General features: G+C 43.0%; 6 protein-coding genes across 10 annotated transcripts; 5 read left to right on the top strand and 1 right to left on the bottom strand.

Annotated features, from left to right (window-relative positions):
* The first annotated feature begins 18,808 nt into the window (after positions 1-18,808).
* Positions 18,809-20,260, top strand: LOC139650705 (C2 calcium-dependent domain-containing protein 4C-like). The gene is made up of 2 exons (XM_071527452.1): positions 18,809-19,561; positions 19,709-20,260. Exons 1-2 carry the CDS (start codon positions 18,809-18,811, stop codon positions 20,258-20,260), a joined length of 1,305 nt encoding a protein of 434 aa, XP_071383553.1.
* A 4,357-nt stretch (positions 20,261-24,617) lies between these two features.
* On the top strand, positions 24,618-25,927 carry LOC139650139 (snaclec A8-like). The gene is made up of 4 exons (XM_071526705.1): positions 24,618-24,693; positions 24,981-25,171; positions 25,341-25,475; positions 25,805-25,927. The coding sequence occupies exons 1-4, from the start codon at positions 24,618-24,620 to the stop codon at positions 25,925-25,927; spliced, it is 525 nt and encodes a 174-aa protein (XP_071382806.1).
* A 10,191-nt stretch (positions 25,928-36,118) lies between these two features.
* fem1a (fem-1 homolog a) lies at positions 36,119-39,865 on the top strand. Its single transcript, XM_071527191.1, has one exon. It carries the CDS (start codon positions 36,258-36,260, stop codon positions 38,109-38,111), a length of 1,854 nt encoding a protein of 617 aa, XP_071383292.1. The 5' UTR covers positions 36,119-36,257; the 3' UTR covers positions 38,112-39,865.
* Positions 39,866-78,699: 38,834 nt separating this feature from the next.
* On the top strand, positions 78,700-99,947 carry LOC139650098 (receptor-type tyrosine-protein phosphatase S-like). Of its 3 annotated transcripts, none has more exons than XM_071526663.1 (29): positions 78,700-78,934; positions 79,445-79,824; positions 80,938-81,139; positions 81,738-81,874; positions 82,160-82,304; positions 84,422-84,739; positions 84,867-85,060; positions 85,282-85,308; positions 85,595-85,712; positions 85,918-86,580; positions 87,336-87,430; positions 88,047-88,300; positions 88,546-88,633; positions 88,892-89,110; positions 89,516-89,673; positions 90,140-90,151; positions 90,384-90,496; positions 92,372-92,469; positions 92,751-92,874; positions 93,348-93,523; positions 93,944-94,063; positions 95,515-95,669; positions 96,044-96,329; positions 96,909-97,087; positions 97,520-97,646; positions 97,809-97,934; positions 98,819-98,973; positions 99,155-99,290; positions 99,879-99,947. In XM_071526663.1, exons 1-29 carry the CDS (start codon positions 78,715-78,717, stop codon positions 99,945-99,947), a joined length of 5,094 nt encoding a protein of 1,697 aa, XP_071382764.1. In that variant the 5' UTR covers positions 78,700-78,714. The 3 variants fall into 3 exon arrangements, with proteins under 3 accessions (XP_071382764.1, XP_071382772.1, XP_071382756.1); XM_071526671.1 differs by having other exon boundaries at positions 88,053-88,300; positions 90,137-90,151; XM_071526655.1 differs by lacking the exon at positions 90,140-90,151 and having other exon boundaries at positions 88,053-88,300.
* Positions 99,948-106,798: 6,851 nt separating this feature from the next.
* LOC139650163 (GRAM domain-containing protein 2B-like) lies at positions 106,799-113,755 on the top strand. Of its 2 annotated transcripts, none has more exons than XM_071526737.1 (13): positions 106,799-107,036; positions 108,032-108,166; positions 108,474-108,531; positions 108,752-108,824; positions 109,124-109,227; positions 109,727-109,816; positions 109,993-110,064; positions 110,227-110,292; positions 110,491-110,590; positions 110,862-110,918; positions 111,049-111,148; positions 111,800-111,910; positions 112,439-113,755. In XM_071526737.1, the coding sequence occupies exons 1-13, from the start codon at positions 106,996-106,998 to the stop codon at positions 112,440-112,442; spliced, it is 1,011 nt and encodes a 336-aa protein (XP_071382838.1). In that variant the 5' UTR covers positions 106,799-106,995; the 3' UTR covers positions 112,443-113,755. The 2 variants fall into 2 exon arrangements, with proteins under 2 accessions (XP_071382838.1, XP_071382846.1); XM_071526745.1 differs by having other exon boundaries at positions 110,230-110,292.
* Positions 113,756-113,888: 133 nt separating this feature from the next.
* Positions 113,889-121,297, bottom strand: LOC139650148 (alpha/beta hydrolase domain-containing protein 17A-like). 2 transcript variants are annotated; one of them, XM_071526725.1, is made up of 6 exons: positions 121,133-121,297; positions 120,205-120,290; positions 119,631-120,067; positions 119,048-119,242; positions 117,748-117,927; positions 113,889-117,491 (listed from the first exon to the last, which is right to left on the bottom strand). In XM_071526725.1, exons 3-6 carry the CDS (start codon positions 120,062-120,064, stop codon positions 117,266-117,268), a joined length of 1,035 nt encoding a protein of 344 aa, XP_071382826.1. In that variant the 5' UTR covers positions 120,065-120,067; positions 120,205-120,290; positions 121,133-121,297; the 3' UTR covers positions 113,889-117,265. The 2 variants fall into 2 exon arrangements, with proteins under 2 accessions (XP_071382826.1, XP_071382818.1); XM_071526717.1 differs by having other exon boundaries at positions 119,631-120,070.
* Between the last annotated feature and the right edge of the window lie 12,244 nt (positions 121,298-133,541).

Genomic DNA, 133,541 nt, shown 5'->3' on the forward strand with positions numbered 1-133,541 from the left:
AGAGTAAGAAATGGCGAGTTCACACAAGAAATTAAGAAAGAGAGACATACTGTACCTGTAGAGAAAGAGAATTAAAAAAAAAAAAGGTATAACAATCAGGAAACAGCAAAGATATAATCATGATTGAAAAGGTACAGATGTAACCATAGTAAAGTAGAGTTGTCACGATACAACTTCGATACAATCCCCAGGAAAATATCGATATGCTATACCATTTTTGATACCATGGGGGGGGGGAATGAATTTTCAATCTTTTTTTTTAAATATTGTTTTCATGTTAAAATATAATTTTAACATGAAAACAATATGTTAAAGTTGTCTGAGATCAAACAACACATTTCTGATTGACAGGTGTCTATCGCCGTCATGATTTGCTCTTTTTTATTGAGGGGAGTGAGCTTATACTGCACAAGCATGTGAAACATCATATTGCCTCCTAGCCTCTGCAGCATAGACTGTAAGCAATTATGGTAAGCAAAAAACACAGACACCAAACTAGTCCCTTAATATCCGACAACGCAGGGGGAACTCCCGGTGCAAACGAGACAGATGGACGGACAGACAGACAGACGCACGCTTCTCCATAACGTAGGCCCGATAAAACTCATTCAAAACTTTGCACTTACACAGCAGATTACCCTGCTCTAGTCATCAGCCTATCAGAACACTTTTAGCTTGTTGAAGCAAACGATACACACCAATGATAGGGAAAAATCAGCAGGGCTAGAGTTAGTGGATTATTATTGACAGAATGATTTTAATCGGACATTTCAACGTCCGGTCGAGCCTTCTGCCCGGACAATGCATCTGAAAACCGGACAGTCCGGTCGAAAACTGGGCATCTGGCAAACCTACTTGGTAACGTTAGCTAGCTCTGTAGCTAACGTTTGGTTTGCTAGCTAAATTACAACGGATGATGTGCAGGGTACGTTAACGTGTATGATAAATGTACCTCTCAAAATTCTTTATATAGACTGGCGTGTCGGTCCTTAAGGTGCTTTGCCAAGTTTGATGTGTTACCCCTATGTTCAAAGTAGGCAAGGTTCAAAGTAGTTCAAAGTAGTGCCCCCCCCCCAATAACATTGATGGTTTACATGCGGCGTCTTTTGCACATGCAATCCATCATTTTCAATGTGGTCAAACTGCAGACGCACTGAAAAGCGAGAGCGCTGTGGTGCGCACACGTTACGAGGCGTCCTTTTTTTCAGGCACGACCATGGCATCCTGAGATTAAAAATTAAAATAGCTCAACTTTTTGGAACACCACAAGCGCACCGCATGTCACATAGCCTGAAAGCCTGAAATAAGCCTTGAATCGCTCACCATGCAAACAAAGGGCCAGGATCGGTGATATTCTCTGTATTCTTGTATTTCTGCTATACGGCCGACGCACAGTATCCTGGCGCTCAGCCAAATTCATACGCCACGTCATCATTGATTCAGTTTGTTTGTGATACGGGACATTCACTATCGAAACCACATATGTCATCAATCACCAAGCATGCCAATCATATCCCAACCTCTTCCCAAACTGGACTCTACCTTGTGTTTGACACCTCTAGCATTTTGACTAGTCATAATCTAATAAATGATATCTTAAATTAGCATTTTGACTAATGTAATAAAAGATATCTTAAATTAGCATTTTGACAGGTCATAATGTAATAAAAGATATTTTAAATTAGCATTTCAATTGGTCATAATGTCATGAGAGATATCTTAAATGGTAATTTACAATATCCCTCTTTACAGTATGACTAGCTAAAATGCTACTTTAAGATATTTCAGATATCTGTAATGAGAACTACTGGAACTACCACTACTAGCCCTGTACTGCTGCAGCAGCTGTAGTAGTAGTAGTGGCAGCAGCAGCAGTGTTGTTGTCACTACTGACTATGACCACCTGGTGTAACTGTACTGCTGCAGCAGCAGGAGCAGCAGCGGCAGCACCGACCACATTCCCTGGAGCCCCTGGTAAAGCTCAATTAAGGGCCTACACCCTTGGACTGGGTGGTGGGTTTGCTTCAGCGGGAGGCAACCCGTGCCTCAACCGCGACCGCCAGACCAACGTTTGGATTGGCTGGCAGGTTGGCTTCAGTGGGAGGTGAACCGCATCTCTTCGTACCAACTACCAGCTCTTCAATGAACAATGCTAGTGGTCTTTAAACAAGAGAATGTAATATGTGTGCAGTCATGCACCTTTCATGGGTTATGTAGTTATCCTTTTTTCCAAGTAGACACATTACACTGTAAAATAAAAAATATATAACTAATAGAGAAAAGGGTGGTATTACAAAACAGTTTTAAACTTAGGCCTACATATATCAATAGATTGTCACTTAGCATTTTCCTTTTTTGATGAAGGTGATTTAGTCTATCTTTTATTGTATTCAAGAAAGCTCAACAGTGATGCCAAAGTCTGTAGAATTGCAGGAAATGCATTTAATATTAGTAAAGTTTTCTGGGGGAGGGCCTCCAGCCCCCCCACCTTCAGTTGGTCCCCCCCAATGTTTTAGACACAAATTACGCCACTGGATTAGCCACAGCTGTAGTCTCTCTGGGTCATGTAGTGGTAGTTTGTTAAAAGTCACCGATGCGTCCCGCGATGATGCCTGCTCACGGAATCTCAGACGCTTCTCTCTGTTTTTTCTCTCTATTTTTTAACGGCTAGGTAACAGACCAAAGACCTGCAATTTAAGCAGAACTCTCTTGGTTGTGTGTGACGCTGGTTTATACGTAGCAGTGTAAACACGGAGGTATGGTGAGATCACGAGTTCTCATTGTCGTCGAGCTGATCGTGTATGAGCCTTCATGAGCCAAGGCTGGGGTGCGCGCAGGCTAGAGTGCGTTTTCACCTAAATAATGGTGTAAATGTCGGTCTTTTCAAGTCACTTTGGGATCGTTTGGCTTCAGGAGACTTGGATTATGCTGGGCGAGCTGTATGGAGTCGTTTTATTTTCTGTTATTTTTTTTAACTCTGAAGCCAGGTCCCCAACAACTTCAGTTGTTTTGGAAAAGGCTGCTAGGAGTTCTGCTGGAAAGCTCAGGGACTGTTGTATGTACTAACTTCACCCAAGTTTCTACTGGGATGGGGGTGAGTAGATTATCACTGAATTTTTATTTTTGGGTGAACTATTCCTTTATAACACATGGCATGAATATGTATTTCGTATCGGATTATATCTGTATAGGATTTAGCCGGATTATATTTACACCTGGCATTTATATATGTCGCCATTGTCCACATCAAGTCCACAATAGATGTATGTTGCGTCAAAAATACTTGCATTTACAGTTGTGTTCAGTGTGGTCACAGTGTGTCCCTGACCACCTCTGGAGGTTGTTTGGCCGATTGGATCACAATCCGTCCTCAATGCGTCTTGGGTGCGTTTACACCTGTATTTTTATGTAAGTAAGCACTATTTGATTACAATCTGATAACCCAGGACACAATAATTAATGCTAGTGTATCTCCATTAAAGGTAGATAGAGAGACCATTAGCTCATACATCAGGAAATGGCTTGGAGCCTTATGGTGTCTTAAGTGACTTTGTATGGGGAAGGGATTCTGGAGCTGCCTGCAGTGCAAGCTTCAATGGAATTAAAATTACCACAGTGTCAACCTGGCAAGAAGCAAATGACCTGGGACAAATATTGAACCTTAGCTCTATTGTTTGTTATTTATCTTTGCAGAAATCGTGTTTACACAGCTACCATTACTACAGTAACAGCATTAGCCTTGGATAGCTAGCTAACTAAAATTACTTTGAAATGTCTTTAAAATGTCTTGAATGTGCTACAAAATTAACAAATGCCAAAAAGTTACCTGTGTTGAAGACATTTTCCTTTCTTTCTCCAATTGTTCTGGAGCTCTTCGACATTTAAGTGACAAGAAATTATTTATGGGAAATGGAAGCAGACACCACTGAACAGTTACCACTCATGGCCACAGGTGTCGCCAAACTGCAAAGCTTGAGTACAGCTTTAAAAGATATAACCAGTGTAATTTTAGTTTTTTTCCAATTGCCACAAAAAGTCTAAACCCACCAATGTATTTGCCACAGTCAGAAGCTACTGTCTGTTTCTACTGCATGGTTGCCCAACTTCCCAGAAGTCAGGCTCCCACTCAAAAATCCTTTAAAAACAGCTCGCAGAGACATACTGCTGGCATGACAAACACATTACACCACGTTGAACAGCACGTCTATTGCAGTCTTGTGTGTGTGTGTGTGTGTGTGTGTCTCTGTGTGTGCATAGAGAGATAGATAGCGACGTAGAGAAATGCTGTGTTTGATTCAGTAGGCTGGGAGGTGTGGGGGTGAGGGTGGGAATAGGGTTGGTGAGGGTGTGGGGGACTCAGATAAGTGTGGAACTTCAGTCATGGACCTCATTATAAACAGAAGCACACCAGCCTTGGTCCAATTAAAATTGACACCGAATCCACAGAGAGGCCAGCTGCACTATAACAACGTATAATCAACACATTACCCTCTGTTTACTCTATGTGTGTGTGTGTGTGTTTATTCCTGTACTTCTATCTTTGTGAGAACCAATTTCAGTGTGTGTGTGTGTCTGTGTTTGCGTGTGTGCATGCATGTGTTCATATGTGTGTGTGCGCATGTATGTGTGTGTGTGTGTGTGTTTGTGTGAGAAAGGGCATATGTTTTAGAGACAGAACATTCTGGGATATTATTGCGATGCATGGTAGTAATTATATCGACTCAGCAAATTGGAATGGCTATTATTAGCATCAAGTTGCTACATTTACACCATACAGAAAGAGGTGAGATTAATTTGGTCAGGTAATACTGCATGCCTTTATCTGACAATTTGATGTGCAGACCATGAATAGTATAAATGATAAAGTAACAATTCAACATTGCACTCACATCTGCTTGTTTGCTGTCAAACATGTTTTTGTTTTGTTTTTTGTCTTAAAATGAAAATCCACCTTAAACTGAACTCACAGAGGACCTTTGACAGTTGTAAGATTGAACCAGAAAATCCACACAAAATCAGGATGGCTACTGTCACTGGCTACATTTACACATGCACTACGCGGCAGGTGTTCAGTTGCACTTGTCATAGTCTGATTAAGTGTTGGTGTTTACATAAATCCTGCCTCATTTCCATCATTGCTGTAATTACTATTGCATTTATGTTGTGCATGTAAATGTGGCCACTGTGTCCATAAAGTGCTTCTTTTGTCTAGCTTCGAAAGAGACTTGTTTCCAAATCCAAAGATTTTCAACATCATTGTGGAGGGTTATATATACTGTATGAATTCTGCTTCACTAAACATACCAGTCTAAATCTGCCACCCTGTCTGTTCAGTTAAAGCTTTATTATAAGGGTGCAGCCTATTGCTGATTTGCAGGTGTTCAGTTGCACATGTCACCATGGATACAAGTTAGAACCCCCTCAGGCTTCACTCTCTCACACCCTACATTACGCGTAGAGCAGAATGTAAGGCACACACACATACATACATACATACATACATACATACACACACACACACACACACACACACACACACAGAATCATATATGTAGAGAATATGAAGCCATCAAGGGATAGCTTAAAGAAATGTTGTGGTTCTGTGTGACAGAAACTGACAGTACTATAATAACATAATGTGTTTTGCCGGAAAATCTGTGGCTGAGTTATGTTCAACAGAGGAATTGGCCATAGAACCATTTCATATTTTCACAAGAAAACATCCTGAAAATCTGTTCTAGGTTACTTTTACTGCATGGTTCTTTTATTAAATGATATTCATGCTTTATCATCTTAAAAAATCAGAGATTATGACCTGTAGTTTGTTGCTATGGAAGCAGAATGAAAAAATATTATAATGCACAGTTCTTCTTATTTCTGGTAAGTATCTTTGACTTCCTCCCATTTTATTATGAAGGAAACCACTAAATGGTTAGTCACTGACTTTCTTAATTGCCTTGCCTGTATACACTGTATGACATTGTAGCTGCATGTAGTTGACATTTTTTAATATAGATTCAAGACCTCGGCAGGTGAAATATGCCAGCGATGTTAATAATGAAGATAGGACACAATTAATCCAGTATGTTAGCCACTCGTTCTTGCTTATAGAACTGCCCTTGGCAGTGTTTGTCTTATGCAGGATTTAGCACGGCTATTTGGAGAGTCCTAGACATTGCCTCAGTGAAATATTAAAATTCTGAATTCCCTATTTCCCTATTTGAATTTTGTTTTTCACTGTAAATGTAAAATTATAACATACAAAATACATCAAAAGTAAATAACATATTATAAAGGGTAAAGGTCCCCACAGCTATGCCCTTCTCTCTTTGCATAAGCCAGAATACATAATTGGTCTGGGATGGAACTGTATATTCTTATGAAGCTGTACATCCACATACAAGGATAACACTTGTAAAACTGAAATTCTTTCAGACTGAAACTTATGTCCTGATTTCCAAAACACAAAGCCTGTGCTGGTTTTGTCTGAATAAACAACCTCTCCAAATTTCTCCCACGCCTTACTCTTTTTCCCATCTATTTTCTTTATCTTTACTTCCCCAGTTTAACATTTTTGTCCAATTGCTTTTTGATCATTCATTGTCCGGACAACGGACGAGTAAACGGCCGTTTACTCACAGGACAGGGATGCTAGCTTAGGTGTCCAGTAGCATAGCCTAGCCTTGCTTTAGGCTTACTCTTGGATGCACGTAGGCTAGTTAAGGCTACGTAATGCGCACTCTGTGCACACAGTGTGTGCAGGATATAATGTATGGATGGCGGGATAAACCAGCTGGGGATTGGAGAAGTTTATTCCGTTAATTAATTTAAAATTTCATTGAAATTGTTTATAATTGCATTGTGTGTGTACTGTGTGTAGCCTTTTTGACCTGCACCCGCCCGACCCACTCTCAATATTATCTTCAGTCGACCCTAACCCACCCCACTCACGGATAAACCTGTGAGACCCGCGGGTTTCTGATTGACCCGTGCATCACTACTGTGCGGTCTTCCACACAGTTTGATCCATAACAGGCATTTCTCCAAGTTGCTCTTGGGCTTTGGGCAAGGAATAAAAATGACATTGCCCTCTAAACACTCAGGATAGCGTGAGTCCCCCAAAATCACCTTTTAACCATTTCCCCTTGATATATAATATAATATAATAATAATATAGACAGTTCATTGGCTGTGGCTGTCGTTTGATTATAATCACATGTTAATTTATTACAATCACCTGTTATTTTCCTGCCAAGATGGCCGTGTGATGATGTAACAGAATACTATGAATAGTCAGCACCGTTCTCCAACTTGGTGTCGCTTGTTTGAGTGACGTCGGAGCTTGTCGGAGGAAGTAGTACTTAAAACGACGGATGCTAAGCACGGATTGGTGGATTGCTACAGTATGTCAATCATTTTGCATGGTCAATTGTGGCCAAACGGTATGGAGTATCAAAAATGTATGTAATGGCTTTAATAGGGACAGTAGAACCCTGCATTCTGGCCCGAGCCTGTCAAGCAGTGTTGGGCCTTTGCGCAATGATGAAGTGTGCAAAATTTCAAGTGAATCAGACTTACAGCCAATGAGTTGTGGCCATTTAAAGTTATGATATTGCTGTAGCACCACCTATTGGCAAAATGCCACAAAATTTTGCAGGTTCGCTCAGAGTTGCTACCTGCACATGTTCACCAAATTTGGTTACAATATAAAGCATTCATGAGTTATGCAAGTTTTTGTAAAATAGGCCACACCAACAACGTTTTTGTGAACTTTGGTGACCAACTGTTAATTACATGGTTGGAGACATTTTTTTGGAAATTCATTTGATGTTCAAACAGTTTATGCAATTGGGCTGGTTTATAGTAGGTTTGCATATCTCAGTCCCCTGAAAATGTCTACCAATTTTGGTGCAAATAGGACAAAAATTGAAGAGCTGTTTGAAAAAATATATTAAAAAAAAAATGGAGGAAAATCGAAATTGCTGACATGGGTAGTCCCAATGGCAAAGTTGTAGGTCTAGGATGCCCAGATATGTGCACATGTGACATGGAGATTGGCATGTAACCAAGGGATGAGCTATAAGTATAAAAGCATGATAAAGGACCAGAAGACGCAGACAGAGTGGGGAAGAGCAACCAGAACAACAGAGATCTGTGGTAAGCCCTCTTTTTCTCTGTGTATATTTTAAGATAATAGAATTATCTGCACTCTTGAGAGCAGATCATTTTACCAATGCGCAGGATCTGATGTAAGTAGGTGACAGTGGATACGTCATTGGGGTTATGAAATGGGCACCTCATATCACAGGTATTTCACTGAATGAAGCCCATAAAACCTCCAGGCTCAGAAGTATATTTATATTTATATTTATACCGCCAAATCTTTAGTATCCTGCTTGGATTCGTACGTGGAGCAGCTTAGAGAGTACAGTTTATATATGGTTATATCCCATAACCATTTATACAATAATGTGTTTAACTTGACAAGTGTTCCTGACTGAATATTAAGCAGATAAACAACATTTTAAAAGCAAAGTTAAAAAGTATTTCAACATCAGGAAAATAAAGAGTAAATTCATAAAACAATGAATAAGCCAATACATAAGATAACTAAATAGGTATGCCAGTTGCTATAACAATAATGATAGAAAAAACTATAAAATGAAAATTATTATACTACAATTAACAGTCAAAACAATTATGTAAAAACAAGTCTATGAAAGTGTGTTTCAAGAAGTGATTGAAAACAAGGTGTTTATACTAGCCTGATCTCCTCAGGCGACTCTTTCCAAAGGCTCTAATAACAAAAGCATGATTGCTTTGATAAGTTAACACTGACTTTTAATTGGCTGAGGGATCCCAGACAAAGGATCTCCCATTTTAACATGGAACCTGACAAAGTACTGAAGAGTCGACTGTGAGATACAGACAGAAGTGAACCATGCATTGTGTTGGGGTAACTGCCATCCTGCTGCTGGCACTGCTGTACATCCAGGACACTACAGCGGTGTCCAGGGGTAAGTACTATACAGCCACAACTGCACTGGGTAGACAGCAAGAGCCAAAATCTGAGATACTTGTTCCTATTAAAGCACTAGTATTCACACAGTTGATGTTTCTACAGCTCAGGTTGAGGCCAGCTGTGAAAACAAATTTCCACCAAGAAAATGTCCCACCCTTGGTGAAGGATAGTACAGCATGGATGGGAAGCGCTGTATTAAATTATTCACGTGTCAGAAAAACTTTGCAGTGGCGCAGGTAGTACACACACACACACACACACACACACTGAAATTGGTTCTCACAAAGATAAATGTAAATGTAGCCTCAGCCATCCTGCAGACATTCATGATGAAATGCCAGTGAAGACTGATACATGTTCATACTGCTTTTGATTTCACCAAGCCTGTAAAAATGAATGTAGTGACCTGGTCTCAATGCACAGCGTTAAATAGTATAGTGAAGTGTTATGTTTGCTGATAAGATACAGCAAAAAGCAAAAACGTGTATGGGTGGGAGGCGAAAGACAGGTAAGCAGTGCATTCTCCCATGCAATCAAAAAAAACCTGACTGGATGGCTAAATGGATGGATGAAACAAATACCCTGATGCATACTAGAAAGATGATAATTGTTCATCATTGACCCCTAATTGCCTGGTTTCTCTTTTCAGGAAAATGGCAGGTTTGGCTGGACCGATGGAACTGAATTAAGATTTTCCAGATGGAATGCTGGCGAGCCGAACAACAGTGGGCATAAAGATCATTGTATGAAAATGAACTTTGGGGGTAAGTGAAAAGGGGTAGGAAGGGTGATCAAAGAAAAAGAAAGGGATTAATCAAAGAAAGGGATGAAGAAAACCTCTTATGTATAATAATTTAAAGGTGACTAGCCAATAGGCTCTGAAGAGGGCACAATGAGCAAAATAACAACCTGATTATGGTGCCAATAAACTAGACCACATACACACAATGTTGCTATAATCTCTCTTGCTTCCATGGATAGACACATTTTTCAATTATCATGTTAAGATTTTTTTTCTAGCAAAGATTATAGTCTACTATTCTGTAGCTAGAGCAGGAAGTGCAAGTATTTTGTGCTAGAACTAATAATGTCACTGTTTCTTATGCCATGTTTACAGTGTGGGGACACTGGAATGACATTCCCTGCATACTGAAGAGGTCCTTTGTGTGTGCCCAGGAAATCTGATCATCATCAATTGATGTTTGCATTCACAGTTTTTGAATTCAAAGTTAATATCAACACTTGATACACTGTGATTCAGTTGGGCTAGCGTGTTGCATTTTAAGCATTGCAAACATAACAATGATGAACTTCGCAATAAATGCAATAAACGTTCCCATTCAGCAAATATGTGCTTGGTTACTTTTTCATGTTTATTTGTGTATTTAGCAATATGATGTAAAGGTATTACCATCATTGATCTAAAGAGAAAAGAAAACAACTAAATATAGCTGCAAGCTGCGGTTGCGGGGTTCAAGCACACTTTGAAAAGACAGGCAACTATTTTTCAGTTTTTTGGCTGCTCTTGCAGGTTCACACTGTCACTGCAAAACAGGGTTGTCAGATCAGACCAAAATAGGCAACCACATTTCCTTCTTTTAAACACACACTTGAATAAGGTTATTTGATCATCAATCATTTACTGGATAACACTATCCAGAGTGAAAGTAGGCTAATTTATAAACACTGAATATGTAACTTGTTTGATTTATGTAGGTATTTATTTCACTCTTAAAAAAAAAAATCAAGTCTGAGTCAAGATCAAAACCGAGGGGGGGCGAGACTGAGTCAAGACCGAGACCAGACCAATACGAGTCCAATTCAAAACCATGTCTATAATCATAGTGATGGCTCAACATTTACACCATTTCTCTGCTAAAATTCCAAAAGAAAGAAAACATTATTTATTAATTTTAGACAAAAATCATTATTTAGGAATTTAGGTAAAGAAAGCATCATTTAGGAATTTCAGTGAAATACAAATAGTAAATCTGCCCCCAGAACAGTCTTATAGCCTACTGTAAATAAATCTGCCTCCAGAACAAGCACGAGTCTTATAGCCTACTGTAAATAAATCTGCCCCTAGAACAGGCATGAGTACATCTGCCACCAGAACAAGCATGACTCTTATAGCCTAGTGTAAATAAATCTGCCCCCAGAACAAGCCTGAGTACATCTGCCCCCAGAACAAGCATGCGTCGTATAACCTAATGTAAATATATCTGCCCCCAGAACAGGCACGAGTCTTATAACCTACTGTAAATAAATCTGCCCCCAGAACAAGCATGCGCCTTATAACCTACTTTGCTCGGGGCAGATAGGTCAAGACTGCCTACACATCGGGGGAAAAGCAAGGTGAAGATGTGCATGTACAATGGAAGGAGGATTGGACCGAGAATTAAACGTTGCAGTGACCATATCATATCACATGTGATATTTGCTGAGGTGCATGACAAGTTGCCTATGGTTACAGAGAATGTTCAAGATGATTGTTGTTAAAAATTATTTATAAATGGGTGTAAAACAGTTTAACACTGAAATTTTCCAATATTTCAGATAAATCCTGGGCAGCAGGGGAGATTTGGAGTCTAATTCTCTCAACTTTGTGAAAAATAAAAGGAACTCTTCACACTCTGGGGAAGCTATACAATATTGTAACTGGTCAATTTTGGCATTTAGATTTTTACTTCATATGATGCAACTGAATCAAGCAAATACTGTAAAAAAAATAAAAAAAAATAAAAAAATAGACCGATTCCACTGTTAAAAACAGTGGCTTTACAGTCAGTCACATCAATTAATTAAAAATTGGTATCAAAAAATGATACCACAAGATAGCACCAAATCATATGTGGGATTAAACAAGATTAAAGAAGTCAGCACCAAGTGCATGTTAGGGGAATCAGACATGAATGTTAAAATCACCAAGTATTAAAACTTATTAAAACGTATATTTGGACATGATAACAGATAAAAACTCAGAGAACTCTTGAATAAAATCACCATTTATTTCAGGAGGCCTTAAATCCCTGGACAGACAGGAAGCATCAGTGTGCGCACATCTTTTGTCGTGTTGCATATGACGGCACTAGTGCACACAAAGCGCCAACACAGGAGGACAAAAATAGAAGATCAGCTGGTCACTCCTGCAGTTAGTTCATGGATGCCAGAAAACACTGTATTTTGGTGGTCTGTTCCCCCTGTTGATGCTCCGAAATTGAACCGAGTTCTCAGCTGAAGCTGAGAGCTGCGGCAAACTCTTTTGAGCACCATGCAATGCCTCTAGTTTGCCTGTAGCCTTTGAGGACAATATGAAATGTGTTGATGCTAGCATCTTATGCTATCTGTCAGTGGCTATATACCAAGACACAATAGCTGCCAAAAGAAATAGGACACCATTTAAAACTGTTTCTGTGTATCACCAGTAGTTCTCCACCCTTTCCAAACAGCCCGGGATAGTGGAGATGAGAGACATCAGATGGAGTAGCTACAATTAAGGGGAAAGCGTGACCTTGTATTAGCCAGGTTTTTGTAATTGTGGAAAAGTCTAATTTGATTGAGATGATGAAATCATGACAGATAAATGACTTGTTTCTCTAGGATCTCACATTTAATAAACCAAAACTGACTGACATAAAGGTGGGGGTAGAGTGGGATTTGGGTAGACAAGGAATTGAAATTAGATATTCAGTGCTTGCAGCAGAAGGGCAAAAGAGTGGGGGTGCTGCCAAAAGTCTGTGGTAGGTAATTATAGCATTTATAAAGAGTGCTTCATTAGGGGAGCATATGTGGGCCATTGTATTTACCATGTTCTAGGGCAGCATCTGAAGACCCTCTTTCTTAACTGTTAAAACCCCATGATTCCAAAGTTGGGGTTTAAAGGGTTAAACAGGATCAGTTGTGCCCAAAATAAATCAAAGCAGCCTGGGCTGGTTGAGACTGGCAATCATTCATAACCAGAGCATCAAATCTATTTGAGAGATGATGGGGAGGTGGCTGAGACACACTGAAGCTGAGTTGAGGCCTTCCAGGCTGCCTGGCCACCTTTTGCCAGGAGGAATGCAGTGGAGTAGAGTTGGTGGGGAGACCAGGGTGACTGCTACAGGGAGGTCACGGTGGCAGTGGTGGAGGGGTGGTGGGGTTCCTGGGCTGGAAGTGTGGTGGTAAACAGATCTGAGTGGGGTGGTCCAATTCTAGCAGTTAAAACTGTCCAGCATTTTGAAATATTCATGTAAAACTGTATTGTGCTCTGTGAGAGATTTACCTTCTCCATAAGATCAATCACCTTGACTTGTGGTTTGATGATTTTAAAAAATGTGTCATTAAGGCTCCAATTTAGCACATGTAAGTCATGCATCCTTCAGCCAAGACAAAAAACAACTTGGATTCTGACTGGTGCCACGCGGGCATGTAGCTTTGTGTTGGGGTGGTACAGGGGAGAATATTTAAATTACCTGTCTTTCACACCTATTGTCTTTATAGTGAGTACTGAATGCAAGTGGAGTAGTAGTAACAGAAAAGAACATACGTTGCAAATCAGAAACTACATGCGTAGCTGTTTGAGAGCTTCAATGCATGGACAACACTGAGGTCTGAAGGCATGTATCTTACGCCTATCTAAAGTAAGGCTTTGTCTGTTTCTTCTATTGTATTATCAGAATACCGTAAACCTCTGAATTCACTAATTATCTGTGGGATATTCTCTTTGATCAGCTCAAAAAAAATCCAGGCATCCACCTGGTAGGCAGGCAGATGTGTAGAAGTTATTAGAAAATGAAAATATTTCTTTGGAGATGACAGTAGGATCAGAAGATTCTTGATCATCATTGAAAAAGACTTTGACATCATTTCTTTTTTGATGTTTTTTCTAATCTGCAAAAGTATCAGTCTTGGCTCTGGATTGAATAAAAGCCCCTTTTTGCCTTTCTTCAGAAAATATAATCAAGCCTGGTATGCTCCTCCATTTCTTTTTGTTCGTCTTGCTCAGATCAATCTGCCTTGTTACAATATGCATTCAGATCCTGAATTAGATCTTTCCAATTTCCTATTTGCTATACCAGTTTCTTTACCAAATGAAATGGAGAATGATCTAATTCTGTACTTTGCTCTGACCTCTAATTCTGTACTTTGCTCTGACCTTTTGACAGTAATTGTCATGGAATAAAATGTTGGTGATAAATTTCCCTTGTTTGTTTTATGATTGTCTAGAAGTTTTAACTCCATATGAATTAAAGAGTGGTCTGTTAAAGGTGCTGTATCAATTCACTCAAAAGTAAAGAAATGTTGTTGGACACTAACCAAAAATCAATTCTTGATTTAGAAGAGCTATTGGGTTTAAACCAGGAATATTGCCATGTCTCAGGGTTTTCTTTTCTCCAGACGCCATCCAACCTTAATATATTACAAAAATCTATAACTGTGGTATTGTAGTGGTGGCTGACATATTTTGTGGGGAAACAGTCTAACCACTCATCTGAAACCATATTAAATCACCCCCAACTGTAATATTTTCAGTGGGATGCACTGTTTCAAATCTGTTATTGCATTGCTTACTGTGGACAAAGCCTGCTTTATGTGTTATTATTCTAACCATATATGTTGGCTAAAATAACGAAAGAACCATCAATATTCCAAACTGTAATAAGTCTTCTTGAAACCACTGATACGCAGATTCCAGCTCTCCAGCTCCTGTGTTCGTTCCTTCATATCTTCATTGTCTTTGGTTAGGGTAGGAGACTTTCTTTTCTATCTCGGTCATAGTTTTTCTGTCCTCTATTCTACTTCTCTTCTGAAGCCATGTTGAATGCTATCATATCACACTTCTGTTTTAGCAGAGTTGCTAAATCTTCAAGCCTCTTGGTTGTCGAACAGTATTATAGAGCCTGGATAGCCTAGAGTAGGGCAGCATTGGAAACCTCTTTGTTTTCATCTGTTCTGGAGAATTGTTCTTAGCAGGTGAAGCTGTTGACGACTGCTTACCATCTTTGCCGTTATCTCATTGATCCCAATTGAATATTGATCCCAAAGTTGCATTGACTTGATTGATACCTCTTTGGACTCAGGAGAGTTTCCATCGATTAGTGATATTATTTAAGCCCCACCTACTTTACTGTTTTTTCTTTGTCAATTGGTCCATCCCAGAAATTTGAAAAAAATATATATATATATTGTGCTGCTTTTCTTCATCTATATCTATTGATCCCCAAGTCACATTGGCATGAGTGATGGTCAAACTTGGGAGAGTTGCCTATTGATTGGTAATGTACTTTAAGCCCCTCCCCTTTTCCTAATTGGCTTTATTTGGATCATCTATATCTGTTGATCCCCAAGTTGCCTTGACATGTTTAATCATTGTTTGAAATGAGGGCTAATTTTATTGATTGGTGATGTCATTTAAGCCCCACCCCATTTTCCCATTGGCTATTTTTTATTGTCTATTTCTACTGATTCCAAAGTCACATTGACATGAGTTATGACTCGTTCGACTCGGGACAGAATGTCCTATGATTAGTGATGTCATTTAAGCCTCTCCCCCTTTCCTGATCAGCTGTTTTTCTGCTGTTTACTTTTATTCATCCCAAAATCTCATTGAGATATGTAATGGCTCATTGAACTCAGGAGAGACCCTCCTCCTCATTTGAGACCCCCCCCCCCCCCCCCCCCCCCTCTTGCGGACATTAGGCTATATCAACAACTGGAAATCATGAGAGTAAAGATTTTGCCTGTTTAGCACTGCACTGCACTGCAGTATGGCTTTTTGGTAGATCTAGACTAAGAGCAAACAAAGCTGTCTCCTCTCTGAATGCTTATTTACAGCCACACCAAAAATAATCTGCATATTGAGAGTCAAATCCTATCGAGCCGGAGGGAACTCAAGCAAATGAGCCTGAACAGATCCTAAACTAGTGGTAATAAATGGTGACGTATTCTCAATTTGTCATTCAATTTAAGTCTATATATACAATCTATTAAATGACAACATTTAATAGACCAAAAGAACAGAATGCCACTCCATTTGCTACCCAGCTCGCTCAATGTGGAGAATTTGAGATGCTTGAGGAGTGAAGGTTGAGTCCATTTGGGTTCAGGCATAGAATTCAATCTCCAACTTGTTACTTATATTAATAATCTCTCTCTCTCTCTCTCTCTCTCTCTCTCTCATTGTCATTGTGACTTTGTACCTTTCCACTATGTGTCTCAACTAGTATCCAGAAGGGTGTGATTTACATTAGCTGAGATATTATTGCCACCTTCTGTACATGGCACTGCTTATGGAGCTATAGAGCTGTCCTGTGATTCATGTTTCATGCAGACACAATTGTGGCAGAGTGCGCGTGGTCAAAATTACGTAACTGTGGCCAAAACCGACTGGGCACGTTGGCTGTATTTGAGTGTCGCCACAAGCAATTTGAAACAACACAGACAGCACCACAGTTACATAATTGCACCTCCATCCACGATTGGCTGAACAAAGCTTTTTTTAGTTAGGTGTTTACCTGAATGCTATTTTCAAAATGGAGAATTTTGATGAAAGACTATCAGAAGAGGTTAAAAAATACTGTTGTCTTTATGACTGCTACTTGTGGGACTATAAAAACATCCATGGCATATATGTGTGTGTGTGTGTGTGTGTGTGTGTGTATACACACACACACATATATACACACATATATCTTACATATCTTCTCACTTATATCTTTGGAACTGTGCTTTCATCATAGGATGCAACTGGGCTTGTAAAATGGCTTCATATCCCTTGGCCATTATACGGTGACCATGCAGAACACTGACTGGAGCAAATGACTCCCAATGAGATGACTGTCCATACATTATAGAATCTACTTCTATTTTTAACACTTGGCAACAAACATTGTGGGTTGAAGGCATCCTTTGGCTTTCTTCAAACATAAACCTATAGGAAAAAGACTGAAAGACCATAAGGTTTTGTGCTCCTTAAACCAGGTTATGCGTCTTTTTGTTGGCCTTGGATACAAACAGTTTGTTTGTGGCAGTCCTGCCATAAATACCAGCTTTGAGAAGCTCACAACATATAGTTGTTGTTAGGACTTGGTCAGAGATGTTGATTCAGTTCTTTGGACATTTTTGAAGCTGTAGTTTTGAGCAACTATCCTGTAAAGTGTCCGTCTATCCCTGTCGTGAGCTTTGACTTGTGCGCTGTTCTCTTTGCCATTGACTTTGGAGACTGCTCCCCTTATACCACATCATGTCATCTTGCAGTTTTTGTGACCAATGGACCTGCAATTACCAACTGTTTGGCCTCTTTGGACATATGTTATTTGCCTTGTGTTAGGCTACTTTGAAAACTTTGAACTTGAAAACAAATAAATGGTGATGTCAGACCACTTTTAAGGCTGAAAGCTTAAAGCATGCTAATTCAACTAATTAGGCTACTAATTAGGCCTGTGTAACTGCCTTTGATTTAGTTTATAATGTAAGTTATTTCTCATGTTGTATTTCCGTCATTTTGTCCACCCCATGTACGGTATCACATCCAAAATTGCACAACTTTAGAACCGGAGGAGACCAGTGCTTCCTCTCACTGACTGCCACAGGTCTATGAGTTCAGATGGTGGATGTGAACCCAGCATACTGCCACTCCGGATCATGGAGTTACTTGTGCCATGCATCACAGGGTTAGAAGCCTCCACCATTAGCCTCATATACTATATCACTCAGTGAATCTCACACGAATCCCCTATCAGTTCCTCGCGACTTTCGCTTTAAAAATCAATGAGGCATTAGACATGAAACCCACATTGTTTGCAACACTTATGGATGATGGAACAGCAGCCAGTTTCATTGTTTTCGTGTCTGCGCAGGGTACAGAAATAATTTTGTGTTGTGCAGTTCCAAAACCTTCCCATTGGCTCAGAAGTCAAAGGGATCTCATGATATAAAGCCGGGGGTTAATCCGAGACCTGATCGACCAGTCTCTTCTCCCGCTGGCACACTTGGACTTGATCTGACTGGGAAATACTTTTTACGCGCAGAGCGCTTGGAGAGGTTGCAGACCAGCGCACGCCAGCGATCATTTTTCAAAGGGGAAGAGTTATTAAGCCAACAGGTAGATATTTTTGCTTTCTAAAGTGCACCGTCACTCTAAAATAATCGTTGATGTGGCTTTGTTTGCGGGGTAAAAGTTCTTTATAAGCTCGTCTTGGTGCGTTCTAACCATTTAATTTAATATAATTTAACCATTCCTTGTAATCATTTTCATCGGTAAATTACAATTCCAGCGACATAAAGTAGGCTAGGCTACTTCAAAACTACTTTTACAAAATAAATGAAATTACATTTGAACAAATTAGTAGTAGTTTGATCTGGTTTATGCGCTGAATTTTGTGCTACACGTCTCCATAGCGCGCAGAATGTAAATCGTTTAAAGGAGAACTTGATAGCAGGGTTATTTTCCCAAAAATATTATTGCACCTTTGATTAAAGTTGCCTTTGGGGATGCACAAAGGATCTTTTGGTGTCTGCAATATGTAAATGTGTCTTTAGGCTCCTTGGCTGCAATTCAAATGTCTAGTCATCTCCTTCCCTTCATTAAACTGGTTCGAGAGATTTTCTTTCTACTGAGGTGCAAGAGTCGACACTGATTTAATGAGACTCTTTAGGCTCAGTCTTATATAGAGAACAAAAACATGGAATTCTCTTGATTTTTGTTTTGATTGTTTGCTATCATCAGATGTTATAATGTCTCCTGCATAATTTTTCCTATTAATACAGAACAACCGCACTGTGAGCTGAGACATCTGAGAGGGCATGTGGCTTCTGGGGAAACTCCGTGGTTCTGGGGAGAGCAGTGGGAAGCAATCCCAACCCCAGCAGGCACCAGAGACCATTCCTGTTTCTGCTTACTCCAATATCCTTACTCCAGACAAGATCCCTGATTTCTTTATCCCCCCCAAACTCATTTGCTGTCCCCCAGAACCTGAGTCCCTTACCCCAGAACCTCAGCGCTGCTCCACCTTGCGACCCTCCGCCTCTGACCACGCCATCTGTAGCCAAAGCCCCAGGGCTCGGAGCAATAAGAACCCTTGTAGTCCGCGCCTCTTCTCCCGGCTGTCTGGGGACACCCGCAACCTCCAGAAGTCAGCCAATCGTCACATCATCCAGATAGAGAGCGCTGATGAGCCAGGTGCCGGGCTTCTGGACAGAGACAATGTTGAGGTCAACACCAATGCAGACCCCCAGTCACAGACTGCGATGTCTCTGCCTTATGTCCCCAAGGCCCAGACCTCCTATGGCTTTTCCACCCTGGTGGAGTCCCCGCACACCCGACGCAAGGAGAGCCTCTTCCACAGCGACCCCACCAGCCCTCTCACCTCCCCTAACTCCCAGAGGCGCACCCAAGGGGGAACTCACCTGGCCCCTGCTGACCCCAACCCCTACCGCTACTTCAGTGGTGGAGAGAGTGACACCTGCTCCTCAGCGGAGTCCTCCCCTTTTACCTCCCCTCTCCTGTCCCGCTCTGCCTCTCTCCTCCGCTCTATTACCCAGGAGACACAAGCTAAGGTGAGGACTCTCATTTCTGTGTCTAGATACATGGTTTGGCCTTTACAAAATGATGAATGAGTGTGTTAAAATTAGTTTTTATGTGTTACATGGACCATAAGGCTCCATTCTGGATGTTCACAAGTTGCTTTTTCTTTTCCCTTCCAGGTGTCTCGTGCCAAGCGCTCCCTGGCGCGCCACAGTTCTCTCTCCACTGATGAATGCAGCTCAGCTGACAACAGCCCCAACATGCAGCGCCGCCGCCTGCGCTGCCCTCCCTCCCCCGCCTTCCGCGGATGTAAAAGTAGTGGCTCTAGGGGCGCAGCGCCGGACCTACTGCAGCGCCAGCACACCGTCAACCTCCACAAGGGGGGGACACTGAGGCTGAGCACTCACTACGACGCAGAGGCCGCTCGACTGCGGGTGCGGGTGCTCGCCGCCGAGGACCTCTATGACAGGCAGACGGACGTTAAAAGCATCAACTGTTGCGTATCGCTCTACCTGAACCCCGGCAAGCAGCAGAAACAGAGGAGTACCATCATCAAGAATAGCAGGAATCCAGTATTCAACGAGGACTTCTTTTTTGACGCGCTGCCCCGGGCGCAGGTGAAGAGTCTGGCCATGAAGATTAAGGTGGTGAACAAAGGGACCAGTCTGAAGAGAGACATGCTTCTGGGAGAAAGGGAGGTGCTGCTCAGTGAGCTGCTGTCAGGCTTCTAGTGAGTGTCATGACTCCTTTGGCACCTTTTCATCCCATTGCTTCACAGAGCTGATAAATACTGGACAGGTTAAGGCATGCTGATGACAAGGAAGCTGTGTCTTGCACACCGTGTAATGTGCATATAATGGATAGAAAACTGAGGCCGCTGTAGAATTACAGTAGAAGACCTTATCAAATTGACATTATTGGCTGTTACTTTTTAATCTGAGGTCAGTCCAGGGTAGACATATGGAACCCATATTATTTATATCCTTACCACTAACTTATAAATGTGAACAGTAGAGCTGTGGTCTTTCTTCACGTATTTCTCACTAAGTATTGAGTTACGAAAGGTGTTGCCTTCTCTACTGATCATTGTGATGTGGCTCAATGTCATATCAGTTGTGATACATTGAGTGATGATCTCATTTTAGTTGTCAGCTGTATTTTTTGTAATAATGCACTACTGTTACATGTGAGTTATTGCATGTGCCTGCAGTATTGTAAATGAATGATTCCTCTGTCTAATTGAGGGACACAGAATTTATATTTGGGAATTTGTTTTTAATTGCTAATAAGTGTAATGTGAATATGATTGTTGTTCATGTTACATGATCTCATAAATAAAAAACAATAAGCTCTCACTGTTGTGTTTTTTGTGTTTAAGCCTGCTGATTTGTCTCAGTGTTTTTGTCTTCCCGTAATTCCTCATGATCATGTGGAAGCCATGTGAAATGATTATGAACCCTCCTTGGCTCTCCCAGTTTTCCATTTTTGCAAGCAGTGCTGTGGCAGGGTCCTCTGAGACAGGTACGAGGTGGGTGTCATTTGTGAGGCTTTTAATCCTGGTACTCATATGCGCACAATATTGTCTCTGTGTGCATTCAAACTCCCTTTTCAATTTTAAGACCTCATCTCCAATTCAACCAGTCCTCTAGTGAGATTCAAATAGCAGGTATTAAGAATGGCAGGAGGTAGAATCATGGCTCAATCCCGATGGTATATTGTCCTGAAACAAAGGTTGGTATTCATAATAAAACTCTCTCTCTCTCTCTCTCTCTCTCTCTCTCTCTCTCTCTCTCTCTCTCTCTCTCTCTCTCTAAAATCTCTCCATATACCTCTGTAATGAAGTTATAGGTTTAGATTATCCATATTAAGAGCGATAAAAGGGAAGGCATTTGTGAGAATAGGCTACTAGAAATACAAACACATACACACTAGTGCATGCATATAGACGCACACACTGACAAACAGTCTTTCTCAGGCATACCCACTTTTATGGTTTTTCAGAATAGTAAAGGGTGCATGTTTGCCTCCTCTACTGGTGAAAAATCAGAATGACATTACACTATGCCCTAAGGGCACTATTAAATTAAACACATTAAAATCATGTTTTAGTTCTGTGATTGACTGGTGACTTGTCCAGGGTGTTTTCCTGACTTCTGCCCAATGTATGCTGGGATAGGCTCCAGATCCCCAGGACCCTGAAAAGGAATAAGCGAGTGAAGACAATGAATGAATGAATGAATGAATGAATGAATGAAAAGCATCTTTTGTTTAATTAATAAAATGCAAACAGTCTGAAAACATTCACAACCTCATATGATGAAATGTCCCATAGCCAGCTACACCTGCTTGTAAAGCCATTATAAATACACATAATTTTGACAGATAGCAAGCAAGATGTTGACATCAATAAAGAGAAATAGAGATGGAAAGTTACAAAAGAGTTAATGTGGGGCACATTTATTCCTGACGAAAAAAACAAAACAAAAATACAATCATTTTCCCACTGACCAGAGAAGGAAGGTGATAAATGGGATGAAACTATGAAATTCTTCATGCCTTTTTAGGCATGCTAAAACCTTTTACCTACAGTATAATTATTCAAACGTATTTATCCAATAGCCTCTGAAAAAGGGACATTAAGCACAACATAAGCATGGTCACAATACAAATTAACTTGACCAAATACAGGCAATGATGCTAGAATCTCTTTTGCTTCCATGTACTGTATACCGTTAAGTATCATGGTAGGACATTTTTACCCCCCCAAAAAAACCCAGTTATACAACAGTACTCTGTCGCTAGAGCTTCAACTATAAATGCTCTGAGCTAGAAGCCAGAATGTCACCAATTGTGATGTTGTATACAGTATATCATGTTTTCCAGCATGTAGAGTGTAGTAAAAGTGCAGGACAGGATAACGCTGAGAATCTTAGCAGTCTGCGTAGCATTCACCATGGTGTTGTGAAATGTGGTGGAGAGGTCTCATCAAAACTGAGCTTGAAGTAGTGGGCAGACATCCATATATCATGATGACAGTTAGGTGTGCTTTATGACAAAGGATTGTGTATGCCGTGAAGAGGTCAATGTCATGCCAACTGACTCAGCAAGGTGGTAATTCACATGCTATCATTTGATGTATACTAAATTTGCCATGAGAGAAATTTGGGATAGAAGTCGAGCCCAAGTCTTGATCTTCTGTTCTGTGTCTTCCCTACAAAGAACAGAACGACAATCTTTGTCTTCAAGTCATGTTGGTGTACCCTGTCTGTTTTTGTAGAACATCATTAACAACTTCAACTTTAAAACATTAACATTAACATTTGCACATTTGCTAAACAAATACATTTGTATTTCCCAATGAAATACCATACCTTACACAGCTAATGGGACCTTAATAATTTCTAAACATACAAACTCAAACTTATGCATTGCCTGAGGGCAATCCACCGGCTCAAAGTTAACAAAATGGGCATTATCATGGATTTGTGTTGTTTACACCAAATTCTGACCCTGCTTTCAGCATGTCATAAGAGAAATCAGGATTTATCCGACCAGGCGACACATTTCCACTCTGCAATTATCCAATTTTGGAGATCAATTAAGCTTCATCTTCTTGTTCTTAGCTGACAGCAGGTGGGCCCAGCATGGTTCTCTGCTGTTAAGAGGTTATTTGCATACTGTTCACTTGAACGATTCTTGTCATTTTCTTCTGATCTGTCTCATCAACAAGGCATTTTGATGTCAGGATGGCAGCCCTCTGGATGTGCTGTGTTTATGGAGGGCCAGGCCTATCATATTAAGGAATCAGTGAATGAATCAATCAATAAATAAATACAAATGCAATAACAAATAAAGTAATACATAAATCAATAAATGAATGAATGTTACATGTTAAAATGAATGTGGGAATATTTATAAAAAATTTACATTTATAAATAATTTCAAATATAAATCAATAAATGAATAAATACCTAACATTTTGCTGTATGCTGTATGTTTTGCGATCTTTTTAGGCAGGGATGGGAGAATGCAACTTGTACGCTTTTTATATTATGATTGAAAAACTGAAATCTTGAAATAAACAAAATAGACGATAGATTTCATTTAAAACTTTTGGACAGGAATCCTCAAGCAGGGGATGAGTGTATAGTCCCCTACCTTTTTATATTTTTGCTCCACTTATCCCCATCTCTCTCTGTGTATCTACACAGTAACAGAAACAGATACCCTATGAAATGTGTACATTTGCAATGCCTCATTGGGACTGTGCAAACATTTCTGTATGCACAATTTGTATTCTTTTCCCATCCTGCAACTCATCGTAAGACAATATAGGTAATGTCATGCACAAAGGATAAATGCCTCAAAGGTATGTAAAGAGTTTAAAACCATATTTGAAGACTTATCAGTCTTGAAGACTTGACAGAGAAGGAATAGAAGGCCAGGAGTGGGAGCTACTGGTGAGTTCTTTAATTTCTATCACAGAGCCATGATCTACAGAATTATGTAGATATCAGACAATATATGAGATAAATAGAGATAAATAGTTATATAACAGACAAACATTTGATCTCTTAAATAGCAGATTTTGGATAGAATCATTTTATTTCAATGTATTATTCCAAAAGGCCATCATATAGGTATTCTAGTTTACCAAAGACAATAATTTCTCTCAGAATCATTGGCAATCACTTTCAATTACTTTTGTAAGTAAGAGGAAGGATAGCTGTTTAGAATGAGTAATTTAAGGATTGATTGGAAATCCCTGGTGTCCCACTGACTTGAAGCATTGCTAACAAATATTAACAGGAGGCAGCTACAAAGCATTCAAAACTGTTAAAGTTGGTCAGAATGTAGCATTGAATTAGTAAAAATGTGTGAGAATGTCATAACTCATAACCTTTCATTCTGGTGGGAACATTTGCTTTAACTAGAAAAACTAGATAGACATGTATCTAACATAGTCATCTGTTTAATTTGTGTTAACAGTAAATTCATTTTATTAACCAAATATTTGACAAGATGTACATTAAGTCAACTTTGCGTTATGTTTCCAGGCTACATTGCAGTTCAAGAGAGTACTGAAAAATGCATTGCTTTGCGGTGACAGCCATCTTGATCCTGCTGGCGTTGGTGCACATGCAGGATAGCACAGCAGACATACGTAAGTATACAGGCAGTAGACATTGGGCAGTTCCAAAGACCTACTCACCTTGTAACCAAACTTATATCAAAACTACCTAACTATGAACTGACTGTGCCACAACTACTGTTACTGTGTAGTTCTCCCTATTTGTTATTGAGTGTTGCACAATCTTGCACTGCTTGTAATGTCTGCACAAGATTGGATTCTGATTTTACAAGCACAAGCTACAGTGCATACTATGTACTCATGATGTTGTGGGTTTGCAGTTGACTCATGGCCTGTGTCACATGCAATCTCCCTGTCAGGTTTATTGTCACACTCCAATGTCCACCATGTGAAAAAAGGAGGACTTCTTTCAAACAATCACATCCTGACGGCAGGGGAAGTCTTGAAAACTTGTCCAAAATCAACCAAATGCAAGAAGCAGGGATGGTACAGGGTGGGACAGAAATGTGTCAAGTACTTCAAAATAAGCATCACATTTGGTGAAGCAGAGGTACATCCCCGCCTCCCCAATTTTATGCATATATGCACACACACACACACACACACACACACACACACACACACACGCACACACACACAACAAACTGTATTTCACTCAGCTTTTTACAAACAAATCTCACCATAAAATAAACCTTGTTCAAATGTCTATCCATTTTCAGAAATTCTGTCAACAGCAGCACAGAAAAGGTCACCTCGTCATGCTGCACAACGAAAAGGAAATGAACACAGTGCAATGTATTATTATGAAGTGCAATCCAAAAGACCCACGTGTTTGGCTGGGCGCCACAAGACAGGTAAATGAAAATAAATGAATGGATGACTGATTGTATGAACATAATAACAATAATGATGGCTTAGATAATGACTGTCTTGTGTCTCTTGCAATGATTGTCGGCTTCTCATTCATAGTGATTGATTACCTTTACCGACTGAATTAGAAGTCTCCAGAGTTGTTTTAGAAATGTGTTTGGAATTGAATGGGAGTGCGGTGGCAAAACTGATTTCAAATTAATTGTGGCACATACATGGAAAAAATGAAAAAAAAAATGATAAAAAATTCAAATCATGTCCTTTACGTTCTTTAAAAAAAGTTGCATGTTTCTTTTATTGTCACTCTTTTCAGGAGAATGGCCAGTATGCCTGGTTAGATGGATCTAAATTGGAATATCAGCCATGGGTTCCTGGCCAGCCGGACTTCACTATGAAAGAGGAGAAGTGTTTGGAGATGAACTGGGCATGTAAGTGAAAATGAGAAATGAGGGTGATGGTGGTAAAAGAAAGAATGAGGATGGATGAGGCTGGTGAACGAAAATTCAAATGGGGAGGTAGATGAATACAAATGGAGCAATGAATTGATATGCAGATGATGGGACAATGTGTGACTAACATGTTTTTTTTTTCCCCTAGTGTTAAGACATTGGAATGATGATCGCTGTTGGAGGTTGAAGACATTCCTGTGTGAACATCCTGGACCGTAGTCAAGGACAAGATTGGGCATACACAGTAATACAGAGTATGTTCATTTCTTCTTCTTGACAAAGTAGTATGTACATATATCCACTACCAGGTGGTAGGTTCACACTATATACATTCTAGATACATACAGTACATCTGGGAGACGAACCGCGCCTCTTCGTACCAACCACCAACTTTTTAACAAACCACATTTGCTAGCCACCATGCCACCTGGTCCAAACTGTCAAAAATTAACTAGAAAAACTTTTTTTTAAAAAGCCGGCACGAGAGACATAAGAGACCACCAATCTCTTGCTCCTGCTCCATCTCTCGGTGTCTTGTGCCGGTTTTGACAGGATTGGAATCATTTGAAGGCTTGTTTTCACAGGGTCCTCATTTCTCTCAGAAACACATTTCAGGGAACTATTAACTTGATATAAGAGAAAGTTTCTAAACACGCCCATCAAGCGTCCAATAGCTACTGGTCTGAAATGAGGACCGTGTAGAAAGGTTCCGACTAGATGTAACTTTTCCATCACTGAGACGCCATGCGGAGCTGTGCATGGGCTGAACAAAATAAAGGGAAAGCCCAGTTGGTTCGTAATGTGTTTCCGTTGTACAGAGCTATCTGGGCTAACGTTAGGATGGTACTAGCGTTATAAACTGTTCATCTATGCTAACTATGGCTATGTTTAGCTGACCGATTTGTTGAGAAATTATGAATGGAGAACTTGGTTTTATGTTGTCTTTTGTATTCTGTTGTGTAAATATATGTACAGAGAGTGGAGTTACCAAACACAGTGCATAGGGGAGAGATAACGCTGTCGCCCATCAGCTACCAAAGCTAACTCAGCTCTATTTACGATGATCAGGCCCTGTTCATGGATAATTGAGTTAGCTGGATAAGTTTGTTGACATTTTGACATAAGCAGAGGATTTTCTGTTCCTTGAAGCAAGCTTAAAATTTAATCATTCCTCATTCCTTTAGAGCTTTACGTACCTCCAGTTCGCCAGGAGCGCTGCCCTCCAATACACACCCAGTGGGCCAACACAATCTCCAACAGTCTAACCTAAAAAGTGATTAAAACTCGTAGTTTCAATACAAAACCAACCACACAGCAAAGAGACCTGCCTACATCCGATTTACGATTATCCATTGCCTGAAACTTGTATACATTGTGGTATTAGATGTTAGATACTAAAATGATCTTGTATTATGGTGGATGGTATTTCTTGATGGAAGAGTGCATTCTGGACGGTTAAATTTAGGGTTAAAAATGTATTTGATGACTTAAAAACAAAAGACAAATCAGAAAACTATGAAGGGGAGCTCCAGTGACCAGTGTCAAGTCAGCCAGAATCAAACCACCACTGAAACTCTTTCCAAGTTCATTCATTCATTCATTCATTCATTCATTCATTCATTCACTCATTCATTTTCTCTACCCGCTCAGTCCTCAGGGTCGCGGGGGCTGGTGCCTCTGCCAGTATAGCTTACACTGGAAGGCAGGGAGACATTGGACAGGTTGCCAGTCTATCACCGATAGCAGATACAGATAGACACTCATGCTCCTACCAATATATATATAATAAGCAATTTAGAGTATCCAATCCACCTGACCTGTATGTCTTTGGAATGTGGGAGGGAACCGGGGGAGCCGAAGGAAGCCCATGGCAACAATAGGGAGAACATTTAATATTTCTTCCCCTTTCTTATTATGCACATATTTCACATTGTCTTTCTGTCACAGTTAGTTCTGCTGCTACTGATACTACTGCTGCTTTTCTACTTCCTACTTCAGATCAAAATGGAGTTGTGTTGGTTGCATATGTTTATATAACCTCCATTTTCTCAATATTATATTTGCATACTAATTTTATTTGATAAATCATATTACTACTTGCTGCTGCAACGGCCCAAGGGGATCAATAAACTTTCATCTAATTTAACATGCAAACTCAACAAAAAGGGTTGCGATCAGGGATCAAACCCATGTGATTCTTGCTGGGAGGTGACAGAGATAAATACTGAGCCACCGAGCCCCTGTTCTGATGCCTGGTGTAAAGTTTTGTTTTGAATCTTTGTTTGTGAATTTTTGCCAGTTCATTATGGGAATGAATATATGCATCAGATTTCCCTGCAGAAAGTAGTGGAGGTGCTTAGTGCCACTAAGGGTGGGGGCGCGCAGTGGCATGAATATTAATCACAACCAAGAAAGTCAGGCAAGGCTGGGTAATTGTGTGATAAGCTAGCAGAGGCGTCTAAAGCCACCAATGATGACCACATTCTCCATAGGAATGGACAGATAAAATACACCTCGGAAAATAAGTATGAAAACAGAGGGAAATCCTATTGAATACACCATAGACTTAGTCATTAACACACACGCTATTGCTGGCTAATTCGAACATCTCATTTCAGTTAAGAAAAAGCCAATATAGCCACTATATTGATCTATATTGACCAGTGGCTGAGTGATCCATTCAGGATTGCAGCCATAGGCACCTCCAACATTTACTGATTATAATATCATAGCTACATATATAATTTAGCTGCATCTAAAAAAATTGGGCTACAACCAAGGTGATTAACTTGGCTTCAGAGACCCCCCCCCCTTCCTGGCCTCCTGCTATGTCCACATGCAAACACTCTCACACTGACTGCTGTTCTGCTGTTGATTAAAAAAAGAAAGCAAAAATCCTCTAATATGAAAATGGAATCACGCTGTTTGTGTTGCTGAAGTATTTCAGTAATGTGGAAAGGAGAACGCCCAAGGAAGCTTTGAAATTGGCTTCTGTACCACTTCCCACACTGCTGATTGCCCAAGTGAGCCATGGAGCAATTATAAGACCACCATACATACATTTATCTCAAAATCTGCAACTCGGTAATTTGAATTTATCCATAAATTTACAGGGCTGCTGCTTTATTCTCAGCAATAGTTCAGGTGACAGACAATGATCTTGTTAATTAACACGTTCATTAATTATGTATTACATATTTAAAAACCACCCTGAATACCCAGCCTGTGTGAACTGCATCAAGCTGCTACAGAGTTTTATAAGATAGTAAACCTTCCACGTTTCTGCACTTGTTCTACTTTTGATAAGTTTTATTTAGAGGAATAAACCTCATTCAGTTTTACATGATATCATTACTAATCCGATCTGTGATGGAGGACTTAATGTATTACATTTCTCCTCACTTGGAATTACATTATGCAAATACAAGAAAATGAAAGATGGCTTATGCAAAATTCTTCATCGATGTTATCCTTGCAATAATGTCACTCAAAAGACATTTGTAATGTAAATATAGACTGTAGCTTCTGTACCATGGAGCAAGAAACGATAGATTGGATTTACAGTTCTGGATGAATGTGAAAATGTTTTGAGTGAAGCTCATCTTCATGTGTGTGATGTTCATCTTTGTCCATTTGTCTAATGTGCACACATTTCCAACAGTATGTTTGGTATGCGAGCATTTCCTCAAGACCGGTCGTTTTTAAATATAATTGTGTGTTGAGCAATAAGCACTTGATGACAATTTGCATTATGCATAACTATGCCTCTTGGCAGTTCCCAAATCAATGTGAAACATGTTGCACAAACATTTATGTACAGCTCTGAATCATCCAGGGAGTGTTTCAAAGGCCCCTAGGCTGGATGTGTCATGCTTTTTTATAAATATGTCATATATCATCATGTCATTTTAAGGGCCTCATATGAATTTGCCCTCCTCCAGGCAGAAACCCTGGGCTGTAGGAACAACCTCAGGTCATCTCAAATAGACAAGTAGTTTAGCATACAGCAGAACAACACACCTTCAACCCGGATACTGGGACTATATGCTGGCAGCATTCACTTTATCAGAGTAGATTAATTTGATGTTTCCCCCTATTAACTTTAGTCTCTCATATACTTTATAGAGTGTTTACAAACTCTGAGGAAAATGAACCATGCATTATGTGTAATTACCATTTTCCTCCATTGTAACTCCAGGACACAACTACAAAGAAATATGTGGTTAGTCACCAGTCTTAACAGGACTTTACTGAAAACCAGTTTTGTAGGAACTTCCTAATCTGCTCTGTAAACTGGTGCATGAACAGCAAATATTTGGAGCCACAAAGCAGAATACCACTGAATGTGATGTGTGTTTGACTTGTCTTCCAGAAACAAAATAATGGAACGATCATGTTTGCAAAGTGAAGAAGGCCTTGGTGTGCAGCATTCAAGATTCATCAAACTTTCCTTTCTGGTTTGTGTTTCAATGGAGATTGTCTTCTTTGATACACATTGCATGCATAAATGTTTCTAAAAAAGTGTGGAATAAATATTGTGTATCAACACAGTCCATGATTGAATTGTATGACCATAAATGTTTTGGGTGTATTTGTAGCAACATGAAAATGTTACAAGTTTGGTAGTGGCACACCACCAGCCCCATGTGTTTACACCTTTATGCTTACTGGTATTTTAGTATTATGTTAGGCTAGGCTTTATTAGTAGCATTATTGCCTTAGTCCTTTATAGTCACTATAGTCAACATAATAAACAAGATAAATAAAAGCAAGAGATGTATTCTATCCTCCATATGTATTCAATATCAGTATGAATTCTTTTTAACCCCCTGTCCTCTTGTATTTATTTAAAATCTCATAATAAATGATCACGTCCCTGATATGGTATACAAGTTAATACGCAAGATTTCCAGTCAGTATAACCTTTGTGTCAAGTAGTCAAACATGTATAAGGTAGACAGATCGACTTCTAGAAGACATTTCTGACATGAATGAAATTAACTGAGAAGCAGGAGGTTATCAAAAATAGAATTATCCATTCATAATTAATGTAAAGGACCCATTGGTATTTATGGAACATGAAGAGACCCAGAATCCATGGCAATGCCCCTGGCTTGTATGAGCAGCTCTACAAACAGCTCTGGGTCAAGTTCCACATCTTAAACACACCAAGCAGACATGTGCTCCTTGTTTTAGCAGAACACTCCTTCAGGAAATGACTCTAGGCAATAAGAAATATTGTACTAGAGTGGATATAAAGAACACTCATTCCCATTGACTTTTTACTTATTTATTTGTGATAGAAAATTATTTAAAAACGTATTTGTTTGTTCGTGTTTGTTTGTAACACATTTTGAAAAACATTCCTCGGTTTGTTTTCCGAATACAATATTATTCTATCATGTGGCAATTGGCAGGAATAAAGGGAATAATTGGATAATTGGATGTAAAATTTAACATGTATTCAGCATGTGAAGATGAGGCACTTAGCATGTGACTAGAGGCTGCAGTGACATAAAGTGATCCAGATAGCACTATCAGTTCAGTTCCCACCACAGATTAGCAGTCTTTATATTTTATCTTTCCGGTGGTCACCTCTCTGAATATATATTGTTTGATTTATGAACCATATCTTGTTGGACTCTCACAGTATTCAAAGCAGTATTATTTAATTTGTTCAACATTTTAACATTATCTTCCATTAACTATCACAAGTGTGTAAAAATGATATCATACCAAATTATTTATAGCAACATTAACATTTTAAAGTCTTACAAATGTCTTTAAACTTTTTTATATAAGAGTTTTTGCATACAAATACAAGTGAAGCTGCAATAAATCCACTGGAGAAAATGAATGATGTATAAAGTAGGCTGTAACTTTTTCTAGTGATAATCTATAATGCTGTTGGTCCATTGTTTGGATTTCCAGTTCTTGAGTATTCTGTTTTTGGGTGATAGCAAAAAAAAAAAAGAGGAAATGTTAGTTTTGTGGAATCAGGCAAGTCACAAAATAAACATAATTGTGGAGGTATGGGTATGCTGCAATCCATTTACTCAGTAGCTTCTTTCCATAATTCATGAACAGGTGGGCAGAATCAGATGTATGGCTGTAGACCTGAGCAACAGAGAAGTTAAGCCCATTTTGTTTGTTTTCTGTTGGGTGAAATGAGTTCTGTGTGTGACTCTGAATGAATATTAGTAGGGAATGACACTGTTAAGGAGTGTTTACCTCCAGATGCTTGTATTGGCAGATAGAGAAAGGTCTTGCCCTCATTATTCAATGTATAAACATGTGTATGTGCACTGACCGAGACTGTGACTGAGTTTTATATAGTTTAAAGTAGTTTAAGTAGGTGTCACTGATATTGTCAACAAATTCTCGAAAGAGAGAGAGGGGTGTCTTTTATTTGCAATGCACTTTTTAAGTAAAGGATCATGTACAGTGAGCCGGTCGTTATCTCACAATAAGCTCCAACAAGGTGATTGAAGACCCAAAGGAGAAGGTCGCTAGTTCAAATCCCAGACCAGCTGGAAAAATGTGGGTGAGGAAAGTGAATGTGTGACATTATTCTCCCCTCTGTCCACCAGCTGCTCCAGTGGAATGGCTCAACAGTACAAGACTGTGTGGAGCTGTGTGAATGTGAAGCAGCGTGTTATGGGAAAAGAACAAGTGCGCTCAATCGACTTTCCCCGGATAAATCAAGTTTAAAAAAAACTGATTGCATGCCCTAACTTTATCTTTTCTTTTTCTTTTCTCTTTGTTCCTCTGTTATATAGGTTCACACCGAAAATAGTGTATGCCCATCTGAAATGGAAGTTTGTCTCTGTTGCAGAGAAAAACTGAAGTAGCTTTCATTGCGACTGCACCTGCCTGAGAGCTTCATGTAAGAAAAGGAAATGCACCATGCATGGAAACTTACCAACTCCAGGTGACACTTACTGATTTGAAAAAAAATATCCTGCAGCAAACACAGACACAGGGATATAGTGGAGGATAATCCCAGCTAAATTCAGTTAATTCATTCTTTTATTTGCTGAATTGTTTACCCACCTTTTTAGGTCTTCATGACATAAATTCATAGTATCCATCACAGTAAATAGTATTAAACAGTACCAAACTGGTGTAAGTAATGTGAAGATAAGGTGTTTTAAGGGGAAATAAACTGGAAAAGAACAAGTGCGCTCAGTCAACTTTCCCTGGATAAATAAAGTTTAAAAAAAAAACTCAATACTGCTCTTTTCTTCTTCTTTTTTTTATTTGAATTTTTGCCATCTAAAATGATCTATTCCTCTGTTATATAGGTTCATACAGAAAATAGTCTGTGTACATCTGAAAAAGAACTTTGTCTCTGTTGCAAAGAAAAAACTGAAGTAAAACTGAAAACAGGGAAATGAATAGGCTGTATCCTCACAGACTGCCTTGGTCATAAGACGTTTGTCATAAGAAGAGCAAGATTCACATACAGGTAGGCTATTTATTTCCCTTTTTCTTTCCTTGTCTCCTTGTCCTTTTTGTTCAGTATCTCTTTATCTCTCTCTTTCTCCGTGTTGAAATGACATTACACCTATGATATACATCTAGAAAAGAGACTTTAACCCTCCTATTATGTTTGGGGTCTGTTGCATTTTTTTGATCTTTCAAAAATCTTCCCATGCTTTAAGGCCCATAACATAAGACCGGCGCACAAACCATTTCTCTTTGAGTTTTATCTAGTTTTATTTTTAACGTAATAGGAGGGATAACAAGAATCATCAGCATAATCAAAAGGAAAATTAACTCTCTGGTGCCCATAGTGAATATTGGGCAGTGGCAGGTTAAAAAGTATTCATTCCTTGATAGATCACTTTTCTGATTATGTACTCAATTATGTTTTTTCTTTTCTGTTAGACAGACAGATAGATAGATAGATAGATAGATAGATAGATTGATTGATTGATTGATTGATTGATTGACTGATTGATTGATTGATTGATTGATTGATTGGTTGATTGATTGATTGGTTGATTGATTGATTGATTGATTGGTTGATTGATTGATTGATTGATTGATTGATTGATTGATTGATTGATTGATTGATTGACTGATTGATTGATTTAGGGTTAATGGTGGTTTAGTCCCAGTCTGGGTTATATGAAATCACACAATGTTGACTTATCCCACAAATTTTGGCTCTATATTATAGACTAATTCAATGCCATCTGCAGAATATACCTAAACAGCCTATGTATCTTTATTACTCTGGCATTTGTTTGATCTGTCAGCCTTCTTCAACAGACCTGTTCTAAAAAATATAATGGATATTATCAAATATTGCAATTTAACAGTTTATTTTGACTGCACCTGCCTGATGGGTGCTTCATGTAATAAAAGGAAACACACCATTTCATCATGGAAACCTCCTATTTTACCAACTCCAGGTGACACTTACTGATTTGAAAAAAATATTCTGCAGCAAACACAGATACAGGGATGTAGTGGAGGATAAACCCAGCTCAATTCAGTTAATTCATTCTTTTATTTGCTGAATAGTTTACCCACCCTTTTAGGTCTTTATGACATATATTCACAGTATCCATCCCAGTAAATAGTATCAAACAGTAGTAAACTGGTGTAAGTAATATGAAGATAGGGTGTTTTAAGGGGGGAAAAACAATAAATGAAGTGATTTTTGTTTGTATTGGTGGTTGTTGAATGTCAAACGGCTATCATGGTTTACTCACCTTTTTATTCATCACTAATGTTACATCACTGCAGATGCCTTACGCACATTGGCCCAACACTGTTGGCCGTGGCTGGTGGAGAATATCTGCTCACTGTGCTCACTGTGATTACTGTGTGGAGAGCAAGGGAAGAGAGGAGAAGACAGAACGAGCAGGGGAATTATAACGACTCATGAGGTTCAATTCTCAATTCTGTTCATTTGGCTGATTTGATTATGGGTTTTCATTAGCCTGTGTAGTTTATGAAGTTAGAGCCACTGACCTATAATGTTAGAGCACTGAAATTCAGTTAGATTGTGTCAGGGTTTGTGGGGAGCTTTTAAAAGACAATTTAATTATTCAAGACTATAAAATGCATTTAAACGACACACTTTTCATTAAATATCAAAATATACTGTACAGTGGACTTCCTTATGGAGAAGCCAAGCATTTTATCTTTTCTCTGCATTTGTCACCAGGGGGCAACATAACACTGGATGACATTACAGATGAGATTGAAGATTAACTCTATTTGTCAGTTTTACAATGAGTAGCAGTAATAAAATAGGCCTAATTTTGTTGATTCACAATGAGTTATAATGAATTATAATTATATTATAATTATATAACAATAATAATAATAATAATAATAATAATAACATGTATTATATGAATTTATAATAATTGTAATTGTTATGAATTATAATATATAATATTATAATTATAGAATATTATAATTACAATATGTCAAACGGATTCTTTTGTGTAACATCTTTTATGGGGCACATTTTCCTGGTATGTGGCTTCATCGCAGACAGCAGTAGACCTATAAGTCTCAAGGGCCTTGATATTTACATATTCAGGAAAATACAGGTCCACAGAGCCCAAATGATAAAAGAAAAATGACTATTGTCTACACATGTCTACCCATGTCTGTATGTAGGATTGTATTTGTGGACTGTAAAAACGTTATTAATGCGCCCTTCTAGTCACTTGCAGCGATATCCATAGGATCTCCCATCTTATATGTAAATCTCTAATTCTGTAATGTGATATGAGTGTACCACTACTACCAAGTTTCTACTTGTATCGTCAAGTGCTCGTTTTTTTTCTCTCGTATCACTGCAATAGCATGGGGATCCCCAATTTGCCTTTTAAATAGAGTGAGCCCTTTAAACGGTGTCTTGGGTTAGTGAGCAGCCGGGTTGTTGCGGAGACCCGCTGGCACTATCAAAAGGGATAACAGAGTACTGACGGTGCACCGTGTTTGTCCGGACAGTCATAACAAACGAACCCATCAGCTGTTAGGTCAGTCAACTCATGCATCATGGGAACTGAAGTTCTTCGTGAAGTAAACTGCCTCCTACCCTTAACAAAAGTAATTTCTTCAAAACTACATCCCCCAAAATGCCTCGCTGAAATCGTAAACATAGACCTGTCAAACAACACAAACGCCATCTTGACAGCACCCTCAAAATGGCAGAAAGATGGGAGATAGAAACGGAGTCCAGGGTAAGATTCCTCCGGTCTGTTGTTTAAAACCAGTATCGCCTTTCTGTCCATAAACGCGTGGTTATGGGGTTGGTAGCCAGCGCGACAGCACAAAGCCTATAAAATGGATATAACGACGGCTGTTTTCAACGCGGCCAGAGATGGTAAGCTGAAACTTATCCAGAAGTTGCTGAGCAACAAAACTCCTGAGGAGTTGGAGGCTTTAGCTGAGGAGAAAACACAGGGAGGCACCCCTCTGTTAATTGCCTCTCGATACGGACATTTAGAGGTTGTAGATTACCTCCTTGAACATTGTAAAGCTAATGTTGAACTGGGAGGATCGGTGAACTTTGACGGCGAGACTATCGAAGGGGCTCCGCCGTTGTGGGCGGCTTCGGCAGCCGGTCACCTCCCTGTGGTTAAAACGCTACTAAAACACGGTGCCTCTGTGAATAATGCAACGTTGACAAACTCAACGCCCCTCCGAGCTGCCTGCTTTGACGGTCACCTGGAGATCGTCCGTTACCTGGTGGAGCACCGAGCTGACATGGAGGTAGCCAACCGCCATGGCCATACCTGCCTCATGATCTCCTGCTACAAGGGCCACAAAGAGATAGCCAAGTTCCTCCTGGATCGCGGTGCTGATGTCAACCGCAAGAGTGTGAAAGGAAACACCGCCCTACACGACTGTGCCGAGTCTGGTAGTCTGGATATCATGAAGATGCTGCTGAAGTGCAATGCTCGCATGGAGAGAGATGGATATGGAATGACTCCACTTCTCGCTGCAAGCGTAACAGGTCACACCAACATTGTAGAGTACCTCGCCCATCAGCCTCGCTCCTCTAGAGAGGAACGCATTGATGCACTTGAACTCCTTGGGGCCACTTTTGTGGATAAAAAACGGGATCTCCTGGGGGCGATGAGATACTGGAGAAGGGCCATGGAGCTGCGGCAACCAGGGGACAAAGCTGGTTCCCTGGCCAAGCCTCCACCTGGCCCCCCCATCCCTGCCTATGACTGTGCCCAGGAGGTGAGCACTGCGGAGGAGCTGGAAGCTTTGATCACAGACCCCGATGAAATGCGGATGCAGGCGTTGCTGGTCCGTGAGCGCATCCTGGGGCCATCCCACCCCGACACCTCTTATTACATCCGCTACCGGGGAGCTGTCTATGCTGACTCGGGCAATTTTGAACGCTGCATCAGCCTTTGGAAATATGCCTTAGACATGCAGCAGAGTAACCTGGACCCCCTCAGTCCAATGACGGCCTCCAGCTTCCTGTCCTTTGCAGAGCTCTTTTCTTTTGTCCTTCAAGACCGGGCCAAAGGCACCCTGGCAACGCGCATCACTTTCCACGATCTCATGGGCGTGCTGGGGAAAAGCGTGAGGGAGGTGGAGAGAGCTGTGGCACAGAGGGACAACCCCCCAGAAGCCCCGCAGTTCACCAAGGCCCTCTCCATCATCCTCCACCTCATCTTTCTGCTGGAGAAGTTGGAGTGCAGCCCAGAGCAGGAGCATCAGAAGAAGCAGACGGTGTACCGTCTGTTGAAGCTGAACCCTCGGGGGCGAAGCGGCTTCACTCCTCTCCACATGGCTGTGGACAAGGAAACTACGTCTGTGGGCCGCTACCCCGTGGGTCGCTTCCCCTCCCAGGCTGTGGCGTCGCTGCTCCTGGAGTGTGGCGCAGACGTCGACTCGCGTGACTGTGACAACAACACTCCACTGCACATCGCTGCTAGCAACAGTTGCCCTGAGATTATGGCACTACTTGTGAAGGCTGGGGCTCACTTCGACGCCACAAATGCACAGAGGAAGACAGCCTACGAGCTGTTGGATGAGCAGAGCAGCGGGCACCCAGCCCTCTACCCGCTGAACTACGTCACCCTTCAGTGCCTGGCGGCGCGTGCAATTGAAAGGCACAGACTGCCCTACAAGGGGCTCATCTCCGAGGAGATGGAGGCATTCATTGAGCTGCACTGACTTCCACCACTGTCCCCGAACTAGGCACCCCTGCACTTCTCCTCACCCTGTCGGTCCACATCCCCAACTATACCTTACTATGGACTACCGTTAACCCCCCCCCTTCCTCTTCCACCCCATTGTCTTCATCCCTCTGTCCACTTGACTTCCGTTCCCATGCTGGCCCTACCAATGCCATCCCTCCTTGTCTCAGACCAAACCGTAGCAATAAAACACCTAGTCTCTGGGTTTAAATCTGTGGCTGAGATCTGGTCAGTTGTCACTTTTATCTAATGTTGAGTCATGCACACTTTTAAAGTGATGCTAGGTTTCTATTGCTACTTGAAGCTGGTGAAACTTCAACTTGATATAGGCTTTAATGCATTTTGTTCTGTTTTCTCTCAATCAAAGGGAGACTCTTACAGTATGGTGGTGCCTGTGTGTGTTTGGTGTTGTCTGGATTGTGTGAAAGATGGGTTTTATTATCACTGATAGGAACAAATATGATAAGGATATGATCAAATTAGCCAGATAACCTGCATGAGAATGAAGAGTGAATATGCTTATGCTTATCTTATTTGGTAGATCTGTTTTGCAAATTCATCCAAAAAGGATCCTTTTGAACAAACTAAACCACCCAAGCTTGCTTGCTTAAAATGCCCATCTGTAATCACCAATTTAGCATCGTTCAAATATACCATCAACTATGTTTGACAATTGCTGAACCTACTGTGCCAAATGTCAGCCATGTGGCTATGTTCTGTTTCAAAGTATGAGCTGTTGGCAAAGTGAAAAGCAACTAATTTATCCTAATTATAAGGAGAACTAATAACCTGACTTGGGATATGAGGCTTCCACAGTTTGTGAAAATCGGTCGCTGGATATTTTAGACTATGATATGCTTTGACAGCCTGCAGCGCCAGCATTACAGGACTATGATGAGAGTGAGGATGACTGAAAACCCTTCACTCTGAGTGAAAAGACAGATATTTGAGCAGGCACCATTCTTTGGCTTTCTCTCCAGTCCACACACAAACATTTGTAACCTATGCAGTTTGTGATATCCCAATCAAAGGCGATATTGTTCAAACAGAAATCCCCCCTTAAAAACAGAATTCACATGTGACATTCCTGTATTTTTAGACACTTAAATATCTGAACATGGAAATGAGACAAAGCCCAGGGCTGCTCCACTGACATTGAATTGGAATCCACTGAAATTGTGAACTAAGAATGTTTTGAGATTTTTGCCTATGTCTGAATTTTGAAATGATTTCAAACCAGAAAATGTGTCTATATCCCTGTGAAATCACCCTGGGTACTGTCACCATCAACAACAGTATCCAATTCACTGTCAAAGAAGCAGTTTCAGGACTTGTGTTTTGATGATGACAACAGAGCTCAGGCTTTCTTGTTCATATCGTTGGGAGAAATCTCAAGTGAACTGCCCAAGTTTATGTGTGAATTCCGTTTTGTGGAGTGGATTTTCCCTTTAACCTCAGATGCAGTTCACATCAAGAATGGTACAGATGGCTCTCCAGCCATTCCTGCATCTTAGTCTTATTTTTAATAGTGTCTATTTTGTTTTATCTTGTGTTATCATGAATGTTTTATTTGTCTGTCTGTACTAAGCACCACCAAATTGAATGCACATGGAGAAGCTCTGAATCCTACATAGACAACTTTACATCCAGGCTATGAACTGCCGCTGCCTTTCTCTTTCTCAACTGACTGATTAATTTAACTGATGATAACTCAAGAACAAAAGTGTGTTGGAGATACTTGAATAAAATTCAGTATCACAGCAAGTGGTTCGGTGTGTTTGTATGTGAATAATTTCAATGTTGGCATGCGTTTTTGTTTTTTTTTACATGTTTTTACCTTGTCTGCAAAATCCTACTATGATTTGTTTCTGATTTCTGGTTTGCAAACTAGGCCTAAAGACTAAAATAATCTTCATGCCTATAGCCTACACAGATAGGCTATAGGCTAGCTATGCCCTAGGTTTGTCATAACCACTGGTCCAGATTGCCTGATGATGTCTGAGTTGTCACTTGATCCACAGTTTGGTGAGAAGTTTGAGTGGATATGCAGGGCTGCTACATGACTATCCTGACTTGCAACTGAGGCATTTGAATTATGGGCATCCTTATATTTAGATGGATTGAAATGGTTGCGATAGCAGGACATAAAATCTCTACAGGCCTACCAGTGCAACAAGGTACCTAAAGATATCCTATTTAGATAGTATGAGACATGCTTTTTAATTTAGAGTGAGTGTGTCCCAGAATAATATTTAAAATCAGATTTAGTCCAGGCCTATATTCATCACTGCCTGGACTTTAGTCAGCTCTGCATGCCAAACATGGGCTCTCATGCTCCGACATAAACACGAGGACGGGGAAATAAAGCATAACAGAAACTTGATCTTTCAGCGTCCTGCACTCTTAAAGTATAAATAGAGTGTAATTAACGTCACTACTGCGGGGCAGCGGTGGAGACAGGGCCACTTCCCCTGCTAATTTTAGGGACCTTCCGCCCTTGCCTCAGCTCTGAAAACGGGAATACTGTAAGGCTATACAGTCTGGTAGGTCACGGGGTTACTGGCAGAGACGGTACACACACACAACAGGCACGGTATTAGCCCACCAGGAAACAGAAACAATGTAAGATATATTGCTTCTGCTACTGTTAATCTTCAGGTTACTACTGGTGCTTTTCCCGTTACAACATTATAACAGTTGCCCATGCTGCTGTCACTCTTTCAACAAACATGTTAAATCTGTCTGGGTAGCAGGGTGGTGCAGTGAGTATAGGGAACCCCCCTGTATAAGAATTGCATTTGTGATGGTTTCAATGGTGAGTTTTAGCTTCATGGGGTCTAAATTATTTTTTGTGTGCCTTTCCACTGCGGACAACAATTTCCTGGGTAAATACTGGCAAAATGATCACTCATATCTGACATACCTGATCCTGAATTTAAACAGTCATGGGCCTCTTGTGTAAATGCTTCCTACCTCAAGGAAATGTGACTTCACATAATGGTAATTTCCATTTCCCCCACTAGATGTCAGTAGTAACAAAGAAAATCTTGCAGAGCATTATACCTTTGTCCCTTGAAGACCTGTGAGAGACTCCAAAACTGAAGCTTCAAATTAATTATTAATATTAATACTATTTAGCCTATTAGTAGTAGTTTAATTTTGACCCTCCTAACACTCTTTCTATCTAACACTCTGTGTGTATGTATGTGTATATGTGAGAGAGAAAGAGAGAGAGAAAATGATTGGCATTGGATGTTATCAGGCTATCAGAGGGCTGAATATGCATGCGTGACAATTTATCTCGGTGAACGGAAATCTAGGTAGGCAGTGTTGCTGACGCCGCTTCGCAGAGTTTGTTTGTGGCGGGCCGGGGCTGAGCCAGGAGGTTGGAGTAAAACCTTTTTCATACCGTCCTGAAGCATCGTGTCAGGCTGCAACACCACTCTCCGGCCTAACACTGTGAGAACTGATGCGCTTGTGGCGGTGGTTTGTTGTAGGCCTGATGCATCATGTTATATGATCTATAAGAAGAAATGTAAATAGATATATAGGCCCATATTACATAATACATTTACTTTTTCTGATTAAAAGGGGTAGCCTTTGGTGCCATTTTCTCAGACCTTCTTTAAACCACTTTGGACTTTATTCTGGTGGGGAAAGAAACTGTTTGAGAAAAAAGCAAAAATGCATTTGGAGGCATTTTGGGCGAAAAAAAATCACAATGATATTATTAGGCTATTATATGCCTATAGGGACTTAGAATGTCTGCGGTTCTTAATAGTTTATGGTGTCCTTGTACTTTATTTTTTTAATCTCCTATGGTAGTGCTATAATATTCCTGTAATATTACAGGGACCTGCAATATTTTATAGTGTCCTCCTTTAGAATTTACCATAGGATTATTGTAGTTATTTCTCGTTAGGACTCTGGCTCGGTATTCCCGCCAACAGCTATAATTAGATCCATATTATTAGAATTTACAGGGATTCAAGGTGCTTATCTTCATTTTAGCCCCTGGAGACCGCTGTGTAAAATCAGTACCAATATGACCAACCTCAGCAGCCACCTCTTCTGCACCAGTCAGCGGTCCGGGGCTGGGGCGGCGGGGGGTGTTGGTAATGGGGGTAATGGGGGTGATGCGGGTGATGGGGGATACGGTTGCTATTGGAGATCTTGACTGCATCACGTCATGTGTAGGGGAGGGGGAGGGGGAGGGCTCCGGTGTGTGAGCTGGAGAGGAGAGGAGAGGGGAGGGGGGAGGAGGGAGCGACGAGGAGGAGAGGAGAGAGGAGGGCATTAAGGAGGAAGGCAGGGAGTATCAATGACATCAACCAGCAGTATCTGAGGCCGCCCGACCAGCAATGCTCTCCCGACAAAAGGGCTGAGGAGCAGCCGTGACCCGTTGCGGTCCGAGAGGTCGACAGGACAGGAAACACCGGCGATGTGTGCATGCATCCCCCACAAAGGCAGACCTTTCTCTGAGTGGAGCTCCGCTGTCACTGGATTACCTTTATCCCTGCCGTTCCCGAGGAAGCTTCCAGCTGCAAATCCACCCACATGAATCTACCCGACAGCAAAGAAGACGGAGCACTTCCTACCAAGGTAACCCAATATACATAGCATCCATATCCGTGGAGTAGAAATGTTTTGCAGCCGTGCACCCCACCCAGATCGTTTATATTCACACATCGAATAGCCTTTGGGGAACTAACGGGGCAAGACTCGAGTGTCCCCGGGATGGAATTTCACCGTTTGTCTCCTCGGCGCAAGAGGCGTCCTCTTTCCATCCTGGGGTCACTTGTGACTTTGTTGAAACGTTTTGGTGAAACTGGGAAGCAGACCCGCGGGTTTGTGCAGATCAGGCTGGTTGGCAACAGCGCTGCGAGTGCGCGTCCCCCTTCACCCCCCTCCTTATTGTTGGCTGGGCAGCACGAGGGAGCCCAGCAGACTGGCAAAGCCTTTGTTCCTCTCTCACTCATTAAAATGGCTGTTTATGATGGCCTTTTAAGTATTCTCTAATAAGTCAAAGAGCAAGTCTGACTCTGTTTTAATTGTATAAACAATAATTTTATTTATTGGCGTATAGCTATAGGCTACAAAATGCCAATCCTTACGAAAAAAATAACTCCTACGATAAATCAAGAATACTGTACAAAAATCGCAGTAATGTTCCTCTAAATCCCTCGAGGAAAATGATGCCAGTGATATCACAATAAATTAACAATCCCGTGAAGTGGGATAAGGTCATTATAAACTCGCTGTTGAGTTTGACAGCCACACTATAAGTCCCTATTCAGGTATTATATAAATATTGTAGTGATGTTTCGCCAGTAAAGGCACCAGGTGGCAAGGCGGATGGACTTATTTAAATATAGACTATTTTCCAGACAATGGAGTGGCTGCGCCTATAAGGCTAAGCAGCTGCTTCTCCTAGTATTACTTAAAACAAGCCCATCTGTACATTATGCATAGGCACCGGTCTGGAGCCCGTCTTGTAGTCCATGTAGACCTATACGTTTATAATTACACGCAGTCATATGCTGTTAACGCTAACGGCCACTCACGCATATTGGCATAGTGTAATTTAATGATGCATCGATTCCTGCTGACACATTTTCAGAGGGCTAGTACTTGCCTGGGTTTTAATCATGTAGCCCACACACTCCAATTGTCTGTTTAGCTTTTCTGTATTTCTGTTGCCTACAGCAGCAGAACGTGGCCTGTGTAAACTGAAAATCAAACTGTCCTGGTGAATTCATGGAAAGTCTTCTTTCCACACACACAGATGGGGATTTTTCCCTGGGGCACCTTGTGTTTGCTGGTTATTGTTCCAGACCATTTCCACATCCCTAATTATTTTAATCAGTCATTTTTACACATGGATTCATCTCTGTTGTAGACCCCCAGCTTTTTCTCTTTTCTCTTTTCTCTTTTGGCTTGTGCGATTTCAGCTCCACTCCCTGCCATGTAAAAGAGAAACACATAAGCCACTTCACCTTCAAGGGACAGGAATCTGGAAATTGGCAATATTTTAACAGGGAAAGGTCATTATGTGGGAGTCGAATAATCCTACTGCCAAATTCCCTCTGTCTGAATCTCTGGGAAACAGATCAGATATGTTCCTCTAGAGATGCACAGCCCCACAGGTATTCATCTACTGTTAGGAGCAGTAGCTTATGAATCCAGCGATGGCATGCTCTCCCTTACGTAGCATTTGATATGGTTCAACCATAATGGTTCCCCGCTCTTTCTTGGCAAACACCACTTTGAGTTCCATCTTGACTGAATATATTGGATGACGTGCGCTCCCGGTAGAGCAGCTTTGGTTTCACGTCAGATGGCTCAGTGGAGTCTTTCTGCCAGATTCTTGCAACAGCATTAACCTAACTGCTCCACTCTCTGTTTCTGCTCTCTCCCTCGTGTTACACCGTGCTATGTCCATAAACTCTGCACACCCCCTCCCCATTAGCTTTGTTTTGCCAGCCAGCTTGAAGGAGAACATCAAGGCAGGACAGTTTAGATGTTGTGAACATAGCAATTGGCCTTTTCAAAACCTTCTAAATGGTGAGATTTGGTCTGTTCCTGCTTCTTCTCTTGTTATTTAGAGGCAGAAGTGCGGTCGACGATGTAAACAGGTATACAGAAGATACTCATCTCTTTTTATGGGGCATAGAATAAACACATTTTAGCCTAATTTCCACTGACTTGTTCTGGATTGTAGAGTTGCAGTTATTGAACACTTCCTTAGCAGCATACCTATATGGGTTATCTATATTACCTGTATAGATAGGTATGTAGATAGGTAATTTATATGTGCCTTATGAGATGTATTTGAACCACTGCAATGTGGAAGCAGGAGTCTGATAGAAGCTTCTCTACAGCCTGGATGTCCAAAGATCCAGCTCAGTCTCTGGTTGCAGCTGTCAGTATTGTAGTGAGCCGAGCCCGTATTAACATGCAATTTTCAGCCAGGAGGTCATTTGCAAGTATGTGTGTGCACACATGCGTGTGTGTGATGTACGTGCGTGTGTGTGCGTATGAGTGAAAGCCAGAAGATAGGTTGTGACTTGACTGATGCCCTTCTCCAGATGAATCAGAGATTCTGATGTGTCAGCAGGGATGAATAATGCACACTGCTCCACTACCTCTCTTTTCTTCCTCTCCTCCCCACCTCTCATCTTCAGACGCTCGCCTGTTTTTTTTTCCATCAGAACCGCCACATCTGAAGACATCTTCACCTTTCATTTCAACACCCCCCACCCTCTCTCTTATGCAAAAGAGGACATTATTTCCGTATTGCTGCTGCCTCCGTGTCCTCTGGTCAACCCTCCTCTCTGCCTCTTACTCCTCTGTCTCCAACAGCTATCTCCTTTATCCCTTCATTACTGAGATTTTGCTGTTGTCTTTTCCACAGAATCAACTTGGCACGATTTTCTACAAACATGTTCTCGGAGCTGTTTATTCTGCTGACTGTGGTGCTGAAAATACTTAAATGTGTTGATGTACATCTCATTATCCAATCATGGGAAGAGGAAGTGCAGCCATTGACTCAGTTTGACAGTTACATCCCTGACTGACAGCAGTCATTAAGGAGGGAAGGGCTGACTGACAAGATGGCTGACATAGCAGAAGACAAACTGCCTAATCAGAACCGGGAGGAAGAGTAGTCACTATCTGCTTTGAAGTGTACAGTTAGCCGCCAATAAATGTTCAAGCGGCAGAATATTCCATGTAGTTTGCTTTGAGCACTTGACAAGCCCTCAAGAGTATTATCAACTCTTCAAGGGAGAAAATCCTCTTTTTGAAATATCTTTTCAGTGCATGCATCAAGGGTTGGATACATTCATTTGTGCTGGATGGATGCCAGAATGTATTGGACATTTTGTAAAACATGAAAAAATGAATTCCGAAGGGTCAGGCTTGACTTGGTGTGGTGAATCCATATGAATGTTATTCATAGCAATATTGTATCCCTCTATCCCATTATATATTTTATATCAAGTTTTATCATCACCCCACCCATCCTATGGCATAGGATGGGTGGGGTTTGATGTTGATGATGTGCTGTTTGATGTGGCTGTTGAATATTGCCCCAGTATGTATGTGGCGTACCATGATTGTGTCTGTGCAGTCCACAGTGCTGGAAGATTGCAGGATGGATGAAGGAGGACTATTTGTTTGATGGGGATGACGGCAGTGGCTTGTCATTGGTAGAAAGCATTTGCAAGTTTGAAGTCTGGTACCCTTGACAAGCATTTCATCCCTCACTTACACAGAAACACACTCACTCTGATTTCAGCAATGAGACAGAGGACAAATGCAGTTTTTCTACCCCATTACTCCAGTTTTCAATTCTATTCACAACTTTATCGTCCCTCAAGGAGAAATTCATTTGGCGTCACAAATCTCATCTCCATCAGGAAGTCATGCAATGGTTGGTTAGTGACAGAATTGCTATGGCTGGCCGCCTGTGTAGCAAGTAAATAGAATTTGTTCACCAGCATATACAACCTCAGAAGTCAGCCATACTACTGTTCAATAATGAACTATTTGGCTTGATTGCCAAATAAATTGCCAGTAATCTGTTGTGCTTTTTTGGCCACATTTTCTCCACATTTTTGTGCTATGAATTGACCTAAACTAAATCTAAAATACAAAACACTGCGGAGTGTGAGATGTATTTTAATGTTCTACAGATGATCTCAGTGTTGTTCCAGCACAGTGTTGCAGTTGAGAGATAATGAGCTCTCAGAGGAGGACAGATCATGTGACCAAGCCAGACAGGTGATACCATGGCAGCACCAATACACGGGAGAGAGAGTTGGATTCTGGGTAAACACAACAATGTTTCTCCAGGAAATTAATAACCACCTCCCATAGGAACTGGAAATATTTTACTGAAGCCTGGAACAAATAACGACTTGCTTGTGTAGCACCCAAGTGAGTAACAGTGGATGGGTGGTACAGATCATTGTGTATGTAAAGCTATGCATAACACAAATGCTGGTATCTGAAGGGTCAGGCACGTGCTTGCAGATGATAACATTCTTTCTATAAATCAAAAAGGGGATGTATCCATTTTGATGACCGTCTACCCAGCTTACACAAATGACATCCCCACTAGATAATTGTATATGAATGATCAATCAATAGAGGTTTAATAGAGGTTATTAAAAACAGAGTGCTACGTGGCTCTCAAACCTTATCACCAACACAAGCTTATCATCAACCTGCAAATCTGCTTTACATGACAGTACTTTGTCTTATGACTGATTTGTATGTTTTTCTAAACAGCTGAAACGGTGAGAGGGGGAGGAAAAAATATAGCCGGTGTGTCTCATTAATGAAGTGGAATTGAAATATGATGATGGCCAGCATGACGACGGTGACGTTCAAGAAGATGAAGGTGGTCTCTGTCGTCAGGGAGCTTTATTCCTGCTCCACTAGAAGCTCACTAATTGGCTGCGGTGTCTCCTGGCTGGCACACTCTTCATGTGTGCTCCGCTCGATGGGCTTTTAATCGTTTATTTTATTGAGGAATGATGGTGAAGCTCTGAGGGATGACAGCGGCACTGCCTGGATATATATATATAGATAGATAGATAGATACTGTACATAGATACATAGATTCATAGATAGATAGATACTGTACATAGATAGATAAATACATAGATACATAGAAACATAGATAGCTAGATAGATAGATAGAGAGATAGATAACAGTATGTGATGCATACATATTAGAGAAAAAAACATCACTCTACAGTCATTTTACTTACTAGGAATGATTGCAAATAAGCTTCTCACAGCTTTCTCATCCCTTTATATTTCTAAACACACTGCAATTTTACTTCAGTGTTCTCAAGCAATGCCAATGTAAGCAAACCTTAAGCAGTGATAATATATTCAAAATACAATAATTAAGTGTCTGTTTTGGATTTATGTGAAGGAGCAACCCTTTGGCTTACATTTGAATTATGGATTGGGCCTTTAATCGGATAATTTACACAGTGCTTCTTTTCTCCTATATCAGAGCCGTTTAAGAATTAGGGATGTACATGTAAGTGCATAACTATGTGAATATCAGTATGTATATACCGTTCTCTCTCTCCTGCTAGGATAAGGGTCCGTGCCAACCTCAGATATGCTAATTGGACAGTGAGTTGACAAGGATTCAACCATCAGCCTGCCTAATGAGCCAATGCACAAAAGATTGGCTGCTTCTGAACACTGAGAGAAGGCAGCAAAGAGGTCGCTGGAAGGAATTAAGAAATATGTCTGTGTGGTTTCAAGCTATGTGTTTAGTTTCGTAAATGTGTGTGTAGGTGTCTCTGTATATGTGGACATGCAGATGAAACAATATCTTGCAGATGAAAAAAAAGAGAACATTTCTAGCTTCAAAATACGTTTTAAGTTCTTATTTAGTCACCACCGTAAATCATTCCTTACATTTGGAGCTCGGTCTATCAATGTGAAAAGAAAATGACTTTAGTGTGGTGAAGTGAGCATAAGAAAAGCGAGAGGCTGGGAGAAAGTGGCACCACAGACCACATGTGGCGCTACATTACAGGATGATGAACGGACTTATAGTCACTGCAATAGAGGTCAAAGAATAATATAATATGAAATAATATAATATGATATTCAAATAATAATATATCAAAAGATTAGACCTCTTATCTCATTCAAGGAAATGTTACCTCCATTCAATTGGATTTACACAATCTGAGTCTTCATTCCAGTCTTCCTGTGACCAGCCCAGCCTCACTTAACCTATAAACACATTTTCTGCATCCCGTCCGATCTGATCCCCTATGATAATCTGCCCTATATGTACTTTTTATACCATTTGGTAATACATTTCCTGCTTAGCGGAAGCCCGTCCATCTGTTGCCGGGCTCATCCGAGGATGGGAGCGTCCATTACTCGATGCCTCGCTCTCTCCGGTGGTGTTGGTCCGTCTGACCTTGGAGCCCCTTTAAGATGCGTGGGCGTACGTATGCCGCTCCATTGTTTGGCCCCCACGGCTCCGCTCCGCCCTACACTCGCAGAGATTGAGGTCAGAGCGAGACTTTGGTTGAGTCGGTTTGGCAGGTTGGAATGGCAGAGGAATGAGGTTCCAGTCACGCTCCTCTCTCCATCCCTACCTCCGCTCCTCTGTCCCTCGATCACGAATCCACCTGCTGTCTTGGCTATCAAATGTTGTTGTGGTGACTAAAAGCCGAAGTACATCCAGTGACATTTAAAGGGGAACAATGATCTCACCAGGTGAAGTCAATTGGCCAGAAACAATGGTAATGGTAGCGTATAATGTTATTGTTATGCTTGTGTTACCCAATGTTGTGTGAAGCTGAGCTGTGACAACTTCTTCAGTTCCAGCTAGGATGGAACGGAGGGGTAGGAATCCAGTTGCGAAAGTGAAAAAGAGAAAATCAAAGTTTGGGGTTGAGAGAGGCCTGCACTCACACACACACACACACACACACACACAGAAGTGTAGCATTCTTTTAGTTTCTTTAAATCCATCATGGCACATGTCTGCCTTCCTGTAACCTGCAGACATAGTGATCGCTGAATTTAATTGTAACCAGAGGCCAAACTCACGCTGTCTACAGTTTTGGTGGGAGCTTGCTGTTTTTCCATATCAGCTATACTTGTTCTCAGAAGTGCGATTTCAAACTAGCATCCTGGTTTGTAGCCCCAGAGCAGTGATGAGGTCATCTTCAAAGTTCATGCTTCTCTATCTGCCAATATTTCCCATAACACCCATATCACTCAGCGCTCACGGTTTGGACATGTTTATGGGCATAGTCCTAATTTTGACATTCTGCAGCATTTGGCAACACTGACGCAGACATTTTGTTAAGGCACTCTAGTCTCTAGATTCATTTATATTCAGAGCAAAGAATCTCAGTATTTGAGTGACAGGTATGTTTTCTTGTTAGAGAGGAGCCTCAGATATGATATTTCTACTGCTAAAAATGTAACCAGGGCGGTGCAGCTCATGCCTGCAATAAGCCGTGCTTCATCCTGTGCCTCTCTGATCCCCAACGTGTGTGTGTGTGTGTGCGTCTGTGCGTCTGTTTCTGTGTGTGTATGTGTCTGTGGGCTGTGTGTTTAAGAGAGAGAGAAGGAAAGTGTGAGAGAGTGAGTGCCAATCTCCCCCATGATGCTTTGCCATCTGCCATGTTTGTGTGTGTGTGTGTGTGTGTGTGTGTGTGTGTGTGTGTGTGTGTGCATGTCTGTGGGCCTATGGGTGTGCATGCATTTGAGAGTGTCATTTGCCAACAGGGTCCAGGGTCAGAGAAAACGTGAGGCAGTATCAGTCCCAGCCCCTCCCTGCATCTCGCCATCACACCATTTCCACTCCACACAGTCACTTTTCCTCTCCAAACTGGCACACAAAGCAATGCATGATGCAAGACAAGGCTATTTTTTCTGTTAATATATATATATATCTACATCAGATCTATGTATATGTAAATACAGATCAGCTGTAGCTGTAGCAGGTCACTAGTTTTGAAAGGTGGAAGAGGTGAAATTGTATCATTACAATGGATTTCATGTATTGTTCCTGAGCACCATATAAAGTTTTGCGGAGTAAAGCACAGCCACATATATTTTTTTTTTCTGAATGCCATTATGATCACCTCTATTATCATAAAACAAAACACTCTTAATTCTTATCTTTTTGCTGCTGAACCTTGTCCTCTAAGCAGCATCACAACAACACAGTGTTTGATTACAGCACTTGATCTAAATTAAAGGCATGACTGCAAAATTAAAGGAGGACATCGGCTCCCTATCAGGCACCCTATCTCCCAGCTAGTGTGGTGCCGCAGGAAACAGATCTAGTCTTTCTATGAGAGCGCGTTGTCATGGAGACAGGCCTTGTGAGACCATCTCAGCCCACTTGTGGTGAACGGCATCATGGGTAAGGGGAGGAGGAGGAGGAGGAGGAGGTGGAGGGCTGGGGAGGAGGTGAGAAAAACAAAACATGTCATCTTCTTGGGGCCCCGGTGGAGCAGGGGAGGGTGGATGCTACTTAAACAATGTTATTTCATCAGCCTGATGGAGCACAATAACCGGTGTACATTTCACCACCTGAGCTACGGTGTCATTATCTGCTTCCCGCACTAAATAGCACATGTACTCCCATCAATCTCTCTGTCTGGCTGACCATCTGTGTTGTCACGTCGCAAAGGTAATAGGACCAACCCCTGCTGTCTCCCCTCTCGTCTGTGCTGCTGATCCTCTAGATGCTGAGCCAGATGATCGGTGGGAGGGCTGCAGGTATATAGGCCTTAGTCATGAAAATGTAAAGTAAAAGCCTCGATGCAATCACGCCGTTGAATTCTAATTCTGTTACAAGCACAGCATATTTTTTTGGGGGTGACCAGTCTGTAATTGGGCCTGCACCAGATGTTCAGAGAAGAAGAAGAGCGTTTGCAGGCATTTACAGCCTCTAGGACGAGTGCAGACATGCCCGCACTGGCCCGGCCTTACTGCCGCGTCTTTGTATCTGTATCTGTTTTGGCCCGCGCGCTCGCCATTCACAGATGTAGGATGCTCTCTAAGCCCTTTTTGTTTGAACTGTGTCAATGGACCGACAGCAGCTGCAGCAGCCGGTTGGGCAGCCGGGGGGACGGAGAGGATTTGGATGCGAGCGGGGCAGGAGAAAGAGATGAATGATAGGGGAGGAAGAGGAAGGGAGATGAAGAGGGAGAGGGGAGGAGAGGACAGGAGCGGAGAAGAGGATGGGAAGGGGATGAAAGGAGGAGATGGCAGCAGAGGAGATTTAGAAATACGGGGACTAATACAGGAGAGAGACGAGGGTAAGATTAAGGATTAGATGGAGGGTGAGTGACTACAGTGGAGGTAGAGCAGAGGGCTTTGTCAGCAGGTGAAAGACAACGGGGAGGGATGGATAAGCTGAGAATGATAGATAGGGTTAGATTGGGGTCAGGGAGAGATATAAAGGCGCAACGAATTTGCCACACAGGACAGGGGGAACGGGGACTGGAACACAGGAGGAGTACCTAATGTTTCAGTGGCTGTGCGGCTCCACACAGAGCAGTAGCCCTAGTTAGATTAACGGCAGCAAATTGAGTTTCAGTAAGAGGAGAATTTACTTAACATGCTGCCAATGGTGCTTGAATGAGCTCTGATCTGATTTTTCTTATCGCGTTGTTCAATTGAAAAGGGGACGCTGAAAGCTTTTCTATTCACCGTCTATTACGCAGCGTTAGATAAGGCGAGGGCAGAGCAGCGAGGAAAAAGAGCCGATATCAGATAGACAGCCATGTTTTTTTTGGTTTTTTTTCTTTCGATGAGCTATTTTTAGAGTCGGGAACTGGAAGAATCTAATGTGTTTGAGCAGGTCATTAGCTCAATAAGTGGTTTGAGGATTCTTTCCATATGTAACTCGCCGGAAATGCCTCTTTCATTTAGTAAGGGCAAGTAAGGGTCTCCTTTACAGCTCCATAGCTGTTTGTGTGTGTGTAGAAAAATATATATGTGTGTGTGTCTGGGGAGGGAGGGGTGTGAGTGTGTGTGCGAGTATGCGCACATGTGAGTTTGTGCATATTTTTGTGCGTCTCTCGACATGGCCTGTCATCTCTGTATACACACTATATCTCCCCTTGGGCTTATATGTTATCCTGTCGTGGTATTTGAAGGGAGTTGTGTATGTGCATGATATATACGACAGGTTAACAAAGGCTCCTTTCTCATTTGGCCTCCCCACCTGCGTTCTGACACATCGGGCGGAGGGTGGAGGGTGGGGGGGGGATTCGGATCGGGCTCTATGGGACTGAGGAGTTATTGACTCCCAGACAGGGAGCCTCTGCACAGCCTGTCTGAATCTCTGCAAGCAGACAGAGCTGAATTATGTTCACCCTTCCAGATGTGTGTGTGTGTGTGTGTGTGTGTGTGTGTGTGTGTGTGTCTGAGGAGAGAGAGCGAAAGACTGAGAAAGAGAGCGAGCGATCCCCCTCAAGGCTGGGGGATTAACAAGGGGGGGAACATCTATTAAAGCAGTGGTTTCTGATACATTTGCTGTTATTGAATTTGCTGCATTCCAACTGACCCCTCAATCCTCTTTGTTTAAGTGTTTTCCATTACTGTAGCACACTCTGGCTGTATTATTGCGTTAACACTTTTATGTGCCACCAGAACAGTAAAACACTCTGAGCACTGAGAGGGAATTAGGCCAGAGCTAAAGTGAAATGGAATTATTGGGACGACTGAAGGGAAAAAAAGCACACACACAAAAAAAAAAAAAATTGTATCATTGCAGCTCATTTCACGGCTCACTAGAAAAGGAGACTTATTAATACAGAAGCAGTATGCTGAAAACTATTTCGGTCTGTTTCTTGTCTTAGTTGTTGAGCAGCAGCTCTATTGTTCTAGTATTAGTTCAGTCAGAGCCAGCCTGCTTGAGCTGTTAATCCCAAGTCAGAAGTGCGCCGGCCAAATCAAAAGACCTAATCCCGCATTAGCATGAATTTCTGTTTAATTTTCTTCAAGAGGATGTTTTCTCCATATCTGTATAAACTATTGTATGTTTTCCCTGACATTTCAGCCGCCTCTCTGAAAGGAGAGAACGCTGAATGTAGAGAGGTGGGAGAAATACGCCTTTCGTCGCATTCAAGTGACCTTCTTCCCTCTCTGTGTCCGCAGAGTGCCTACCCCTGCTGAGTGAAGCCCCACCCCTGTCTCCTTCATCTCCAGCCAAACCCGCGGCGGTACCATGCCTCTGCCCAGGCCAGACGGAGTCCTAGCCCAGTCCAGGAGGCTTGTCCCGGGGCGCCGCTTTAGCCCATCTCCCCCTCGTCTGCTGCTGCCTCTGGTTCTCCTGCTCGCCGGCTCTTTGAGCAGCGTGTGTGAAGCCCTAGGTACGCCGATCAGTAGACTCACTGACTGATCAATGAGTCTGTCTGTCTGTCTGTCTGTCTGTTTCTCTGTCTCTCTGTCTGTCTGTCTCCTTTCTGTCCCTTTCTTTCTTCATCTGTCTCTTTCTTACTTGACTGACAGCTATGTTGTCAGCTGTTGCTATTATAAATGTGATGTGGAAAGGTGTGTATACGTGTGAGAGTGTGTGCATGCCCATCCTTATGTGTGTGTTTACACCTGTGTGTGTGTGTGTGTGTGTGTGTGTGTGTGTGTATGTGTGTGTGTGTCTGTGAGTGTAACCAGGTCTATCAGTACATCAGCTCAGGACTGTGGCATTGTTAATGTGGTTTGATAAGCTGGGAGGGCCCATCAGCATGTTCCTCATCATCTCCTTGATTACAACATTTCCTGCCTCAGTGGTCCATACACACACACACACACACACACACACACGCGCGCGCTCACACCCGCCGTCACTGCTCTGAAAATACAACCAAGATGAGTTTTGTAAGTGGATACAGAATAAAGATGGAGACAGCAGTTGTGACCATTAGGGCATTAGGGAATGGGAATTTTCTAATCTATTTTCTTCCCATCTTCCACTCATCTAACCAATTTGAGTCAAAGACTCTCTCAAACGATTGACGTCATATTTGAAATATTTTTGTATTCAGCGAAAAGACAGAATTAAACATCAGTACCTACCGATCAATTTTCTGGTTGTTTTTTGTGATTAGTTCTTTTATTGGAATCTTGAAAGAGTAAGTACACAGCTTCTTGTACATTATTCATTTTGTGTTTCTTGCTCCCAACATGTTTTTTTTCCCCTCTAAAAGAGACTGACAGGCACAACACAGAAATACCACAAATTAAAAAGAGGAGAAAAAGAGAACAAAGAAACAAAACAAACCAGAGTATAGCAATCAAAACAAAACATAAAAAGCAACTAAAAATGAAATAAAATAATAAAGAAAACAAAGGCATACAAAAAGGACGGACACCTATTCATAAGCTTAACCAGCATTAACCTGACATGTTGTCTTCATAAATTAGAGAAGATAATAATTTGAAAGTTAACATGTGGAAGGAAATAAGAAGAGAGAGAGGTCAGCCCCCCCAAACCCCACACGAACATATAAACAGACATTCTGTCTTTCATGCACACACACACACACACACTCATATAGAAATGCATACCGCAGTAACAGTAGATCTCACTCCCCTATCTACTCTTTACCTTTTACCCTTAATCCATCCTGCCCCATCCCCACCCTCCCAGAAACCCATTAGCTCCACAATTTTCAATCAGATTCCTATTAGATTTTACAGGCAGACATAAATCATCACTTCCCAGCCATGTACAAGACATATTCACACTGAAGCAATGTAATATCCATTCATATAGAGATATGTCTACATAAAAAAAAAAAAGAAAAAAAAAATGTATTTATGTATGATAAATTTCTAAGAGCCCAGCAGGTAACATTGTGGGATTATGCGTCACGCTGTCTTGTAATGGAAAGCTTTAATTGGGCAATATCTCTATAAGACCAGAGCCTCTCACTGACAGCGAGTGTGATAGTTCCCAGCAACAGGCCGCTATCCTCTTAGCGGCAGTAAGATTTGCTGAGAGGAGCGTCTGCTGCTGGGGTTGAGCTCCAAAGACGAGGTCACTGAGTGTGAGTGAGCGACAGCTCTCATCAATACATTGGACATAGTATGCAAAATACGCTCCCAGAATTCTATTTACCTGTGGCCACTCCCAAACCATGTGAATAAAGGTGCCAATGATGAGAAATCATATGCGCAGAATGATCAATATGGGTCATCTTAGGGCTGGGCGATACTGACAAAATCAAATATCACAATATTTTAGACCAAATACCTTGATATCGAATGAGATTTTGTGCTTTCATAAGATATTTACACACAAGAAAATTTAGAAAATTAGTAATGATCATTAGTAATCAGTAATGTGTAATGAGTAATAATTAATGTGGATATGATGAACAGGTAAAGCCAATCATTGTTCATTTTACTCAGCCAGAACAGGCTAATTAGTTCAGAAAATTGTGTCACTTTACTGTAACGCAGCCTTTAAGACCAGGAAGAAGTAACATTTAAATTATTTCAAAATATTACAATTCCAGACGATATCTAATCTCATATCACGGTATCGATATTATACGATATATCGCCCAGCCCTAGGTTGAAGTTTCAGTTGTTGGTTAAAATGTTGCAGTGTTTAAGATTTCTGCCTCTGGAACCACATGTATCCCTGTGGAACAAATCCTGCCAAAACAAACCCTCCTCTCCTGTGTCTCCCTAACTCAGGGTCTCAGCTTCCTTACTTTGTCAATAAAGAGAAAAATAATCATAGTCGTGAACTGCCCAAAAAACTACCAAGATAATGTCCAAAAAAAAAAACCCTGAATGAATCATTTAAATTCAAGGCTTCTAAATCGTAAATAATTTCCGGAGATCTTGAGAAATGTGGTGCCGCTGATTAATTAGCAGACAGTTTGGAATAATAACCAACCAAGTGAATTAGTTGATTTATTTTTTTATATAGTTATGATTTATTGTGTTAATCCTGCACTGAATATGGGCTGAGCTCTGTGCTCCAGACAGGTCTAGAGATAGTGATTATACCATTACACCATAGCCTGCTGTACCGAGCCATATCTGAACACAGCAGCAATTCTCAATTCTTATTAGATGATTATAGCCTACAAAGGTGTTTCATTAACATAGTCCAGTGGTAGACCTGTTATTACCTGCCTGCTAGCCCCAGAGTGAAACCTGCTGTTAACAAGAAAGAGCTCCTCATTAGTCCAGGTAGCTTTCTAGAACTTTCCGATCATAACCAGTTTTTGTTCGGTGCAAATCCATGCAGAGCCAGAGCCTTTCAGAGTTTCTCCCCCGGCTTTTAAAGGAGGCTTAGGTGGTATTATTGCCAGTGGGGTGTTTTTTTTGCGGCAGGCTCGACGTCGAAGAGTCTTGAAGAGTACACAAAAAACATTTAGGGGCAAACGTAAAGCTGCTGAATCCCATGCAGAAGCCCTACGCAGGGAAAATAAGCACACTTGAAATTCCTTCATGCCTATATGCCTGTAGCAAGGAGAAGACAATTTTCTGCATGACATTTTTTGGGCTTTTGATATTCCACATTTTCATGTAGGTGGTGGGGGAAAAAAGGCACTTTGCTCTGTACTCTGTGTGCCTTTGTAAGAGTTTAATAGGGAGGAAATATCCCAGCCTTGAGTTCTAAAATGGTCGGCATATATGAATTTGTTCCGATTGAGTATACCAACTCCAGCTTTTTGCTTCTTCCCTCTTAAGGATTACGGCAAGCATAAAATGAAACCACTTTATTTCTGACAGTCAGAGTGGCTCGTTTAGAGGCACAACACAGTGCAGCAGACACAGGAGTGCTCTCCGGCTTCTGACATGGTATTATTCAAGTTTCTGTCAAGGCGCTGTAGTGAAACTGGAAGGTGGTCTGTGTGGCTGTTAGCCAGTGAAGTGTGCAGGAGTGGGAAGACGTGCAAACAGGCTTTAGTGTCTGCTGGTGATTATTTGATAGGAGGTTTTTTTTTTTTTGTGTGTGTGTGTGTTTTTGGTTCCTGCGCTGTCTCCAGAGCAGAAGTGAATCAACACAGCAGGACCTCGCCCACCCAGACATAGGGGGAGTGGGAGGAGGGAGCCAGGTTGCTATGGTGAGGGTCAGCCCGACTTCACCCTGATGGATAGAACTGATTCTGCAGCTGAGGAGGAGTTAAGCTGAGCACCATGGCAACAGGCCACAGACAGATAGAAAAAGGGGGGGGGCATGAAGTCATTTGATTGATCTGACTCAGGCACTGTGAAAAATATAGGTTCACTAGTGTTGGCTCAATATCAGACTTGGAAAATTTGTATTTTCTTTCTCTATGACAGCCAGAGGGCAAATGCCGCACTGATAGCATCCCACATCGCCATCGTAGTAATCAAAATGTATTGCTCTCCAAATTCTCCCCTGTGGCAATATTTGGAATTAACACGACTCGTATGCTACTATATTCATCGAATTAACAGTTAACAATCTCAAGATCTGCAAGTGCAAATTCCCTTTGTTAGGGTGTAGAGGCACAAAATGCCACTTGTGGTATAAATACATTTAAACCAATTATGTGCTGTGAATCTGCAGCCAACACTTCTCCCACCTGTGAAACACTCATGTGTCATGACAATCTGTGCTGCATGCAGTACTAGGGTAGCATGCCCCGGGGGTAGCAGAGAGAGAGAGGGAGAGGGAGAGAGAGAGAGATGTTCCTCTGAAGCCCAGGCCCATCTTTTATTTATGACCCACAGGAAGTCCTTCAGTTTGTCCTCTAGATGATACCCAGGAAGTAAGCACAACACACAGCCATCAGAACAAGTCAGCCAGACCGCTCACTGACGGTTAAAGGGGCTGTGGTTGGTTCAGTTGCTTGGATGGAGCAGTTGCTGGTTGTGGAGTTGTCAGTTTTCATGCTAGTGTTTTATTTTTCCTCTTTTTTTCTTCCTTCCTTCCTGCCTCTCTCTCTCTCTCTCTCTCTCTGTCTCTCCCTCCCTCTGTCTCTCAGCTCCTCCAAAGTTCACCAAGATTCCCAGTGACCAGATCGGGGTGTCAGGGGGTGTGGCATCATTTGTGTGCCAGGCCTCCGGCGATCCCAAGCCTGTAGTCAACTGGAACAAGAAGGGCAAGAAGGTCAACTCTCAGCGCATCGAGGTGGTTGTCACAATGCACAATGGTCAACTCCTACTGTAGCAGCATGATATATATAATATATTATATATATATATATATGTGTGTGTGTGTATATATATGAATACTGTATACAGATGTAGTCATATGTAAATACATAAACCAGTAATTGTTGTTTATAGGCTATAGCTCTAAGACATTACTTTTAATTGAATACTTTAGTAAAATTCTGTTTTGTATTCAGTGTATGCTACAACCTTTTTTCCTAAAATCCACAATGTTCATTGAGACAACGGCAACAACAGAACATATTTTTTATCGTTGCCGATTTCAAAGGTAAGTTACAAAGTTTTATTAAAATGCACAATATGAAAATGAAACAAAACTAAAAAAGAACAAAGTACCCAATCAAAATAAATGGCTGATAGATAAACCAATGCAGCAGGATTTCACAGATTTCAGAACTGACACATAAATAACAATGTGCAACAATATGCAACAATATGCGATGTTGGCATTATATACTACCAAATGCACATATCGGATTTCACTGTGTCTATAAGATATAGTATGTTATCAGGCAGGCTATTCCAAAGTATGATGCTAATTGCTGAAGCCCCATCATTCTGGCTTGACTTATTACATATGTAAATGTATATTGGGGTGGTAGTGTGGCCTAATGGTTAGAGACCGCACTTCAACCAGAGGACCCGGGTTCAAGCTCCCGTGTCGGCAAGCATCCTTGTCCTTGAGCAAGACGCTGAATCCCTACCAGCTCCAGGAACACTGACCCTGACCTCTGACCTCCCTGTGGAGAGAGGGCAGGGGAAAAGAGAATTTCTCTACGGGGATCACTAAAGTATCACATCATAATTATTATCACATCATTATTATGAACGCAAACAGAGCCAGGGTCTCGATTAGCAACATCATAGTCTACCGTTCTGATGAATCCGTTGCCGTCCGGTATGTGACTGTGTGTTTTCCTCTGGCTCCTTGGCTCTCCAGACCATAGAGTTTGATGAGGGTGCAGGAGCGGTGCTGAGGATCCAGCCTCTCAGAGCGCCCAGGGATGAGAACATCTACGAGTGTGTGGCACGCAACAGCGAGGGAGAGGTGGCCGTCACTGCAAAGCTGGCCATCATCAGAGGTGAGAGAGGGAGAAAGAGAGAGAGAGAGAGAGAGAGAGAGAGAGAGAGTGAGTGTGTGTGTGTGTCTTCATCCTCCCCACCCCCACCCTCACCCTATCTCTGTCCTTTTCAGCTTGAGTGGCGCATTCTTCTCACATGTGCACACAAACACACACACACACACACACACACACACACACACACGCACACCTACCTGGCCTGACAATCGCTGTCCCCTGTTCCCCCGGCTGTCAGTTGTGGATGTGACAACACAGCCATGCCACACCCTGCCTTCACAGCAGGCTGCGGGGGAACTGTTCTTTTTATAGTCCCTTCCCAGCGAGACTGAGAGCGATTTGGCCAGCTAGCGCGCGGTGGCTAACGGTGCTTTAGCATCCCAGCTCCTCTTTCATAATCGGTGTGCTTGCCGGCCAGAGTGAGGGTGTTAATCTAATGTACACCGTCTCCTTGGTGGTAAGCTCATCTAATGTAGTGCTCCAAAGTGCTAAGAAGGAACGTTGCTGCATGTGGCATGGGGCGCCTGGGATCTGGGCACTGGCCCGCCGCCCAGCACGACAGGAAAGGATGGAGGGATAGAGGGATGGCTGCATGGGTTGTTCCTACATGGAAAAAAAAAAACAAAATCAGGGGATTAAGCCTTGATTTGGCAGGCGACCCATTTCTGCTAGGGGAAGTTGAGGAAGAGAGGGAAACAGGGCAGAGAGGGGAGTGGAGGGAGTTGAGGAGAGGTGAGACGGAGTTTGATGGAGATGGAGGGTGAGGGGTGGAGGCAGGGTGAGCCGGGGAACAGCTCGGCATGGCGTGAAACAATAGAGATGAAACGGGATATCGGAGGAGTCGGGGAGCGGCTGTGGAAGTGAAGGAGATGAACGAGGAATGTGGAGTTGGCAGGGCCGTGTGGTAAGCAGAAGGCTGGTAGCCTGGGGAATAGACTCCTGCCCATCTGTTACCGAGCCCATCATCGCTACACACACAGCCCCAGTCTACAGCACATTACCACATAAACTACACCTCCAGGGCGAGCCTCTATGTGTGTGTGTGTATGTGTGTGTGTGTGTGTCTGTCTGAGAGGGAGGGAGGGAGGGAGAGAGACTGTGCGAGTTTGTGTTTGAACATGCAGGCGTGTGTGTGTGCATGTCTTGTTTGAGTAAACTTTTCTCTTACTGTGATCTGTGTACCGTGATGTCCTCTGTCCCCCTCTGTGACAATGGAATGAGCCGTCTCTCATTCTCTCTAATCAGTTTCTATCTGGGTGGAGAGCGGTTCTGAGATATTGAGCATCAAAGATTTGACATCCCATCTGGAGAAGCTGTTGTTTTTCTATCTTTTTAAATATTTAACCCCAAAATGTCCTGTCTAAAAAAGACTAACACCACACGAACCTAAAGTAACATTCAAAGATCATGAATATGTAGATAACTCAATTTTTGTAAAAAAATAAAAAAAAGTCAGATGGAACCTTATAATTCTAAGCAAAATGTTGACAAAAATCGACCCACATTACCAACCACATTCAGAACCGTAAGCTGTAAGATAAGATGGGTGTTAGAGAGACTATAAAGATGGAAAGAGAGGAGAAGAGAGTGATAGTTTAGTTTTTCAAGTACTGGATCGTGATGCAAAGGCGTGGGTTGCAGACAGATAACAAAAAGTCCCAGAATTATTCTCGAGAAATTGCTATCCAAGGTCTACTGGCTATTTTACAGTGTGTTGCCAAAGCTATACATCCCTGCAATCTTAAACTAGGCTGAAAGATTGACACTGCAGTCATCTAAGAATGGTATTAAGTGCACAAAAAGCCTCCAAAATCTTCTTTGGGTCAATCTTTTGAAGACACGGGTCACCAGGGAAAAAATCCAAAAACCACTGAGCTACAAACAAGGCTCTCCATTACCAACCCAAACCCATCCACTTCCACTGAAGAGCTTCCTATTCATCCCCTGCTGTTTTCTATCTCATCATTTTGTGTAATGGCTGACCGACACTAATAGCTGCAGCGCGCAGTGCGAGGGCCTTGCGGTCGGCCACAGGATGTGGGCCACTGCTCTGTAGGCCGCCTAATGGACGGAGGTGTGGCAGGTTGTGGTCAGTGAGATGTTTGGAGATGCTTCATGTTGTTTTTTGTTTGGGCCTTCACCGTCATTGTCACGCATCACCCCTCCCTTTACCTCTCTTCTTCTATCCCTTTTTTCCCCACCTGCTTCTTCTTTCTGCCCGCAGCTATGGCGGTTTCTAATTTTTCTCTCTCTTGTTTTATTCATTCTTTCATTTTCTTGGCCATCTATTCTGCCTGCCCCTCGCTGTCTATCCTCACTCTCTCTCACGCTCTCTCTTCTCCTCTTTTTGCATCTTTATAGCCTCTCTAACACCCACCCTGCCACCCCCGTCCCCCCAAACTGCTCTTTTCTATGGACACTGCAGTTGTGTTGTTCTGCCTTCAGGAGATCTGAATATCTGCAGTTCTGCATGTTTGAAAACCTCTGGTGGGCGAGAGATTCTCATCACTGCAGCAGTGTGTGTGTGTGTGTGTGTACGCGCGCACGCGTGACACACAGGAGGGTGTGTTTGCGTGTGTTTCTTCGTTTATGTACGTATGTGTATGTGTGTGTGCATACGTGTATGTGTGTGTTTAGGTTGTGCAGAGTAATCCTGATTATACTCACCTCCCAGTGTCCCATTTTAGGAGAAAGGAAGGCGAGGGAAAGGGGAGGAATGGGGGGATGTGGGGGGGGGGGGGGGGGGATGTTCTGCCACCACGGCAAACACCCTTCATGTGAACAACAGAGTCAGATCAGTGATTCCCCCCAGGCAGTCTGCTGCATTGGCAGGCCGGCGGCTCAAGCAGCATTTTGGTCTGCAAACAACTGAGAATATCAAGTCAGCCTGCAAGAGGATTACACTCCTTTAGTGGTGAACCAGCTCTTTCATCACATGTACTCCCTTCTCCCTCTCTCTCTCTCCGTTTGTCATATAGTCTCTAGCTCTTTCCTCCTTCCTCTTTCTTGCAGTGTCTTTTTCCGTGCATGTGTGTATGCAAGTGTGTGTGTGTGTGTGTGTGGGATCAGCTTGTACATGATGTTTGGTGGGTTTGTTCAGTCCCTGGCTGCCGGGAAGGTAAGGAGAGGCTAAGTGGGGCTCAGGATGGTCGGGACACATGGGGGCTTTGGTGGGATTGATCTACGATGGGAAGTCTGAGTCGGCATCGTATTGTGATCCGTTATCATAAAGGGCCATTAGCATTTAAAGTGCTCCCCTCCAGCCCTCCTGCAGTCTATAGGAGTCATAGTATTACTGCCTCTGATGACTGCGGAGTGGCAGCAGGCTAATCCTGAATCAGGGCTCCCAGAGATCTGCTTTTATTCAGGCTTCTCTCACACACAGGGCCATTTTCCACTGAAATGGACTGAAAGATGAATAGGCAACCTGTTTCTAACCAGGACAATGATGATTGTATGCAGTGGGAGTGAGTGTTTGTGCGTGCGTGTGTGTGTGTGTGTGTGTGTGTGTGCGTGCGTGCGTGCGTGTGTGTGTGTGTGTGTGTGTGTGTGTGTGTGTGTGTGTGTGTGTGTGTGTGCGTGTGCGTGTGCGTGTGCGTGTGCGTGTGCGTGTGCGCGTGTGTGTGAGAGAGAGAGAGAGTGTTTAGGTGTGTGTGAAAGGGAGATTCAAAGAGTGAGAGGAAAAGAAAAACTGGATTCATGTTTGTTTGTTTGTATTGTGTGCATTATGCTTCTGTGTGTGTGTGTGTGTGTGTATGTGTGTGTGGCAGTTGCATATTTGCCCAGATCTGGTTGGCTGCAGTGTCTGGTTTCGGCACCAGGCCTGATTGCCCTTCTGCAAACACAACCAGGCCAGAATTTACGCTTCCAACCTCTCGATACACACAAACACAAACACGCAAACACACACACACACACACACACACAACCCCAGGGAACAATGCTGGTTGGCCCTTGCCAATGTTCCCTCAAACGCTGTTGACACACAAACTGTTTACACACACACACACACATTTTTCCATAGGCTGTCTTATCAATTTAACCAGGAGATGAAAAATAAGCTGTAGTTTTGCGCAGCAGTGTTTGTATTTGATAAATGATTCATTTGGTGAAAAGCATGATCAAGGCTATGCCTGCAGTATCTATTTCAAGCAGCCGCTGACTCATCCAGGAGCCAGGCTGAATACCTGTAGCTCTCTATTCCTCTCTCCACTGAACTGTACTTCAATGTCCACTACTATCTATCTATCTATCTATCTATCTATCATAATTTTTTGTGTACCCATCTGTCCCTCTCTGTCTCTTATCTCTATCTAATGACCATGCCTTGGCCCAAGTCCACCTCTACTCTATATTTTCAGCATTGATGAAGACCTGATGGAAATACAGAGCCAGCCCCCTACACGTGTACACACACACACACACACACACACACACACACACACACACACACACACACACGCACAGATGCACCTCCGCCCCCCCTCGAGCCCACTGCAGTGGCGTGCTCTAATTAACAGCCAGGGAGTCCATGTAGCGGTAGCCGGCGGGGTGATAAAAAGACCATCTGAACCCTCTCAGGAGGGGGGGTGGGGGGGTAGCAGATGTAGGCCTTGCATATTTCTCGCCTCGGGGGAGCTCGCCTCCTGACCTGCCCATCGATCTACCGCTCTCCCTCCTTTCTTCCCCCCCCGTCCTGTCGATGGCCGTACCACCAGCCTCCATTCAGGCGGGTCATTAGCATTGATCGGCCAGGGGCGGCTGTGGGGGGGGGGGGGGGGGGGGGGGGGGTAGGTGGGTGGGAGGGATTGTCGCCCCCCCCCCCCCTCCTCGGTTAGCGAGTCGCCTGGCCAGCTGAGTTCAGGAGGGAGGCCTGCGGTCTGATCGCCACCTGAGCTCTAGCAGTGGCCCGTCCGGCTCGTCGTCACCGAGCTCTCTCTCCCTCTCTGAGCCTTTGTCCCGAACCCCTCACCTGCTTCTCGTGACATTTCTCCTCTCCTTCCTCCTCTTAGCCGTGTTATCAGCAGCGGCTTGACAATCCTATCTGACAGGGTCTCTCCAACGCCGATCTCTGCGGAGAGAGCGATAGCGCCTATCGCCGCTCCGTCTCCCTTCCCCGTCGCAGAGTGTGTGGAAACAGATGGTACACGTCCGTCATGTGGATAGGTAGCGGGGGGCCCGGAGGAGAGAAACAGAGGAAAAACACACAGACAGTTGACGATACCCGCGGTCTGTGTCTCGGATTGTGTTCGGTTCAGTACGCCGCAGATTTGTCAGCGATGCCGGGCTTGAGCGAGCAAACTTTTAGTGGGTTTTGTTGTGCTTGAAAATCAAGAGGCTCCTGTGGGTTTGATTTATTAGCCAAGCAAATTGCTGTCTTGGTAATTGCTTCTCTGCTGTAGGAAAGTGGAATGTATAATTACAGTAGCAGGTATGGGGGAGGTGTGTGTGTGTGTGTGTGTGTGTGTATGTGTGTGAGAGAGAGAGTGGTTAAAAGGGGAAGGAGAGGAAGAAGCAGGAGGGCTGATGGATGCTTGATTACGTGTCTGGCCATCTGGACTGTTGTCACTGAGATGCTTAATCCCATTCACTAGAGAAAGCGTGTGTGCCTGTGCCTGTGTATGTGTGTGTGTGTGTGTGTCTGTGTAAGACTGTGTGGGTACATGCACACCTTAATTTGCCCCTTGTCCATGGGTATGCGTGGACTTGTCACTGTACATTATTCCACGCGTCCCACAAATGGGCGAAGATGCAAACAAGACCAGAGCCATAGAAACAAATATGTGCACACCTACACGCACACACACACACACACTCATCCACTGACCCCCAACACAATCAGACATACCCAGACGCATGCAGACACATCCCAGATCAGCCCCTCTAATCGTTGGTACATTTTAACAATTACTGCTAACAAGTCCTTATTACCCCCAGTGCCCTACCCCTCCTCTTGATCCCAGCTTCTAATTGCTACTGCTGTTTCTGAGCAGCTCTCTGCATAGTTATTAGACAGGAATCGTTACCAGCACATAACACAAAGCCACACCATGGAAAGCCCAGGGTTCGCCGCCACCGCCGTATACCAGATATGTGTTTGCACGTGTGTGTGCGTGTGTATTCGTGAACGTGCGGTTAGTCTAAGTGTAACTCACGCTGACTGGGCGGTACATTTACACTCCTGTAGAAATAGCCTGTTCGCGGCTGTCAGACACACTGTACCTAGCTGTGCTCGCGCCCGCCTGCCAGGCCGTCTAATGACTAGCTAGCTGTGGGAACAAACACGCGGCTTTTGATGAGGAAGGATACTGTCTCCGCTAGTATCTCCACTTTCACGGGCCTGCAGATGTTAACGGGGGGAAAACAGTAGCTCTCACATCGCAGCGTGTGAGAGCGAGTCTTAGATTTCACCGCAGAAGAAGGGAAGGAAGTCAAAGAAAAGTGGATTCAGTGAACGGCGCGGTCGCTGTCGTCTCCGCGCAAGCAGAGAAACCAAAGTCTTGTGTTTGTTTAGCCATTGCGCTGCAGATCACCTCTCCACACCCAAATAGAGAAAAGTAAAGAAATATTTTTTTGTAATTGTTGTAATGAATTTACTTTAAAGTATCTCCAGATTGTCTCTTTCTCTTCAATCTTTTTTATACCATTAAAATCCTTATGGGAACCATTTGGAGCCATTTTTGACTGCTAAACTTTGATATGAATTTTGAATGTGTTGTCAATTCTAAATCCTCTCTCTCTCTCTCTCTCTGTCTCTCTCTCTCTCTCCCTCTCTCCATCCTTCCAGAGGACCTGTTGCCGTTTGGCTTCCCCAGTATAGACATGGGCCCCCAGCTGAAGGTGGTGGAGCGGACGAGGACAGCCACCATGCTGTGCGCTGCCAGTGGCATCCCAGACCCAGAGATCTCCTGGTTCAAAGACTTCCTGCCCGTGGACCCCAGCAGCAGCCAGGGCCGCATCAAACAGCTCCGCTCAGGTGAGATGGAGGGGAGAGGGATTTAAAGTCACGATGAAACCGCATTGTGAGAGCATCTTGCTTATTTTCTGCTGAAACAGGATGTTGGGGCGGGACATAACATGAGGAGGGATCATTGAAAAGTGTAAACCAGTGGGATATTAGTAAGGGAGAGAAAGGCAGTTTTATCTGATGGGAAGGGTGGAGGGGCGAGATTGTGATGATGATTTTATTGGTTGGAATTTTTATGTACACCTCCTGGTGCAGAATGAAGTCACCACTAAAGATTTTCCAGGGAAGTAAAAATAATGAAATCTTTATAGAAAAATGCAAGAAAATGTTTTTGTTTTGGGTTTTTTGTGGCATAAATTGCCAACTAGGTGTATGGTATGATATTTTAAATGGGCTAAAAAGATGAACAATTTAAAGTGAGTCATTTCAGTGTGAATTTAATTTATTTTGACAAATTTAAAACAAACAATGCATCTAAAACATAGTCAAGGATGACACTTTAAAGGCAGAGATGTATTTCCAATGTGGAGCATGAATGTGAAAAAAAACATGGTGGCAAATTGGTGGCAGCATAAGCAATAAAAATAAGTCATAGTAAATGCCAGTCCTGATATATGCTGCACTGTGATTCAGCAGAACACATTAACAAACACACAGTACTAAAATAACTATGCATTGCAATAAACATTTCATATAACACTCGACCTGCGCATAACCACCATCATGCTGGATGGAGGTCTGTTTGATAGATGGAGGAAGTTTGTTGACATTAGGCGTTTAACTGATGCTCCTCTTATCCAGAAACACTTGGGATACGGGGGGGGAGGGAAGGTTGTAATTATGCTGTTAGAGAAAGAGGAAAGGAGTAAATTAGTGAGAGACAGAAAGAGGGATGAAGATGGAGAAAGGAGAGAAATCTTGTAGCTTGTACTTGACACGATTTGTTCTGCTTTCTTTGCGCTCCTCTCTGTAGATGATACAGTGTCTCCTGTAGTAAGCAGAGGTATTTTCTCAGCCATTTTCACTGAGCGGGGGGGGTGAAAGTGATGGTGGTGCGAAACCATTTTGTTGTTACTTCATCCATATTCTCTGGCAGCTCTGATATCTCCTCGTTGTCAGCCAATATCCTTCACTGATCACTGCTGCCCTTTGTCAACCACGTGTCTACACTTCCGCATGCACAGTCTGGCATTACGCCGTTTGAAATTTGGCTGCCCTGTAAATTGATTTATTCTCAAGCTCTCAAACTTCCTCTTGAATTTTTAGTAGCGTTGGGAGGCGGCCGTTAATTTCCACGCGGGAACCAAGAGATTTGCTCCCAGACTTATTCCCAATATCAGTTCCAGTAACCTACTGTCATCTAAAAATGGATACTTATTATTGTGATATATGGCATACCTGTACTGTAATTGCCCTAGTGGAAAATATTCTGCAGTGCGGGTGGGTGGGATGAGGTGTGCGGGGAGCGGGCTTTGCTGCTGAATGAATTTTACACTGATCCAGTAGATACACTCACAAAAACTATTCAGAACTAATTGTCTACATTCAATCCGCTCTGCTGGAGCCCTGCATGGTAAAAAGTATGAGGTTTAAAGCAGTAGAAAAAAGTTTGCCAAGTCCCACAATGCAAAATCAAGGTAAACCACCATAAGAGAATTAATTATAAGTCTTTATTAGCAGCATGTCCGTTGGAGACATGCCAAAGGGAGCAGTGTAATAGTTGTATTTATAGATTTGTAATCAGGATAAACACTCTGCAAATGTTTTTCTACCCCCTCGTGATAGTATACGAAAAAACGTAGGTTGCCTTGGAGCAAGTGTGTAACACAGCCTCTTCTTCAACCCTCTCAGTGTATAACTAAACAAAACAAGTGGGTTTTTTTCCTCTTCCTATTTTTTCTCATTTATTTCAGCAGCTTTTTCTCCACACCATGAGCAGAACCTTAAAGGGGCACTTTAAATATTTATTTTTATATCACAAAATTGTAACCTATGTTTCACTTGATTCGAGACTTTAAATTTGTCCTCTGAAGGGCGTCTGTCACATGGACAGGACACGGATTCACCGGCATGTTAGTTAGGCAACAAATCAATAAAATCAAGCAGATGGAGCAATTGCACAACCAAAGCCTGTGTGAGCTGTGCTATAGGACTTCATTGGATTTCAAATCACCACAAAGCATTACGACAAAATATAATGAAAAGACTGAAAGACTGCAGTGAATTGACTTGGGGGAAATCAATTACACCAGAGCTCGGGACAAAATAACACTCAGACGTGTTATGGATGAAACAAACCTTTAAGATCTACTTAATGGGGGCACCTTCCAAGCCGAGCCTCTGATGTTATGGGTCCCTGCCAGCTCTCTTTGGGCCCCAGCCAAGGCTCTGTTTTGGGCTGCAAACATTGTTTTTCTCTCTCCCTTTCCTTCTCTATTGGATTTTGAGAACATTTTGATGGCCCTACGTGGGTCGGGATGAAAAATTATATCGAAAACCACTGCACTCAAATCCTAACAAGACGACTCTTTAGCCGCTCTAAAGCCCCACAGTATCCATCATGTGTGGTATCTTCCCACTGCAGGTACCATCCAAACCTATGCCGTCCACACATACATACAGAGAGGCACACACATACACACACACACATACACACACACATCCGTTTCCCGAGGGCAGAAGCATATGGTCCAGTATAGTGTTGAACTTTTCCTGACATCTTTTATACCTCAATGCAGACATCCGTCTTCTTTCAAGGCCATCTGCTGTGCCAGTCTGGATGTGCGTGAGGAGAACTGTGACAAGCTATCTATCTATCTCTGACATTTGGGACTGAGAGCTGCAGAGTTTACCTAAGCACGTAACACCCTACTTAGACCTACGCTCTAACAGATGGCTCGCAATATGGACCCTGAGGTTGACTGCTGGGTAACGGATGGACCTGTCAACCTGAGCTGAGGACTCTGATCTGATCAAGGGTTATGGTTATGGTCATGGTTATGGTTTAGGCCACTTGCCTCCGGGACCAGGGGCAAGAAGGGAAACACTAAAAACGTAAAGACACTGTTTAGTGTCTTAAAGGCAACAACACACCAAGGTCAATTTTGTAAACATTTATGACTTAATTATATTTTCATCCCAGATAGCCTTTTATAACACCTACATGATACTCCACATCGTTTTGTGTCACTCACCATTCCCTATCATTGCTGAATGCAGTATTTCCCATCTACATTGACTCATTAACACTTATCCCATTGGTTCTCAATCCTGGTCCTCAGGACCAGACTGCTGCTGGTTTTCAGTCCTTCCAGGCAGTTAATTGCAGTTAATTGCATTCACCTGGAGTCCCAGGTGTAGATCAGTCCCTGATTAGATGGCTCGGATGAAAACATACCTTTTGTCCTATCTGCACTCAAATATCAAATGTCTGCAACTGCAATTTTCATATTACATTAGCTTGTATTTTGTGTTAAAGTTAATCTTGTGCTAGTGGTTTTATTAAGGGAAATAAACACCTGTCATTAGGCAAATGGGGCTAAAGAGTGGCGATGGGTAACCCACTTAATTCTACCAGCCACTTTCGCATGTGACCCTTGTATAGCATTTTTTCATTGAATTACCAAACCTTTTATGTAAAAGTAATTGGTTTTGTATCACCACTCTATTAGCTGCCCTTCTGCATGAATTTCAGCAAGGTGCAGGTGAATTCTTCCACAGCTTGGCTCATGTTGCTAGATTGACAGGAAATGTGGGAGCTATGAATTATAAATGTATGTGATGCAGTAGCTTGTTATTTTTGTATAGTCTAAAAACCTTTCTCTGTTTTTATTTTTTTATTTTATTATTTTCATGTTAGTTTGAAGGAAGTATTGTAGGCCGTGTTAGAGACAAATCTGCAGAGAAGCCGTACACAACCAGTCTAACCGGGCTTTAAAAATCTTGGATTGGGGCTTTAGTTTATACATTTTTGTGTCCACATGCCAGGATAATTTAGTATCCATGGTTGAGTAGTAAACTACTTCCTCGGTCCTTAATGTGTGCAACTGAACATGTGTTAACATCATTTACTCATTTCCTCCAGTTCATTTTATAAATGTGGCTGATAAAAAACATATTGACTGCTAGGCTGTGAGTATTATCCAGCCACAGTGTCCGGTTGACCAAAACATTGATTTCCCACCATGGTGGAGACTGGACCCGGGGTGATCTGCTTGACCTAGATGTTCTGGCAGAGGTATCGGGTTACCAGTATCTGTTGTCATCTGATCGGCTGGGTCCCAGCCCAGCAGACATAATACACCCTCCCCTAGTTCATAGCAGCTCAGTTTACTGAAGTCACATCTCATTCTGGGCCCGTCAGCAGCTTCCAGACTCTAATAAACTGTTCTGCCTCTCTCTCCTATTTTCTGTTATCCTTCACTTTCCCTTTTTGTCAGATTTTTGTCCTGCTTTTCCCTCGCTGACTCTCGTCGTGTCTGTCCATTGCCAGTTGTCTGTCTACCCCGTGTGTGTGTGTGTGTGTGTGTATGTGTGCGCGCACGCGCATAAGTGACTGCAGCTCCTGATTATATGCTCATATATACTGTACACCTGTCTTTCTCCATGTATGGTAATGACACACTTTGCATAAAACAGGATTTCAATTGCCGATTTAGAATTTCTGCTGATGGTTAGCCATGTGAGCTGTTTCCAGCTGTCAGAGGAGTTCTTGTTTGCGAGGCTCCACCTGTCCAGCTCCATCTCTCCTCCACTCTGTCTTCTCTCTCTCTCTCTCTCTCTCTCTCTCTCTCTCTCTCTCTCTCTCTCTCTCTCTCTCTCTCTCTCTCTCTCTCTCTCTCTCTCTCACCCGCTCCTTCTCCCTCTACCTCTTCGCGGAGGAGAGCTCTGCTTGTAAGCGCAGATAATTTATTCCTGTTTATCTCCCAACTCTGCCCTATACCATGGGGACACGGGAGATGGAAAGATAGAGAGAAAGAGGAGGGCACGAGTTGTTTTCCTTTCATGCAACTGCAGAAGGGAGAGGCAAATAGATGACAGCTTCAGCTAGCAGGGCCTCAGCTCAATAAACACACGCGTACACACATACACACACTTGCACCCTGGCTGACTGTAGCGAGTCAAACTTTTCCTCCCCTGAGCTCCCCAAAAACATGTTGTTGCAACTCCAGCCTCTACAGATCAGCTACACACACACACACACACACACACACACACACAACCTGTCTCTATTCATGGAGTCTTTTTGTGCTCTGGCCTGGGCTTATCCTTCATTAGGCAGAGCAGTGAAAATTGTCGCCAGTGGGATCACAGGCTGTGTGTATGTGTGTGTGTGTGTGTGTGTGCATGGGTGTATGTCCGATTTAGTCTCGTCAAAATCCAATGTAAGAGCATGCCATATCTACTGTTTTGCCCCACTCACTCACCAGGCAGATCCCTGTTATCGTTGTCTCTCTACACTGGTAGACAGTCACAGAAAATCTTCAGTCTGTCAGACAAACATTGTGCTTTTGTCAGTCACAGTGCTTCTACCCTAAGCTTTGTATCAGACTTAAAGCAGCTGTGCGTGTGTGTGTGTGTGTGTGTGTGTGTGTGCGTGCGTGTGTGTGATGCAGGCGCCTATTTATCTACACGCCTGTGTGCCACATTCTTATCCTGTGTCTGTGCTGTGTGTGTGTGTGTGTGTGTGTGTGTGTGTTTTCAGTTGTTTCGTGTCAATTCCCTCTCTGTGCAATGCGGCAGAGTGTAATCCATGCTTTTGTGCTGCCTCCTCGGGCTCCATGTCAAAGTCTGTTTCATATGAGGTGTGTGTGACAGAGCAGGGCTGAGAGAGGAAATAAAAACTCACCGCTAGTAATTCAAAAGGCCCTTAGCAAAAACAAAAATGCGCAGTGAGAATAGCACCCTGTAAAACAAAAGAATACCTGAAGAATAGGGCGTGTAATTATAGCACGTTTAAGGAGACGCTGTTTATCAGGGCGGGAGCATAAAAAATGGAGGAAGTGAAACAAGTTGAAGAGTTAAAGAGCTTCATCGGCTCGTCGCCTAAGGGTGAGCCTGTGTAGTCGCTGGCAGTTCACTGCCAAGATAGAAACGGGGCTTCTTCCTGGCAGGAGTGAGCCTGTTGCAGGAGAGGAATCGCTAGCTTGTAAAGGTATGCGACAAAAGAGCCTTTAAGTGTCATCTGAGTTTATACAAAGTCATTTTGGGACTTGTTTTTGACTGCCAAACTTTTGGAATGAATTTTTGAATTCTGAATGTGTTGTCGTGTCTGGAGGAGGAGGAGGAGGAGGAGGGGGAAGAAGAGAAAAGAAAAGAGGAGCGAGGAAGAGGAAAATGCATTCTATTTTAAAACACGACTATATCAGAGTCGAGCACATTCAGGAGGTGCAAAAAAAAAATAAGACAAAACTGAATTTATTGGATGTTGAGGCAATAGAAGAGAGGATACCCCAGGGTCACAGCACAGCGGAAGGGCAACGGAAACAGACAGAGACCCAAGGACAAACAAATCTGGATGAAAAGGAGAGGATGCAAGGGAAGGCAGACAGAGAGCAGAAACATATTGTCTACAAAGTCAACTAAACTCTCTCTCTCTGTCTCTCTCTGTCTGTCTCCCTCTCTCTTTCAGGAGCGTTACAGATAGAGAACAGCGAGGAGACGGACCAAGGGAAGTATGAGTGTGTGGCCACCAACTCTCAAGGCGTGCGCTACTCTTCCCCCGCCAACCTATATGTGCGAGGTAGGACCTGCACTCGAAACACACACACACACACACACACGCCCACACACACACACACACCCCCCCCCCACACACACACACACACACACGCACACAAAAAAACTCTACAACTGTTAAGGTGCTGTTGGCATTAATAAAGCTATTTCCTTTCCATTACTGCAGTACACTTACCTTTAAACTAAAAAGTAATACTAACCCATCCATTGTCTATAATATATGTTTATCTTATTGTTTTGTATTTTTCAAAACCACCCTTAACAAGTCCACCTTTATTAAACCTAGGTGCCGGCTCCCAGCAACCAATTGATCATAGAATTGGGAGCACACCTTGGTTTAACTGCATGGAAACATCACTGATCTATCTGCTAAAATGGTTTCTGTACTAGAGGCAAATTAAGAGGGATGCCACAATGCTGTGCACAAAATGTACAGATGTTTTTTTTAAAGAATTTCTATGTAACTGGAAGTCAAACAATCACCAGGCTGCTATTTCTACTTCCATATATTTGCAGTAATGGCTTCATTATGCCACCCACATGATCCCTCTTTAGCTCATTCTAGCCACTGGACTGTGGGTGCTGGTGTATCACCGGCTTATGGTTGTAAGACCACGATGTATGATCTGAGTTCTAGTTTTTATGTTAAGTGGGATCGGAGGGGTGTGTGTGTGATGTATAAGAGTGTGAGTGTGTGTGTGTGTGTGTGTGCGAGTGTGGGTTTGTGTGTGCGCGAGGTGCAGTGGAGCGTGTGGCTTTGCGCTGGCCGTTTTTATTCTCTCTGTGTTTCCCCGTTCTCTCTCTCCCCCTCACGTCATTGTGTTCTGCATCAACCCCCCTCCATTCCTCAGAGCTTCGAGAAGGTTGGTGTGCTCTTTCTTTTCTTTTGTTACTCCTTTGTTTCAGAAAGCCTTCGTTCATTGAAACAGAGAGAAACAAAAACATTTAAAGAACACCAGACTAGATCTTCAGTAAAATGATTTAAAATTTTCTCCATCATTTAACTAAGCTGCTATAATGAAGTGGTCTGCCTACGCAGCAGAGTGCATTGACTGCATTGTGAGGCCTTCTGTGCAGAACCCTTGGTATTGCCTTCACTCCCCGATCAATGTTTTCTGCATGGTATGATCTTGTTGTCATGGAGACCCAGGAATTGGAAGATTAAAAAGAGGCGATGTTTGCATGGAAGGAGTGAGAGAGAAAGAGAAAGGAGCACCACTTGCATGTCTGTGTTGACTGACTGACTGACACAAGTGCATGGCACAGTGTGTGTTCACTCCTACTGATGTGCTTGGTTTGGCTGTGATATTATACAACCTGCTGTCTTGTCGTGTCTTGCCACTCCCTGTCAGGTTCCTTTGTATCACATTATGTGATGTTCTCCTCCAGCTCCCGTGTAGTCATGTATGGTGTGTTTCTGCACTTGTTGCATCAAGTGGGTATCTTGCGTTTCCAGTCATGCTTGAACATGTCTCCCTGCTCTGAAGCTGTATGTGCTGGGGGGGGGGGGGGCATCAATAACATGGCCCAGTTCATAAGATAAATTCAAGATGGCAAGAGATGCTTCTGCTCATGTCACCAAGATCCGTGCCAAAACTAACCTGAAGTATCATCAGTCTAACAGGTACATGGACGTGTCAAAGGAGCTAAGCTAAATATACTAGTGTGTGCTATGCCTACGCAAAGTACTATTAATATTTATTTGCTTTCCTTGTGGCTGTTCTTATCTCTACCAAACACTCCGATACGCCTCTATTGACTGACATTTGAAATGAATGCTATCCATCCTCATTTTTAGATATCGAGGGGATATTAATGATTTCCTCTTATTGCAGTGAGTAATGAAAGCTGTGTCCTTGAGACAGACAGGATTGTGCCGTCTAAATGTCAGCTCAGTGTCGGTCCCGAAAGGGTCTAGCGGTGCCGAGATACAGCGGTAATCCTCATGTCAGCACCAAGGTCTCGCAAGCCCGTAGCCTCCAGACTCCCTGCAGAGGACGGGACTAATGATACCGCTAATAAAGATTGAGACTCCTGGCTCTCACAGAGCGTATGGAAAAAGGGAGGGGGAATCATGCAACCTGGCTTGATTAGGTTTAAGCTGGAGACTCTTCCTGCAGCATGTGAAGGATTATCCCTTGTTATGAGCTCTCTTTATTTTAAAGTACTTAGCTACGTTTCGGGGGTGGGATTTTTCAACCTTTTATCCGCGGGCCCGACTGAGGTGTTTTAAGGACAGATGGCGGTTGCTCGTTCTCCTGAGTTCCTGTTTCAGACTACTTCGGGAATCATCTTGAGTCTTCAACTTCATCCTGTTGTTATTCACATTACCAAACTACTGCATGTGTTTTTATTTGGGGTTTTTTTTATTGTGGATGCCTCTCTCATGCTGTCACGATAGGTATAAAACGACTGACTGAATGAATCTGATAGTGTCGTGTCATGCTGCATTGCACCTGTGTTTGCCTCGTGCATGAAGCTGTCATGGATGCTGCCTATCTCCAGCATGCGGGGATGAGGAGACGCCTGCCTAATCATGTCTTGTTTCTAACAGATCTACTTGTTTTTGTCCCTTTACTTGTCTCTTTCTTGTCTTCTGACTTCTGTATCCAATTCTGGGTATCTTCCGGCTCTTTTTCTACAATTATTCCAAATGTATTGCACATTCTCTGTTAAAGTCCATGAAATGACGTCATGACAGCTATTTTTAATTTGTTGAAATCATGAGAAAATGTTAACTTGTATCCAATTGTTTCTAGATTCTTTGATTAGGGGGGATGTGGCCCCTGAAGATCCCAAGTAATGATGTTGCTCATTAAGGAGTGGAGGTTATGCAGTGCAATTTATTAAGAATATATATATATATTTTATTATTTCAGTATAGCTTATAATTACTATACTGGATTTGCAAGTTATCTAAAGAAAACCCAGACTCATCCCATTTTCATTGACTTCTCCCGTTGTTTTGATTGCTGTTGTATTAGAACCCATAGGCTATTACTAATCTGAATCCTTCATCTGAATCCTTTGCTCTTTTAGGATATGTTGCTTTCGCTCTTTTATATCTACCTTGAATAAAGATTTGATTTTTAGTTTAGTTTAGTTGAGATTGTAGGCAATGTTTCTGCTCACTGTCTGCCTTCCCTTGCATCCTCTCCTTTTCATCTAGAGGTGTTTGTCCGTCGGTCTCTCTCTCTGTCTGTTTCCGTTTCCTGTGTTGTGACCCTGGGGTATCCTCTCTTCTGTTCCTTCAACATCCAATAAAGTCTCTTTTTTTTTATTATTTCTTATTTTTGTGAAGCACCTTCTGAATGGGCCTGACTCTGATATAGCCGTGTTTTTAAATAGATCCATGTATTTTCTTCTTCCTCGCTCCTCTTTTCTTCCCCCTTTTCCCTCCTTCCCCAAACCCCTCTTCTAATCCTCTCTTTCTCTCCACTTCCCCTGTCTTTTTCCCTCCTTTCTCCCCCCTTTTTTTCTCTCCTTCCTCTGCATTCTGTCTGCACCCTGATGTGTAGGAGCGACAGACACATGTACATAAGTTTATTAACTTATAAACATGCACATACTACCTCACGTTCTCTCTTTTTCTCTCACTCGCTCTTTCCCGTTCTGCCTCTCTCATGCTGTCTTGATGTTTCTTTACTTAATGTGTCCAATGATCACTCTGTAATTGCCACAACACCTATTAGACCCCTCGATCCACTCCTGTCCACATTTCCAATTCATTTGACTACACACTGTATCAGTTCTGAATCCTATGTACCGTACAGTATCTTGTTGTACAATGTGGCTGTCCTTTGCTACATTGCCTGTCATTGTCTGGAAGAGAAGCAGAGCTACCTCTCTCTCTCTCTCTTTCTGTCTGTCTCTCTCTCTGTCTCTCTCTCTCTCTTATACTCTCTCTCTATCTTTATCTCTCTATCTCTGTCTCTCCAGTGTCTCTACTCTTGTCTGGCTCTTCTCTCTCTCTCTCTCGTTCTCCCTCTCTCTCTTCAGTTCTCCGTTCTCTTCTTTGTGTTTCTCCACCATTTTATCCCTCTTGAGTCGCCCAGGCATGCAAGTGACCTATGGGTTCAGTCTCTCGATGCATCTTTCCTTAATATACAGTCAACCATGACCCGACAGATGCAGTATTGAATAGACTTGCCACTTTACTTGTTCGTCTCATGGGGACGCAGATAGCAGGCGGGACCTATTGATTGTCTCTATAATGCATATACGCTCTCTCTAAAAAAGAGCCCATCTACCGCAGAGACGCCCCAAGGCACAGGAATCTCATTGAAGATTCATATTAAACTTTCTCACTGAAGTTTCTGGAAAAGTTTCATGCGTTTAGCCATAGCTCAGAGTGGTGCCGCAGGGGGAAACTCAGCTGTAGTCAAGATCCTGATTCTTTTTTCTGCTTAAATGGATGATGGCCAGTTAGATAATACAGTAAAGATGGTTGCTAAGAAGAGAAACTGACTATAGGTGTCATGTCCTGGTTGAAATGTCACTCAAGAGTTTGTCACTATATTATTTTGAGTAGGCAGCTCACTCTGATTGGTTGAGCTCTCAACACAAGATTTGTGTCTTTCTGTTGGAATCATCAGTACCATAAAGTAATTTGGGCTAAACTTGAAATATCCCTCTGTAATTTTTTGTAAAAACCCTGAAGTTCATTCTCCCCCTTCCTGTTACCTCTCCTCTCTCTCTCTCTCTCTCTCTCTCTCTCTCTCTCTCTCTCTCTCTCTCTCTCTCTTTCTCTCTCTTTCTCTATCTCTCTTTCTCTCCTGCTCTCTCTTTCTCTCTTCTTTACCTTGCCTTCACTTCCTTCAACTTCTGTCTTACTTGCTCTCTGCCTTGCTCTCTCTCTCTGCCTCTCTCTTGCTCTTTATTCCTCTCTCTCTCATTCTCTCTCCCTCACCCCCCCACCCCCACCCTTCTTTCCCTCTGCCTTTCTTCTCCTCACTCTCTCCCCCACCTCTCCCCCACCCCCTCCCCCCAACACCTTACTGCCCTCACCCCCCATCCCCTCCTCTCTCTCCTCCCCCCACTCTCCTCCTTTCCCAGTGCGCCGCGTGCCCCCCCGTTTCTCCATCCTCCCCTCCAACCATGAGATCATGCCGGGAGGGAGCGTCAACATCACCTGCGTGGCGGTGGGTTCGCCCATGCCCTATGTCAAGTGGATGCTGGGCAGCGAGGACCTGACCCCCGAGGACGAAATGCCGATAGGCCGCAACGTCCTGGAGCTCAACGGCGTCCGGGAGTCTGCGAACTACACCTGCGTGGCCATGAGCAGCCTGGGCATCATCGAGGCCACCGCTCAGGTCTCCGTCAAGAGTAAGGGGCCACTGTAAAACAGAATTGTCCAGATCCAAGCTGGTATCTCCTTATTCATTTTAGCCTCTGAGAGAGAGAACAGGGGAAGGACCAAGAAGGAGCCCGGGTCAGTTGAGTTATCTTCAGGTGCGCCGGTTTCTTCTCGCTTTCCAGTAAACCAGTGCAAGTCAGGTGGATTGGAGACTCTAAATTGCCCGTAGATATGAACGTTAATGCGAGTGAGAGTCTGTCTATCTGTGTTGCCCTGTAATGGACTGGCGACCTGTCCAGGGTGTTTCCCTGCCTTCCACCCAATGTATGCTGGGATAGGCTCCAGCCCCCCGTGACCCTAAAAAGGATTAAGCAGGTAAAGAATGAATGAATGAACTGGAGAGAGAAAAAGAGCTACTGTCAGGTAACCCTCACCAGCGTGGGTTCATCTGAGCGAAGGAAGCCGTTTAAATATTGTTTATCTTCTAAGATTTAATTCTCTTCATCTCTCCTCTGTACGATCTCCTCCACCCCTCCCAGCTTTGCCAAAGCCTCCCGGTCTACCCATCGTCACAGAGACCACGGCCACCAGCGTGACCATCACCTGGGACTCCGGCAACCCCGACCCCGTCTCCTACTACATCATCCAGTACCGCGCCAAGGCCCCCGACAGCAAGTACGAGACAGTGGACAGCATCACCACCACCCGCTACAGCATCGGGGGGCTGTACCCCAATACCGAATATGAAATCCGAGTGTCAGCCTTCAACAGCATCGGCCAGGGGCCCCCCTCTATGCGGGTGGAGGCTCGTACGGGAGAGCAGGCTCCGGCCAGCCCGCCCCGAAACGTCCAGGCCCGCATCATTTCCCTCAACACTGTGATGGTCCGCTGGGAGGAACCGGAGGAACCCAATGGACAGGTGGGACAGGGAGTGGAACAGCTCTTTGTGATCTGTTGGTAGTAGTAGTGATAGTAGTAGTAATAGCAGTAGTAGCAGTAGTCGCAGTAGTAGTCGCACTAGTAGTATTGTAGCACTCAGTGAAAGATACAGCATGACATCAAATTAAGAAAATGCTTGACAGAAAAGAATCTTTATTAATTTCTTCTAGTGTAACATTTACGCTCTTCTATTTTATTCAGACTTTACATCAACGTTTCAAAAGTAAAATTGTCACTTTATCCTGACAAAGACCCAATGGGATCAAAACGTTGATGTAAATAAAACTATTGGGAGCATTATTCTATTGTGTTCCATTGTATCCCATTCATGTCCTTTGAAAGGATTGAATCTTGCTGGAGATTTCTCTCCTGTATCTCCCTTGCTACTTTCCCACTGTCTAAAGAAAGAATGAAATACTAAAAAGGTAATTGCACTGCCCACTCTACAGTTAAAGCATTCCCTCCTAAGAGGCTCCTTTTTTATTTTGCTAGTAGCTAACTGTATTTTCATAAGCGTGCAAGATTGATTGGAGTGCATATGGGGATCATAGGTATTAAAGAGTAATAACGGCAGAGGTGGTGGGTTAGGGAAAGGGCAGCGCAGCCAGATTACATACCCTATGGACCATAAACAAATCACATAGGACTTATAGTGATTATATTTTAAGCACTAAAAGGAAGAGGACATCTAAGGCTTTTATTGGAAAAGGTCGTGCCAACTTTAAAGTGAGGGCACTGTTCATTGATCAGGGTCAAACACACAACAGCCCCAGAGATACGAGGGCTTCACCTTATGACGATGATCTACCTGCGAAAACTGAACCAACAAATCCATGGGACCATCTGGATTTATGTAAAAAAAAATATATTTTCATGGATTTATTTCGCCTGTGAACTCTAGTCAGTTCTGTGTTGACAAAAGGTATTATGGATTACCATGCGTGCGGGACAGTGGGATTAGGTGGGAGACCACTTAATACAGCCCAGCCACTGATGACCTTAAAATCCCATCGACCTGAGTAGTGAAAAAACTGAATCGTATCCTTTCTGTCAACGCCCCATCTCACTCTCTCTCACTCTCCCCCTGTTCTAGGTGAAGGGCTACCGTGTGTACTACACCATGGACCCGTCCCGGCCCATGAATGAGTGGCAGATCCACAATGTCCAGGACAGTGTGATCACCACCATTCAGAACCTGGTGCCCTCGGAGACCTACACCGTCCAGGTCCTGGCCTTCACCTCTGTAGGGGACGGGCCTTTCTCTGACCCGGTCCACGTCAAAGTCATGCCCGGAGGTCAGTGTTCAAATGCTCTGCCATACCATGTTGCCATTGTGAGAGCTGTAAAATTGCAGTTTTTATATGATGGGATGGATGGATGGGGGGATTGTTCAAAAATCTGTGATGGTATTTATATTGTCGCTTTCAGGTGAAAATCTTATAAACTTTTCAGAAACTAAGAAAACAGCCTTGTTTTCAGATTGACCACCATGCATCTTGAGTTTTTCCAATTGGCCTTTAAAGGGTTTTGTAAGCCCAAGGGGTTGTGGAGTTTTCTCAACCCACAGTTATCCTTCAGTTGAAGTAAAAACCACTCAAAGAAAATCACCAAAATTTTACAAGGTTTCCACACAACAATAGTAACCACTAATAGAAGTAATTACTAAAAATACACACTTTTTGTAAGTAAAAATAATGGGATTTTGACATAAAAAATATGAGAAAATAAAAAAGCTGTACATTTTTGGGGCATTTATTGTTAAGTAGCTGTACGTTATGGAGAATTAGTGAAAAGGTCATTTTTCATTTCATTGTGACTGAAGAAGAATATTTTCTCTAGAGGCTATTAAAGATAGAGTCCTAAGCTGGCTGTGTGTTGTCCTGACCCCTACAGTCCCAGGACAGCCAGGGAAGTTTAAAGTGGGCAAGGTGACCGACACCAGCATCCAGCTGACCTGGGAACCCGCTTACACCAAGGAGGGCATCGTCAACTACGAGCTGCTCTACAAACCCGTCAAGTTTGGCAGTTTGGTAAGACCTCTCGCTCGCTTTCTGTTTATCCATCTGCTGAGTGGATTTCCTCGCAAGATAGAGGGATAAGAGGACGGATAAAAGAAGCAAGTTTAAAAGATTATCCCCAATGTCCGGCGCCGCTGCCTCTAACTGACCATCTCCTCTCTCTCTCTCTCTCTCTCTCTCTCTCTCTCTCTCTCTCTCTCACTCTCCACTTCTCCATTAATGTTTTCTACGCTCCCATCTGTTCACTCTATCCTCACCCCATCTCTCATTCTCTCTTTCTCTCCTCCTCTCACGTAGGAGAAGCTGACCTTCGGGCCGAGGAATTCTTACACAGTGGAGGGTCTGAAAGCGAATACCGAGTACTCCTTCTCCCTGGCCGCCATTTCGAACAAAGGCATCGGAGCTTTCACCAACGAGCTGGTGCAGAGGACGTCGCAAGCCAGTACGTCTCGGGTCACACACCTGCACACACACACACACACACACAAATCCCACAAATTCCAGCTGCATTATCTTTCAGCCTTGTACACAAATGTCATGCAAATATTTCTCCTTTTGTCCTCCACTCACACACACACACACACATAATATTGTTGCTCTTCCTCAGTTCCTGACCCGCTACACGCTGGGAAACTTCTCCACCTCTATCCATCCATCTCAGTTATCTATTCATCTGTCCAGCCCCCTCCCATCCATCCGTCTGTGCCTTTCTTCCTTCATTCAACCTCTCGCTTTCTCACACAGCCAAAACATCAAGACAGATGGAGACGGAGTACCCCAAGCACCGTTTAATGTTTCACTCTCCCTTTTCTTCACCCTTCCTTTCACTTTTTCCACTCTATCAGTGTCTAATGTCTTTGAAAGGGCGAAACTGCCTGCCACTCATTGGCTAGTCGCCAGTGGCAAGGAACATTAAGGGATTGTGATTGGCCTGCTACGTTGGCAGGTAAGTGCTTGCCAGTCTGTATCGTACCAGGCTTGTCTCCCTATAGTTGAACTTGGATTCTCTCCCTTGTCTCCCTTTTCTCTCTTTCTGTACAATCGCTGGCAGCCGATAAGAGCCAGATAAATTCCGCTATTTTGCTCTGACATATCAAGTCATTTCGTATCTGCTCTAAAGAAGAAAAAGAAAATTCAGAGATAGCAGAGAAAATGGTGCAAGGAAAAGAATTAATAAAGTAGCTCCAGTCGAGCAAGGAGCCCCGGGCCCCGCGGTGCAACGGTCCTGTTCCACCTCACAGGTAAGTCTCTTCAACTACTTACAAGAGACACATGAATTTGTTTTGTGTATCTTCAAACCAGATCATTTTTAGAGCCGAGTACAGAATGTGCTAAATACGTTAAGCTGGTCTTCCTTTACCTCTCCTTACCTCCGACAAGAAAGGGAGGCCTAGGTGGCAGAGTGGAGGAGGTGGCAGGGGGGCAGGAAAGAGAAGGTGGTAGATAAGCAAGCTATTTCATGCAGCAGAATTCATTTCCCAGGGAGGTTATGTGCGCTTTGTTATCGCCAAGCTTTGGTGCACATCTAGATTGTCCCCCGAGGCCAACAGAACAGTGGCTGTACGGCTGAGTGGATAGATACTTGAACCTGTCAGCTATGACTATTACACTCCCACAAATACACACGCGCTATACGCTCCCAAACTCACACACAAACTCAGAGGCCTCACCCATGCCTGTGTGTGTTATTTAAGGAACGCTGTATAGGGCGAGCGGTGGTTTGAGAAGTACGGTTCAGAAATCTCTGTGTGGGTATGCCTCTGTGCCTGCTGTGTGTGTGTCTGTGTGTGCGGTTGTTAAATATCCCAGCCTAACTTGAACTACTTCTCATTCAATACTTTTGTCTACAATTCATCTTCCTATCCTGACGTCCGCCATTGCTCCGAGTGCCTTCTCTCCCAGACTCTCTCTTTTTCAACCTACCTCCTAATGAAATCCTTTTGCCGCTGCGTGAGATCTGTTTTCATTTTGTTATTTCTTCCCTCTGTGTAGCCCAAGACCTTACCCTAGTCAGCAGTGGAAAGTCTCAGACCACTCTATTATCCTGAGGAGTCAAGGATTATGCCACCATGGGGACTAGTGTTCTGAAATTTATCTCTTTGTCTGTGCTCCTGTGCAGTGAGCTGTGTACGACTGCCTTCAAAGAGAAGAAGCCTTTATCTGTTTTTCATTCATAAATCTGGATCCTTTTATGCCGCTAGCTAGTGCTGAAGGATAAAATGCAATCATTGGATATCAGTTACACATTCTCCTTGGGTATAATTAAGTTGTCCACTCAGGGTCGATACTCTACTCTCTACTTTATTTCATTAGGCTCTGTGCCTAACATTATGTTTTTACATTATGTGGTTGCTCCCTCTGTTTGCCCGAGTCACGTTTGTCCTGGTGCTATCGTTTTCACTTCAGTTCACCTTACTTTCTTATTGTTTCCTTTTTCATCCTTATCTCCTATCCTTTTATTTTGCTGGTATTTTTTCCCTCTCATGCTTCTCTACCCCATTCTGTCGGTTCTTCCCTAAACTCCCTGCCAACTGCCCTCCTTGCCCCTTGTCCAATCAGAGCCCTCGGCCGCACCCGAGGGCGTGTCCTGTGAGAGCGCCAGCTCCACCTCGCTGAGAGTGAGCTGGAAGCCGCCTCCAATGGAGGGCCAGAATGGCGTGTTGGCAGGTTATGAACTGAGCTACCAGAGGGTTTCTGAGGCAGGAGCTGGAGGTCAGGGCCAGGAGGTGAAGGGGCTTCCTATCCCTGCCCAGCAGGGGCAGACGGTGGTGGAGGGGCTGGAGAAATGGAGCTGGTACAACATTACCATAGCAGCCTCCACTGCAGAGGGAACTGGACCCAACAGCCTGGCTGTGCTTTGCAGAACTGATGAGGATGGTGAGTATTTGTGCAGTGGCAAGGGTTAGAGCTGGAGATTAGATCTAAACAGTATTGATTGTTTAGTTGATCATTTACTGAGTAGTCAGTTGGACACTTAATTAAGCGTGTGTGTGTGTCTGCTCAGTTCCTGGTGCAGCCCCTCGTCAGGTGGACGTCCGGCCGCTCAACTCTTCAGCCCTCAGAGTCACCTGGCGGTCGGTGTTGCCGCGGTTCTGGCAGGGCCAGATCCGTGGCTACCAGGTACATTACAGCCGCGCAGAGAGCGGCGAATCCCGGAGCCTTCCCAGGATCAAAGACCTCTTATTGGATGACTCTCAGGTGACATCATAACACCGGAGTTTGGGTTTTTCCAATATGCAATTTAAAAATGGTTATATAATGTTCATTTTCATCATCAAACAATGCAAAGTTGTTTTGCCTCAAGAATATCATTTTGAGCTTTCCAGCACTCCTTCCTTTCTCCTTTGGTCCTTTGACTCACTGCCTCTCTCTCCCTCTGTCTCGCCTGCCTGCGGGGTGTGTCCTGTCTGTGGGATAAGATGGAGGAGGATGACTCGACTCAGTATGTGAGTGAAGACTACCCGTCCTCTTTTTATTATAACTGAACTCACTATTAATACATACAATACAATACATCCAAGATGTTACACAAGGACAGTTATGAAATCCTCATTAAGAAGTTTGACTACCAGAGAGTCACCGAGTCTCTGATGTAATATGTTTAACTTTTTGAGAAATACCCAGCGATGCCTTACCGGAAAGAAAGGAGAGGGAGAGAGCTGCATCTCGTCTCAAATGGAAAAGAATGAGTTTGCAGTATTTGATGGTGCTGTGATGTGTTTTACCCCACAGGAGATGGTTTTGGGAGGTCTGAAAGCAGAGACTTTGTACTCTGTTTCTGTGGCAGCGTACACCACCAAAGGGGATGGAACACATAGCAAAGCCAAGTTGGTGCAGACCTTGGGGATCGGTAAGCATATGCCAAGCATACAGTTCACTGCACTGGATATAGTAACAAACACAGTCAGACATTGATCTTACAGTAAGCTGCACCAGGAGCCAACAGTAAACAAACAGCCAAATCAATTTTAATTCTTCTCCGGGATTTACATGATGTGAATTCATTTTTTAAAGTATCAAGATTGATTTTACACTGCCCACATTTTTATTTGCAGTCCCCGGCCCCCCCTCCCTCTGGGTGCGTCCAGGATCCGGTCCGTCAGTGGTGGTTCGGTGGGCTCCTCCGCTAGGCTGTTCTGATTCAGGCTCTGATGGCCAGGGATCCCCAGTGGAAATCCAGGGCTACCGCCTACAGTTTGGCCTGAAGAATACCTCCTTAGATACCATGGTGGATTTCACCGCTCGGGAGAAAACCTTCACTGTCAGCAGCCTCTCCCCAGGCTCCTCCTACGTCTTTGTCCTCTCTGCTAAGAGCCACGCAGGCTACGGAGACGCGGTGCAGCAGGAAATAGAGATTCCTGAGTTCCCGCCCTTGGGATATCCCAAAATATCTGACTTTGTTAACGCCACTTGCTGCTCCCTCCAGCTCTCTTGGCTCCCCCCCGGCCCAGAGGAGTGCCACGGCGTCATCACAGAGTACACCGTAGCTTACCGAGAGGCTGGGGGGCCCAAACCCTCCGCTGTCCCTGCCCCCTCTGTCTTACCGGCCCTCCCCGCTGCCCCGCGCCAGGTCACGCTACCGGCCAGCGAGTCCAGCTACACCATCCTGGGCCTCAATCACAGCACAGCCTACGAGGTCCAGCTCAGAGCGCACACCAAGGCAGGGCCGGGCCCCTTCAGCCCAGCGCTGGTGTGCCGAACCCTGGCCTTTGACACAGGTAGGGCTGGCCTCGGGCCTGGGGAACCCCCCTCACCCTCTAAGCACTGGTTCAGGGTCACACCTCTGCTCCCCCTCCTGCGGATTTGATTTGGCACTCCTAAAATACTAAATGAACTCTGGGCCAGTTCTTACAGGTTGGCCCCTCACCTGTGCACTTCTGGGAGGCTGAGAACTGCAGAGTCGGAGGGGAGCACGACTTCTCTCCCCCAATCTCCTCCACTCACTCACTCACCAATACCTTCATCACCTACCCTTCACCACCAGTGGAAGCAGGCTGAATGCTAATGGATGTTTGCCTCAAGAGCACTGCTTATCACAAACCCTCAGGTAAAAGTCAGTACAGGAATTGAACACATCTAATACAGAAGGTAAGTGTTCAGTCCAAATCAGACCGAGAGCAGCGTCTGGTGCTGTATCAACAGGTAAGCTGCTTTTATCTGATAGACCTCCACAGCCACCTCTTCCAAAGCCTTTGCTGACATGCTGAATTCTGAGTCTAACACAACTTCACACAGAACACTAAGTCTGTGAATGAGGCATGTCACGTTCCTGTAGTCTGTCTGTCTCTTTTTGTCCGTATCCACTCTCCTCATCACCTGCCCATCCTCCTAACCGTCATGTGTTGTTTTTCTCCCAATAACAGATCTGATCCTTCCCTTTTTGCAGGTTTGCGGTGAGAAAGCAAAGAAGCTGACGATTTTAATGAAATGCTTCATTACGAGTGACTCTTTTGTTTTTTTGTTTGCTTCCCAGATGTGCCGAGGAACTTCTCAGTCAATCTGGCCACTAAGACCAGTGTTCTTCTGACCTGGGAGTTTCCAGAGAGCAGCTACCCCTATCGCTTCACTGTACGTCACTGACTTGATGCATGGGTGGTGATGTGTGCCAGTCTGTCTTTATGCAACATAATACAACATACACTACCATGTTTTTTATTACCTTAAATCCATTTTGATCTAAAGGCTAATGCTTAAATGCTTGAATTTTTTTTTAGACAAATATACAGTAAATAGTGAAGTTGATGTCTATGTATGAATTTCTTTCCAAAGCCTTTGCCTTTCCATCAAGGCAAAGGGCAGCTACTTTAAAGAATCTAAAATATAAGATAGTTTTGATTTGTTTAACACTTTTTTGGTCACTGCATAATTTCATTTGTGTTATTTCATAGTTTTGATGTCTTTACTATTATTATAAAATGTGAAAAACAGTAAAATTAAAGAATAATGTGTGTGTCGAAACTTTTGACTGGTAGTGTCTACTGTACTATTTACTGGATGCTTTTAATCATAATGCCTTACAATACTATGGGTTCATGCATTTTTAGTATGCATGACCCCAGCCTGAATCAAACTCCTAACTGAGGCAGTACTCTACCAACTGAGCTACGCAGAACCACATATACTTCCAGATAAATTACATGTGTATGTTTTTGCACTACTATTCCCTCCCTCTCCCACCATCCAGGTGGAGTACAACCGGCAGAAGATGGAGGTGGATGCTCGCCTGAGGAAGGCGGTCATCCCCAACCTGCAGCCTGACACCAACTATGACTTCAAGATCACGTCCCCCGAGGGCAACATGGGAGGCCTCCGCCACCGCATCCACGCCAAGACCTCCCCGCCAATCACCATCCGCCGCCCTGAGATCGACCACGCCCGCGACACCGAGACCACCGTCACCATAATCCTGCCCTCGCTGGAGACACGCACTCCTGTCAAGTAAGACTGGGAGAGGACATTTTAGATGGTGCTTCAAATGTTTAAGTGGCTTTTTCACAAAGGCGAGCATTGCAGTACCTCACAGACGACTGACAACATGTCTAAGACTGTCTCCAGGATGTCTGATGATACAAAATGCGGTCTTTGTTAGTGCAACAAGTTGGTGAAGAGACAAAATAGTTCAGGTTGTTTCTGCTAGGTGTGCCGATGGTGTTAACATTGTTTGTCTTCCTGTGCTCCCTTAGGAATGTCTATGTGGTGGTGGTTCCACTGAGGAGAGCCCGAGGCGTCATCAGACACCTCAAGAGCCCAGATGAAATGGATCTAGAGGAGGTGAGAACCACAACAATGACAGCACACACTGAACTCTCTGCCTGGGAGGAGGAGAGGACCTATAAACAGAAGCGCCATTCCCACCGCCGAGAACTTCTGGCAACACTTACCCTTTTTAATTAAATATCAGTGTTCAACCGTTAGTCATAGAAATTGAAACAACATCTCACTCTCCTTGTTGCTACGTCTCCCTTCTCTCTCTCCCTCTCTCTCCTTTCTCCTCTCTCCCCTGCCTTTCTGCATCACTCTGTCTCTCAGCTGTTAAAAGACATCAGTCAAAGGCAGAGGGATTCTCGGCAGCAGAAGCAGGTGGACCTGCGCAGGGCTTACATCACAGCCCGCTTCACACCTGCCACCCTGCCGGCCTTCTTCACCCTGGGGGACCAGCTGGACTACGGAGGCTTCGAGAACCGAGCTCTCGAGCCGGGGCAGGAGTACGTCTTCTTCATCCTGGCTGAACTCAACGCCACAACCGGGGTACGAAGGCAGCCGTGTCACATCTCTTTTCTCTCTGCGTTTCTAACCATACCCTCACTCCCCACTCCCTGTGTTCGTCTGCCACAGCCTGTCACTATACATTGTAGTCAATATGGCCTTGCTGCTAAAACAATAAAATTCATGTCAGTCAAAGCACAGCAAACAAAAAGGCAATAACCTCTACGCACTTCCATCACCACTGCTAATAAAGAGTGATGTATCCACTGTTGCGGTAGAGGAGATATTGCCTTGTGCACTATATGAGCATTTGAATTAGAATGGACATAGATAAACAACTTGAATTAGGATAGACACACATAAACAAAGAGTGATTATTGGTTGCTTCACTTCCAGATGTGTGTTCCGCTCTTTTTACTGAGTGCGTGCCTGTGTGTTTGTTTGCAGAAGATGTATGTGGCCAGCCCCTACACAGACCCAGTGATTGCCCCGGATTCAGACCCACAGCCTCTTGACGCAGGTGATGGTCTGATCTGGGTGGTGGGTCCTGTCCTGGCTGTGGTCTTCATCATCTGCATCGTCATCGCTATCCTCCTTTACAAAAAGTGAGTTGGGTAGATGAATAACACAAAATCCCCAAATTATTCTCGCAACAACCATAAGACAGAAATAGTTTGCCAGACGCAGTAAATGCCAAAGCAGATTTCACTGAAATCCTTAGGAATAAGTTTCTATCCATCATGCTGTGCTTACTGTTGATGATACACTTTATCCAGAATCTCCCATTGATATTGCTTGTATTAGGATTGCTCAGTGTTTTTGCTATCATAACACAAATGCTCACCTTCCAGATTGATATTCAGTGAATTAGGTCCAATTTAGAAGTTTGTTCTGTCTTCAGACAGCTATCAAACAGTCTGACCCTGCTGTAGGCCCTTGATATCTGCTGCAACCCATCAGGCTTTTGAATACTAATGCATAATATTGATTTTCGTCTCTAACAATCTGTCTGTTTCCTTCCTTTTCTACCTCTAATTATCCCTTGCCTTGCTCTTGTTTCACTGGAAGCAGCAAACCTGACAGGTAAAATTAAACCAATGTCAAGCTCTTTTGGTCATTTTAACTTACAGCAATTACTTGATACCAGATGTTCTACAGAGAGCTGCTACAAAGCCCTGAAACACCATTTCTATTAATGCACTGTATACTTGAATCATGTAGCCATGCTAATGATGTGTCAGTACTGAGTCTGCTTTTCTCTCCCTCTTTGCTTCGATGTGCTAATTGGTCACTTGACTCATTCGTCTCTGAGAAGCAAGCGCAAGGACTCTGAACCCGGAACCAAGAGCCTTTTGGGTAACGCAGAGATGATGGCCCACCACCCCACAGACCCTGTGGAGATGAGACGCATCAACTTCCAGACCCCCGGTATGGAGCACATACACACACATGCACGCAATCACACACTTCCTATTTGCATAATTAAGTACTCTTCTGGTAACTCATCATCTGATAATGAAATATTCAAGGCACTAATTTGATCCTTGATAAGATTAAGCAGAGAGGATTGTCAAAGTGCTCCTCTACATTAAGATAGATTTTAGAAACCACCAACTCAGGAAGCCGCTGTATACCTGGCAGTTTCCAGTCTTTTCAGAGATCAAAATGGCCGCTGCCCAGGTAGTACAGTCAGTGCTTAGTCACGGCTGAGTCATAACGGTGTGACAGAGTCTATGATCATCTCCGCTCGCACACACTCCACCTGCCAGGCTCTAGATCGCACGCCAGAATAGACAGAAATGATCAGTGTCTTGTCACTCTATGTTTTTGACTTGGAAAAAGAATATATCAAAAGATGCGTTGTGAGGTAATTGTAATCATTTGTAAATAAAATGTGTCTGCTCTTGCCAGCGTAGCCAACTAAAACCCCCTGTGAGGTAACTGGATGGTGTGGCCCCGCCCCCCACAGCGTGAGATCTAACAGCACAGCTGCTCTGGTCATGGCACCAGCACTCCCATGCTTCCTGTTTGCCGCTTACATTCAATCAACAGCCTCCAAAAAACACAAGGCCTTGAGGAATTTGTGAATCTTTATGTGTCAAAATGTTCTCATTAAATTTTTTTTTAGTTGGAGTTTATAGAAGGTTCACAAGGCCCCTTGCTGGAAAGGCGGCAAGCTTCGTGACTGGAGGAAGGTTTAGTGTTTTCATCTGCCAGTGAGGTTATATAAAGTCACCTGATACAGGTTCTTTAGATATTAAATCTTTCTCTCAATCCATGGATAAAGGTCTGGAGTCTTTTGTACATGTTAAAGGGAGGCTACATAAAACATACAGGAAAAAAAACCCAGCTCTGCTCACCTCTTTCATCAGAAGCATTTTTACTCTCATGTGGCAACAACCTTGAAGCTGCCTCCTCACCCACTTGTCCTCCCCTGAGATTTGTGCTCTTGAGATGCTCCAGAAAGATGTAATTTGTTTCCAACAAAACCGGCTGATGCTATCTAAGGTCATTTTGGTTGTGACGGGAGTGTTTTATCGTGATTATCTGTGGAGGTCTGATTTTCTGTAAAATCCACCAGCCACGCCGTAGTAGAAACTAACAGCAAATTGTATCCATCAGTACAAGTGTGTATTTGATAGCTACATTGCTACACTATTCATTATTGAGCTTCTGCAGTAGCAGAATGACTTAAATACTTTGCATGGTGCATCACCATGCATTACAATTCCAGATATGTGGAGAATCCATTGTGATTCTGGCATGAAATGGATTATGTTTATATAGGATTGTATGCATAGCGGTATTACTTTGATTTAGTGTTGTAGCTGTATGCCTTATGAATGGTGAATGGATTGGTATAACTCTTCCTTTCTCCCTGCAGCTGTGGAAAGAAGGGACTGTAGGAGGCTCAGGGTGGTTCCTGTGTGTGTGTGTGTGTGTGTGTGTGTGTGTGTGTGTGTGTGTGTGTGTGTTTGTGCGCAACCCCTCCTAATTAGTGTTCTGTCTGTGTTTGTTTTCTCTGAGTCATTGCTCCTCTGATCACAGAGAAAGCAATTTATCAAAGAAAAACAATTTCCAAACAAAAAAGACTCGCCTCACGTTGTCCTAGCACATGGATCAAAATTGATTTTCTGCCTCAGCGTATTCCTTAATGATATGTGATGTTCTCCGATTGTATAATTATCTTTGCCACATCTTTGCATATGAGTGATGTTAACCAGTGATGCTGTAGGATCTTCTGCTGATGCGTCTCTGCCACCCCTAACCCCCGCTCGCTCTTTGGCTCTTGTTGCCACACAGGAATGATGAGCCATCCTCCCATCCCCATCAATGAGCTGGCTGAACACACTGAGCTGCTGAAAGCCAATGACAACCTGAGACTGTCCCAGGAGTACGAGGTGAGAAATGCATCAGTCAGTATGGATGAATAGATAACATCGTTATTGTTTATAGATGTTAAGCCTTCACATCAAAAAGCTAAGGCTGCTTAACATTTGCTTCTCTGTGTATATAAACTATGTTCAGGATTAATTGCAGCACTGCAGTTTATTGCAGTATTACTATACATAACAGAGATGGAGTCTGCTGTATCTTTCCATTATCCTTAAATGCAATATTAAATATGCTACCACTTTGCAACTATGCAACTATGTGTATATTATGTCCTGCTTCTTCCCAGTCCATCGACCCGAGTCAGCAGTTCACCTGGGAACATTCCAACCTGGAGGTCAACAAGCCCAAGAACCGCTACGCTAACGTCATCGCCTACGACCACACCAGAGTCATCCTGGCTCCCATAGAAGGTGAGGATTGGTCGGATGGCTGGAGGGAAAAGGATAAAAGAAGCACAGGATAGCAACTTAAAGAAGAGGCTTAGAGACTCCGAGCATATTTGCCTTCAGAGGAGTGAGGGGGGGTAGAGAGGCAGAGCCGCATGATGGATGAAATCTGAAATTGCAAACAGTGTGCAAGACCGGCTGTGTGCAGTGGCATGAGACTGACAAACAGTGCGAGTGCATTCAAGTGCAGCCGGCACTCCTCCAGAACAAGTAGGGAGAATGGATTTGATCTGGAGCTTGTGAATTTACACTGACAGAGTCTTGTTTGTTTGTTGTCTTCCGCTAGTCATCCAGCAGTCGTCTGTTAGAAGTTGCAGCAGGCAAAAAACAAACAGTTTGTTAGGTTGTTTGATGTCATACATGGAGGTTAATCATTGTCTCGCTCGCTCAGATTAAGATTTAACAAGATCCTTACAAGGGTGTCTCACTGCGTGCAGGTATCCTGGGGAGCGACTACATCAACGCCAACTACATTGACGGCTACAGAAAGCAGAACGCCTACATCGCCACCCAGGGTCCTTTGGCCGAGACGTTCGGGGACTTCTGGAGGATGGTGTGGGAGCAGCGGGCCGCCTCCGTCGTCATGATGACGCGCCTGGAGGAGAAGTCACGGGTGAGAGGCCACGCCCCTATCCGCTGACCCATATCCTCCGCTGTCAGCCACTGTTTCCATTATGGGCCGGTCAAGGCGCTAGAGAACTGTTACGAATGTATTTCCCAGTGCACCAAGGGAGTTAGAGCTTTATAGGGCACTTGGGCTTGGTATGCCACTCGAGGTGCTGTTCCCAAAATTGCCACCAGACATCCACAGTTTCAGAGGACACTGAAGAGTATGTTAGAGTCCTAATTGTCCAGACTGTATTCATAATTCTGGTTAGTATATCAAAGGGCTCTTTGGCAAACAAATTCTGTGAAAATAAATAGGAACGAGAAAACTTCCATTCATACAAAATTCAGTCCAGCACTGACAATAGTGAATGATAGTGGTGGTGATGATGACTATGATGATGATGCTGTCCTCTCACCCATGCAGATAAAGTGTGACCAGTACTGGCCGAGCCGAGGCACAGAGACCTACGGGATGATCCAGGTCACACTGCTGGACACGATGGAACTGGCCACCTTCTGCGTCCGCACCTTTTCCCTGCATAAGGTAACTTCCGTCCGTCTCTGTCTGACTCTTGTCTCTCTCCAGCGCTCTTGTTATTTGTCCCCGCCCCCCTTCCTCCGCCGCTCTTCCATTTTTCCCTTCTAATGTCACTGTCCTATCCAGTGCAAGCGCTTTGATCTCCGAGTTCACAGCTATGAACCAGAAGCAAGCGGAATAATAATGAATTTAAAAAATCTCCGCTGTCACCGGGGAGTGTTGAGCGGAGAGAGAGAGAGAGAGAGAGAGAGAGGGCATGTGGGCACGCAGAGGAGAATAGATTAGACTGGGCTTCATGGAGTGTTCAAACCAGGCCAGCCTCCTGTGTCAGGCGCTGAGACTTGATCGCTGTTGGAGGCAGAGGAGTTTCTTATAGCGCAGGGCTAATCTCGGACCGTCAGACTAGCATGTCTCTGTGGCCTACTTAAACACACAGAAACTAGGCCAGCAGGCTTCCAACTGTGGCACCTCTTCTCCAAAATGTTTGTCGATGTTTTGTGAAATGTCAGGATAGGCGATATGTCGCGGAGAAATAGAGTACAAATGAATATTCAGCATTGCCCGCATTATTTCTGGCATTTTTTTAGTATATTATGGGAAATAAAAGAATATTTTAGAATTTGGGATTTTTTATCTTTGTTTTCTATAATGAATCCATTTACTGAGCTGCTTACAGATCTGAGGGAACCTAGTCATGGCTTGTAAGACTGGCAGTGATTGATGGACTTGTGATTGATGGAGGTATTTCTGAGAAACTACACTCGGTAACACTTTATTTTTATAACCCACTGTTGACTGTCTACAACATGTCAGCTGGCTGTCAACAAGATTTGTCTCAGAGACAAGTAACATGTATTCCACCAGCCGCTGCTAGACTATAAGAGGCATCTGAAGTGTTAATCAACAGACTTCATCAACTTGGCATCTGCTATCGGCTACGACAAAACACATTCCTACATATGGAATTGTTTTATGAGTCAATTGCCTTGCTAATTGTCTATGTGATTAAATTCAACCTTAACCCTAACCTTTCAGTTTTTTTTACATGCCTAACCCTATCCCATGTGCCTAAACTTAACCCTAACTTTAAATTTGTTGTTGACAGTCTACCAACCGTCTATTGATAGTAATTTGAGCAGGTGGCAATCAACTTACAGTTAGTTGACATGAATTGCAGATAGTTTGTTGGGCATTTGTTGATAGTCAACTGAAAATATCTAGTCGATAGTCTGTTGAAACAATTCTTGTTGACAGTCAGCTGGTACACTGTTGAATACCTACTGATACCTTGTTGAGAGTCAACAGTATCAAAATAAAGGGATACCCTACACTCAAACAAATTCATAATGTGTCGCTCCCGCTCAACCCCACTTCAACCTGATTCTACAGTGTAAGTAGCCTTTTATGTGATGATGTATGTGATGGTAAATCCAGTGTTTTTTTTAACCTTATCTCAGAGTGGCAGCAGTGAGCGGAGAGAGGTGCGTCAGTTCCAGTTCACAGCCTGGCCGGATCACGGTGTGCCGGAGTATCCCACGCCCTTCCTCAACTTCCTCCGCCGGGTCAAAGCCTGCAACCCTCCGGACGCCGGGCCCATCATCGCTCACTGCAGGTACGCACGCACAAGTTTTACATACAACTCTGAAAAATTTAAGAGACCACCCCATATTTTGTGATAAAGAATCAGGTTTACGCCACCAAAACTGATTTTTGAACCCTTCCTAACCCTAAGACCTTGTTTTTTTTATGATTTATTTATGGGTATAAACTAAATGTTCCGAATGAGAATATTTTTGTTTGAAATTACAATCAAATGTGGTCAATCATGAAAGAATATCAAAAGTTACATTTTACACCGACACTTACCCATAAACTGAAAATTTGGATTTGGATGTGTTCTCCTCATTTTTCCCAAAGCTTTATATGTCAAGAACAAATCTTCACTTCATCAAGTCATCTCTTCCTCCCCTCTCTGTCTCTTATCAGTGCCGGAGTCGGTCGCACCGGCTGCTTCATTGTCATCGACGCCATGCTGGAGCGCATTAGGCACGAGCGCACCGTGGACATCTACGGCCACGTGACCCTGATGCGCTCCCAGCGGAACTACATGGTGCAGACGGAGGACCAGTACAGCTTCATCCACGAGGCGCTGCTGGAGGCCGTGGCCTGCGGCAACACGGAGGTGGCCGCCCGGAGCCTGTACTCCTACATGCAGAAGCTGTCCCAGGTGGAGAGCGGAGAGCACGTCACCGGCATGGAGCTGGAGTTCAAGGTAGAGGGAGGAACTTCTGGCAGGACAGGGTTTTTTCCAAGATAAGGTCAGGGTCTAACGCTGGGTCATAGGAAGATATGAAAATAAAATGGGTCCCCAAAGTATTCTGAGAAAAATTGGTTGCCAAAGATGCTGGCTAGTGTATATTGTTGAAGCCATTCTGAGTTTTTGTACTGAATAGTAATAGTAGGCTGAATAGAATAGAGTAGGCTTGTAGGTTAGTCCCCTGCAGGGTAAATCAGCCTGAATTAGCCTGCAAAATCAGTTTTGATTAGGGATGGACATTGTAATAAATAAAAGTTCAGTGACAACAAAGTCTGACTGTGCAGAATTATGTTTATTTGTGAGCCACAAATCTTTCTAGCGATGGCATTGCCTTGCTAGAATGAAATTGTGATGGTCAAGCCGTCTCATTTGTGATTACTACAGCAGAATAAAATCTAGCTAATATTGTGATTGTCACATTTTTGTATTGCAATATATTGAATTTGGATATGTCTTCCCATCCCTAGTTTTGATTCAGCAGAAGGTATAGTTTGAAGTTTGAAAACCATTGTAATGTTTTCTCTGTCTGTCCAGCGACTGGCCAACACCAAAGCCCATACATCCCGGTTTGTTACGGCCAACCTACCTTGCAACAAATTCAAGAACCGACTAGTCAACATCATGCCCTACGAAACCACCCGCGTCTGTCTCCAGCCAATCAGAGGCCTGGAGGGCTCTGATTATGTCAATGCCAGTTATATAGATGGATACAGGTATGTTTTCCGCCCGCATACGCTGATATGACCTGACCCCTTTGTCCTCTTATGATGATTTGATGAGTAAATGGATTGGATAGGTTTTCACCACAGTGCTTTCACCTGTCACGTCCTGTCAGATCAGTCGTTACTGTATCCATGTACCCGCTATTAGTCTCGCCGCGCAGCGCTCCTTTCAGTCCCGATGAAGAAAAGGACAGTGAAGCGTCTCTGATGATTCAGGGATTCAAAGGGGTTGTACACACATGTTTTGACTGTTCTTCTTCTTGCCTGAAGCTTGACCTCTTTTGAGTTTGACGTTTGAGAGAGAAAGACGAACAAGAGTAAAGGAAGGAGGTAGAAAAATAGAATGAGTGTGTGGGATGTACTTTTACTTTTATTTGGCTTCATACTGTGTGTGTGTGTGTGTGTCTGTGTGTGTGTGTGTAGGCAGCAGAGAGGCTACATCGCCACCCAGGGTCCATTAGCTGAGACTACAGAGGACTTCTGGAGGATGCTGTGGGAACACAACTCCACTATAGTGGTCATGCTCACTAAGCTGAGAGAAATGGGACGGGTACGGACAAAATACACACACACACACACACACACACACACACACACACACGCAATCCTACAAGCATCAGCTCCTATCAGCTTTGTTTCAGTTCAGTTACATTTCAGCCCTGCACACAAATGTCACATGTCACAAATAGTTTTTTATGTTGTGTTCTCATAGGAGAAGTGCCACCAATACTGGCCTGCTGAGCGCTCAGCCAGGTACCAATACTTTGTGGTGGATCCCATGGCTGAGTACAACATGCCCCAGTACATCCTCCGCGAGTTCAAAGTCACGGATGCCAGGGTGGGTGCTGTCTTTGTGTGTGTGTGTGTACGTGTGTGTGTGTTTAATGACCTGCTCTCCTGTTGTATTGTATATTGTATTCAGGTGGGAATGTAACCTCACACTCCTTGACATTTCCCCTCTATTCCCTATCCATCAGTACTGTTAGAAAGCAGTGGCGCAAAGCATGTCCTATCGACCTGTCGTGTGTATATGTTCTGTGTGTGTGTGTGTGTGTGTGTGTGTGTGTGTGTGTCACAACAGGTTCTATCGACAGGATGCCCTAGATTACTCCATTCAACCATGATCTCTCCAGATACCATTCTTGACAGCGGCTGTGTGTGTGTGTGTTTGTGTGTGTGTGTGTGTGTGTGTGTGTGTGTGTGTGTGTGTGTGTGTGTGTGTGTGTGCGTGCGTGTGCGTGCATTGTGTGTGCTTGTGTGTGCTTGTGTGTGCACGCGCATTCACACGCATATGTGCCAGTCATAGATAACTCCAGTTAAGCCTGTCCTGCTCTGACGCCACATTGACAGATGCTCTATTGATCTCCATTAAAGGGGAGTCAGGCAGGCTGAGCAGAAGAGAAAAGATGTAATTGCCTGCTGAGTGGTTGACAATGGCAGACTTACCGACGTTACAGCTGGAAGTTAACCACAGCCACTGATCCAGCGTCAGATAACAGTAATCATTAGAAGGAAAAAGGCTATTGGTTTGGAGGTATCTCAGTCCTCACTCAATACGGCGGGGAGAGACTCTATAAATAAAGTCTTTTTGGAATGGTCACTCAATGAAAGGCCAAATGCTTTGATTGTGCTGACAAGAAATCAGACAGCTCTTCACAATCAACTTTTTTCAGCGGCTGTGTGTACGTGGTGTCGTTCCTTATCGTTTCCTTGCTCCTTCAGGATGGCCAATCACGGACAGTGCGTCAGTTCCAGTTCACCGATTGGCCAGAGCAAGGTGTGCCCAAGTCCGGGGAGGGCTTCATCGATTTCATTGGCCAAGTGCACAAAACCAAGGAGCAGTTTGGCCAGGATGGACCAATCAGCGTTCACTGCAGGTAATTGTTGTCAGTTGTGTTTGTTGTATTAGCAGCTTATGCCCCTTTTCAATTAAGTGACTGTCAACCTAAAACAAAACTTTAATTGAACACAATTGGGTGTGTAATAACTGCAGCAGTCAGGTCACAACATCATTTGACACATTAAATAAATGCTGCCTGTTTGCCTGTATGGGTGTAGTGCTGGCGTGGGGCGGACCGGTGTCTTCATCACCCTGAGTATTGTTCTGGAGAGGATGCGTTACGAGGGAGCCGTGGACATCTTCCAGACTGTCAAAATGCTGCGGACGCAGAGACCAGCCATGGTGCAGACTGAGGTACACACTGACAAGCATGTGGACTTTACTACTTCACTGATCAGGGAATAGATACTCACTGAGAGGCAGGGCTAAGAAAAAAAACAGGAAAAGGCAAGCTCATATATTTCCATCTAAAACACGTATAAACTTTTTTGTTTTGTTTTTGATAGCCTGTAATGTAATGCATTATGCAAATGTGAGGTGTCATATTTGAAAATCAATGTTATTGTGCATTTGTGAATGTTATATTTCTATTTGCTGAATGTTTTGTTTTCACAATACTTCAAATCTTCCCAGTCTGAAAATTTGAATATCCATTTGTTAATATGACACATTTACAAATCTGATTACACATCCACTGCTTGTGATGCACGTTCACAAGTCTGAGTGCATATGTTCAAATATGACACCACACATTTGCATAGTAAAGTTATGATTTTAACCCCGTAGTCTCTGTTATCAGAATACTGTAAAATGGTAATATTGAACAGGCAGGTATTGCTAATTTGCTAATTTATTGCTGGTTAGGTATTGATAATCCATGCCTATCTATAGCAATAATATATTTTGCTGACTCCATCCCTTCCCTGTGTGTCTCTCACCTAGGATGAGTACCAGTTCTGCTACCAGGCGGCTCTGGAGTACCTGGGTAGCTTTGACCACTATGCAACGTAAGCAAAGAGAGAACCATCCATCCATCTTTCTGCTCTGAGGTCCACAAACAAACAAGTGAACAAGACAAAAGACGGTCTGAAATAACATGAACATTGAACCCTCCTGGGAGCGAGATGTGAAGACAAATTCTACACCAACAAGGACAAAAAGCAACAACAAAAACAGCAACAAGAACTCTTAATGTCCAAGAGCACCCACACTCGTCAGGTTGTTCCCTGAAGAGCTGGTGGGTGTGGAGACTATCCATGTGTAATCCATATACTTACCTCAGTGTTCCAGTGTGAAGGACGTATAATACATGTGTGTTGTGGTCAGCTATCTCCAATATGAACCAGTGAAAAACAAACTGCTTCTGAACAGGACTTATGATACTATATGTGTATAAAATAAAAACAAAAAAACAAAAACAAAAAAACAAAGACACAAAGAGCCTGGATATTTGCTGCACCCGAAATGGGCTTTTTATCCTCAACTTTGTATCTTATTGGTTTGGTGTACTAAGGGGTTACAAAGTGCAAAGGTGAACATTTCTATGTGTCTGTGAGTCTATTTCAGAGGTGTCTACTGCTGCCACAGGGAGTTCTGACTATAGTTTTAAGCAGATGACTAGGTTAAGCCTCAGTAGAGGCCTATGGACTAACTTGCCACCCTGGGGACTGTTGGAGAAGCATGTGGGTGCTCATTTACCCTACGCACAGTGCCAAGAGAGACCATGCTTACTCTGGGGCAGATTGAACATGAACTATGACCTAAAGGAGAGACGGGTCACCCTATCATCCAGCACACATGAATACTGAAGTCAGAGTAGAGGCCACTCTTAACGCACTGGCCTAGGATCAGTTCACACTCCCCAATACCTGTTGTCACCTATGGTGGGAACAGAATAATAGCTGGCCTCAGAACAGTGATTAGAGCCCACTTTATCCTCACCTGGACTGAGTTTTGTAGTCAAATGCATTGTTCATTCAACCGAGCTTGCTTGCTGTTTGCTATAGTCCTTTTTCATCCTCCAGCTCAGCTCCTCTTGATGTCAACCCCATTGTGTCAGTTCAGCACTGGCTTATTGAAGGAGATACTAAGGAAAGAATTGAACTCCGATCCATTCTTCCTCTAATTTCCCACAGTTGTCAGTCCATTTCTGCAGATATCATGGTGGTTTTTTGTGTTTCTATGTCTTTTGCCTTATGCTGAACTGTTCTGTCTCTCTGTGTCTCAACACGCTGCTTAATGCTCATGCAGTTTCCAGTGTTGTGTGCTAAACATTTAGTGTCATACAGTCGCTTAACGCTGAGGATGAACGTTGTCCCTGATCGACTTCCTCCTCTGAAGCTTACCTACTTGAATTATGCCACTCTGCAGTTAAATTCCTCTAATATTTCAGTGGTTGAGGCTAGAGCACTGACAATGGAAGATAACAACGGGACTCAATTCCTGCTTTGGAGGAACAAAAACAGTGCAATGTGAGTGGTGAATCGCTCATTTTCAGCAGTCCTCTCCTCTGCCCGATCTCAGCTCCACACTGAACTCCGCGTAAATTCTCTCTTCCCAAATCGTACTGTACAGAACATCCCGAATTAACCAATCAATGTTTCCCCCCTCCAGTCTCCTCCAGTACACCGCACAAGTCCTCAATATCGATATATATCTTTCTTGATTTGACATATAATCATAATCGGTCCCACGTCGTGATTGAAGAGCACAGCAATGTCCCAGTGTACCCGAACTCTTGGCGATTCCACTGGTTTTGTACATACAGTCTATCATTGGAGTCCTTATACAGTACCGTTACATACGCCTGAGCACAAGATATAACGTGGGGTTGGACGTGATGTAGTTCTTATTGTCGAAAAAAAAAAAGCCTTATTGTTATTGTTCACTTTGTCATATTTATTTGATATGATTTTTTTAAGATATTTATTATTCTATTTTGTTACTTTTTACTTTTTTGTTTTTAATTTATTTATTTATTTGGGATATCTAGCAAATATAACCAATAAGATGTTGTTTACTTGTTTATTTGGCAAGCCAATGTTACTGTATGATATTGTCAATGTTTTTTTTTTTTTTTAAATGGTCAGTTTTGGTGCTTTTTTATTTGCTTTAGTATACGGTATGCGCCCTCTGTGGGGTGCTATTTGATACTGATAACTGATGTCCGACTAGTTAGCTAGATATGTACATTAGATCCAGACCTAGTTTAAGTTTACAGTGATGCCCTGTTGATGCCCGCCCCTCCCCGTACCCCCCATAGCAACAACAGTGGTATGATCATAGCAACAGTGATATGATCCACCCAACAACAATAGGTTTTAGGGCATCAGGGAATCTAGATATATAGAGCAGAGTAGTTGGTGAAAATCTATGGCAAGATGTGCACAGTTGATACTTAGTTTGCTGCAACAAGGAGAGCACATGGTAGCAAGTGTATTTTTGACAGAGAACGGGTGAGAACCGCCCAGCTACACATTTTACTGACCCGCAAAGTTATTGTTTGAATCTGAAATTATTCTGATATGAACTTTATGTGTGGTCCAAAAGTCTTGACAATGTGTGACATATATGAAATATGTTATTACTTCAATTTCTGATGATTATTGTGTCAAGAGAAATATAAAGCACACAGATGAAGCATATGAAATCTATTGAGGGCCAGCTCTGATGACGCCATCCCCCTCACCTATGTACCTGTTCTTTCCTTTCAAACCATGGATGTAGATATTGTATCTTGACTTTGTATTAAAAGCAGGATGATTGGATATACAGCACAACGGGCTGCTTGATCCCTGTGGGGTTTTTTCTCTCCGTCTCTCTCTCTATCTGTATTCACTGAGTGGAACCAAAGATCATTACAGTTGTGGAATGGAGACAAGATAGGCCACATCATATAAATTATTCAGCCTATGTCCACTAGGTGGGGACCAAGTAACTCTAATTTGAAATGCAGCCACTGTAGAACTGCCAATTTTTATTGAATGCACTGCACGACATGCAAAAATACATTGAGATACTGTTTGGAAATTTAAATTTTTGTCCTCTTTTCAACAATCAGAGGGTAAGGGATGGTCTGGTAATCAGTTGTTTTATTTTTTTTATCACATTCAGTTCTACTTTACAGCATCGGCTGTAGCATTAATAAAGGACATAATACAAAACATAGTAAGACAATCTGCAGCTACACATATAAATAGATCAATAAGTAGATCATTATGTAATATGCTTGAACACTGCATCTCTAAGTTACAGGACCAGGAAAGGAACTGCAGGAACAAGGAAGTGTGCTTTTCCATTTTGTCCACACTGTCCTGAAGAAAGCTATTTTTTTGCATGAATAATATTCTTTAGAGAATGGCTGAGAGAGGAAAATGCCTGTACGTCACCATTGTATTGTAAGTTAGGGGTTGTCTTAGCTGTTCAGTAACCTTGTCTGCCCAGTACGCTCGTGATCAGGAGATGGAGATGGCAAGAATGTGGCTCTTTGGGTCCATGAAGGCACGTGTTCACAGTAAGGCAGAGCACACACCCATGAGAGCCGCAGAAGGAAGATCTAATCGACTGTATTTCACTGGTACTGAAACTCTGGATAGGTGTGCCATCAGTTTTACATAGCCTGCATGCACACATTCAAATCTCTCTTCTGCACTTGTTCAGGTTTTCAATCTAACTCTCCCTGTTTCTTTCTGTCGGACACCTTGAACGCATAAGGTGGGTCCAGATAACATCATCTGCATTCTTCCATGCTGTGATCCTGCTGCTGATAGAAACAGCTGGTGCACCTGAGGAACAAGAGGCGGTACGATGTGTTCCTTAGCCGGCACTCAGGAGGGGCTTGTGATGTTTGGCTGTCAGTTCTACTTCTTTGAAATCTCTCAGACAGCAACGACACGTTTGGAAGTTATGTTTTTCACAGTTGCTTACACGCGTTTTCTCAAAACTCTAAACACAAAACACGAAAACAGTAACGCAAAATGCAAAACTCCACAAATCTCTTGCAAAGTTAAACACTGCATTCAAAACTATGTTATCTCTTATCAATCTTTCTAACAACCAACTAAAGAAAAAACGCTACTATGAATATCTTATCAGTAGGCTTGTGCCTTTTGCATGTTGAGTGACACTTAACCTGTTGTAAAAGACTGTTACAGTCATTATATCTACACAAATATAGTAACACAATTACTTTATTTCAATCACAAATACTTTTCAATCAGCACTTGAATATGTGTTCAATATGTGAAGTGTTCTGCATACAAAACCCAATGCAGTAGGAGAAAAACAAACAAAAAAGGATTAAAAATGAGTCACATATGTTCACACAGACTGGTCATTATGTGATTATTATGTGATTGGTTAGGGTACAAGAATATTTCTTTTTTTTTCAATATGAAATGACACATTACTGTAACATTGGCCAACCATCATGATTAGCACAGTGCAAAAAGTGTGATTTAGAGTGAAAAGCAGAAGATGTCCTTGTGTTTTTGAAGACCTGGTTTAGGGACTTGATACATGCTTTTCAGGTTTTCATGATTGTGTCTCAAGTTCCAGTTTTAGTGTGTAAACAATTGCGAAAAGCTACAACAACAATAAGAAGAAGAAGAAGAAGAAGAGGAAGAAGAAGAAGAAGTGTAGCCTATGTTCTGCATCACTAGACAACTTGGTTACTTTTGAATGCTGCATGACAGTTTCCCATTTCCTCGTTGATGTGCTGGGACAGGCCCAGTAATTTTAAACCTTTAACCATTTAGTATGATGACTATCATTATGAAATCTAAGTTCTCCCCCTGTAGGAGGAAGTCCTGTGTCATATGCATCTTGTCACTGGTAGCTGTGTTGTTTTCCTTCTGAATGGTAACCCTAAACTACAGTGCAGCTTCACACACACAAAGACAATTCAGGGAGGTGAATGTCACCTTGAGCTGCTACTGCCTCAAACGAGCAGCTACTGTGCATATACTGGCAGAAGAAAATCAAATAAACTGTTACTCGTAAAGCTACACTTGCCCATAATTGCCTTCATCTGTTAGTGTTTGTATAGATTCCTGTGCTGACACTCTTTTGCACTGTGAGAAAGCTGGTATTAATGTTTTGATTTTGCTCCACAGTGCACGTAATGTGTGAATTATTAAAAGTTACACTTATTCATGGTATTTTGCCAGATGCCAAAGCACATTCAAGGAAGTGCTGTCAGTGAAATTTAAACATTAGGGAATGGCAAGTAATTATGCCGTGCTACTCTAATTCAACAGCTCATATTAAAGATTAGTCATAAATGACAGCATTACTTTTATGAGTATGAGAGAAAGTCATCAACAATCCCTCTGGCCTGAAGGCAGCAGTTCTTTCACTCTTGCACACCAACTACTATCAGCTAAACTGTAATAGAACAGATCCAGTTGATTATGTTATCTTCTCGGATGTAATGTTCTCAGTACATTAACAGTGTGTATGGGGTCTATCTGTCTAAAGGACCATGGAGAATGTGCAGCGGGAGAATTTATATCTTGGAGTTTCCCACAAACATCTCTTGTCTTCTGAGTACAACAACATTTAAGAAAGGGAAATAAGAATTTCCCTCACTAACACAACCTAATCTCTTTCACACACAAACCACACACACACACACACACACACACACACACACACACACACACACACACAAATAAAGACTGCAGGATGCATGCAGGGTGACTGTTTGAGTCAGTGTTAATAAGTTGAATGCAGGCCTTTAAGCAGGTTCATTAAATGTTTGAAGAAGTCTGCAGGAAGAGACTGAAGCCCTATAGAGTGTAAGAGAAGGAGACAAGCCTGCTGGTAATTCCCTAATTCCCTTCTATTTCAAGTGTGATACAGCTGTAATAACACACTCATGTACCAAACCATTGAACCAATTCTGCAAAACAAGCAATTCTATATCATACAACAAAACACAATTCTGAGCATTTGACACAATCTTCACAACTATAATCTCTTGTATTCACATGGAAAGCACTGCCATTCAAAATGCTAAACTGAAATGACCAATTTGACCACTCACAGGTATAAACACTCGTTGCTAAATTGCTCAAATCAGAGCAGAGGGCCAAAGGTGACTCCTGTTTTGGAGATGAATGGATGGCAATGCTGCAAAGAGAGGTAGATGGAGAGGAAGGGTGAGGATAAGAGGATGAGGAGGAGGAGGAGAGGGAAGTATAGAGAGCAAACAACTCAGATGAGACCATGTGGTCAACCATGAGGGAGGCTGGGCAGGATATAACGTGGTTTTGAATATAATGTTACCTTTCTAGTTTTGCTTTTTGTGCCTGTGATTTTTTGATTTGCATTTAGAGTTTTGAGAAAATGAGGTATATGATTTCAGAAAATGTGTGTAAACAATTCAGAAAAACTGTAGAAGATGATACCGACTCTGCTCATGTGTCCAAATGTGTCTTGCCATGTATCTGTGTTGCAGGCCATCGGTAAGCCAGTCATTCTCTGATGTGTATCTGTGCAGGCTGAGCAGGTTGTATAGGAAGAGTCAGCTAAACTGTGATGACCCAGCAAACACATGACAAGTCTCTACATACCTGTGTGTGTGTGTGTGTGTGTGTGTGTGTACGTGTGTGTGTGTCACAGGGTCAGGGTGGCTTGTGCCTGACACCCACAGCAACTGTTGTCATGAGGAACAGAGCTCTTGGTGCCAATGGCACATTCATCGAGCTTCCTCCAGCCCTCCCTGATTGGTTGAGCTTGAGTGGAAATCCCCGCCTCTGAAAGCCCATTGGTCGCTCTAACAATAAGAAACCAGCCCTTAGAGTTGATAGGTTTGTGAGAGAAGGAGGCTGTCTTCCCCCTTTGTTCCCTACCAGCCTCTTGTTGCTCCAGGGTTATTTCCAGGTGAGGAAGTCAATGAAAAAGATTCAGCCTGTTTAAAAGAGTAGGTGGCTGGTTGTGCATTTGCAAATGTGAAAGAACGAAAGAGATCAACATATTCCAGAGCAAACAGTATGTATGGGAGTGTGTGTGCGTGTGTGTACATGTGTGTGTGATTACTTAGTTTGTATTTTCCACCATGAGTTTGAAGAACAGGAGATTCTCACTGGACAGCTCTGTGTGAGTACTGTATATATGTTTCTGTTTCTTATTTAAAGTACATTCCCGGTGATATTCCTTGTTGAAGTTAGACAGTGATATTGTCCTTTTCTTTGAAATTCATCAACAGTGCAAATATACCATCCAAAGCACCAGAGGAGCTAGATGTCAGTCTCTCTCCCTCTCTGTCTCTTAGGTTATTATCACAGTTTATCATAAGACTTTAGATGAGATAGTTGTATTGCTCTGTGTTATGACACCGGTGTTTGTAGCTGGAGTTGGAGGTTCACAAAAATGAAACCGTTCTCCAGAGATCCCAGCTGTTGCCCAGAGACTGCAGACTAACCACAGGTCTAATAGGCTGACACTTAGTCCAAGCAATAAGAGAAAGTCAACACAACCAGTATCCAAAGGGACTATGTGGTTTTGAAAGGCCTGGGATCTTTTGAGCTGGTTTGACTTGAATAAAAGAACTTGTTCAAACTGAGTGAAAGATTGGATTTGACTAATAAAAAGAACAAGAGCAGTATGTTGCTGTTTCAACTTACATTTACCAACATTAGAACCGCAGGTTGCAATACTTGTTGTGTTGATGCTGCAGATGAGAATTAATCTATTTTGTTGCTGTTGTTGATGCTATTTACTCTTTATGTAACTAATTGTTTGCGTCTCTGAGTGAACTTTGTTAACCGCTAGTTTTAGCGTTTCCCTGGACAATCAGGATCTACTTGAACTGATGATAACAATCAGTAAAGATAATGGAATGTTTACCATGATCAGGCAGGAGTTGTTTTGGTCTACAGTGTGAACTCTTTTTTTCCTTGTTTCCCACACGGTCAACTAATAGTGATGTTCCTACCAGGGAGATGTCTATTTATGTGTTTGAATCTGTGTACGTCTTCATCGCTTAAACATTGTTCTCTATCTGTCACACCTGCATCCATTAGAATAAAGCTTAGTCATTAGTCTTAATCAGTCTGATGGTGTGCTCCTCGTGCCGGTGTGTGTTGTGGCAGCTATCTGGACGGGGTGGGAATCCTTGGCTCCCGGAGAGGCAGCAAGATCAGCAAGAGGTCTAGACAGAGTCTGGACGAAGCCCAGCTGGAGATCCAGGAGCTGAGCCGCAGCCTCGCCAGCAGCATCTCCCTCAGGTAGACTCTGCCAACTACAACACCCGGGGATAAGGGAAAATACAGGCCGGAGATACCTCAAAAATTAAATGGCGTACTCAGAGATAGTTGAGTGATTATATCCCCCGCCTCTGGAACCATATGTGCCCCCCCCCCCCCCCCCCCCCCCCCCCCCACTGGCCTAGGATCAAACCTCACTAGAGCTTTCTCTCCTTTGCCTCCTGTACTCTGCTCTGCCTCGCTACCTTTCCATTGTTTGAAAAAAAAGAAAGGTGAGTGGAAAAAAAATCTCATTTCTGCTTTCTCGGTGCCTTCCTCCTGTCCCCAGGGAACAGACCATAGCAGAAGAGCACCTCGACCGACCAGATGGGCTTATCAGTAAAAGTGTAAGTCCGCCTTAAAACATCCATCACAGTTTAATATTACCCAACTCCCTCCTGTTCCCTATGGCGCACATACAATACCACCTTTTCTTGGCTTGGCACCGACAAATGGAGTCTTTGACTTCAATTAACAACCAGCCTGCTCCTTCTTCTTCTTTATTCCAGAAAAACCCCCAAGCACAACACACCGTTGTGCCGTTTATTAACTAATCTTTTCCCACAGAGCTTCCTGAAGCACAACAAAACCTTCCACAAGCTGTTCCAAGACATTCCTGAGGGGGAGAACCTGACACACAGTGAGTTGAGCCGAGGTCAAGAGTCTCTTACTTATTCCTTGGTATTGATTATGGAAAGTACGTCATGTTGTATCCCTTTTACTGTTTGCCCCTAATGTCTGCGGCGGCCATTGCTGTCTGATTAAGTGCTGCCTGGTACTTTGTTTGCCTAAGCAGTAGTCAGCATTGTGAATAAGTACAGGAGCTAGTAAATGATTCAATAAGTGTGTCTGTGTGCTACTTCAGGGGTTTGTTTTAGAGAAACACCTACAGCTTAAAATTGCATGTGTTGCGTGTGTGTGTGTATCTCTCTATTCTAGCATTCACCTGTGCCCTGCAGAAGGAGGTGCTGTACCATGGAAAGCTCTTTGTCTCAGAGAACTATGTGTGTTTCCACTCTTCAGTGCTCCTCAAAGACACCAAGGTAAGGCAGCCAGGTGCATTCGGGTACAGCACACTCCAAATTAGTTGATTGATTTCACTGGAAAGTCATACAGTGGCAGAGCTAGTTCATTTTCCCTTATTCATAATTGCGTTTCAGGGCCAAATCAATATGTATTTCCTTTCAAGGGAGAATTCACTTTGGTAGAGCATTTTTAGGTCACACACCTCCAATAGATGTTAAGGATGAGAATCCGCTGTCACCACCAGCTTTCAGGCTTTTTTTCCCAGCTTCCAATATCAAGGATTGCATACAGGCAGATTATTTTTTGAAAAGTAGGACTCTGGATACAGAATAAAATGAGGTTAACTGGGTCTTCTTTGCCTTGGTTGTCTAGGTTTTAGATCGGGCCCCCCAGAGAGGCCAATGTTGGAGGTTGATTGTTCATGAACTTGCAGCGATAAGGTTCTAATAAAGTGAAAAATCCTCTGCAAGGCTGTGAAGGAAACATGTTGTAGCATCTCCTCTCAACACATTGTAGGTGGTGGTCCCTGTATCCGGTGTGAGGGAGGTGAAGAAACAGAAGGCAGCCTTGTCCATGTTGTCAATTCACACTGTTGATGGAGAGAAGGTCAGACTCCAATTCCAAATGATCTAGTGTTTTTAGAAATGGGTAACTTTTTTGTCATTTTTGGGCATCGTCAACTGCTGCAAGCTTCTATTTTCAAAGTAGCTTCCCTAACACTGAGTGTGCATGTAGTTTGTGCTGTTACAGAATTAATGCTCTGTCCCGTCTCTCTCCTTCAGTTCTCTTTTGTGTCTCTGAGGAACCGGGAGGTGTGCTACAAGCTCCTGCACTCCGTCTGTTTACAAGCACAGGTAGGTGCTACACTGATCTGTGTACATGTACAGGCATTATTTCTTAATGAAGGACATTTTGTGTCTGAAGGATAAATCATGTTTGTGTGTATGTGTGTGTGTGTGTGTGTGTGTGTGTGTGTGTGTGTGTGTGTGTGTGTGTGTGTGTGTGTGTGTCTGAAGCAGGGGGAGAGTGCCAACAGCAGCCCCCGTGTCTCCTCTGCAGAGAATGAGGCTGAACAGGACCTGGTAGGTTCACTGCCCATCTACCATCAGTAGAACAGTATCTGGTGAAGTTCTGGACATTGTAGACTTCCGTGTGCATGCATGTCTAAACATCCTAGATAATCAAAAGCATATTTCCCTTTACATTAATCACTTTTAGTATCATCGCTCATGGTGACACAAAAGTTAACCATTAGCATCGCTGTCCTTACTTGTCCACAGATCTTCAGTTATTCCAGTATGGAGGACAGTGTAGATCAGGGCCAGAGCAGAAACAACAGCATCTGCCTTGACAACGATTTTCCTCACCTGTCCAATGAAGGTAAGGGGAATTCCACAAAGAAAGAATGAAAGAGAAAGTAAAGTATGGAATGGAGTAGGCATCCCTGGTTAATATTGTGTTGATTGGCTCTTCTATTAGGGGGGCATAATATTATTTTTTCTTCTATTCAATTTTGACTTTAATGCTTACCATATTCTCTGTGTCGCTTGTGGCTCTTGTGACTGAGACAATGATGTTGAGGGGATTAACTATGCGTGTAATAGCTTAGTAATGGCGCTGAATGTAACAAAATATATTTGTGTCTTCTCAGTTCCTGGAAGATGCAGTTCCACCCCTCAAAGCAGCATGACAGATGAGGAAGACACAGGTGTGTGTGAGCAGCACACACAAACAAACAAACACACACATAATATTCACTCATGTTGCCCATAAGGCACAGAGGGAAATATCATTATAGCTGAAATAACCAGATGATGTTTTTCTTCTCTCACAATCAGCTGTATCGTGGATGAGGAGCATCACTGAAAGGCTTTCACCCCCGTTGTTCCTGAGAGAAATGACCAACCTCAGCGTTCTCTTCTACATCTACATGACGCTGTGAGTATTTCCATTTCTCACAATCAAACTCTCCTTCCATCTCTCTACCCCTTGGTACACAGGTGTGCAATTTTCCAATATTGCTTTGTAAACCTGTTAATGGAGAAAGTTTGAAAGAAGAGCCCTGGGAGTTTTAACATGAAGGTTAAAACAGGTTAACGTGGCATATCTGTTATGTTCCGCCTAAAACACCATGTCTCTATTTTATGTAGAAAGCTTTGCAGATCACACAGACATTTTTGAGGAACTGCAGCTATTTCTAAGAAACCTACACTAGGTGCACATTTTGGTATGTTGTCTTTCTGGATTGCTAGCTCTTCAGGAAATAAAAATATATAATCGAAGTGGTTGCATTCAGCCAGGTTAATTCCTTGAAGATGTGGTTATATTACTTTATAGATGCATTATCGCATGTTCACACACTCAGGTTCCAGATAGTTGTAGTTTAGTGACGTCCCACTACAGAGCTACTAAACCCTTGGTGTGAACCAATCTTGGACTGTCTACTCAGCATTAGACACATTCTGTTCTCACAAATTGAAAGTGCACTGGAGTAGGTGAAGGTAAAATCCACTGCCAAGGCATTCAGGAAGTTATTTGTGTGTGTGTGTGTGTGTGTGTGTGTGTGTGTGTGTGTGTGTGTGTGTATAGAATGGTGTTGCTCCTGTTGGTATCTGGGTACATTGCGTTGAGGATCATAGCACTAGAGGAGCAGCTGAATTCACTGGGTGCCCTGACTGAGTTGTCTTTTCACCACAGACAGTGAGTATGCAGACACAGACACACACACACACACACACACACACACAGAAATTCAAAGAGGAAGTCTGTCAAATGAAAAACCATTAGGCACACAGGGGAATGTCCATTGAGGACCGGTGAAGCAAAGTGAGCTGGCTCAAACCGGTTATGGCAACTTCCAAAGGAATCATTGGCAGATTAGACACGATCAGAGTGGTTCTACTGGTTCACAGGAGCACCGTGGATAAAACATGACGTGGTTACAAGATGTCATTCCACCACATCAAATCGCAAACACACCCACTGATGGTGGTTGTGTTTGTATGTATGTCTGTTTAAATTTAACAAGAGAACTGATAAGGATCTTGTCCCCAATTGGCACAAAAGTGTGTGATGCATAATTTTTGCCACCAGGAGTGGGAATGCTATCCCCAGTCAAATTCCCCTGTGTTTTAAAGTTGCATGGATACTTTCAGCAGTGACATGTAGTGTGTGTAATCACTTAAGAAATGCGCTCCTCTTCTCACACTGTGTTTTGCTCTCTTGCAGGTAACAAGAAACACAGCCAGTGGCAGGAGACAAACAAATCCATAGAAACCAATGCAATGTACCACTGTATGATGACCTGTTGTACATTAATCACTGCTGGACAGTCTCCCAAAAGCATCTTAGCATTAAGATTGTTTGTCTATTTGATATATAATAATGTCTTTTAGTTAATGCTCTTATCCAAAGCAACTTACAATATCATGAGTGCATACGTTAAATGTACGGTGACCACAGTGGGAATCAAACCTCTGTGTTAGTGCCATGTGTAACAAGGGCCACAGGTTAGCAGTGATGTAAAGGTGCATTAAGATGCTTTTGGGATGTCCGACCCCGGTCGCATGTGATGAACTACATGGATGACAGACCTTGGCAGAGAAGAATCAGGACTCTTTGAGCCCACCGATCAAAACTGAAGTGCGGCTCTCCTGATGAGCCACATGGAAGCGTCCTGCTGTTTATTTACTGGCCAGTGAAGCGCTGAGATCAGCTAGCGGAGGTTGCTGGAGTCTTGGCTGCGCTCAGTTATCCTTTACAATTATTTTCTTGGACCGACACCACGATCTCCAACAATGAAAACACAATGAAGCTGCTGCCAACAGCAAGATGAAAGAAGCACTTCCCTTATCTTGAATTTCAAATGATTTGCAAATTAGATTAATGCTGAACTTGAGGGTTCAAATTGTGTAAATTGATTGCTGGAATCTAATAATATTTTGTTATCATTTTTACTGTGAGAGGCTGTCAGTGGCATTAAGAAGCCAGCAGATGGCAGTCTCTCCCACTAAACTGGTTCGGTACATTATGGGACTTCTCCATGCAGAGGCTGCGCCAGGGCAGGATTTGGTTCACTTGCACTTCAGTAAATTCAGGAACTGGATTTTCCTCAAAATACAAATATTGAAAAACCTTTGGCATTAGACCTTTATCATGTCAAAGCTATTAATAAATAATCGATTATGCTACGATTTTAGCACTTCAATTTCAGTTTCTATTTTGAAATTTTATAAGGGAACGTGCTTTCATTCCAGCGCTGACAGGTAGACAAGCTTTTGGATAAGCTTATACTCCAAAAAGTCACTCATGAATCTCATCCAAATGCAGCATATTTCTATGTAGAAATTGAGCCAGTGTATGAGTCAAAAATACTGCTACTTTTTGGTCATTGTTTTTTGAATTGTATGCACAATCTTATTAACTCATGCCCTGTACAAAAATACAAAAATGATTAGTGTGTAAAGTCAATATTGTCAGTTTCATATTTTTGTACATAAGTGATCTTTTATTATTTTCTGTTGTCAATAAAAAGGTCAAGATTCAGTCCCATGAATTAATTTCATTACATCATATTCTCAGTTCAAAAAAACAGCAACATAAAATTACAAATCATAATACAAACAAAGAATAGAATAGGTAAGTACAGTAACCATATAAACAGCCCACTCATATTGTCTAGCCCCCCACCCGCCATTGCCCCGCTCAAACTCTAGCACAAAACTCATGACAATACATCAGTTAGTATCAGTAATAAAAAAAATTCAAATAAACGTCCTGTTATTAAAAAGCGCTTCAATGTTCCAATGCCATGAGTTCAGCTTTGCCCTCAGACAGTTTACATACTAATAGAGCTAACTCCCCACCCCATCACTTGCTCAGCAAACACAAAGGACATGCATACAGTTTTCACTGTCCAACCCCCCACCCCCATTAATTAACATTCAGGGCCAGAGGATACAATATACTTCAACCATAGTGGTGCATCGATAAAACTGCAAATTCCCACCCTGTTTCTTAAACCAGACCCCTTGAAAGGTGGATCCAGTGGTTTCCCTGATAATATGACCTATCCAGGAAAAACTGAGGCCTACTTCTGCATTAGAAGAGAAAAGGGATCCTTCTCTGCGGCCGGTTTGACAGCTCAGATCCCTGGCTCAGTAGGGATTTCCATGATACGTATCAGAGACACAAAGCACAGGATGAGAATGGAAAGATTCCCTGTCTGTTCAAAATGGTGATGGGAAGCAGTTGGGTTTGGGTAACCTTTCCACCACATACTAAGACCCACTTGTACTCACAAAATGGAGTATCCAGATCAGTGCTAGTTCAGTACAAGTTCCCTTTAACATAATGCAGCTACTATCACTGAAACTGAAGGGGTCTCCTATGCACCAGGCACTTTGTGTAGATCTGAACGAGCTAAACAAGAGTGAGCAAGATGGCACAGTGTTAGCCCATCACATGGAAAGGTGGTGCTAGCCTCCCACCATAATACTAGTTCTTCTACTTTGCTTTCAGGTCTACACAGAGGGCCTATTAGTAGTTTTTCAAAATGGGACACTAGTATCCTTGATGCTGGCCTGTTGAAGACAGTCAATAATTCTAAAGAAGACACACAAACTTACATTGTATACCCTTAATACACTTTGGATGCTTTGTACAATAGTGCTGAACTTAAGACCTGCTTTTGTCATGCTTGATCTGAATATATATATAAATGTGTAAATATACTGTATACTACAGTACATGTACTATATGTATGTATGCGTGTGTCTATGTGTAGTGTGTAGTGTAAAGTAGTGTAGTGTGTGTGTGTGTGTGCGTGTATGTGTGTGTTATGATGTGCAAAGGTGTGTGTGGTGGAACCTGCACCACACCAACAGTGAGAGGCTCAAATATGGCTTGGGTCAGACATGAAGCGTGCTGCCACCCATAGAAGAGCTCCTTTACATTAGGGCCACAGATGTTAAACATAGCTAGTAGGCATGATGCCCTGTCCTGGGACCCTATTAGACCACAGTATCTAAGTCACACAGTTTGTCAAATCACCAATATGGAACTTGCATGGTTTTGAAACAAACTGTATCCATGGCCCTACTTTACAGTACACACGTTCCAATTCATTACCTCAAGACAAAAGCCTTTGAGAGAAAATGTGTTGAGGGTGAGTGTGAACAAGAGCCTGTGGGACCCTTGCGATGAGTGCTACTTCAACAAGACTTGTTTATAAAGGAAAACAAAGTGTGCTGTAAGACTAAAAGTTAACCTCTCCATCAGCATTACACAGGAGAACGTCTGATGAAGCAAGAGATGATTACTCTGAACACATGGTTCCTGATCAAATGAAAAATAAACTTCATAAACTTCATCAGTTTGGTCAACTGAGCAGCCACATTTATGGGTGCTAAAGTTGTACAAGTTATACCTTCTAAAACCTCAAAATCCAACAAGAGCATATAGCTCCAAATAAGTCTGTTCACCAGACAAAACTACACAATATTCAAAGACGACCTCAACTGTTACACTTCAAATTAAAAATCAGACTACGTATTCTAATGTATTCCTGCTGCTACCAAGCCAGTGCAGAACTGTCCAACACTTTTACTTAGGCTATAACCTTCTGTTTAGAGTCAACCAAGCAGATGTGACCCAAAATATTCACATGTCAAATCATCTTTTCTATTACGCAGGTAAAACCTGCAATTCATTAACGGTTTCAATAATGCCACAGAAATATCCACAAAACCAGAGACATCCTCAGTATGGCTCTCAAAGGCCTGTTTCCATTTCAACATTTCCGCCAGCTCTTTGTTGTTCAGAAAAATGAAGAACTGGATGGGGAAAAGCAATACAGCGGAACCAAAATCATTCCCTTCTTCAATTTTGTGAACAATAAAAGGCTAAAGCTACAGCACAGACCAAAGGAAATAAAGTAGGAGTTGGCCATTCTGTGATCTTTTCAATGAGTGGAGACAGAAATGGGAGAGAGGGAAACGGGAGACATACGACAGCCATATAAGCTATGATAGGATTCCAGACTAGTCCTTGTATTTCCACTTTAACTGACAGTAAAGGAAAGGAGATGGACCCCCAAACCACACAAATACAGAGCAGGTTAGTGTTAGCTGGACAACAACATAGGAAATGCCCTGGCAGTCAGATGGATGTCCATTATTATCAGGTAAACAGGGAGTGGGGGGGCACATGCTTGACCAATGGTTAAGTCCTCTGGAGAGACAACTGGTCAAGCTGTGGAGGTATTCTTCATACACACACACGCACCGGTTTTTAGTTTGATAAGTCTCCATATGCCTCCTCCACATGCAGTCATCCACGGTCTGATAAATGTCTATCAGGAGGTCCTTCATTTCTCTCATAACTCACACTCACACACGCACAAACATGCACACCCTTTATTCAGGTGTCACAGGTCCATGGAGATATGAATATACACTCAACACTTACATACACAATTGCATACATTCACCAACACGTCACTCTTAAAAATGATGTCATTTTTAACACATCTGTGCGTCTTCTTTGGGACAACGCACACTTGTGTTACTTTTCAACACCACACAAGATAATGACAACACATTTTAACATAACATGTTATTGTAACATACACTACCAGTGAAAGGTTTGGACACACCTGATTGAATGTACTATGTTTTTCATTCTCTTAAAGCCATTTTGATCTAAAGGCTTATGCTTAAATGCTTGAAATTTGTTTCTCAGTCAAATATAAATAGCGAAGTTAATCCTATGTATGAATTTCTTTCCAAAGCCTTTGCCTTTCCATCAAGGCAAAGGGCGGCTACTTTAAAGAATCTAAAATATAAGATAGTTTTGTTTAAGTGTCCAAACTTTTGACTGCTAGTGTATGTTGTGTTGAAAAGTAACAAAAATGCGTGTTGTCCCAAAGAAAACACATAGATGTGTTAGGGTTATGACACATCCTTTTTAAGAGTGTTTCTCACACACAATTTGCAATCACACTGACATCCTCTTTCTCTCACACTCACACACTCCCATTTATACAAGCTGTTTGTTTCAGGCATGCTGTGCAGCCAGGTCCTGGTTGATGAAGCGCCGTAGCCTCTCCAGGTACTGGCTGTAGAGCTCGATGTCGTTGTGACCGGCCCCCTCCACCCAGAGGGGCTCCACGGCCTTGGGACAGCGCTCAAACAGGGCCAGGCCGTGGGAGAAGTCGATCACTTCATCCTCCGTACCGTGGATGATCAGCACTGGGGACGGGATCTTTGACACCTTCTCGATGCTGGAAGAAACATGGTGGAAACGCAATTAATGCACAAACTGTGTGCAAGGTTTTATAAAACTCAGGAAATTGGATCGATCCATCCATCAATACTGACCAATAATGACAAACAGGCTGCATTTTAATGAACAGGTTTGAGATCCATTTAAACATATTGACAATGCAGAAAATAATAAACCCTCAGACATCTTTTGGTTTTAGTGAAGATGTAGGTGTATGATGTACGAAGGCATGCTGTCCTGTGAAGGAGACTTACTTGGGGAAGGCATCGAAACAGTATGTTTTCTTGGTGTCGGGGAAGGCAACTCTCATGCCAGAGGTGAGAGGGGAGTGGAGGACCACAGCAGCACACTCAAACCGTGATGCCAGGTCTACCGTGGGCACTGTGCCAATGCTCTGTCCGTACAGGATGATATTCTCAGGGCTGATGCCATACCTGGGACACACACGATTCATCACAGAACATCAGAACAAGAATCGCTTTTATTTGCCCAGTACAAGGTGCAAAAGGAATTTGATTTAGTTAATTGGTGCTGACATTTGACAAGACAGTTACACAATACAGTATTAAAACTAGGTGCAGGAGAAAATCTAATTTAAGGACCTCACATCTAATGCAGACAAGGTATACTGTCTGACAGTAAACTAATCTAAACACACTTCAAGGAGCTATTTAGAGCCAAAGAATTGTTGCAGTGTAGAGGAACTGGTATAATTGGTAACAGTTGATATGCTATACATCTATGTCAGTGTCCATACGCAGATCAGCTGAGTTAAGTTGAGTCTGTCAGTCCAATATGAGAGGACATCCACCTATAGCCTTTGAAAGGCAATATAACTCTGTTTCATATCGATAAAGTGTGAAAGAGATAGAGCATGTCGATGCAGTGCCCGAAATTAACTTTTTGGTTAAACTGCCAAGTGCTGGCAAACTAAAAAAAAACAAACAAGTAATGCCAAGGATGATTTTTACTGGCCAAATTAATTAATATACATTTTTCATAGAAATATGTCACCCAACCTGTTTTCATTGCCATTTTGTGTACAGAATCAGGTAGTGTGTGAGTAGATTTAGAGTTTTAATTTAAAACTTGCTCACTCACTTATACTACAGATGTCTTCATTTTTTGTTTTTAGTGGCCTCACACCTGCTATGTGTTGCCCCTGGGAACGTTAAGTTTCTATTAACATTAGGCTCGTTAACCATCCTGGCAGAGAAACAAGAGGAAGTTTGCAGAATTTTAGATACTACTGTGTAGAGCCAGCATAAGGCAGCCAATCAACAGCCTGTTTGATAGAGAGCCATTATTTTGCTCTAAATTGATTGGCTCATGGTCAGAAAGAGTGTACAGTGGACAGCAGGGACAAAGTCTGACAACAGGCAAGACCAAAAGCTATATAACTGAGCCAATCAAATGTTATTGTCTTAATAAGTTACTAGCCAATGTGGTGGGTGATCCTTACTGATTTATGCACCAAAGACAAAGTTACTGGCATTTGGCGCTTGGCAGCTGTTAATTTTGGACCCTGCATAGATGTTTTTTAGAAAGGTTTACCGAGATCGGAGGGCGTGCCAGGCAGCATCAATGTCTGCATAAAGGTTCTTCTCGGAGGGCTTTCCAGTGCTAACACCGTAGCCTGAGTAATCGTAGGAGAAGATGTTACAGTTGATGCGCGTGCCTAAGCCAATGTAGAAGCTACTCATCTGGCCCAGGTCTACTGCATTACCATGGGAAAACAACACTGTGAACCTGAGAGATAGACCAGAAGAGAAAGAGGTTAAGCAGGTAAGATGGAAGGCAGGGGCTTGAGGCAAAACAGAAAAACTGCTATTATTTATTTAAATGATGCGCCATCTCGGTTTGTAAGAACTGAGTAACTGCACAAGTATATTTAGGATGGCAAAACATGGCTGGCAGAATTGCATACGACTGCAAAGATCTGCCCCCTAAATCTAAAAAATACATTTGGTATAGAATGTTTGCATGGTGCAATATCATAAAGAAAACAGTTCTAGCACATGAAGCAACGCAGACTATCCTATTCAAACCACAAGCAAAACAGAGACACGCAGGAATGTGATCCATCTATGCAGGCAGGTTCTGTCTCATGGTGTTTAGGGAGTGCTGTGTGTCTCACCTGGCATTGGGGGCACAGCGAATGTACATGCATCCAACCCTGTTCCCTCGGCTAGACCTGGTCAGGAACACGTCCGTCACGTCCAGCTCTCTCTGGGAGTATTGGAACTCTGCCCTCTCCGTCAGATGCAGCTTCCACCTGCCCTCGCTGCTGCTGCTACCGCCTCCACCTCCACCCCCTCCACCTCCACCTCCTCTGTCTCCTCCGCTACCACCGCCCAGCCGGGAGCGCAGTCCTGGGGCTCCAAGAGGTGGTACAGCAGCCCCAGTGCTGGGTCCAGATGCTCCAGCTCCAGCTCCAGAACTTGGATCTGGGTCAGGCAGAAGGGCATAGGTGGGCTCTGGAGGGAGGAAAGCCAGTTTGGCTGCAATGCGGCTGGGGCAAGGGGGGCAGCAGAAGAGGCAGCATAGCTCTCGGATAGACAGACCGTTCATGTTCTGCTAGAGAAAGAACATGAGAGAGAGAAATCTTAAGGAAGAAGAACAGAAAAAGAACAGAACGCAAAAAGTAATGTGTGGCTTTCTAATGTGTAACAGCTAGCCAGATTATTTTGGATATCCAAATATCTGTATACCTGGGTTCTGGATTCCCTGGGTCTTGAAATGGACTGGCACACAAGGGTGCCAACGTTTCCTGGTCTAGTCACTCAGCCTGCTGGATCTCAAAGATAAAGACATGTTATGACATAATGACAAATTATGAATTGACTCACCATGACACAATACACTACACAACTACACTAAGCTACACAGCTATGTACAGTCAGGGAGACATTGCCACTTACTTTACCTGCTGGTTTTATGTAGCTATGCTGATATACAGTAACAACTGACAGTAAGGAACTACCCAAAGCCATCTTTCTTGTCCCGTTAAGTATGATATTTGGAGCTGAATAAAAGTCTACATACACTGGGCCAAATGAAAACAGCAAACTAGCATCAGATTTGTGAGGAAACTGAAAGATATGTAGAGACACGATGAATTTACAATAGAATGGAAGTGAGTGGGGGTTACATGGTTGGTTATTGCTGTAAGGGTTTTACAGCTCCTGTAAGCACGTAGCATTACTGCAAAAGTTATACACTTCACCACTATAGGATGATAAAATCTCGCCACCGCATTGAGGTGATTCAGATGCACTGATGTGGTCACGGACACGGGTGACTGTCTACACCACCCCCACCACTCACACAGACACAGAGAGCGAGAAGGACAGATTGTTACGCTAATGGTAATTTAGCTGGTTAATATCGCTGTTAATCTTTGACGTTGCGATATAAACCCGTAGCTTTATTTTTTAAATCAAATTAACATACTATAAAGGTAGTATACAACTAGACAGAGAGTAGAGCAGCGGACTGCTGCTGTTAATGGACACTGGACATTGTGCACGTTAATGCTAGCTAACATTAAGTGTCAAAATATCATCCGTTATCGTTAGCAAGGCAACTAGCTAGCGGGGCTAGCTTGCTAGCACGCTAGCTTTAAAGCTAGCTACTTACCAATTCACAATGGGTAGACAGACAAGCTAGTGTGCCCCTATATGTACACAAAAGCAGCACAAGACTTCGAAAATCCTTCCTGTGTCTTGACATGGATGATTTAACTGAAGTATACTGACAGCTGTCGGTGGCTAGCTAACTAGAATTCATGGCAACCAGATTTTTTTTCTGCCACTGTCCGAGTAAACCCGGAAGTGACGTAAAAAACGTAATCTCTATCCGTTAGTGAAATCAATACGTTTTACTAAACTTCATCATCTTTTACAAAGTGATGAAATGTTTCTGTTTTCTGCAATAAATATAGGATAGTGTCGCCCATGTGGCCTGGAATATTGTGAATGTGGTTTGTTGCTATAGGTATTTTATTAGGCTATTTCGCATTTTGCAAAATACATGTCTTTACAGTAAACCACTGATTTACAACTTCAATGAATATCACCAAACACAACATTTTTTTTATCAGTAAACAATAAAATTAATGCGTGTGTGTGTGTGAGAGAGAGAGAGAGAGGGAGAGGGGGAGAGAGAGGTGAGCGAGAGAGAGAGTGTGTGAGAGAGAGAGAGAGAGAGAGAGAGAGAAAGAGAGAGAGGGGTCCTCCATTCATCATTGATCCACTGCAGGACTCTGTGTTTCAGGATGTGTGAATTATGGGCCCCTGCTGTCACTATGCTTGCTCTGCGCTGGACATTCCACCTCGACACTGTAAATTAAAAAAAAAGGAGAGTAGATTATGCTGACTATTGATCTCAAAATCGTAGCTTATTGGTGGAGAAAGTGCAGTGCCGGTCCTCCTGGCGGAAGACTTTAATATAGTCAATGGGAAATTGCAGGATTTGGGATTTGGCTGGGGTCTGAGCAAGGCTAACCGTAAAGAAAACCTTCAGTCTGGATTATAGAGAATTCCGATATTATTGCTCCGATATTCAGCAATTTCATTGGTTAGACTACGGGCGCTCCGGGGAGAAAAAGCCTTTTGTAGTTGACTGGGCGTTTTGGACGCGCTCGGGAAACGGTGATGCTACGGCGACGCGCAGAAATCGTAGAGGGAAGAGACAGGTGAGGTGCGGCTGAGGAGCTGCTGTTATTTAAGAGAGGCTTTGGGTACCGAGAGCCGTGGTATCCATCCCCCTTTTCTCCACAGAGAGGAAGAAGAGCGACCGGAGAGGGCGAATTGGCAATTGGCACCTGTCACAGCCTCCCTACCTGGCCATCTGGCACGGTGAGTGGGCCAAATGGTGGGAGTCGGGCGAGACTGAGAGATGGATGAGTGTGAGGAAGACGGGGGGTGAGGGGTGGGGGGTTGTTGAACAGGTACAGGCTATATGGCATGTGCGCAATTTTATTACTGCCACCAAACGCGATGCTGCATTAGAGAGGCTGCTCCGGGTTAGGCAGTAGATGATGCCTCAGTGGCACCGTCTGGACCTTTGTGGACATGAAGTGTTCTTTGTGTCTGCTACAACTGTTAGCCTGCGATTTAGTTTCATTTGCATAATTATGTTTGAGATTATTTTTCTTTCACATGTTGCACGGGATGCTTACAATGCTTCCATCTTTTTAGGAAAGCTTTGGTTTGCTGTGGTGTTCCAGCACAGAGGGATCGCAATACTTGTACATTATAACACTGCATTACAAGGGCAAGCACAAAGCCTGGTGGAAATTCTTATTTAGATCACGACCTGGATCATAGGTGATTATAAGGATGATGGTTGTGAAATGTTGTGTTTAACAGTTCCTCCTGTGCGGAATAATGATGTTTTATTAATTGTGTGATTGTAAGGTTCCCTGTCAACAAGACTAAAGGTCAGATGTGCTGATTTGCCAGCCATAAAGCCAATTGATTAGGTCATTACTCCCTCAGAGTAGAGTAACAGGAGTTCCATGGTAGACGCAGAGAGCAATCTATTATGTAAAATGTGAGAACTAAGGAAAAAATATAGTCATAAGTGATTCAATCAGACACGCATCCTCTCTGCTAATGCCATGGCATTTCTACTTTAGATAGTTGGTGTCAATGCAGACACCTACTGACGAGGGGAAACTATAAGTGAAAAAAGAGAGTGAACAATCTAAAATATATCCATTGTCCAAAATGTGACTCCCACTTACAATATCTTATCACCCAAATTGCCTATTACCGCACTGTACATTCTGCCTTAACAACCTTGGTGGTCCCAGTAAAATGCTTACTTCCTGCTGCCCCAGCTTTTGTTGAGGTGATTTAGTAGTTATATGTAATTTATTGTTTACAACTTCCTCCTTCACACTAAAAGCTATCAAGTTCCACAGAAGGACTATAACAGCCCCCAGCTGCTGCTGTTTATGTTTGTGTTTCTGTTTGAGTTGGAGGGCAAAAAGAGGAGGTGGTTGGAGCCAAAAAAACAAGAGGAGAGGGAGGAGAGTGACAGACAGAAACACAGACAGACAGATTGGGGGATACAAAGGATAAGGTGTGGCAGACAGCAATCTGGCATAGGCTACAAGGGGATAAACAGGGTATGTAAAAGACAGACAGAAGAAGGAAAGGGAGAAGATAGACACAGAGCAGAAATCACAGAGTGAAGGAGCAGCGAGCTGCAGACAGACAGTCTGAGCGGGTGTGAATGGTCTCCCTGTTATCCCCGCTGCCCACACAGACAGCCACACAGCAGCCGTGTGAGCAGGTGCTAACCCCACCACACAGCAACCGCAGGGAACAACAGGTGCAGCCACTGTTTCCTTTGGACTCCCTTTGGAAGGCGGTCTAACACCCCTCCATCACAAACATACAGGAATACAGCAATACCAAAACAAAGGCCTTCTAACACCAAAATACCCACCTCCATACTGCCCAACACTAAGTAGCAAGTAAAAGGACACTTCAGTCCACATGTAGGAACCTAGCATGTACAGGCCAGGCTTGAGTGATTCAATTAAAAAATTAATTATGCCGCAAACAAAGTTGGAGCCACTTGAGCCAATAAGGCAGAGCAGGCTGCAGGTAAAAGCAATCTAAGAGAGCCTCAGGGTGAGACAGCTGCCCACAGGGACATTTAATGAGCTCTATTGATCACATAGGACCCTATTCAATCACACATGCTAAGCCGAAACCAGGGCCTCTCAAGCACAGGAAAAAATTTGATTGGATTGTTAGCTTTGGATTTTCGTAATTCGGCTACTCACAAAGAGAGCAAATCAACCGCATATTAATGTGTGGGGGGTTGCTGAGAGCACTTTTCTACAGACTGTTTAGAATGACAGTCCTGGATTTTTTGTGTGTGTGTACGTGTGTGATAAATAGAGTGAGATGAAAGAGAGAAGGGGATGTGGGAAAGAGAGAGATGTTACCGAACAGCTTCTCCGTTGGCTGTTCCTATCGCCAAGAGAATACGGAATTGGTGACAAATTGCCTCTCTTTACCTCTGATACACACAGAACGACATTGACTGACTGAAATACTCTTGGTTGTAATGCTATTGGGCTTTAAGCCGCAGAGCTAGTAAACGTGTAAATTCTCATTTCTACTAATCGCTTTTTCCTCATTCATATCAGAGAATGGGATTGATTCGTTTTCTTTTTGAAAAGCCCAGGCATATTAAAAAACCCAAGACGCTGTTGAATTGAACGCTGCTCTTAAGTTTTGTCAATCAATTAAACATATAATTACTGCAGCTCTCTTTGTTTTCACACTCTGGAGATAGCTCTCTCCCACTGCCCTGCTTATCAATGAAGTAATGCCAACGTACATTCGTTTGATGTCTAGATGAACTTTAATTCACTTCCAAAAGATTCTATATCAACTCCCATCTGCCCTAAACGCAACCGCCCCTCTCTCTGTTTTAGAAAGTAGGGCTGTTAAGGATTATTCATTTATCTGAGGCCAAGATATGTGAAATAAAGCAAAGTCGTGTCTAATGTCAAGAGATTTGAAGGAATGCTTATTTTCCTCAAAAGTAGCTGGATATCTTTTGAGGTTCCAATTTCACACAGAGTCCAGTATTTATCTGGTGGTAGGGTGGGCCTCTTTAGCACAAAATCAACACTTTAAAAGGGAGCTGAGTCCATATACCTCAGGGCAGTGAGATCAGAGGGACCTAGCTGGGCAGGCATCTGCTGGGTGACCTATTCCAGTGGGGTCCTCAGAGCGAGGACCTCAGGGAGTCATTCCTCAGGATTAAGGGGCCAGAGGTTCAGGACTCACGCTGGCACGCCTTCTTCTGCCTGTCAGGAGCTAGCTCTTTTATCAAGACAGGTATTCAAAATAAACTGGCTTATGTAAAACATTCTCTGTGATGACATGAAAGGCCTCCATTAGCCTAATGGAGCCTTTTCAACAAGTCTTTCAGATGTTTTGACAAGAGAAGAGCAGGGTCAAAGAAATAGCCATCATAGAAGCTGCGGAGCTCTACCTGTGACAGACTCTTCCTTAGTGCCAGAAATTGTACAGTATGCGATAAATGTGGTTCAGGTGGTTAGGAAGCTGGACCGTCTGGATGTGGTTGCTGCATCGGCCACACATATTGTGTTACAGTGCCTTGAAGTAGTTTCCGATGAAAAGACTTCTCATACAGTGTTGAACTGTAGCTATTCATCTTCAGTTTTATGGTCCTCTGTCATCATTGATTCCTCCCCTGAGGTGCAGCCTGTTGTCAATGCATCCCCGTGCACATTGTGTGGTCTCTGCACGTTACACAGCGATGCCAACACGTGTTAATTTTTTAGCATATTTTTCTGCCTTCCCTATTACCTTAGCAACACCTCTAAAACACCCACTTTGTCAGAGTCACGTAGATAACAGCATAGGGATGATGGGTAAAGGCGTGAGCATGTAGTGCGTACGTGTGTACGTGTGTGCGCGCGTGTGTGTGTGTGTGTGTATGCGCTGTAGTGTATGTGCAGGTGATAGGTGGGTGTTATATTGAGGAACTAGAATCTTGAATGTTTTCTCTTCAAGGCTGGTTGAATGAAGCAGCAGTGTCTATTGGGCTGAATTAGATTTTCTAAGATAACTATAACATGTAGAAGGAAGCCATGAAGTGTATCAGAGCTGTTGAAATTGCCAATAGTAAAGACTAAGACCTAGCTTGACTGTCTTATCTTCACCAGTTGGCTCGTGACTCAAATAAACCTGTCTCTTCACTTTGCATGCAGTCAGTCCACACGTTAAACTGCCTGTCAAATTGCTTGTGATATCACAGCCGCTTCTACTTACAAAGATAGTGGTATTCTAATTTCTTGCCTTCTGTGACCTCATTTACATAATAAAATGACCATCCACTTCATGGTTTCACCGAAACACACGCGCACACACATACACACAGACAAAACACACAAATAACGAAGTAACCTTTTCACAAATGCCACTGCTGTGCCACTTGACTTTTTACTTCTTTGCACAAAATTAATGGAAGTATATAGATTCCTTGGAAGGTTGGTCCATCTTCTCATATTTTGCTGCTTTTGTTGTCCAACAAATTCAGCAAGCACCTAAGCCAAAGCCAGGCTTTAGTTATGGCAGCTTAGCCAGAGGGATTTGGAGGATTTTTTTATTGGAAGATAAAGGCGCAGCCGAGTCCTTTGTCTCTCAGCTACTCGAGATGGTTTTTTCTAGCCTGATGAAGCTTTGTTGTGGCTAATCTGTCTCTCTCCTTCTTCCTGTCCTCTCCTCCACCCATCCCTTCTTTGTGCAAACACAACTTTTCTCTTTTAATTATGGCTTTTCATCTGGGGCCCAGTCACAACTGAGAGGAGAGGAGCAAAGCAGAGCAGAAACACAATTATACCTGCGAGGGGGAGAGAGGGCTCTCAGGGGAGGTGTCGTCTCTGTGTTCTGCAGGTATATGTGCGTGTGTGTGTGCATGCATGTGTATGGTGTGTGTGTGTGTGTGTGTGTATGATTGTGCATGTGTGTGTGTACGTACATGTGTATGCGTGTCAATCTACAAGCAGGTAGTGTGGCATTTCGATATCTGTTGTGTAGACCACCTATTGTGAGCTGTGATCCTCTTAGCAGGCTGCTGCCAAAAGAGCTATATTTACCCTTATTACTGGTGATCACAGCACACAGAACATGTTGGGAATTTGAGCTGCCTTGCATCCCATGGCTCCTTCTACACCAGCACCAGAATCTCCTCTAACAAGGTATGAGATATGGTAATGGCTGCCATGTTGAGCCTATTTTGCATGTCCATTGTTGAAGTGAAAAAATAAAAGGCAGGGAAATGATGAGCTGTGGTCAGTGAAAAACAGAAGTCAAACAAACCACCGATGTAACAAAAAAACAGTGATATTTTCAGTCGGTGTCAGTTTACATTTTATTTTCATGAAAAAGCGCTCCAGTTTTCATGTAATAACCTGAGGCTGATTCCACTTACTGCTGCATATTAGGAATATATATCACAGAGATTAGCGTAAAAGATGAGTAAGCTCTCTTACGCAAATGAAAAGGTGTGTCAACTGCCACCTCCGTGAGCATGCTCCCCAGAGACAGATGCCATGGACTACACCTTGTACAGTACAGAGTGCACCATTAACGCTGCATGACACAACAGCATTAAAACACGTCAAATTCATAGATGTAAGCCCTTTTCATTGTTGTGCAATTAGGCTGCATCTTCCTCGCTGGTGTATGTGGCGGGTGTGTATGCGTGTGTGTGTGTGCGCTCGACTCTGTGCTCATAGTGTGTGTCTGAGTGTGTGTGCTGCATACTCATGTGCTCGCCTCCAGCTCAGAGCTGTGCAGTGAATGTATATGTGCTTACTGCAGTCAAGCTCCGGTTAGTAACGTTTGCCCTTGCTGCAGCTTCGTACAGCGCCATAAATGTGTGTGTGTGTGTTTGTGTGTGTGTGTGTGTGTGTGTCTGTGAGTGTGCATGTTGGTTTCTGTGTGTGAGAGAACATGCATTGCTGTCTCAGTGCAGCACCCTAAATGCATACAATACAACGCCTTTTTTGCAGCCCAACATTTTGTCTTATCCGAGCCGAGTGTTTGTGATTGATTGGTGTGCACCTACATTTCTGTGCTGTGCGAAGACTCATAAGTATGTGCATGTCCACTATCCAGAAGCTGTTAACTAGCTGCATCCATATAGGCTGCTGTGTGTCCATCAGGAGCAGCAATATAGCTTCAGGCAGAAGGCCTGATTGGAAGAGAAGTCTGAAGGGAGATGGAGCTCTCTAGCTGGCTAGACTCCAGCTCTGTCCATCCTATTTTAATTACCTATAGCACACACCCAGGGGAATATCTCCCTACCTCGCTGTCTGTATCTTTCTCTCTTCTCCCCTCTCTTTTCCTTCTTCTCCATTCTGTCTCTCCACTGCTATCTCCTCTTTCTCTCTCTCTCTCTCCCACTCTCTCTCTCTTTCTTTCTCTCTCTCTATCTCACACACACGCACACAAATACACACACACATACACACACCAAATAGCACATGACCTAATAGCGCGCAGCTGCATCAAAGGCCTATGCAGAGGTAACCTTTGCATTAGCATATAAATGACCCTGTAGATTGAATAGTGTATTAGGATATTTAACGGCAAAAAGGCAGATTCCCTTAACTCCGATTAGACCTGCACTGAGGAGACAGGCAGACACTTGAGGGAATATTGCCTCCACCTTGATAAGATAAAGACATGACACAGTGCTGAAGACAGAGAGAGTGAGCGTGTGTGTGCATTTGCGCTTACCTATGTGTGTGTGTGTGTGTGTGCGCGCATACATGAATGTGAACAAAGTGAACAGGTCTGTGTGTCTGGATAAACATGCGTGTGTTTTTTTCTATGGTTTCTCCACCCTATTTGGTTTGACACCATGTGGCTAATTCTGTGCCAACAGTGCCAGCTGTTAAAGGAGATTTCTGGTAGCATTGGCTTCATTCCCATGGTGGCCATTTTGAACAAGCCACACTCGGAAACTCTACCTGGAGATTGGCATAGCTATATGTAAGACTAGCATTACTTCAACACATGAGTGAGGACTTACAACAGCTATTAAATTAGCTAGCAATCTTGGGAACAACAATTACAACTTCCTGAATTTAGCAGGTAGCTAGCTTATTAGCTAGTTCTACTAGATAGATAGGCTCTGGTGGCTAGGCATGGCAAGCCAAATATATGACATTAAAATGTGTAGGCATATCCCTCCGGATTTTATTTGTAAGATCTTTGTTTTAAATACATTTTCTAATCTTTAAAGTTTGTATGATGTGTATCTTGGTACTTTCTCTTCCGAGTAGAGTGTGATATAAGTTCAAGATGGCCACTGTGGAATTGGACACTTCAATCAGTATTTGGTAACACAGACTAACTTTGACTTAAAGCTAGAAGCTTGAGATCTGAGACGCAAATCATATCTGATACTCAAATCTTGAAATGCACAGCTTGGAGTTGCTCCATGGAGTCATGGAGTCATACAATGTTTGAACCTTTGCATCCAAATCACCACTATTAAAGTTATCCAGAAAACCAGAAAATACACCATGGCCAGAAAATCATTCTGAATTCTGTCACGGTTACCTTTTCATTTTCCCCTTTCAATTATCTGTGTGATGTCACAGTTTTTAGCGGGCAGACCCTTCTCTCTTACAGGAGACAAAGTAATGTAAAGCAGTGATGTAGTTCAGTAAATTGTCAGATGGGATAGGAACGACTTAGAAGCTTAATATCCAGTGGAATTCTGCTTTAAGTCCATTAATGAAGCTATAGTGCTTGTAGGGTGGAGTATAGAAGTGTGAAGGTGACCCACTTCTCCCAGTTTAGCCCTTGTCTGTGTGTCTACCCCCAGGCCATACAGCTTTATTCAGGGCTTTTAACCTGCATACTCTCCTCAAGGAGCAGGCCTCTTACAAATGAGAGGAGGGTAAGACGGATGCTGTGCCAGAGTTGTTTCCCGTCTTGATGTTGATATATCATGTCTGTTTTTTGACAGTTTACATTTTTTAGAACCTGACTTTAACTTTCTCGACTCATCTGTGTGTGTTATTTTAAATCAACCTGTCATGATAATCGCGGAGAGTGGAAGTCTAAGGACCACACTGGGGAATAAGCGTAATCCTCTGCACACAGACATGCATGCGTGCTTCTTTTTTCCCAAAATCAAGTCAAGTGTGACCGCTTGCCTCATGTTACAGTAAAGATGCAGCGCTTGAATGGTTTTTAAGTGAACACAGAACAATGAACATCCAACTGGCTCATTCAGAATGATTGATTCGGCCAAAATATTGAATATTTGTCTTGTGGAGGGGGAACCCCATGCACAAAGGCTTAGCAATGAGTGTCATCTCTAAGTAAATGTCTAATCAGTCCATTGTCGTGTTATCTATCACTACATTCCATTGTTGACCTATTGATTTGAAATGAGCTATATTGGCTAACCAATGTGTGGATGATGTGGAGACAAAGTGATTTCTGCTCCCCCATCCCCCTCCTTACTGAGAGAGTACTGAGAGAGTGGGGACCCCAGCACCCCCCCTCCCTTGTGTGTGTGTGTGTGTCCATATATGTGTGCATGTGTGTGTGTGTGTGTGTACATCTATTTGAATGAATGCATGTGTGTGCATATGTGCATGCATTAGTGTGTCTGTAGTGTGTGTGTGTGTGTGTGTGTGTGTGCATGTGCACGTGCGTGCACGTATGCACACGTGTACGTGTTAGAAGGCGAACCCACCCTCTTTCCTTTCACATCTACTGCAATAGAATGTCTCTGCTTAGCTTTGCTATCGGTTGCTACGGTAACAAAGGCACAGAGTAGAGTGGCTGCAGCAGCTAAACAGAGAGAGAGAGACAGAGAGAGAGAGAGAGAGGGAAAGATTTTTCATTTGCCTGTAGGCCTAATCACAAGGACAGATTCCATGCAATGCATCAGAACATACAGTTCTGTTATAGTGAAGACCCAGTGTCAGGACCATGGAGAGATATGTTGAGAATTTTCTTCTTCAGTTTTCTGTTATGCACACACACACACACACACACACACCAAGGGATTAATTAATGGCTGTACTGTAGTGGAGTGCAGCACAGGTCATGGCTCAAGCATCTAGAGTGTGGTGCTTGCAGCATCAGTGGTATGGGGGTTTGGTTAGCAGCACGTCTGCGCCTTGAAAAGGAATACTGTAGCCCTTTTGTATTTATGTCTCACAGTGTTTCCAAGTGGTCAGTAAATGACCCTGCTCTTCAGTGTGGAAATAGAACGTCGCTCTTTATTCTGCCTGTGTTTAATAAGAGCGGAGTGTATTGATCTTTCTCAGTGGCTTTAATAGTTTAGAGGCCTTGTACAAATATGAGCACCCCCACATATACACTCAAGGCCACTGAGGCATTTTAAGACTGGTTACTTGGAAAATATTAAATAGACATCATTTCTTTACACAGTTTAACTTCATAGTTTGTTGCCATACTGTATTAGATGTGAGGGCCACCGCCTGGGAATGTACAAACCTCCGCCATGTTGCTTACCCCCAGCCAGTCCTTTGAGATCAGTTATGCAAGGTGAACAAGGACGCATTGGAGAAAACAACTTTATGAAATGGAACACAGTCCCAGCCGCCTGATGAGGACAAAACATATGGACAAACTGATAAGGGGTGAAAGCAGGTGATTATGCTGCTGCAGCTGACCTGCTGATTGGTTAATGATGTGAGTGTTAGCAGGTGATTTGCTAATGGGGTGCGTGATGAGGCTAGATTACTCTGTGTGGCTGTCACCGTCATTACATGCATCCCATGATAACCGTGTCGGTGTCACACCATTTAATCCCATCACACAAACATGATCTGATAGACCGTAGCAAATAACATAATAGCCTTTCTCTCTTTTCTTCACTCATTGACTCTCTTTCCTTTCTTTCTTTCTTTCTTTCTTTCTGTCTTTCTCTCGTTCTTTCTTTCTTTCTGTCCCTCTTTCTGTGTCTTACAGCATGATGAGCTGTAAGTCTACAGCCTGTCTGTTTGGAAGCAGAATCTCTCTTTCCCTCTTTCGCTCTTTTACGCACACCACCTCTGTCTTTCATCCTTCATCTCCTGTTTTCTTCTGGCTCAGCAGGGAAAACTCGGTGCCTTTGATAACCAGAAGTCAATGCGTTGCCCCCCATCCCATCTCAGTAGCCCACAGCGTTTTGCAAAATGCTGCCTTTGTTACGGCACTAGCCAGCAGAGCTCAGCGATACACTGCCATTGGCCCAGATCTGATGTTTTATCTAGCCTTAATCGATACACACTCTAATGAGGATGCTTCATCAATGATTGGCCGTGGGGTTTTAGTATGTTGCATGTGCAGGCTGTTAGCAAGTGTGTTTTTGTGTGTATGTGTGTGTGTGTGAGAGAGAGAGAGAAAGAGAGAGAGAGAGAGAGAGAGAGAGAGAGAGGAAAGAAGGATGCCCAGTTTCAATGTGACCATGCAAGTTTACTGTGTGTAACCATATGAAGCCTAATCTCACTTGAACACATGCTCCATTTAATTCCTTCTCAATTCCATCTATTCGGGGCGAAAGAATTACATTTTAGGTTCAGACATCAAATTTGGATCCCTCTTATAAATTGACTCTAATGAAATAGCGCTGACCCTAACCCTGACTCAATCAGTTCTAGTCTAGGGAATCCCAATGGAGAGTCAGATGAAACAAACCCCCCCAACCCCCCTTGGGCGTTTCCAATGCGTCTGATGAAGAGAAGGCTTAGAGATTTCAAACCTGCAACCTCTGGGCTTGAATCTCGTTTGAAGTGGCCCCCAGAGTGAAGTCTGCAGCCCATATCGCCTCACTGCTGCCTTCAAACAGCTGTCATTCAAACTGCGATGTGCTTATCATGCATAGTCTGCATTGTGTGTGTGTGTGTGTGTGTGTGTGTGTGTGTGTGTGTGTGTGTGTGTGTGTGCATGTGTGTGTGTGTCATGCTTGTGTTACATCTGTGTGCATCTCTGCATGAGCTTCAGATAGCAGTTGTCATCGCCTTAGCAACATACACAGCTACCTCACTACCTGGCGTTCTATCTCTTTGAAAACGGTCGTCGGGATTTTATCTGGACACAGACAAGCAGAAAGATAGAAGGAAAGAGAAATGAAGGAAGGAGGTGATGAGGGAGAGAGAGGGAGGATGAAAGGAGAAAAGTGGGGGATGGGGAACATGGCATTCAGGGTGATTTGACGGGAACGGCATAAATATTGCTCACATCCTTTCTTCGCTTTCTAGCCTTTCTTTCCATTTGTGGTGCATCAAACTCAACATTTTCCAGGACTTCCCACAGCAGCCAACACAAAAGCTTTTTGCTCTCATTTGTCTTATCTTTCCCTGGCTTCTCTTTACACCTCCTTTTCCCTTTCAAAGCGTTCTTACATCAAAGGCAGTACGTCCTGCTACACAGACCTATCTTTTTCAAGTGGTTTAGCTCAGCCACAGCGGAGATTCTGGATTTTAAGTAAATGCATAGAAATGCTA

This window comes from Centroberyx affinis, unplaced genomic scaffold (assembly GCF_046629955.1).
Source record: "Centroberyx affinis isolate AG114_WGS23_722 - 3 ecotype Tasmania unplaced genomic scaffold, CSIRO-AGI_Caff_v1 ptg000112l_1, whole genome shotgun sequence".
Classification (NCBI taxonomy): Eukaryota; Metazoa; Chordata; class Actinopteri; order Beryciformes; family Berycidae; genus Centroberyx; species Centroberyx affinis.

Excerpts from the sequence above, each read along its gene's own strand:
- LOC139650148 (XM_071526725.1), bottom strand. The coding sequence starts at position 120,064 with ATGAACGGTCTGTCTATCCGAGAGCTATGCTGCCTCTTCTGCTGCCCC. Across the intron at positions 119,243-119,630 it reads CGCTGTGCCCCCAATGCCAG|GTTCACAGTGTTGTTTTCCC; the intron begins GTGAGACACACA and ends TCTATCTCTCAG. Across the intron at positions 117,928-119,047 it reads TGGCACGCCCTCCGATCTCG|GTATGGCATCAGCCCTGAGA; the intron begins GTAAACCTTTCT and ends TGTGTGTCCCAG.
- LOC139650139 (XM_071526705.1), top strand. The coding sequence starts at position 24,618 with ATGCATTGCTTTGCGGTGACAGCCATCTTGATCCTGCTGGCGTTGGTG. Across the intron at positions 24,694-24,980 it reads GGATAGCACAGCAGACATAC|GTTTATTGTCACACTCCAAT; the intron begins GTAAGTATACAG and ends TCTCCCTGTCAG. Across the intron at positions 25,172-25,340 it reads TCACATTTGGTGAAGCAGAG|AAATTCTGTCAACAGCAGCA; the intron begins GTACATCCCCGC and ends ATCCATTTTCAG.
- fem1a (XM_071527191.1), top strand. The coding sequence starts at position 36,258 with ATGGATATAACGACGGCTGTTTTCAACGCGGCCAGAGATGGTAAGCTG.
- LOC139650098 (XM_071526663.1), top strand. The coding sequence starts at position 78,715 with ATGCCGGGAGGGAGCGTCAACATCACCTGCGTGGCGGTGGGTTCGCCC. Across the intron at positions 92,875-93,347 it reads CATCCTGGCTCCCATAGAAG|GTATCCTGGGGAGCGACTAC; the intron begins GTGAGGATTGGT and ends CACTGCGTGCAG. Across the intron at positions 96,330-96,908 it reads GCATGGAGCTGGAGTTCAAG|CGACTGGCCAACACCAAAGC; the intron begins GTAGAGGGAGGA and ends CTGTCTGTCCAG.
- LOC139650705 (XM_071527452.1), top strand. The coding sequence starts at position 18,809 with ATGTGGCTTCTGGGGAAACTCCGTGGTTCTGGGGAGAGCAGTGGGAAG. Across the intron at positions 19,562-19,708 it reads CCCAGGAGACACAAGCTAAG|GTGTCTCGTGCCAAGCGCTC; the intron begins GTGAGGACTCTC and ends TTTCCCTTCCAG.
- LOC139650163 (XM_071526737.1), top strand. The coding sequence starts at position 106,996 with ATGAGTTTGAAGAACAGGAGATTCTCACTGGACAGCTCTGT. Across the intron at positions 109,817-109,992 it reads ACACTGTTGATGGAGAGAAG|TTCTCTTTTGTGTCTCTGAG; the intron begins GTCAGACTCCAA and ends TCTCTCCTTCAG. Across the intron at positions 110,591-110,861 it reads TCCTCACCTGTCCAATGAAG|TTCCTGGAAGATGCAGTTCC; the intron begins GTAAGGGGAATT and ends GTGTCTTCTCAG.